Genomic DNA, 144,179 nt, shown 5'->3' with positions numbered 1-144,179 from the left:
TCAACGTGTCTTATCCGCGTGAGAGGATAAAGATAAGTGGTTGCATATTTGAATTCAAATCAAATGTGAATTCAAATGCAAAACCAACTCATCCCTATCCACTTGTGCGTGAGAAGAGAAGGGGCGTGAGTTGATTTGTGCATGGAGAGTTTACACGAGAAATATTTTCTCATGTAAATATGAGGCGCACAAGATAAGACCATGGCGCATGGATTAGTTGGTTGCTCATTCAAATTTAAACTTTCTTTTGAATTTGAATGGCCAACCAACTTATTTTTATCCAGATATTTGGTGCACAAGGGTGGGCATGGGATGGCTTCTGCGTGGAGAAAATTCATGAGAATTTGCTTCTCGTGAATTTAAATATGCAAAGAAGAAGTGAGGTGGCGCAGGGAGAAAAGTCAAGGTGGTTTGAACCTAATTGAGCCAACCTATTCTAAATAGGTTAAGCACAATTAGAATAAATTAAATCTAACTTAATTAAGCTTAATTAGGCTCAATAAAATCCTAATCAAATTAGGAATTAACTAAACCTAACCCTGATCAAATCAGAGACTAAACCACCTTAGCGATTAGGTCAACATTTAACCTAATCGGGTCAATCCAAACTGAATCCAATTCAATTGGACTTGATCCAAAAATAATTACTCAATCAAATTGAGTTAATTAATGATCAAATTACTAATTAAACCTCTCATAAATATTGAGTCCAAATCCGATGGGCAATCAGGCATCAGAGACCATCGATATGAAACCCTGATCAAAGAGTTCAAATTTCAAATTCAAAATTTAAAATTCAAAATTTTGACCCTGGTACCCAAAATGTGTGAAACTCATGATCAGAGAATCCTAATTCTCAATCATAGAGTCTCAGACACATAAGACTCATAATCAGCCATCTGATCAGAAAGGAACCACTAATGTGTGTGACCTCGCAGGTTCGAACCTAAGCCGGTAGCATAGGAACCAATTCCTGTACTAATCGAAGTGACCATCTAGCAATGGTACCCGACGATCGGATAGGTCGAATAATTGCAATCGCAACATTCAGAACCTACGTGAATATGGTTACCGTATAATTCATCCCTTTTGACCCCTGTGTTTAGGATGACTCAGGGTTAAACTGTCAACCCTGATGATATCATCCGAATCGTGCTCAACTCAATTAGTCCTGTGACTCCTCACTAGGACTACCCTGGTCAAGATTTTACTAAATTAAAACAGGACTGTACACAGCTCCTAAACTGGAGTGGTCAATCCCATCTTAACACACGCACCGACAAGTCAAGTACTTGACTACACGCAGCAGCCTTCCGTCATTGAATTAGAAATTCAGGTAGTCCAGTGCCTAAGTGCAGTGAGTTGCTTGCAAGTCACCATTGCGGTCTCAGGTCAGAGGGACATTTATACCCATATCCCATCGGAGCAAATCTTGACAGCAGAAATAGCTCCGGAGTTGGTCACGTTCAGTGCAGATGTACCATTACATCTCACCTGTATGCCATACCAGTGTCTCCACACTCTTTGGTTATGAGGACAACCAACCCATATGGCACACGATGACCTATGCTCGATAAACGTTGTCGTCCTTGGTAACAACGTATCATTTGGTCGCGAACATGTTTAAGGACTAAGCGATAAATCCTCCTTTATCGAGTCTAAATAGTCCTAAGGACTTCACCACAACACAGGAGTTCGTTAGAAGATGAAACATTTGTGATAAAAAAATACCAAAATAACTTTTATTTATTTATAATTCATGTACTTATACAAAAGGAGCACAACCGTTAACAGGCTGACGATTGGCTTTGGGACACTATTCTCAACAGGGCCGCCCAGGATCAGGAGGAATTTATTGTGGAGGGTAGTGGAGCGAAATCGTGGCTATTGCTGTGGCTCACCATGTGGAATCAGTTACGTGGAGTGGAGAGACGTCCGCTGTCATGGCTTGTCAGGGAGTGGTGGAATCGCACGGAATCCGCCATAGGGAATGGAAATAGAATCGTGGCCGTTAATACGGTCTGTCAGGGGGTAATGGAGCTATGTGGGGTCCACCGTAGGGAGTGGAGCAGGATCGTGGCTGTTGCTGTGTCGCACCAGGGAGTGCAGACCCGTCGGCTGAAGTTCGGCTGGAGCGTCTGGTGGTTAGTTATCCACTTGAGAGGAGCCTGAAGTCCAACCCCAGTAAGAGTCCAGACGAGGTCTTCCTCTAGCCGAGGTCGGGGATGGGGCCCGGCTCCCGTAGGAGTCCGGGCGGAGTTTGTCTGCAACCGGAGTCGGGGACGAGGCCCGGCTCCCGTAGGAGTCCGGACATAGTTCACCTATAATCAAAGTCGGGGCTAAGTCTGGCTCCCGTAGGAGTCCGGACAGAACTTACCAGCGGTCGGAGTTGGTGACGGAGCCCGGCTCTCGTAGGAGTCCGGGCGGAGTCTTCCTTGCAGCAGAAGTTATGGACGGAGCTCGACTCCCGTAGGAGTCCGGGCGGAGTTTTCCTTGCGGCAGAAGTTGTGGACAGAGCCCGGCTCCCGTACGAGTTCGGGCGGAGTTTTCCTTGCGACAGAAGTTATGGATAGAGCCCGGCTCCCGTAGGAGTCCGGGTGGAGTTTGTCTGCAGTCGGAGTCGGGGACGAGGCCTGGCTCCCGTAGGAGTCCGGACGTAGTTCTCCTGCAATCAAAGTCGGGGCTAAGTCCGGCTCCCGTAGGAGTCCGGACGAAACTTACCAGCGGTCGGAGTTGGTGACGGAGCCCGGCTCCCGTAGGAGTCCGGGTGGAGTCTTCCTTGCGACAGAAGTTGTGGATGGAGCCTGGCTCCTGTAGGAGTCCGGGCGGAGCTTTCCTTATGGCAGAAGTTGTGGACGGAGCCCGGCTCCCATAGGAGTCCGGGCGGAGCTTTCCTTGCGGCAGAAGTTGTGGATGGAGCCCGGCTCCCGTAGGAGTCCGGGCGGAGTTTGTCTGCAGTCAGAGTCGGGGATGAGGCCTGGCTCCCGTAGGAGTCCGGACGTAGTTCTCCTGCAATCAAAGTCGGGGCTAAGTCCGACTCCCGTAGGAGTCCGGACGGAACTTACTAGCGGTCGGAGTTGGTGATGGAGCCCGGCTCCCGTAGGAGTCCGGGCGGAGTCTTCCTTGCGGCAGAAGTTGTGGACGGTGCCCGGCTCCCGTAGGAGTCCAGGCGGAGTTTTCCTTGCGGCAGAAGTTGTGGACAGAGCCCGGCTCCCGTAGGAGTCCGGGCGAAGTTTGTCTGCAGCCGGAGTCGGGGATGAGGCCCGGCTCCCGTAGGAGTCCGGACGTAGTTCTCCTGGAATCAAAGTCGGGGCTAAGTCCGGCTCCCGTAGGAGTCCGGACGAAACTTACCAGCGGTCGGAGTTGGTGACGGAGCCCGGCTCCCGTAGGAGTCCGGGCGGGACCTTCCTATAATTAAAATCAAAGATGAGGTTCGGCTCCCGTAGGAGTCCGGACAAGGCTTACCTGCAGCAGAAGTGGGTGACGAAGTCCGGCTCCTGTAGGAGCCCGGGTGGAGTCTTCCTTGTGGCAGGAGTTGTGGACGGAGCTTGGCTCCCGTAGGAGTCCGGGCGGAGTCTTCCTTACGGCGGGAGTCAAGTGCAAAGTCCGGCTCTCGTAGGAGTTCGGACGAAGCTTATCAGCAGTTGAAGTCAGTGACGGAGCCTGGCTCCCATGGGAGTCCGGGCGGGGCGACAGGAATTCACCACCAGTAGCCAAAGTCGGAAGAGACCTGCGAGGGTCGATCCCATCGTAAATTTTGGCCGAGGGTATTTTATACCCAACACCAGTCCCCCCACTTCGAGTTTGAATTTCGAATGAAGGAAGTGCAGTGAGGTTGTCGCAGCCAAAGTTCTCCCTCTGATGTCCACGTGCAACCATCCTCGGATATGTCTGCATTTAATGCGCTCATGCTGGAACCCTTTTTTCGATTAGGGCAATCCGAAGAGTCTTTTCGGAACTCCCACCGGGACGTGATCCCAATCGTCGCACCATAAAAGTTTGCGAACGGTCAACTCCGGGTCACGACGAGTGGGACACGTGGTGGGCACTGGCTGGCCTAGGGGCACCTGCCATCATAATTGCGCCAGGTTTCGTTGCCTATTTAAACCCCCCACCCTTCCTCCGGGGGCTTTACTTCGCCCAAAGGATGACACCCTTCTTTCGCCTGAGAGCTTAGCCACTTAGCCACTCCATCGGTGCCCCTACTGACTCTAAGCATCCTCCACGCTGGTCTTTGCCATTTTCGGCCCCCCGATTCCTCTCTAAAGGATTCTCCCGCAAGGGCCTCCGCCCCGGAGGCCAACCTCAAGAGGATGCCATGGACTTGGAAGAGCGCAAGGAGGAGAACAACAGTCTGCAAGTTCTCCGATCGTCGGGTGGCCGCTGAAGGTTCCTGTCGCTTTAATGGGGGCTCGAGGGAGGATTCCTTCAACAACAGGGGTTTAATAACGGGGACAACCGGTGAAGGTGTTCTGCCTGAGAATTTTGGAGTAGCAAGACGGGGTGACACCGGTCAAGAGGGCAGAGCTGTCGTCACAAGCTGTGGCGGAATCCTTGATGTTGTCGGGGTCGAGGGATCAGAAGCGGTCGGCACCGATGGTGGGGCAGTAAAACTTGTTGCGGGGACGGTGGAAGTAGCACATACCGACCTTGCCGGAATGCTTTGGACGGTGGTTGTCGTGGAGCATTTGGTGATGGCGCATATCTCCGGTGCCATTGCTGCTTCCGGGGTAACTCTGGCTCTTCTTGAAACAGGTCTTCATTGCCACTGCCGTTGCCCTTACTGCCCCCTGGAATCTATCCCATCTTTTTCTCCTAGGGTTGGGATTTCGGAGGTGGAGCGGAACAAGGTGGGGGCAAGAGCCGACAAGCTTGTCACACGCACTAAAAAATGCGGCTGGAAAGGACAAAAATAGGAAGAGAAGTTTGCAGCTTGAAGTGACCTCCAGTGTATCCCTTCCAAGCCGTGTGCTCGAGCCTTGTAATAATGTATTCTTTTTCAGCCCTCCGGGTCTTGTAACGTACGTTTTGTTAGTTGAAAAATGAGAGAGTGATTTTGTTACCTTGTTCGTACTTTACGTCGAACCGTTGTCTGCCGAACTTTTTCTTTTGCCGTGGCTATGGTTGCATTCCCTTCATCTCCTCTCCCTTTTTCTTCTTACCCCGGGTCTGTGTTGAAAGCTTCCTTGAAAGTTGGGATTCTTGATGAGAGCCCTAGCTTTGCCGAGATAGAGTTCTCTGTATCTTGGACGCTGTTTATTTTTCATTTATCGTTGACGTGACCCATCATCTGCCTCTTTTTTTTTTTTGCTTCGAATTTTTCCTCCGCTCTTGGGGGGGTTACGGGAGTTCAGCTCTCGTAGGTGGAGTCGGGACGTTGTTCGGCTCCCGTGGGTGTCCGGGCGGAGTCTTCCTGCAATCAAAGTCAAGTGCGAAGTCCGGCTCCCGTAGGAGTCCGGACGGAGCTTGCCAGCAGTCGAATTTGGTGGCAGAGCCCGACTCCTGTGGGAGTCCGGGTAGAGTCTTCTTTGCAGTAGAAGTTGCAGACTGAGTCGGCTCCTGTAGGAGTCCAGACACGGTCTATCGTGAGGGGGCCGCTAGGGGAAGTCCCTCCCCTTGTCTCTAGCGCGGCCATGGCCATACATATGGGCGTTGCCGGGCCCTTCCCACCTTCCAACCTAAAGAGAGCTGGTCCTTCGACTTTGCTCAAGTTGGGGCGAGGTTCTCCTCCTATCCCTAACAGGGCTGTGGGGGTGCCTGCGAGCGCTGTAGGACCTCTTCCCCCATCCGGTCTAAAGGGAACCGGGCCTTCGACTTTGCTCAAGTTAGGGCGAGGTTCTCCTCCTGTCCCTAACAGGACTGTGGGGGCGCATATGGGCGTTGTAGGGCCTCTCCCCCCATCCGTTCTAAAGGGAACCGGGCCTTCGACTTTGCTCAAGTTAGGGCGAGGTTCTCCTCCTGTCCCTAACAGGGCTGTGGAGGTGCATATGGGCATTGTAGGGCCTCTCCCCCCATCCGGTCTAAAGAAAATCGGGTCTTCGACTTTGCTCAAGTTAGCGCGAGGTTCTCCTCCTGTCCCTAACAGGGCTGTGGGGGCGCATATGGGCGTTGTAGGGCCTCTCCCCCCATCCGGTCTAAAGGGAACCGGGTCTTCGACTTTGCTAAAGTTAGGGCGAGGTTCTCCTCCTGTCCCTAATAGGGCTGTGGGGGCACATATGGGCGTTGTAGGGCCTCTCCCCCCATCCGGTCTAAAGGGAACCGGGCCTTCAACTTTGTCGGGATGAGGTTTCCCTCTCGCATCTGAGACAATTTGTTTGTATTGTCCTATGGATGTAGAATAGTACTAAAGATATGCAGATATACAACTCTTAATTAAAATGAAGTTATTGGTAGTACATTCGTAAGTTCTCCGAGCTCCATGGTCGTGGGAGGTCGGCTCCTTCGAGCTCCTTAAGATAATAAGTCCTGGGCCGAACTACTTCTTTGACCTCGTACGGGCCTTCCCAGTTTGGGGCAAGCTTCCCTCGATCCTGAGGCAGCGAGACAGCGGCTCGTCGAAGTACTAGATCTCCTGCTTTAAAGACTTTGTTCTTGACCCGAGCATTGTAGTATCGAGCGACTTTCTGTCTGTAGGCTGCCATTCGAACCTGAGCTGTCTCCCATCTTTCTTCCAGCAGATCGAGGTTGGCTTTAAGACTTCGCGAGTTTTGGTGTTCGTCGAATGCTACAACTCACGTCGATGGGAGTTTAAGCTCAATTGGGATGACGGCCTCCGTACTGAAGGCCAAAGCAAAGGGGGTTTCCCCCATGGGCAGCCTTTGGATAGTTCGGTATGCCCACAGCACATGATAAAGTTCGTCTGCCCAAGTTCCCTTCGCCTTTTCGAGCCTTGTCTTAATCCCCTGCAGAAGGGTTCTGTTAGTCACCTCAGCCTCGCCGTTTGCCTGAGGATGGGCTACCGATGTGAAGTTGTGGGAGATGTTTAGATCTTCACAGAATTTGGCAAATTTCACTCCTGCGAATTGCCGTCCATTATCCGTGATCAGGGTCCTAGGCAGATCAAATCTACACACAATCGACTTCCAGACGAAATCTTGCACTTTTGCTTCTGTGATTTTTGCTACTGGTTCGACTTCAACCCATTTGGTGAAGTAGTCGATCGCCACCAGGAGGAACTTCCTCTGTCCAGACACCATAGGAAAAGGGCCAAGGATGTCCATCCCCCACTGCGCGAAAGGCCATGGGGCACTCAAGGGCGTGAGCTCGGTGGCGGGCTGTCTCTGGACGTTAGCATATCTCTGGCATCGATCGTACTTTCTGACATATTCGATCGAATCATGATGCATTGTCGGCCAGTAATATCCTTGACGGAGCAACTTGTGGGATAAAGATCTAGCCCCCAAATGGTTCCCGCAGATTCTTTCATGCACTTCCCACAAGGCGTAGTCAGCCTCCGAAGGCCGGAGGCACTTTAAGAGGGGCAGAGAGTATGATCTCTTGTATAATTTGCCCTCATAAAGGATGTACCAGAAGGCTTGGTTCCGGAGTTTCCGAGCTTCTTTCGCGTCCTGGGGGAGAACTCCATCTCTGAGATAGATTATCAGGGGTTCGACCCAGCAGGGCTCGTAGTCAATCTCCATCACGGGCCGCGATTTTTCTGTACTCGGGCACTCTAGAACTTCAAAGAGAATGCCCTGGGGTAGTTCGGCCGGAGCCAGTGTTGCCAGCCTGGAGAGAAGGTCAGCCCTGGTATTTTTCGATCTCGGGATCTGTTTGATATTGAAGCTGCTAAAGGCGGGGACAAGCTCCTTCACCCTTTCGAGGTATTTGGCCATACTGTCCTCCCGCACTTCGTAACTTTTGCTGACTTGTCCCACTACTAGTTGGGAGTCACTGTGGACCCGGAACCGGTCTATTCCAAGCTCTTTGGCGACCCTTAGTCCTGCAATCAGAGCTTCATATTCTGCTCCATTGTTTATCGTGGGGAACTCAAAACGCAGAGCGTACTCCATGATGATTCCCTCCGGACTAACCAAGATTAGGCCTGCACCCATGCCTGACATGTTGGAAGACCCGTCCACATAGAGGGCCCAAAAGCGATCAGAGGGATCCGCTTCTTCTTTGGGGGAGTCCGGTCGGGACTTCAAGTCGTCAATTTTGCTTTGTTCAGGTTCAGTCTCCTCCGGGATATTACACTCCACTATGAAATCTGCCAGTATTTGGGCCTTCACTGCCGGCCTGGGTCGATAGTTGATGTCGAATTCTGTGAGCTCGATCGCCCACTTTGCCATCCTTCCAGAGGCATCCGCCCGATGCAAAATCACCTTAATCGGTTGATCAGTGAGCAGCGTCACGGTGTGTCCTTGAAAGTAGGGCCAGAGCCTCCGGACTGCGATCAACAAGGCATAAGTCAGTTTTTCTAATTTGGTGTACCTGATCTCGACGTCCCTCAAAGCGCGACTGACATAGTAGATTGGCTGCTGGACCTTCACCTCTTCTTTGACAAGGACGGCCGCGAGAGCCATGGGAGAGACCGCCAGGTATAAAAATAGTTCTTCCCCAGGCTCCGGCTTTGCCAACAGCGGGGGTGAGACGAGGCAACTCTTTAGCTCCTCGAATGCCTGTTGGCACTCAGAGGTCCAACAAAAGTTCTTGGGCTGCTTGAGGGTTTGAAAAAAGGGCAAGCACCGCTCGGCCGACCTTGCGATGAAGAGATTCAGGGCCGCTATCCTCCCCGTGAGGCGCTGAACCTCTTTTATCGACTTTGGGGCGGTCATCTCCTGGATGGCATGAATTTTCTCTGGATTGGCCTCGATCCCGTGCCCCGACACCATGAAGCCCAGGAATTTTCCCGAGGTTACCCCGAAAGCACATTTAGTTGGGTTCAGCTTCATTCTATATTTTCGGAGAGCGTTGAAGGTCTCCTTAAGGTCAGTGACGTGATCTCTTGAAGATTTGATCTTTACAAGCATATCGTCCATGTAGACCTCCATGTTACGGCCGATCTGCTCCTTGAAGATTTTGTTCACCAACCATTGGTAAGTTGCACCCACATTTTTGAGGCCGAAAGGCATGACCCTGTAATAGTAAAGGCCACGATTAGTAATGAAAGCGGTCTTTTCTTCATCTTCCGGTGCCATTCTGATTTGATTGTAGCCGGAGAACGCATCCATGAAGGTGAGGAGCTCATGGCCCGAGGTTGCATCCACCAGCTGATCGATTTTGAGAAGGGGGTAGCTATCCTTTGGACAGGCCTTATTTAGCTTTTTGAAGTCTATGCACATTCTCCACTTGCCGTTTGCTTTTTTAACTAGGATAACGTTGGAAATCCAATCAGGATAATTGACTTCCTTAATGAATCCAGCTTTAAGGAGCTTGTCCACTTCTTCGGCTATCACCTTCTGCCTCTCCGGGGCATGACTTTGGATTTTTTCTTTCGTCGGTCGATGCTTTGGATCGACGGTCAGGCGTTGCTCCATGATTTTCGTGTCGATCCCTGGCATATCTGCTGGGACCCAAGCAAAAACGTCCGCATTCCTTCGTAGAAAATTGATGAGACGCATCCGCACCTCCTCCTCCAGGTGGGAGCCAATCATCGCTACATGCTCCGCGTTCTCATCGTTCAAAGGGATTGGTACCAGATCCTCAATCGGGGTGCCCCTCTCTTCGGTGAGGTCATCGCGTGCATCCAACCCATCAACGGGACAGGGGCCAGATTGGTCGCTTCCTTGCAAGGCTATGCTGTAGCAGTGCCTGGCCAGGGCTTGGTCTCTCCGGACCTCTCCGATTCCCTGGCTGGTGGGGAATTTCAACTTCAAATGGTAGGTTGACACGACGGCTCGGAGAGCATTGAGGCCAGGTCGGCCGAGAATTGCATTGTAGGCTGACGGTGCCTTCACCACCAAGAAATTCACTAGAGCCCTGGATTGCCTTGGATGTCGACCTGCGACCACAGTTAAAGCTATCATTCCTTCCGTTGGAATAACATCACCGGTAAACCCTACTAGAGGGGAGCTAATCGGTCTCAAATGGCCGTCCAGGATGGACATTCTTGAAAAGGCATCATAGAACAAGATGTCGGCCGAGCTCCCATTATCGATGAGAATGCGACAGACGTCGTAATTCGCTATATTCATGGAGACTACAACCACGTCGTTGTGAGGGAACTGAACTCCCTGGGCGTCTTCTTCAGTGAAGGTTATGGGCTCTTTAGTCTTTTGCCGCTTGGGGGGTACGGACGGAGCATTGGTTGCTTCCTGCCGGGATCCTCCCGAGACAGTGTTGGCGAAATCCATCGGAGGCTGATTGTCCGGCCACTCCATGCCGGCGACCATTGCCTGAGGAAGCAGGACCCGAAAAACCAGAGGTGGGACCGGGGCCCGAAATACGACTGTAGAAACCGTGGGTAGCCGTGCGGATGCTTCGCGAGAAGAGACCGAGCGAGGACCCAGTGGGGGAAAGGAGGAGCGGGTGTTGGAGAAGATGGCTGGAGGTGGCCCCGTTGAGCGCTCCTTTAAGAACAAGGGTACCGCGAAGATTCGCGCCCTTCCTCTAGCACCAATCCTGTTAGTGCAAAAATCCGCCTGCGTCGGAGAAGCTAGAGTCGAGGGAGTCACGGTCGCCGCCGGGACCTGCAAAAGAAGTCTAAACCGGAGGTGGGGTTGCTCCGGCAAGACCCTCCGACGCTCAAGTTAGTTCTCTGCCTCAACAAGAATGGAGTGCTCGAACGAAAATTTTAGCAGAGTTTTGGGATAGTAAAAATGGAGCTTATAGAATAACGTATCTGGTTCCTCTTTTATAGACGGAGGGGGCAACAAATTGACAGTGATGCCTGTAACCGTCCCGTCATGGGCCGCCCAGGATCAGGAAGAATTTATTGCAGAGGGTAGTGGAGCGGAATCGTGGCTATTGCTGTGGCTCGCCATGTGGAATCAGTTACGGGGAGTGGAGCGGCATCCGCTGTCGTGGCTTATCAGGGAGTGGTGGAATCGCACGGAATCCACCGTAGGGAATGGAGCAGAATCATGGCCGTTAATATGGCCTGTCAGGGGGTAATGGAGCTACTCGGGGTCCGCCGCAGGGAGTGGAGCAGGATCGTGGCTGTTGCTGTGTCGCACCACGGAGTGCAGACCCGTCGGTTGAAGTTCGGCTGGAGCGTCTGGTGGTTAGTTATCCACTTGAGAGGAGCCTGAAGTCCAACCCCAGTAAGAGTCCGGATGAGGTCTTCCTCTAGCCGAGGTCGGGGATGGGGCCCGGCTCCCGTAGGAGTCTGGGCGGAGTTTGTCTGCAGCCGGAGTCGGGGACGAGGCCTGGCTCCCGTAGGAGTCCGGACGTAGTTCACCTGTAATCAAAGTCGGGGCTAAGTCCGGCTCCCGTAGGAGTCCGGACGGAACTTACCAGCGGTCGGAGTTGGTGATGGAGCCCGACTCCTGTAGGAGTCCGGGCGGAGTCTTCCTTGCGGCAGAAGTTGTGGATGGAGCTCAGCTCCTGTAGGAGTCCGGGCGGAGTTTTCCTTGCGGCAGAAGTTGTGGACAGAGCCCGGCTCCCGTAGGAGTCCGGGCGGAGTTTTCCTTGCGGCAGAAGTTGTGGACAGAGCCCGGCTCCCGTAGGAGTCTGGGCGGAGTTTGTTTGCAGCCAGAGTCGGGGACGAGGCCCGGCTCCCGTAGGAGTCCGGACGTAGTTCTCCTGCAATCAAAGTTGGGGCTAAGTCCGGCTCCCATAGGAGTCTGGACGGAACTTACCAGCGGTCGGAGTTGGTGACGGTGCCCGGCTTCCGTAAGAGTCCGGGCGGAGTCTTCCTTGCAGCAGAAGTTATGGATGGAGCCCGGCTCCCGTAGGAGTCTGGGCGGAGCTTTCCTTGCGGCAGAAGTTGTGGACGGAGCCCGGCTCCCGTAGGAGTCCGGGCGGAGTTTGTTTGCAGCCAGAGTCGGGGATGAGGCCCGGCTCCCGTAGGAGTCCGGACGTAGTTCTCCTGCAATCAAAGTTGGGGCTAAGTCTGGCTCTCGTAGGAGTCCGGACAGAACTTACCAGCGGTCGGAGTTGGTGACGGAGCCTGGCTCCCGTAGGAGTCCGGGCGGAGTCTTCCTTGCGGCAGAGTTGTGGACAGAGCCCGGCTCCCGTAGGAGTCCGGACGGAGTTTTTCTTACGACAGAAGTTGTGGACAGAGCCCGGCTCCCGTAGGAGTCCGGCGGAGTTTGTCTGCAGCCGGAGTCGGGGACGAGGCCCGGCTCCCGTAGGAGTCCGGACGTAGTTCTCCTGCAATCAAAGTCGGGGCTAAGTCCGGCTCCCGTAGGAGTCCGGACGGAACTTACCAGCGGTTGGAGTTGGTGACGGAGCCCGGCTCCCGTAGGAGTCCGGGCGGGGCCTTCCTGCAATTAAAATCAAAGATGAGGTTCGGCTCCCGCAGGAGTCCGGACAAGGCTTACCTGCAGCAGAAGTGGGTGACGAAGTTCGATTCCCGTAAAAGCCCGGGCGGAGTCTTCCTTGCGGCAGGACTTGTGGACGGAGCCCGGCTCCCGTAGGAGTCCGGGTGGAGTCTTCCTTGTGGCGGGAGTCAAGTGCGAAGTCCGGCTCCCGTAGGAGTCCGGACGAAGCTTATCAGCAGTTGAAGTCGGTGACGGAGCCCGGCTCCTGTGGGAGTCCGGGCGGGGCGACGGGAATTCAACACCAGTAGCCGAAAGTTGGAAGAGATCTGCGAGGGTCGATCCCATCGCAAACTTCGGTCGAGGGTATTTTATACCCAACAGGACTCATTATCACTCACTTAATAGGAGGCATTGACTTAGTTATCATTATAACTTAATCATTTTAGGGACTTAATAATTTTTGAGGATTTTATTAAAAGATAGTAGAGAAGAAATCATCCAACCAATTTCAATCCTCCCACTGACTTCACCAAGTCAGATTAAAAAAAAAATTTAATTAAAGCTGGCATTAGGAGCACCTAAATCAGTCACACTGATTTACCTAATGACATGGGTGAGCTCTAATCACCAAGTGATCTAATCAAAATCTAACTTACCAGATTGGCCAGGTAAGTGAGATCAGTGGTGGGGATTTGCCATTAACTCGTCAATGATCAAATCAATGCGAGTAGCTCCCGCTTAAGAACCACTAGTCAAAACTGCCAACTTACCTTAGACACCAACCGGTTCATTAGTTTTAATTTTGATCAACTTAGTAAATAGGGCTCCACCGCGTAGCCATGAATTAAGTCCATCTTGGTCTAGTTAAAGACATGGACCCATTCAACTACAACTATTGAAGTTGAGTCTAGAGTATCCTTGACCTAATCTAATTCAACTTTTGATTAGATTTGACCAATTACTCCATTTAGTCCATTTTTTAAGCTAACCTTAGGTCTAACCCAATTATGGACCTAATTCATCTAACCCATTGACCCACAAGTTTATGCAATTATCTTAGGTCTTAATTCACAATTCTAGACCTACTAGACAACACTTAATTCTTTTAATTAAGTACTTGGGCTGATGGATCAGGGTTTGGCATTTCGAAAATAATTTTCAAATTTTGAAAGATTTTATTTTCTGTTCACCAAATGTGTTGACTCATTTCACAAACGGGTCAGCACATTTCATAAACAGCTGTTGGGTGGATGTTTGGCCAGGACACCACCTCCCAAGATCCTTTCAGTACCACACGATGCAGCAGGAAGAAAGAAGAAACAAAACAAAAGAAAAATAATCAAAATATGTGGATCAGCCACAAAAGGGCTCGCCTCCACGGGGCATGCAAACTTCACTATGAAAAAGAAATTTTACAAGAGGAGACCTCACCCTCAACCCTTGTACACCCAATTCTCTCTCACCTGAAGTTCCCCTCACAAAAGCTCTCTCTCTCTTGAAGACCCCCCTGAACCCCTGAAGAGCCTGGCGACCGCTGTCCAGGAGCCTCCTGCTCATTCTCTCACAACGCTCTCGCCTCTCTCTCTCTTCTCGATTCGTACGGCCTTCGTACGGTGAGAAACCCGAGCGCACTACCTCTCTGTTTCACGCACAGCCCTTTTAAAGGGTTAAACCAAGTTTAAAACTAGATTAGAGAGGGATTAGGAGTCCTAAATAAAGCCAAAAAATCACCTGGATCGTCGGATCAAGATCGGGAGCCCTCTGACCGTTGGATCGTGCTCCGGTCCACGAAATAGTACCGTGGACCACAAGAAACGTGTGGGAAACACCCACGCGGTCCACAGACCGTGCCGTGGACCACCCGGCCAACGGTGGACCGGGGAAAGGGGCCAGCAGGCCTGGGTCGCGCATCCCGCGCGGGCCTGGGCCTAGGTCGCGCGTCCCGCGCGGGCCTGGGTCGCGGTCGCGCGTCCCGCGCGGGCCTGGGTCCGCGTCCCGCGTGGGCCTGGACACGTGGGCCTGGGACGCACGTCCCGCGCGCCGCCGCCTGCGACCGCGCCGCTGCCGCCCGCCGTCGGTCGCTGGCGGTCCTCCACCGCCTCAATTCTCATACCGACTTCAAAAGCTCGTATCTCCTCCATCCGAGCTCCGATTCAGGTGATCTTGGTCTCGTTGGACTCTATTTTTCACCGCAAACCTTGCTGTGGGCTCAATATGGGCTGAATCTTAAGGCATCAAATCCTAACAATCTCCATCTCGACTCGATATTCGGCCTCCTCCAAACTCCGAGAGCTTCTGGATCTTTTCGCCCCCATGCCCTGGGGCAATCGCCTACTGATCATGGATGGGCAAACATGGGAGTCGAGCCAGGCTGCTCGATCCCTTCTCCATCGTATGCTGTACTCCTCCTGATCTGAGACCTGCTCGGGGCATCATCCTGCGGCAATAGGAATCTTACCTTGCGACGTTGCCTCTCGTCCTCCCGAGTCCCCTGTCTCGTGCCCGATCCGCCTCCTGGAGCTCCACCTCGCTCTAGGTTCCACCTGGCTCCCGATGCTCCACCTTGCACTGGGCTTTCTGCCAGGTAATAATGTCCTCTGCTCCCCTTCTTCCCCTCCAGCACAATCCTATTGCCGCGTAGCACCCTCAGGATTCCTCCACCAGCTACCATCCTGTAGCCTCTCGAATCCAGTCTGCTAAGTGAGATAAGATTCCACCTGAAATCGGGTGTGTATCGGACCTCCCCCAATCTCCTCACTGCACCGTCATGTGTCCTCCAGCTGACCGTCCCAATGCCTCTGATCGCACAGCTCGATCCATCCGGTAGATATACAGTGCCCTCACTATTCTCCAGGGAGTCAAATTGCTCCTCTCTGCAACACACATGATAGGGGCATGCAGAATCTAATATCCACTACTGGAAAGAAGTAGATACCTCGTCAGATATCTCAAAGACATCTCCATCTAAATCACTGTCGGCCGTCGCTACAGCAGCCACCATCCGATTTTTCAGTTGAGGGCAATCTCTGGCTAGATGCCCCAACTCCTCACACCGGTAACACCTGATTTTGCTCAAGTCCCTCCTGGACTTAGACTGCCCTCGATGCGATCTCCTGTCGCTCCATCTACCGCCTCCTACACCTCCAGAAGTCACCAAAGCTGAGCTATCGACACCTGAGCTCAAAGCTGGGTTCTCCCTCTTGAGAACCTCGTTCTGGAGTATCGCTGCGGTGACCTCATCCATCTTGATAGTGCTCTTCCCCACTAGAAGAGCAGTCACTAAGGACTCGTACGAAGGGGGAAGCGATGCCAGCAAAACCAGCATCCTGGTCTTCTCCTCAACGTTCTCGCCAACGCTGAGAAGGTCGGTGAGGATCTTCTGGAAGTGGCTCAGATGCTCCTGCACGCTTTGTCCCTCAGTCATCCGCAGTTGGTAAAACTGCCTCCAGAGGAAAAGAGTGTTGGTGAGAGACTTCGCCATGTACAACTCCTCGAGCTTCGACCACAGCACCGTCGGGGAAGTTCGCTCAGCATATGGATCACCACCTCATCCGCCAGGTACATGCAGATGGTACTCACCGCCTGCATCTATAGCCTTTTCCAATCTCGCACCTCCATGGTGGTCGGCTTCTCATCGCACAAGAGAGCATCGATCAACCCCTGTTGGATGAGCACGTCCTTCACCCTTGCCTGCCACAAGGAGAAATTGCTCTTACCATCGAACTTGTTGATCTCCATCTTGATTGTTCCTGTTTTCTCCATCTTCAGTCTTGCTCACCACCACTGCAATCTGCATCCTTGTACCACTTTGCTCTGATACCACTTGTTGGGTGGATGTCTGGCCAGGACACTACCTCCCAAGATCCTTTCAGTACCACGCGATGCAGCAGGAAGAAAGAAGAAACAAAATAAAAGAAAAACAATCAAAATACGTGGATCAGCCACAAAAGGGCTCGCCTCCACGGGGCATGCAAACTTCACTATGAAAAAAAAATTTTACAAGAGGAGACCTCACCCTCAACCCTTGTATACCCAATTCTCTCTCACCTGAAGTTCCCCTCACAAAAGCTCTCTCTCTCTTGAAGACCCCCCTGAACCCCTGAAGAGCCTGGCGACCGCTATCCAGGAGCCTCCTGCTCCTTCTCTCACAACGCTCTCGCCTCTCTCTCTCTTCTCGGTTCGTACGGTGAGAAACTCGAGCGCACTACCTCTCTGTTTCACGCACAGCCCTTTTAAAGGGTTAAACCAAGTTTAAAACTAGATTAGAGAGGGATTAGGAGTCCTAAACAAAGCCAAAAAATCCCTGGACCGTCGGATCAAGATCGGGAGCCCTCTGGCCGTTGGCTCGTGCTCCGGTCCATGAAATAGTGCCATGGACCATGAGAAACGCGTGGGAAACGCCCACGCGGTCCACAGACCGAGCCGTGGACCACCCGATCCATGGTGGACCGAGGCAAGGGGCCAGCAGGCCTGGGTCGCACGTCCCGCGCGGGCCTGGGCCTGGGTCGCGCGTCCCCCGCGGACCTGGGTCCTGCGTCCCACGCGGGCCTGGGACGCGCGTCCCGCACGTCGCTGCCGCCCGCCACCGGTCGCCGGCGGTCCTCCACCACCTCGATTCTCGTGCCGACTTTAAAAGCTCGTATCTCCTTCATCCGAGCTTCGATTCAAGTGATCTTGGTCTCGTTGGACTCCATTTTTCACCGTGAACCTCGCTGTGGGCTCAATGTGGGCTGAATCTCGAGGTGTCAAATCCTAACAACAGCAATCCTATTGCTCATTTCATAACAGAAAATAACTCAAAATAAATCATGAATTTTTTTTTAGATCTAATCTAACACATTCATGATAAATTTTATAATTAAGTCCTTTCGCTGCTTCATCGATATGGGATATAATTGCATTGGCACCCCTACCACCATAGGAGACCCCATCAAATGGGAAGAGAGGGCCTTTAAACCCTACTTTTCTCCTATGACCGGACGGCCATGGCAACCAACCCAATTAGATTACTTGCTACTTGGATCAAGTATATCTAAATATATCAATTTCAAAATTTAAATTTTGAATTTCAAATTTTAAATTTCAAATTTCAAATCTCAAAATTTAAATTTAAGATTTCAACCAAATTTCAAATTTTGAATTTCCAATCTTTGAATTTTAAATTTTTGAATTTTGAATTTTAAATTTCAAATTTTGAATTTCAAATTTCAAATTTGAAATTTCAAATAAATTTTAAATTTCAAATTTTAAATTTCAAAATTCAAAATTCAAAATTCAAAATTCAAAATTCAAATTTTGAATTTCAAATTTAAACTTATAGGTTACACCTTAATCTACGCATGCATATGTATATCATATTCTAGAACCATGCTCTGATACCATTTGAAGCGATAATTCAGTGCAGGGGCAAAATAGTAATTTTAAATTTTTTTCAAAATTACTATTTTACAATAGAATTATTAATTAATCTCATTAATTAATACTAATTAACTCTACACTAGGATCTAAATATGATACAACAGCATGCATTTAAATTTGAAATTCAAATTTGAAACAGTAAACTTTTTACTGTACTATGTTCAGAACACATCATCTTTTACGGGTAGTCGATCACCGCAATCTGATTATCGTTGGGGGGCTCTGATCATCACGTCACAGCCACACTAGTGTCTGGCCTCTGTGGATCATCCACACGAAGCTCCCTTCTGATCGGTTCCTCACGAATGCTAGTTCGTGATTTTACCCTTTTGATGGTTGATGTTGATCGAACTTCTTCGATCGATCTGTGCCGACTCCTCGGATACTCCAGATTGTTTGCACGATTGGTTGAGAGGCTGATGGATCTCTCTCTGAAATTTGGTGGACTCATGACACTCGTGGCATATCAATCTCACTTCCCGAACCCTAGGTAGAAACCCTATGGTACACACCAAAAACCCTGCGCCCACTTCTCTCTCCTTTTTCTCTCCTCTCGGTAAATTTTGAACACTTCAAAATTTTTTCAGAACCTCCCCATGCCTCTTATCTCTTCTTTTTTTTTATTTTCCCATGCCCCCTCTCTTTCTCATTTTATAAAACATCGCAAGAGATGTTGAAAGCGTGTGAGTGGATAAGAAGAGGTGGTTGCTCACTTAAATTCAAATCAAATTTGAATTCAAGTGTCAACCAATCTTATCCTCATCCATTTGTGTGAGAAAGAAGAGATGGCGTGGCCTTTTTTTTGTGTGTAGAGACTTTCACGAGAAATCATTTCTCGTGTGAAATATGGGGCGCACAAAAGAGGATAAGCTAGCGCATGGTTATTTGGTTATCCATTCAAATTCAAAACCTCTTTGAATTTGGATGGGTAACAAACCAAGTTAATCCAAATAATTGATGCACAAAAATATGGGCGTGAGAGAGCTTTGCGTGGGAGAAAATTCATGAGAAAATTTCTTCTCGTGAATTCAAATGGGCGCAAGGAAGTTGGGTGGCACAGAAAATTTAAAACAAAGTGGTTTGATTCAAATTGAGCCAACTTAATTAAAATAGGTTAAGCACAATTAGACCAGATTAAACCCAACACAATTAGGCTTAATTAGGCTCAATAAAATCCTAATCAAATCAGGAATTAACTAAACCTAACCTCTGATCAAATCAGGGACTAAGCCATCTTAGCGATTAGATCAACACTTAACCTAATCGGATCAATCCAAACTGAATCCAATTCAATTGGACTTGATCTAAAAATAATTACTCAATCAAATTGAGTTAATTAATGATTAAATCACTAATTAAACTTCTCATAAATATTGAGTCCAAATCCGATGGGCAATTAGGCATCAGAGACCATCGATATGAAACCCTGATCAAAGAGTTCAAATTTCAAATTCAAAATTTGAAATTTAAAATTTTGACCTCGGTATCCAAAATGTGTGGAACTCATGATCAGAGAATCCTAATTCTTAATCATAGAGTCTCAGACACATAAGACTCATAATCAGCCATCAGATCAGAAAGGAACCTCTAATGTGTGTGACCCCGCAGGTTCGAACCTAAGCTGGTAGCACAGAAACCAATTCCTGTACTAATCGAAGTGACCATCTAGCAATGGTACCCGATGATCGGATAGGTCGAATAGTTACAATCACAATATTCAGAACCTACGTGAATATGGTTATCGTATAATTCATCCCTTTTGACCCCTGTGTTTAGGACGACTCAGGGTAAAACTGTCAATCCTGATGAGATCATCCGAATTGTGCTCAACTCAATTAGGCCTGTGACTCCTCACTAGGACTATCCTGACCAAGGTTTTGCTAAATTGAAACACGACTGTACACAGCTCCTAAACTGGAGTGGTCAATCCCATCTTGACACACGCACCGATAAGTCAAGTACTTGACTACACCCAGCAGCCTTTCGTCACTGAATTAGAAATTCAGGTAGTCCAGTGCCTAAGTGCAGTGAGTTGCTTGCAAGTCACCGTGACGGTCTCAGGTCGGAGGGATATTTATACCCATATCCCATCGGAGCAAATCTTGACAGTAGAAATAGCTCCGAAGTCGGTCACGTTCAGTGCAGATGTACCATTACATCTCACCTGTATGCCATACCAGTGTCTCCACACTCCTTGGTTATGAGGACAACCAACCCATATAGCACACAACGACCTATGCTCGATAAACATTGTCGTCCTTGGTAACAACATATCATTTGATCGCGAACAGGTTTAAGGACTAAGCGACAAATCCTCCTTTGTCGAGTCTAAATAGTCCTAAGGACTTCACCACAACACAGGAGTTCATTAGAAGATGAAATATTTATGATGAAAAAAAAATACCAAAATAACTTTTATTTATTTATAATTTATGTACTAATACAAAAGGAGCACAACTGTCAATAGGCTGACGATTGAATTTGGGACACTATTCCCAATAGTGTGCTGGTATTTTGATACCCTACTAGTGGAGATTATATACTGATACTTTAATATCCAGCCATTGGAGGTTATGCAATGGTACTTTGATTTAATTCATGGCTGTCGATGCACGTGATATTTTGAAAGAAATTGATTTATGAATGAGAATAAATTTAAAAATAAATTTTAAAAAGAATGAATTTGCATGTATTCTATTTGATTAATGTTGTATATTTTGAGTTGATACATGCTTATTTTTAATATATTATTATTGCTTGATATATCTAACTAAAGTGTATATTATTTACTAGACTATCTAGCTCATTACACTATGTTTCACTATTTTTATAGATTCAAAAGACTAGCTTGATTTAGAAATTTGATATGGGAGAGTGAATTAGAAGAAAAATTTGATATCTTTATTTAGATTAGATTTTATTAGAAGTTGATGTAAGAACATGAAATTTTATTTTGTATGACATTTGATTTAGTTATTTGAAATAAAGTTGAACATAAATTATTTAAATTTTATTTCACTATTGCTTTATGATATCATGATAAGATGCTTTGCATGCTTATGGAAAGAGTTCTTCATGAGTATGCAGTGGTTGCCATGACCCTCACTTCGTGATCTCAGATCGGAGGCATGATAGCTTTTTTCTGGATGGTCACCTTTTAAGCCTCCTCACATTGATTGCGGCCTTGGGAAAGTGCATTCGAGTGTTTTATTATTTCTTGAGTCATGTGGCCATAATGATGGCAGAGTGGATTGAAGTGTCAGGCCACCCTTATATCGATCAATTTGATGATTCACGAGATCATTCTCGAAACCACCATAGTCTCCACATGTCAGAACATGATTGGCGATGGGTCGCTCTTGTAGATTCCATCTTACATGGCACAATCATAGGAGGAGCATGGGAGATGCAATGACATAGATAAGGTGGCATGTCAACATCTACAATGGAGCGGGAGGGCTGAGATTTTAAACGCTCTTGTCCATGGTCAATACCTATAGTCGTGCCATGCCCAACATTTTCTTCCTTCCTCATCGAGGTTTTTCTAGTGTAGTTGAACTAGGGAGAGAGGGTCCTTTATTTCTTCCTTTCTAGCTTCACTGTCACTCAGGTTCTTAGTTGGTTGTTGTCACCATCCGCAGGTCATTTTCTCCTCTCCCTTCTTTGTGTTGGGAAATATATCCCAAAAGCCAATCGTCAACCTGTTGATGGTTGAGCAACCTTGTATTGTAATTGATTTGTTAATAAATAAAATATATTTTTGATATTTTCATCACAAGTTTTCATCTTCTAATAAACTCCGTTGTTGTGATGAAGTCCTTAGGACTATTTAGGTTCAATAAAGAGAGGATTTATCGATTAGTCCTTAAAACTGTTCACGATCAAATGATAGGCTGTTAATAAGAATGATAGCTTCTATCGAGCATAGGTTGCTGTAGGCCATATGGGTTGGTTGTCCTCTTAACCAAGAAGTGTGGAGACACTGGTATGGCATACAGGTGAGATGTAAGGGTACATCATCATTGAACATGCCAACTTCAGAGCATTCTGTTGTCGAGAATGTCTCTGATGAGATATAGGTATAATGTCCCTTAGACCTGAGATCACCTTAGTGACTTGCAAGCAACTCACTGTGTTTTGGTACTGAACTAACTAAATTTTTAATTCAAGGATGGAAGGCTTCTGGGCACAGTCAAGTACTTGCAAAGTTGGAGTGTGATCAAGATGGGATTGACCACTTTAAGAATTGGAGAAGAATGAGTCACTGTATTTCAATTTAGCAAAATCTTGGTCAGGATAATCCATCAGATGGATTTGATATTTTGAAGTACAATGTGGACAACCTGATCAGAGTTGATAGTTGAACTCTGAGGTGTCCTATGAGCATTTTGGTCAAGGAAATAAATTATATGGAAACTATATCCACATGGGTTCTAAGGATGTTGTTCTACACATTCGACCTATCTGACCGTCGGGTACCATTGCTAAATGGTCACTTCGATTGGTATAAAAATTTATTTCTATGCTACCGACTTAGGTTCGGACCTATGAGGTCACACACATTAGAGTTCATGATCTGATCGGATGGTTGATCAATGATTAAGAATCATTCTAGGGTTAAACGATCAATACGATTGACATTTAACCTAGTGCAAGTGTTGCAGGAGGATCGATCAGCAATTCGATTGCTAATTGACTTAATTTGATTAAGCCAATGAGTTGAGATTAAGTCTAATTGAATATGATTTAATTATATTTGATTTGGGCTTGATTGGATCAAGTCTAATTGGTATTGGATATCGGTATTTGTGACATAACTGACTGGGTATTGGATACCGGTAGCCCTTACCATATTTGCAATTCGTTGCAGGGATTGTAGGTCAGTAGGAGATTCGAGCAAGGAGAGAGGTTCCTTAATGTTAGAGATGGAAGATCAGTTCCAGTTCTAGCATTAGAAATCTTGAAACTTGTATTTGAGTCCCATATCGTTGTTCTTAATGATTGTCATTTCTGTCTCAATTTTTTTTTAAATGTTATTTCCGTAGGCCTTCTGGCCAAAAATGATTATGAAATTTCAATAAAAAAATAAGTTTGTAATATCATTATTAATGGTGTACTATTTTTTATGGATATTTGAATAATGGTGTGTATATGTTATCACAACCTGTTAACGTAGTCTATTCTACAGGCAAGCACCCTAGATTAGATAGTGTATCAGATATCTACTTATGGCACTGTAGGCTAGGTCATATAAACAAAAATAGGATAAACAGGATGACTCAAGAGGAAATCCTCGAAGTCAGTGATTGTGAATCACTTCCAACCTATGAGTCCTGACTTTTTGGTAAAATGACCAAGTCACTTTTTACTGGAAAAGATGAGAGAGCTACTGAGCTCTTGGGCCTAGTACATACTGATGTATGCGGGCCCATGAGCACAAGTGCTAGAGATGGATATTTCTACTTCATCATTTTCATGAATAATCTATCTAGATATAGATATGTCTATTTGATGAAACATAAGTCAGATTCATTTAAAATGTTCAAACGATTTCGAAGTGAAGTAGAAAAATAAACTGAGAAGAGTATTAAAACTCTTCGATCTTACGAAGGAGGAGAATGAGATTCTTCCCAATGGACTCCTCCAAGAACACCACAGCATAATGGTGTGTCTGAAAGAAGAAATCGGACTCTGTTAGACATGGTCTGATCCATAATGGGTTTTGCCAGCTTACCGATATCCTTCTGGAGATATGCACTTGAATCGACCTGTTATCTATTAAATAAGGTTCCAAGTATGTCTATAATTAAGACTCCATATGAGATATGTACTGGGCGTAAGCCAGCACTTTCACACCTTAGGGTCTGAGGATGCCCGACCTATGTCAAACGGTTAGTTACAGATAAACTTGGACCTAGGTCTGACAAATGCACATTCATAGGGTACCTCAAAGAGACCAAATGATATTTTTTCTACCATACTGATGAACAAAAGGTGTTTGTCAGCCTTAAGGCAACCTTTTATAAAAGGAGTTTCTTGGTGAAGGAACCGTTGCCTCTAAGGTTGAACTTGATGAAGTTCAACAGGTAGAAGGACCGACACCAATAGCTGAACCTGAGTCGAATTTGATTAGATCAGATTCAAAGCCCAATGTACCTGCACCATTAAGGCGATCCGATAGAGTACCGCATCAGCTGGATAGATACTATAGTTTCTTGGTCCGGGATGGTGATCTCATCGAACTTGATGAGAATGATGAGGATCCGATCACCTATATGGATACAATACAGAGACCTGATTCTAAAAAATAGCTTGAAGCCATAAAATTTAAAATGGAGTCCATGAAGGTCAACGATGTATGGACATTGGTTGACCCACCTGAAGGGGTTAAACCCATTGAGTGTAAATAGATCTTCAAAAGGAAGAGGGGCACAGATGGAAAGGTGGAGATCTATAAAGCCTGTCTGGTTACCAAGAAGTATCGTTAACATTATGGTATTGACTATAACAAGACGTTCTCCCTTGTGGCAATGCTCAAATCCATTCGGATAATGCTTGCAATAGCTACCCATCTGGATTATGAGATCTAGCAGATGGATGTAAAGATAGCTTTCCTGATGGAGAGCTGACCGAAGAGGTATATATGATACAATCTGAGGGATCTACATCCACAGATGAGTCCAAGGTGTGTAAACTTCAGAGATCCATTTATGGATTGAAGCAAGCTTCTCGGAGTTGGAACATATGTTTTGATAAGGTGATCAAAATGTATAGCTTCATTAAGAACAGAGAAGAGTCCTGCATCTATAAATGGGCAAATGGTCTAGTTGTGGTATTTCTTATCTTGTACATGGATGACATTCTCTTAATCGAAAATGACATCTCCACACTACAGAGAATAAAAGTTTGGTTGTCATCGCAGTTCTCCATGAAGGACTTGGGTGAAGCATCCTACATCCTAGGGATAAAGATCTATAGGGATAGATCTAAAAAGATGCTTGGGTTATCCCAGTCCACGTACATAGACACTGTGCTGAAGAGGTTCAGCATGGAGAATTTCAAGAAGGGCTATCTACCGATAGGCCATGGAATTTCTCTCTCTAAGAAAGATTGTCCGACAACTCCTGAAGAAAGAGAGCGTATGAGTAGAGTCCCATATGCTTCGATCATAGGATCTATCATGTATGCCATGACATGTACAAGGCCAGATGTAGCATACTCACTAGGAGTAGTGAGTAGATACCAATCTGATCCTGGAGAAAACCATTGAAAAGTGGTTAAAGCCATCCTTAAGTATTTGAGAAATACTAAGGACCAATGGTTGGTTTATGACGAGTCAGATCTGAAACGTATGGGGTTCACAGACTCCACCTTTCAATCTGACCATGATGACAGTAGAAATATATCGGGTTATATCTTTACTCTGAATGATGGAGCCATCTGCTGGAAGAGTTTCAAGCAGCATACTGTGGCAGACTCTGTTTGTGAGGTGGAGTACATCGCAGCATCAGATGCCACGAAGGAAGCTGTGTGGTAGAGAAAATTCATCATCGAGCTCGGAGTAGCACCCTCCCTCGATGGTCTGGTCATTCTCTACTATGACAGCACTGGTGCCATAGCTCAGGCGAAGGAACCCAAAGCACACCAGCGGAGAAGCATATTTTGTGCCGCTTCCACCTGGTCTGGGAGATTGTAGATCGAGGTGATGTCGACCTTCAGAAGATCGATGAAAAGGAGAACCTGACCGACCCCTTCACTAAAGCCCTGGCGATAAAGGAGTTCGACAACCACAAGTCGAAGATGGATATTAGATACTGTGTCGAGTGGCTTTAGGACAAGTGGGAGTTGTTGGAAAATATGTCCCAAAAGTCAATCGTCAACCTGTTGACGGTAGAGCAACCTTGTATTGTAACTGATTTGTTAATAAATAAAATATATTTTTAGCATTTTCATCATAAGTTTTCATCTTCTAATGAACTTCGTTGTTGTGATGAAGTGCTTAGGACTATTTAGGTTCGATAAAGAGAGGATTTATCGATTAGTCCTTAAAATTGTTCATGACCAAATGATAGACTATTAATAAGGATGACAACTTCTATCGAGCATAGGTCACTGTAGGCCATATGGGTTGGTTGTCCTCTTAACCAAGGAGTGTGGAGACATAGGTATGGCATACAGGTGAGAGATAAGGGTACATCATCATTGAACGTGACCAACTCCAGAGCATTTTGCTGTCGAGAATGTCTTTAATGGGATATAGGTATAAGTGTCCCTTAGATCTGAGATCGCCTCAGTGACATGCAAGTAACTCACTGTGCTTTGGTACTGGACTAACTTAATTTTTAATTCAGTGACGGAAGGCTTCTGGGCATAGTCAAGTACTTGCGAAGTCGGAGTGTGATCAAGATGGGATTGACCACTCCAAGAGTTGGAGAAGAATGAGTCACTGTATTTCAATTTAGCAAAACCTTAGCCAGAGTAATCCATCAGATGGATTTAATATTTTAAAGTACAATGTGGACAACCTGATCAGAGTTGACTGTTGAACTCTGAGGTATCCTATGAGCATTTTGGTCAAGGGAATGAATTATATGAAAACTATATCCACATGGATTCTAAGGATGTTGTTCTACACATTCGACCTATCCGACCGTCGGATATCATTGCTAGATGGTCACTTCGATTGGTACAAAAATTTATTCCTATGCTACCGACTTAGATTCAGACCTATGAGGTCACACATATTAGAGTTCATGATCTGATCGGATGGTTGATCAACGATTAAGAATTATTCTAGTGTTAAACGATCAATACGATTGACATTTAACCTAGTGCAAGTGTTGCAAGAGGATCGATTAGCAATTCGATTACTAATTGGCTTAATTTGATTAAGCCAATGAGCTGAGATTAAGTCTAATTGAATATGATTTAATTATATTTGGTTTGGGCTTGATTGCATCAAGTCCAATTGATTTATTGGATAAGCCAAGTGCAAGAAAAAACTAGTCCTAGTTCAATTAGGACTTGGGTCAACCTAATTTCTAATTCGATTAAAAAATTAAATTAGATTTAAATCTAATTTAATATGATTAAATTAGATTCTTAATTAGGTTAAGATCTATTTTAATTATGTTAATTTAGTTTTAGTTTGATTTGGTTTGAGAAACTAAATTTGAACAAGTCATAGATTGAATCCTAGTAAGACTAGGATTCCACCTTGCGCCACCTTAGCCCCCACGCCCACTCTCTCTTATTTTGTGCGATAATACCTTCTCTCCTATGCCTTCATGCATGCTCAAAGCTTTCCACTCTTTCTCTCTTACATGGAATGTGGTTGTGGACCAAGTCAAAGTAGGAATTAGTTTGGATCTCAAATTCTATGAGATAGAATTTTAGGAAATCAAAACTCTTTCTTTATGGCACTAATTTTATCCAAATTTTTTTTGAGATTTTTGTAACTTTTATGGTATATATTGTGTATCCTTTTCTGATGGTTCATGGTAGAAAAAGAAGGAGGGGACGCCCAAGAGTTGGGCACCCCTTGTCTTGCCCTATTTGGATTTTCCTTGACTAGGTATTTGACCTAGACAAGGATTCTTCATTTCTCATTATTTAAGACAAATTTCTTCTTGATATTTTTATGGATTATAGAAAATTTAGAGATCTTTGAGGCATGTAGAAATTGGGGAGAAAGGGTGTTGGGACGTGGAGATATATTAGACACAAAACTAAGTGTCTGGGTTAGAGCAAAAAGAAGAAGAAGAGGGTCTTCTTCTAGGGTTGCTGTGTTCACCTCTTCCCTTCCTCCATCTATGAGTTTCTAAGAGTATCTCACATCTAAAACTTCTTCTCCTACTTCTCATCTTTGAAAGAGTCCAAATCAAGAAGAAGGAGGCATCTGATCGACCATCGAAGAAGAATCAGCACAGTACTAGCATACTGTGTTGATTTCCTGGACCAGGACTTCTGATTGTGATTCGTGGGCTCGTGTGGATGACTCCTAGAGATCGGATGCATGTGCGGTTCGCAACATCATCCTCAAGCCCAGATCAGCAAAGTTAGAATATCTAACTTGCAAGGTAATAGATCTGATCTATTATATTTTACATACATTAGATGTAGTATAGAAACATGTTGATATGATCAATATGTAGTTCTTGCTCTTTATATTTTAATTTTTGATTTAATGCCATGTAATAATCATGTAATAGGATTTTAGATCTAGAGATTCTCTGGTTTTATAAGATAAATTTTGATTTATTTTAGTCTTTCACTGTCTGATCTTGAAAAAGTTTTAAGATCTAATCCTGAAACCCTAGATCTTGTTCCTTCACCTTGTTCCCCTTCGATTTTGCTCTTTGGCCTGATGGTTTAGTTATTTATCCTCCATCTTCTTCACCTCCCACTCCTTGGCTATCCTTTGGAGCTCCTCAGCAACTTCAACTCGTGCCTCAATGGACTAGTCCTTCTCCTCAAAAGAATGGCTGAGCCGGCCAAAGTCGGTTAGGCCCTTGTGCATGATGGTCAGATCATGCATCAACTTGAGAAGCAAAGAAGATAGAGGAGAGGGCCTAGATCGATGCCAAGCTCATAGTCACTTCGAGGAAAGTGGCCAAACTCGATGCCCAGCTCACTCAGGAGAGGAAGGCCATTGCAGAGCTCGAGAAAAAGCTTGAGCTCTACAAACCGACTCTCACGGCTTTAGAAGAGAAGAGGGCAGTTACCAAGGGAGTTGCCCAGACTACAAAAGAGGGCCATCACTGTCGAGGCCACTGCCAAAGATGCCATTGCTTGGGTGATCTCCAACTATAAAGGGTCGAAGGATTTTGAGAACAAAGTTGATGATGGTTCAATCATGGCATATTAGTTGGGCTTCAGCGACTGAAAGGCCTAACTGGCTCTAATATTTTTCAATCTCGATCTGAGCAAGCTCAAGGGCAAAGCCGAGGAGGGTTCCAAAGTCACCCTGGAGCAGCTAAGGGCCAAGCCTATCACAATGCCTGGACCTAGGCTTGCCATTGAAGTCATGCCTCCAACGGAGACTGGGCCTGTCATGGTTGATGAGCCCCCAACTACACTCCCAATCGAGGTTGCCAGTGCTTCTCTAAAGGTTTAGTCTTATTGCATCTCTCTTTGTTTCTTTTTGAGCTTTTGTAGTCAAAATGACTTGTAAGGGCTCTTTTGAATTTAATGAAAAAATTACCTTTTAGCCGAGATACCTCTTTTGCTTTCCTTTCATTGCTTGCCTCTTTTTTGTCAAAGCCTTCTTGAGTCTATAAAAAGGGACAATTTTGTTTAAGTAATGAAGGCCTTACCTCCTTGCCGTTTGCTAGTGATATGAGAACTCTTCGTTTGAGCTGAATAATTTCTAAGTTGAGAGATCAACACTTTGCCGAGTGGCTCATAAGGTTGTTAGGACTAAGGTCCAAGCGAGCACTGGAAGGTCGAGGTTGCACTTTCCAACACCCCATTTCTTGTTGTGGTCGGATATCGATTGACCACCATTATTATCACCATGGCTAGTTATCAAGTGACTGCTATTGTTGTCATCATGGTTAGGTGTTAGCCAACCATTATTGTCATCCTTATGGTCAGATATCAAGCAACCTTCATGTTGGGAATTGTGTCCTAAAGTCAATCATTGGATGATTGCGCTGATTATAAATATATATGAATTGATCAATAATAAAAATTATTTGATATTTTTTATCACAAGATTATATTTTTTAACGAACTCCTATATTGTAATAAAATTTTTAGGACTACTTTGATCGATAAAGAAAGATTTATCGCGTAGTCCATAAACTGGTTTGCGATCAAACGATACGCTATTACTAGGACGATAGCGATATCAAGTGTAGGTCATTGTGTGCCATATGCGTTAGTTGTCCTCATAACCAAATGGTGTGGAGATACTGGTATGGCATATAGATGAGATATAAAAGTACATCGTCACTAAATGTGATCAACTGTGGAGTACTCTGCTGTCAAGAATAGCTCGTGAAGGGTATGGGTATAAGTGTCCCTCCGACTTGAAATCACCACGGTGGCTTATAAGCAACTCACTGTACTTTGGTACTAGACTAACTGAGTTTTTAATTCAGTGATGAAAAATTTTTGGGTACAGTCAAGTATTTGTCAAGTTGATTCATGAGTCAAGATGGGATTGAACCCTCCGAATTAGTAGGAGGTATGCATCAGTGTATTTCAATTTAATAAAATCTGGATTTGAATAATCTATGTGATTGATTTAAAAAAGATTGAAATATAATGTGAATGACTTATCTAGGATTGACAGTTAAATCTTAGGTCATCTTTGAGCATTAGGGTCAAAGGGATGAATTATATAGTAACCATATGCCAATAAGTTCTTGAATGTTGCTTCACCTTCATTCGACCTATCCAGACATCGGGTCATCATTGTTAGATGGTTACATCGATTGATTTAAAAAAATATTTTTGTGCTACTAGCTTAGGTTGAACCTATGAGGTCATACTCAAAAGAAGTTTCTGGCTGATCATGTGGCTGATCAACGATTGAGAATCGTTCAAGGGCTTAATCGTCAATTCAATTGATGGTTAACCTTATGCAAAAGTTATAATAAATTAATTCATCAAGTATTAGTGAATTAATAGATAATTAATTAGTAATTAGATTATTTATTATCTCAATTTAATTGAGTAAAAAGGATTAAATAAAATTTAATTGAATTGGATTCATTTAGGTTTAACCCGATTAGGTTATGAGATGACCTAATCGCTAAGGGAGAATTATCCCTGATTTGATCAAGACTTTACTTCAATCAATTTCTAATTTGATTAAAATTTGATTAAAAATTTATGAACCTAATTAGATTGGATTTCATATATTTTATTTGGGCTAAATCAGATGTGATTTGATTTGGATTCAAATAAAGAAATTAAGAGTCCTTATTGGAATAGGACCTTCTCTCTTGCGCCAACCCAGCTTGCATGCCATATATCTGTACACACAAAATTATTTTATCTGAGATTTTTACACACCAAAGAGTTATTTCTCTTATCTATCTTACATCCAAATCTGATTTAGTTTGGTAAAAGAAAGATTTTAAAATTGGATTTCAAAATATTTCTTATCAGGAGAATCTGTTCTCATCCAAATCAACCTCTCCACGCCAATAAATTTCTTTCTCCCTATATGTGCAATATTTTGAGAAGATTTTTTATGGAAGATCAGTTGGAGTGATTTACCATGAAAAAATATAGGAAGGGGTGTCCCATATTTTTTTTGCATATTTTGGGATGTGGAATTGTGAAGGGAGGTGGAATCCTGTAAGAGTCCAGGATCACTAGAACTCTTCACCCCACCTCCTTACACACCTATAAAAGGAGCTTTTGTGGTTTCTTTTATGTGTGTAAGATATCAAAAGAGAGATCTTCATGTGAAAGAAGTTTGGGCATGATTTATGGCATGAAAAATAGAGAGGAGGGTCCTCTCTTTTGGGGTGTGCGCAAAAATCTAAATTTTAAGTTTTTGGTTCTAAGAGTTTGAGAAGAGAGAATAAATTAAAAAAAATTATTTTTTTCTCTATCTTTTTTCTACTTTTTCATCTTCTCCAAAAGTCCATCTTCAGCTTCTAGAATAGTTCTAGAGATTTGAAAAAAAGGTTCAGATCAGTCAAGAAGAAGATCTTCGCACGAGCTAGTACTCCCAAAAAGACCGATCAGATCGGAGCTTTGAGTAGATTTTCTGTAGAGGATGGATGCATGTGTGACTGCAAGCAACCAGAAAAGATTCTCTCTACCATATCTCTCAATGGTGATGATCGTCGATCTGCACTCAGGTATCGAGTTCTGAACTCAGATTAGAAGTAAATGTGATCTACTGCTCACATGCATACATGCTGATTTTATCTTCAGTATTTTTTAAATTTTATATGCAACATATCATATCATATATCCTATAGTAGGTTGATTTGATGATTAGATCATATGCATGTTAAATTAATTTGATTAATCTAGTTATCTTCTACTATAATTTTTCAAAAAAATTTCGAAATACATGCATGAAATCGCCTACGCATCTCAATAGTGGTATCAGAGCCCAAGTTCGTTATGACATATTATATATATATATATTAAATATAAAATTTTAATTTTATTTAGATATGATATATAATATTAATCTAAATTTAATTAATGGTTGATCACACAAACTGATATAAGGTTGTCTTACTGTAGAGTTTATCCCTTATAGTGAAAAGGTTGTCCTAGTTTGTGCTGATCGTTGATAAAATCTGATTTTATATCATGCATGTGATATTTATAATCTAATTTAGATATGATCTAAAATTATAATCAGATCTGATGTAATTTAGATTAGACCTAAATTCATGTATATATGATATGTGATTAGATTAGATGATCCGATTAACAAGTACTTGGATTGGGTTGATCACTAGGCCGTCCAGTTATAGGAGCAAGAAGGGTTTAAAGGTCTTCTCTTTTCATTCGATGGAATGCTCTTATGGCATGTAGGGGTGCCATGTGATTAGATCCCATGAAGAAGAATGCAAAAAGCAGAACTTATTTTTCTGCAAAATCTTAGATCTTGAAATCCTAAGTTTGTTGTATGTGATACAAAGTTGTATGAAATATAAAATATCTAATCTATGTGATTAAAATTATTTTAATCATAAAAAAATAAAATTTTAAATCATAAAAAAATTTAGATATGATCTAAAAGTGTTATGATTGATTTTATTGTTATGCAAGAATTTTCAGATCTGAATCTTCTTGAATCATGCTCGCATAATTACTGAGCCGACCTAATTTTGAACTGAGTTGACCCAGTCTTTATGTATAGTCGGCTCAATGTTGATTGAGTCAACCCAGTTTCAGAATAAAAAATTTTTGCATAACATTTATTATAAATTATTTACAAAATAAAAGGTTGAAATTGTTTCAAACCATCACCTAAATCCATGTTGATACTGAACTTAATTGAGAATTAAGTAAAGAATCGATTAGATCTAGAATTATGAATTAAAGATCTAATATCATTTGCATAAAATATGGAGGCATGGGTTAGCTCAATTCAGATCTTTTTAATTGGGTTAGACCTACGGTTAGAATCAGAGAGTTAATGGACTAACTAGAGAAATTGATTAAATCTAATCAAATATTGAATTAGATTAAATTAGGATTTTTCTAGAACCAATACAATAGTTATAGATAGTCAAGTCCATATCTTTGATTAGACCAAATGGACCTTGATTATGGCTCAGTGATTGAACACAAATCATTAGGTTGGTCAAATCGAAACTAATTAACCAATTGGTGTCTAAGATAAGTTTGGAATTATGACCGATGGTTTTTAATTAGGAGTGGCTTATCTGGCCATTTTGATGGTGTCTAAGGCAAGCTTAGCAGACCCTCCCATCGATCTCACTTACCTGACCAATTTGGTGAATTATGTCTTGATTAGACCACTAAGTGATTCGAGTTGACCCATGCCATTAAGATTAATTAGTGTGACTGATCTAGATGCCATTTTAACTAGTATGACCCTGATCCAATTCAATGACTTAGTGAAGTCAGTGGGAGGATTATGGTTTACTGGTTGATCTCTTCTCATCTCTTCTCTAAACTAATTCTTAAATCTTCAAAATTATTAGGCCATAAAATGAGCTAGTTATGGGGATAACTAGATCATAGCCTCCTATTAAGGTGAATGACAATGAGTCTATTATTTCTGATTGACATTGCAGGCGCCATCCATCTGATGTTCTCTCAGAATGATGGAATTATCATTCATCATATGATGACTCATTGTACTATCTGATAATAGTTGGGTTGATCGAGCCATCCTCGAACTTGATCATTCATTAGTTAGAAATACTGAGTAGGTTCATGTTAATGGTTTGACTAAACTGAAACTTTCAGTGGAGGCCCGTCGCCTACTGAAATGAAGTCTGAGGCAAAATTAATTATTAAAAATTATTTGGAGAAATAATTGGTTGAGAACCTACCCATAGATACATATGGGTTGACCGAACCATCCTCGAGCTTGTATGCAGTCTGTGTGAATTTTAGTATCCACTAAGAAATTAAGGTAATTTCTTAGATTGAAGATAGAGACCACCAATTCAACTAAAATAGTGGGAGAACCTTTAGACTAAAGTCTAAGTCTTTGGGCTTAATCAATTCATAAACATAGAGATCTTGTGTTTTTGTTTTCGTTATGGCTAGATGTCCGTTGCTCCATTCACTGTTTGACAGTGATTAATTTATAGGACCTAACTTCGATAATTGGTATAGAAAGTTGCAAATAGTTCTAGAGCATGAATAGATCCTAAATATGATTATGGATCCAGTACCTAAAGTTTCCACATCCAACATATGTGATGCGATCAAAGGCACTTATCAGAAGTGGCCACACGATCAAATCATCATATGGTGTTTTTGAGAGCAGTGAAAAAAAATATGAATTTAGTTGTAAATTCGATGATGCTCAGTGGGAGAAAATCCTTCAAATATTGAAGGAGTTTTTTTTGCACCTCTGAAGATGTATCTTTAGTGGGGTAATAATTTTAAAAAAAAAAAAAAAGGTGCAAAAGAGTCGTGCTTGGCTAATAAGTCTGAACTGATAAAAGAGTCTAAGATTAACCTAGTCTGATAGAGTCCCTTGATCCGAATAGACAAAGGAAGAGAAATCAGCAAAGGATTGCTGGATAAGGTACTTATATGATAACACCTTGTGATTTCTCTATCTGTGACACTACTACCTAGATATTGGATATCGAAAGTCCATGTAAATTATTGCAACGACTTTAGATTAGTAGAAAGTTTGAAAACAACAAGAGATTTTTGAATGTTGGAGTTGGAAGTCATATTCCAATCCTGATTTTAGAAATCGTCGAGCCTATTTTCAATTCTAACAATATCATTTTAGTGATTGTTACTACTGTCTAATGATTTTATGATATCATTATGAATGATGTCAAAATCATGTAAAAAATTAAAAAATGATATTTATAAATAGTCACAGTCTGTTAGTGTATTGTACACAATCAAACAAACTCTTTAAAGTAGATAATATCATAAAAGCCTATCTTTGGCAATTTAGGCTCGATTATATAAATAAGAATAAGATCAACAGGAGATAATTCTTGAGGTAAATGATTGTAAATCATTGTCAACCTGTCAATCCTATCTCCTTAGTAAGATGACCAAGTCACCTTTTGCTGAAAAAGATGAACGAGTCAATGATATTCTAAATCTGATACATACTGATGTATTGGATCTATGAACATATTTGCCATAAATTTAGATTATTTAAAATATTTAAATAAGTAGATAATAAGGTAGAAAAACAAACTTGAAAGAGCATTGAAATTCTTCGGTCAGACCAAAGAGGAAAATATATTTCAAGTAAGTTTTGACATATCTAGAAGGGAATAAGATTCTTTCTTATTGAAATTGACTTTGTTAGATATAGTTCGATCCATGATGGGGTTTGCAAGTTTGCCAGTCTCCTTTTAGGGTTATGCTCTTAAGACTCTTGTTATGTTTTGAATTGGAATCCAAACTAATCAATCGCAAAGACTCTATATGAGATATGGATTAGGTATAAGCTGATACTTTCTTACCTTGGAGTTTAGAGTATTTGTTTTATGTCAAGCATTTATAAACCAATTAGTTTGGATCCTGATCCTATATATGTATATATTATTTTGTAGGGTAACCAAAGAATCTAGGGGATATAACTTCTACCATGCTAAAGAACAAGAGTTGTTCGGTATTCCTTTCAGAAAAGGAGTACCTTGATGAAGGTACTGATGCCTTCAATGTGAAACTTATAAAGTCCAATAGGTAGAAGAACCGATACAATCTAGTGAATCTATAGAATCGAATTTGATCAGATCAAACTTGAAATCTATTGTAGAGGCATCATTAAGAAGATCCGGTAGAGTACCACATCCGTCAGATAGATACTTCAGTATCTAGTTCTGGGATGTGATCCTGTTGAACTCGATGAGAACAACAAGGATTTGATCATCTACATGGATGCCATGCAGATGTTTGACTCGATTAATGGCTTGGAAAAATAGGTCCGAAATAGAGTCCGTGAAGGTCAACGGTGTATGGACACTCGTTGATCCACTCGAAGGGGTAATGCCCATAGAGTGTAAGTAGATCTCTAATAGGATCAGAGTGGCACAGATGAGAAGGTGGAGACCAACAAAGCTCGTCTAGTTGCCTAAAGATATTGTCAATATTATGGTATTGACCATAACGAGATATTTTCTCTTGTGGCAATATTAAATATTTTAGGGTTAGAACGTACATTTTGATAAGTGATCAAAATGTATGGCTTCGTTGAAAACGAAGAAAAATCCTGCAAATACAAATAGGTTAATAGTTCTGTGAGTATATTTCTTATTTTATATATGAATAATTTTTTTTTAATCAAGAATGATATTTCTTACATTACAGAGAATAAAAGTTTCACTATTATTATTATTCTCCATAAAAGACTTTGAGAAAAATATCTCTCATCCTAGGGATGAAGATCTGTAGAGATAGATCTAAGAGGCTGCTTAAGTTTTTCTAGTCCAACATACATTGGGTGTCTATCAGTAGAATTTGTTCTATCATGTATACTATATATGAGATCGGATATTATATACTCACTAAGGTAGTGAGTGGATACTTATAAGATTCAGATGAGAATCACTGGAAGGTCATCCTTAAGTATTTGAGAAATATTAAGGATCGGTGACTCGGTTATGGAGAATTTAACTTAAAACTTATGAAATTTGATTTTAGTTTTTAGTTAGATATAATAATAGTAAGAATGTGTCAGAATACATCTTTATTCTAAATAATGGAGCAATCTGCTGAAAAAGTTCTAAGCAAAAAATTATAGCCAAATTCAAATTGTGAGGCAGAATGCATTGCAGCATTCGATGCTTGCAAGAAAGCTATGCGATTGTATAGATTCATTGGCAAGCTAGAAGTGGCACCCTTCAATGATGGTCCTGCTATATTGTACAGCACCAGAGCCATAGCTCATGTCAAGGAACCAAAGTCCCATTAGCTTACCAAGTATTTTGCATCACTACCACCTTATTTAGAAAATCTGTTAAGATGATGTCAATCTTTAGAAGATCGATGGAAAGGAGAACTTGACCAACCCATTTACTAAAGCCTTGATATTTAGGAGTTCTAAGATAATAATTCGAAGATGGATATATGATACTATACTGATTGGCTTTAGTCCCAGTGAGAGTTATTGAAAATTATGTTCTAAAACCAATCATTGGATGATTGCGCTGATTATAAATATATATGAATTGATCAATAATAAAAGTTATTTGATATTTTTCATCACAAGATTACATCTTTTAACGAACTCTTATGTTGTGTGAAGTCCTTAGGACTACTTTGATCGATAGAGGATTTATCGCGTAGTCCTTAAACTGGTTCACGATCAAACGATATGCTATTACTAGGATGATAGTGATATCAAGTGTAGGTCGTTGTGTGCCATATACATTGGTTGTCTTCGTAACCAAATAGTGTGGAGATACTGATATAACATTCAGGTTAGATATAAGAGTACATCATCACTACATGTGACCAACTGTGGAGCACTCTGCTGTCAAGGGTAGCTCATGAAGGGTATGGGTATAAGTATCTTCCTGACTTGAGATCACCATGGTGGCTTACATGTAACTCATTGTACTTTGGTGCTAGACTAACTAAGTTTTTAATTCAGTGATGAAAGATTCAAGGGTACAGTCAAGTACTTATCAAATCGGTGCGTGAGTCAAGATGGGATTGACCCCTCCGAATTAGTAGGAGATATGCATGAGTGTATTTCAATTAAGCAAAATCTGAGCCCGGATAATCCATGTGATGGATTTGAAAAAGATTAAAATACAATATGGATGACTTATCTAGGACTGACAGTTAAATCCTAGGTCATCTTCGAGCATTAGGGTCAAAGAGATGAATTATATGGTAACTATATGCCAATAGGTTCTTGAATGTTGCTTTGCCTTCATTCGATCTTTCCGAACATAGGGTCATCATTGCTAGATGGTTACATCGACTGGTTTAGGAAGATGTTTCTATGCTACTGACTTAGGTTCAAACCTATGGGATCACACTCAAAAGAAATTTCTGACTGATCATGTGACTGATCAATGATTGAGAATTGTTCAAGGGCTTAATCATCAATTCGATCGATGGTTAACCTTATGCAAAAGTTGTAACAAATTAATTTATCAAGTGTTAGTGAATTAATAGAGGATTAATTAATAATTAGATTACTGATTAGCTTAATTTGATTGAGCAAAGAGGATTAAATAAAATCTAATTAAATTAGATTCAATTAGGTTTGATCCGATTAGGTTATGAGATGACCTAATCGCTAAGGGAGAATTGTCACTGATTTGATCAGGACTTTAGTTTAATCAATTTTTAATTTAATTAAAATTTGATTAAAAATTTATGAATCTAATTAGATTAAATTTTATATATTTTATTTGGACTAAATCAGATGTGATTTGGTTTGGATTCAAATAAGAAAATTAAGAGTCCTTATTGGAATAGGACTCTTCTCCCTTGCGCCAACCCAGCTTGCACGCCATATATCTCTACACATAAAATTATTTTGTGTGAGATTATTCCACACCAAAGAATCTTTTTCCTTATCTATTTCACATCCAAATCTGATTTGGTTTGGTAAAAGAAAGGTTCTGAAATTGGATTTCAAAATATTCCTTATCAGGAGAATCTATTCTCATCTAGATCAACCTCTCTATGCCAATAAATTTCTTTCTCCTTGTATGTTCAACATTTTGAGGAGTTTTTTGTAAGAGATTAGTAATCATAAAAAAATATAAGAAGGGGTGTCCCATATTTTTTTGGTATATTTTGGAATATAGAATTGTAAAGGGAGGCAGAATCCTGTAAGAGTCTAGGATCACTAGGACTCTTCACCCCACCTCTTTACACACCTATAAAATGGGCTTTTGTGGTTTTTTGTATATGTGTAAGATACCACAAAAGAGATCTTCATGTGAAAGAAGTTTGGGCATGATTCATGGCATGAAAAATAGAGATGAGAGTCCTCTCTCTTGGGGTGTGTGCAAAAATTTAAATTTTAGGTTTTTGATTCTAAGTGTTTGGGAAGAGAAAATAAAATAAAATTTATTTTTTTCTCCATCATTATTTTAATTTTTTATCTCCTTCAGAAGTCCATATTCAACCTCCGAAAAGATTCTAAAGATTTGAAGAAAGGATCCAGATCGGCCAAGAAGATCTTCGCACGAGCTAGCACTCTCGAGAAGACCGATTAGATCGGAACTTCGAGTGAATTTCTCGTAGAGGCCGGATGTGTGTGCGATTGTGAGCAACTAGCAAAGATCCTCTCTACTATGTCTCTTAATAGTGGTGATCATCGATCCATACTCAGGTATCAAGTTCTGAACTCAAATTAGAAGTAGATGTGATCTACTACTCACATGTATGCATGCTGATTTTATCTTCAATATTTTTTAGATTTTATATGCAATATATTATATCATAGATCTCAGAATAGGTTGATTTGATGGTTAGATCATATACATGTTAGATTAATTTGATTAATCTAGTTGTCTTCCACTGTAATTTTTCGAAAAAAAATTGAAATACATGCATGAAATCGCCTACACATCCCAACAGTTCATGCATCAGGCTTGGGCATCATCTGGCCCACATGTCGGATGGTACGATCAGGCATAAGCTAGTTGGTTTAATCAATTTTTTGCCAAACATTCTAGAGTGCCTTATCAACCCGGGTCACAATTGTAGATAGCCTTCTCATAGTAGCTTCTTAGAACATCATGAGTGAACAAAGCATTTCAATATTGCACAGCTATTGAAAGTAGGATTCACTGGTAGTACATTTGGAGATTTTCAGTATTCCATGCGTGGGGGATTTGGGAACCATTGAGGCTCTTAAGTTTGTATGCCCCATGTCTGAGCACCTCTTTGACTCGATAAGGGCCCTCCTAGTATGGGAAAGTTTTTCCTATTCCATCGGCTTGGAGACTTTGGCTTGCCTTTGGATGAGGTATCCTTGTTGAAAGACTTTTGGTGTGACCTAGGGGTCATAATAATGGGCCACTCATTGCTGGTACATTGCCATTTTCAATCGAGCTCGCTCTCAAGTCTCCTCGATTAAATCCAGGTCTGAGTTGCTCTGTTCATCATAGTGCTCTACTCTCATAGATGGGAGACCAATCTCCATGGGAATCACTGCCTCGGTCCCGAATGCCAAAAGGGGTCTCCTCAGTGGGGACTTAGGGTGTAGTTCAATTAGCCCATAGGATGCTATACAATTCCTCCACCTAGGGTCCTTTGGCTTGGCCAAACCTTGCCTTTAGGCCCTACAGGATGGTCCTGTTCATCACTTTGTCTTCCCTATTCAATTATAGGTGTCCTATCAAAGCCAGTCGATGCTCGATGTGGAGCTCTTGGTAGAATTCTCTGAATTTCTAGTTATCAAATTATCGCCTGTTGTCCATAACGATTGCTCGCAGTAGTGCAATAAACAATCAATTTCTATAAGAAGTCTTTGACCTTCCTCTTAATGATTTGGGCCAGCAGCTCTACCTCCATTCATTTGATGAAGTAGTCAATTGCCACGATTAGAAATTTTTGTTGATTGATCACTTGTAGGAATGGGCCGAGGATATCAACCCCCTACTAGGTGAAGGGCCAGAGCATTGCAATTAGAGTTAGCTGGCTTGCGGACTATATTTGGATGTTAGCTTACCATTGGCACTAGTTGCGTTTCTGGACCAGGTCCATCGCATCTCGATACATTATCGGCCAGTAATATTCTTGCTAAAGAACTTGGTGGGTTAGCGATTTGCCCCTCTAATGATTTCTATAAATATCTTCATAAACCTCTCAAAGGGCATAGCTAGCTTCAAAGAGTCAAAGACATTTCAATAGAGACAAGGAGAACGATTTTTGGTACAACTTTCCCTCTAGTAGAACATATCGAGGCACCACACATCTCAACCAATGTGCCTTCGAAGGATCATCAGAAAGAACCCCTTTTGCCAAGTATTCGATGATGGGATCTATCCAGCTCAGCTCCTATTCCATTGACAGGGCTTCCTCTATATCATCGATGCTTGGTTTCTTGCGGTGTTCTATGTACACCTTCTCAAGCCCATCCTATCTTGTGCTGGTAAGTTAAGATGAGATGTGATAAGTGATATCTTTTTGTATTTATTGAAGATATTTTTGATAATTTATGGTATTAAGATCTTCTTAAAAATCTAATTTCATGAATTTATTAAATTTTTTTAAAAAATAAATAATTATAAAAAAAATATGAAATTAGATATATTTATGAAAAATAAGATGTTAATTTAATTGAGCAATTTAAGCACCAAAATGAAGAAAAATTTTTGAAAAATTTAATGTATATTTTTTTCAATTTTTCAAGTAAAAATCAGAGCAAAAATAGAGCTAAAATATCTTTAAAAATCTTAAAAATAGCCTCTGGAGCATGGTGGACCCCCCGGTCGGTCCACAGAGCCAGAGCGTGGTCCACAGAAAACTTCACGCGGTCCACAGGCATAGTTCACAGCGAGAGAAAGATCTTAGGCGTAATCCAATGGCTGAGATTCAATCCGACTTAGATCCAATAGTTGTTGTTCATTGTCGGTTTATAAAAAGAGATTTTTCATGATCTAACGGTCCAGAAGTGATCCATCAAGAGATCCAACGGCTGAGGATGCTTTCGACTTTGAATAGGAGACCAGAAGCGCTGATCGATGGCCCAGATCTCATCTAAAGCATGATCGAATGGTCAGAATCGAATCTGACCCTGATAAGGAGTAAAAAACTGATTTTTGGGCTGATCTGAGCGGTCCAATCCAGATCCGACGGTTAGAAATATTCTTAAGAGATTAATACATTTTCAAAGAGTTTTAGAACTCCTTTTGTGATCAAAAAAATATGAAAAATTTATCTATAAATAGGGGGTCTGGGAATAAGCTTTAAGAGGAGAAAAAATCAAAAAAAAAGTAAGAAAAAATAGAAAAAAAAAATTCAAAGAGCTTTAGGGATCAAATATTGAGAGATTATGGAGCTAGAGAGCTTGATGCGAGGCTAAATCCCTTCCATCCAAGAATATGATGAAGCCTGTAAATAGATTTTTTTTTTTTTTTATATTTAATTTTTATACAATAAAATTATGCTTTTATTTCATATCTTTTTATTTTTTTTTGAGATATTGATCCAGCCTACACGGCCTATACCCTCTATTGGCGTGCCATGATCTCTGGATATGGTACGTACTTTGAAGAGATAGATCATAGTATGTTAGATTGAATCTAATATCTTGTAATTGAATTTAGATAGCTTATACTCCAACAGGACGAGCTGTGATCTACTGATACAGTCCGTACCCCTTAGAGATAAGCTATGCTAATATCTTAATCACAAGAAAAAATATTGCAACATAAAAAAAAAATAAATCTAATTTGCATGGTGAATTTAAAATTTTTGGATTATTTTTTTGACTTATTTTCTTTCATTGATTACACTTTTAATTGAATTTTTGTTATTTTATTTCTTTTAATCCTTCTATAATCAATTCTCTTTTATTTCTTCTTAAAAGAAAAAGATAACGCCCAAGATCCCCATGAAAATGATCCCTACTCACCCTATCTATATAGTTTGAGTTGATTTTTATTTTTAACCGCCTACGACAGCGATCAAATTTTGATACCGTTGTCGGAGATCTAAGCATAATTATTTTTTTTTTAAAATAAATAATTTTTTTTCTGAGTTTCTTTCTAACTTACTTAGTTCCTTAGTCAAACTTACTTTCTTAAAAAAAAAATCTCTACATTGAAACCTCATAATCTACTTAGGGAATTAGATACTTAATCATAAAACTTAAAAAATAAAACAAATCAATTTACTCTTAACTAACTATCAAATTTGGTCATCTTTTCTTCTTGCATTGCATAATTTCATAAAACATGTTAAGGGCACAAATCCTAAACAAGATAAGATGGAGATTTCATCACCCTTCTTTGGCCCATAAATCACCATCCTGCATATTGCATTGATCTAAACCTTAACTTAAAATCAATTAGACGTTGACCCATAGGACTTTCTAGCTCAATAGGATAAGGGATCCTAAGAGTAATACCGGGTTAGGGTTAGTCAGTTTGACTGGTGTCTAGAAAAATGATTCAAGGACTACGTCCTGAAGGAAGGTGGTTATTTAATTGATTCTGTTCACTTATCTGGCCAACTCAGTTGGTGTCTAAGGAAAGCAACGAGGGGACCCCCACTGACCTTACACTTACCTGGCCAGTTGAGTGGCTAGTCTTTTACCCGGAGTGCTCAAAGACGACCTTGGTAGTTAGAAGCTGTCTAGATCTAGGGTTATCCTTAGCTAGGATGATTGTATAACAAAACTACTAACCTACAAATATTAACCCTAATTAAAATGCTCTTCTCTATCGTCTCTAGATTTAGGACTCTTTAGGACTCTCATCTCTAGAACTCTTCTTCTTCTCTTCTTTTTTTCTCATATATTAAAAATTAAAAAAAATTAAAAAATTAAAAAATTTAAAAAAAAATTCTACTGGGACAAAACGACGATTGCCAGACACAATCTAAAGTCTACAAGCCTATAAGGTTACTGAGGAAGAAATGAATTCTAATAGACAACCTAAAACCCTGCTGGACCTATGTTATTCAATTAGCTCTATTCAACCGTCTAGAATTAGATCCTCAACTAACAATTTTACAATTGGTTCTCAAATGATTAACATGCATCCTACATTCACTGAAATTGAAAATGCATACATTTATTCAAGGGAGTTTGAAGATACTAGAATTGCAACTTTAACCAATAGAATTGAAGCCTTAGAATTTGAAAGATATATCCAATTTAATCAAGTGCTAACACCCATGTGCATTGGATGTGATGCACCAGATCATGTTGTGGAGGAGTGTCCTTATTTGATGAACCCAACCCAAACTGAGCTCATACAGGAGAGTGCATTCAATGAAAGCTACATAAATGCACCTTATGCACCAATATATAACCCAGGGTCGGAAAGTCATCCCAATTTTACATGGTCACAAGATGAAACACAAGGAGCCCATAATTTTTATCAACCCTATCTAAGGCTCAACCAAATACTGAATGATCAATCGGATTTAGATCCTGAGGAAGAAGTCAACACATTAGAAAAGAGTCTAGATGTCTTAGTGCAATCAACCTCAGACATTAAAAATACTCTCAATAATTTCATGCAAACCACTGACCAGTTATTTAAACAATTGAGCCAATCAACTATAACGGTTAGTAAACTAGAAGAGGATAAATTATCAAGCCAACTAGAGGATGACCCTAGAGCTCAGAATGGTCTAGAACTTAAAGACTAGTTCAATCAATTGAGAACATTCAGGTCTGAGGAACTGGAGGAGATACCCGAAGTTGATAATAATGAAGTATCCACACCTAGTGACCATTACACTCAGCTAAATAGAAAATTAATTGTTGAACCCTTCATGACACTGATTGAACCTCTGCTTAAAAAGAGAGAGGCAACAATAGGAGATCCAGAAACACTTTCTCAGCACATCGAGTATATAGATCTAGATCTCTTAAAACCCCGACTAGTACTTAAGTTATACCTAGATCTAATTATAAAGGAAGAATTGTTAGTTATCAGGAGAATGAGTCATATAATGGTCCCAAGTAGAAAATACCTTGAGGAAGAGCTTGAATCATGTAGAGAATTACAGATCCATATTAAGATTCAGACAGGAATAGGATAGGCACTCTTTTAGCATCTGGCTGAAGACGTTAAACTTAGCGCTTTGTGGGAGGCAACCCAAATTTTTTTTACTTCATTTTAACTGATCTTCATTTTTTTTAAGAATAAAGGATCACTCTGTATGGAAGAGTCTGTCAATAATCTGGTCTGGCTGAAGACTTAAAACTTAGTGCTTTGTGGGAGGCAACCTAGTTTCAGTTTTTGCTTTTACTTTCTTTTGCATTATGTTCAGGTTAATCAAGGCTTGCTTTGTATGGATTTGAAGGTAATATTGGCTAAGATAGGGGAAGCATCAATTTTGAAAAAAACTTTTGGATCTAGTGACATCTCTCCTTTTTTTTTCTTTTTATGCACCCTTCATTTTTTCTACTCCATTGAGGACAATGTCGATTAAGTTGGGGGAAGAATATTTTAAAAAAAAAATTTCAAAAGTCCTCAAGTAAGTTAGTATTTAGCATTTAAGCATATTTTGAAAGAAAATTGATGCACAAATTAGAGAGTTTGTGAGATATTGAGGAATCAAATATTAAGAAAACTCAATAAGGAGTTAAGTTTAGAACTTAAATAATTTTTTTTGAGCATTTCTAATTTTTCTACTAGCATCAAAGAAGAGTTTACTTCTTATGGACTTATGTAGGATAACTATATATTTCTTCATATATTTAAAAAAAAATTTAAGTACTTCATACTGAGTAACCGGGCCTCTTTACCTAGGCAAGCATTGAGTTTTGCGTCAAAAGATATGAAGGGCAAAGAAGCATTGTTGTAAAGTTAGTTTTAACTCATAGCCTGTTTGATTTGAGCAAGTAGGTTCGAGGGATATTCTATACCTAGTGCCATAAAGCCATCTGGTTTGGGAGTCACTGGCTGAAAACTCACTATATGGATCAAACAGAAAGCTTAAGGGGTTAAGACACTCAATAGCGGAACAACATTAAAAAAAAAAAAAAAGTTCAATAAATGAAGGATGAAAGTAACAATGTACTTATCCATAAAAAGGTTAATGATTTAGAGATAAAGGTAGAAATAATTTAAAAAAAGTTTAAAAAATATTTAGTGTTCTTAGTTTAACTCTTATATTGATTAGTATTAATACTCCAATGACATACCTCACTCATGCTCTACTGTATATCAGTGACCTTTTTAAAATTATTTGATAAAATTTGAGACTTTAAGTTAAATGGTACTTAAATTTAAATTCTTTCTTTACTCAAAGACGAGCAAAGTTCAAGATAGAAGGTGTGATAAGTGATATATTTTTATATTTATTGAAGATATTTTTAATAATTTATGATGTTAACATCTTCTTAAAAATCTAATTTCATGAATTTATTAAATTTTCTTGAAAAATAAGTAATTTTAAAAAAAATATGAAATTAGATATATTTATGAAAAATAAGATGTCAATTTAATTGAATAATTTAAGTATCAAAATGAAGAAAAATTTTTTAAAAATTTAATACATATTTTTTTCAATTTTTTAGATGAAAATCGAAGCAAAAATAGAGCCAAAATACCCTAAAAAATCTTTAAAATAGCTTTCGATGCATGGTGGATCGGCCGGTCGGTCCACAAAGTCAAGGTGCGGTCCACAAGAAACTTCACGCAGTCCACAGGCGCGGTTCACAGCGAGAAAAAGATCCTGGATGCAATCCAACGGCTGAGATTCAATCCGACTTAGATCCAACGGTTGCTGTTCATTACCAGTTTATAAAAAGAGATTTTACACGATCCGACGGTCCAGAAGTGATCCATCAAGAGATCCAATGGCTAAGGACGCTCTCGACTTTGAATAGGAGACCAAAAGCACTGATCGACAGCCCAGATCTCATCTGAAGTGCGATTGGATGGTCAGAATCGAATCCGACCCTGATAAGTAGTAAAAGGCTAATTTTTGGGTTGATTTAAGCGGTCCAATCCAGATCCGACGGTCAGAAATATTTCTAGAAGATTAATACATTTTCTAAGGATTTTAGAACTCCTTTTGTGATCAAAAAAATATAAAAAATTTATTTATAAATAGGAGGTCTGGGAAGAAGCTTTAGGAGGAGAAAAAATCGAAGAAAAAGCAAAGAAAAAATAGAAAAAAATAATTAAAGAGCTTTACAGATCAAATATTGGTTGATTATGGAGCTAGAGAGCTTGATGCGAGGCTAAATCCCTTCAATCCAGGAATATGATGAAGTCTGTAAATGGGTTTTTTTTTTTTTGTATTTAATTTTTATGTAATAAAATTATGCTTTTATTTCATATCTTTTTATTTTCTTTTGAGGTATTGATCCAGCCTGCACGGCCTATACCCTCTATTGACATGCCGTGATCCCTGGATATGGTATATTTTTTGAAGAGATAGATCATAGTATGTTAGATTAAATCTAATATTTTATAATTAAATTTAGATAGTTTATACTCCAATAGGATGAGCTGTGATCTACTGATACAGTCCATACCCCTTAGAGATAAGCTATGCTAATATCTTAATCACAAGAAAAAATATTGCAACATAAAAAAAAAAAAAAATCTAATTTGCATGGTGGATTCAGAACTCTTGAATTATTTTTTTGACTTATTTTCTTTCATTGATTACACTTTTAATTGAATTCTTGCTATTTTATTTTTTTTAATCCTTCTACAATCAATTCTTTTTTATTTCTTCTTAAAAGAAAAAGACAATCGCCCTAGATCTTCATGGAAACGATTCCTACTCATCCTATCTATATTGTTTGAGTTGGTTTTTATTCTTGACCGTCTACGACAGCGATCAAGATGTCTGCCCGAACATTCTCCATCCTCGAGATATGCACAACTTCAAAATAATTAAAACATGATCAAAAAGTTCATAGCTTTTAGAGGTACCTTGCCATAGTCAGATCTTGGGCTACATATATGCACCAAACTTGCCCAGCTACCAACTGCAAGTTGGTGAGGATCTTCATTCTCCTCACTCCAAGTTCCTAGGCAATTCTCATACCAACAAGTAGGGCTTTGTATTCGGCCCGATTATTGGAGCCATCGAAGGCAAACCGAAGGATTGACTTGGTCACTACCCCATCAGAGTTGACTAGAATGAGTCCATCTATGCTCTCTTGGGTGTTCGAGGTGCCGTCAATGTGTAGAATCTAGGTCAACCTAGAAGCTAGCTCATGAGGCTCGTTTGTGATCACTTCACCCTAGGGAATGGTGCACTTGATGATAAAGTCGGCAAGAACTTGGCCACTTCGCCAACCTCCCTGAGGTATCGGGCCACTATAGTAAGGTTCTCAGTGGCTGGTCGGTCAAGACGACCATCGAGTGTGCTTGGAAATAAGGCCTTAGTTATTGCACTTAGTTGATAAGCACATAGACCATCTCACCTGGGAGTATCTTATTTCGACATCATATAGAACCCGACTTATGAAGTAGATGGGGTTTTTCACACCCTTTTCCTCTTCTTGGACCAAGACCAAACTAACGGCCTCTCCTGAAGTTGTGGGTACATGTACAGGGTCTCCCCTTCATGAGGCTTCATCAGTAGAGGAGGGGTGCCCAGGTACCTCTTCAGCTCCTTGAAGGCTCCACGGCATTCGTCCGACTAGATGAAATCTTTCATTTGTTGTCAGCACATATTCATTCCACCTCATCGCTCTACTTTTGGCATATAGTCTTATTGTTTCTCTCTATGTTTAGTAAGTCAACATATATTCATATTTAGCCTGCACACTTATTTTTGGTTTCTCTTTGTTTAACAATTCTACTTTTGGTTCTTTGGCCTTACTGAGTATGTAATCAAGATGTTCTTTTTTCTTGTAATTACTGTAATAGCTGGCATTGTAATCTACAAATACTCCTATTGGAGATCAATGAAATCAAGGTGTAAAAATTTAAAATTATCCTCAATAAAGAAATTACCATTGTCATGGTATCAGAGCCCTGAAGCTCCAACGAGCATCCCTTCTTTCTCCTTCTTCAGTGCTCTCTTATGGCCACCAGTTCATCTATCTCCACCTCCTCCAATCCCTCTTCTCCTCCACCAATCACAACGATCCCTCTTATCTTTCCATCTGCACAGCATTTTCTATCCATCAAGTTGAATACCTCTAATTTTTTGATCTGGAGAAAGCAAATTACTCCCTTCTTAAAAGGTCAAGATTTTTTTGGATTCCTCGATGGTTCTCACCCACAGCCCACCGATCCTATTGTCACTGCTGCCTGGCAACAACAAGATGCCCAACTCGTAAGCCTTCTCATTGCTTCATTATCTGAAGATTTGGTTCCCCTTCTTCTTGACAAAGAGACCAATTCTGAGTGCTGGAGCACTCTTCATGAAGCCTTTGGTTCAGCATCTCCTATCCAACTTAAGTCTCTGCATCTGGAGTTGCAGAATCTTCGTCAAAAATCAGATGAGACCGTCACCTCTCTGCTCCGACGTGCAAAAGCTATGGCTGATGAACTTGCTGCATCTGGTAATGCCCTCAAGCCTACTGAATTTAATCTACATGTGTTGCGTGCTCTATGTGCTGATCTACAAGATGCGGTCCTTGGTATTCTCAATCGACATACTCCTCCGACATATACTGAACTTCATGGGCTATTCTTTAGCCATAAAAGCATACAGGCATTCAGAAAATTAACCATTGCTGATACTACTCCTTCTACCAATCCTAGCGTCAATACCGCTCAACGGTCCCCCCATTCTTCTATTGACCCTAGGCCCTCTACTGGCCGTGGCTTTAATCGAGGTCGTGGGGGGCGCGGCAGGTTTGGTCGAGGTCGTGGTTGTTTTGGTTCATCTGGTGGTCGTGGTTCTCAATGTTGCTTCTTTTGCAATCGTAACAACCACTCTAATGCCACCTACTTCTATCATCCTCAGCAGCCCTATCCATATTCACCACAATCCAACATAAATTTCTCATATTCACCATATCCAAATCCATCTCACCATCACCCTAATCCGCCACTTCTCCCTACCCCTCACCCATCCACCGCCCTCTTCTAGTACCCTAATACAGGAGCATCTCACCATGTTACTCCTGACATTCATTCTATGTCCTCCTATGCTAAGTACACTGATCCTGATCAGGTGCATGTAGGCAATGGTAAGGGATTACATATATCACATATTGGTCATGGTTCTTTTTTCCCTCCTCACTCTTCTCTTTCTTTTCAATTATCTAACATCTTACACGTTCCCTCTATTTCTAAAAATTTACTTTTTGTGCAACAGTTTGCAAAAGATAATAATATCTTTTTTGAATTTCACCCATATCATTTTCTTGTGAAGGATCGAACCACCAAGACCACAGTATTATCCGATCCGAGTGAAGGAAGATTATACACTCTCTGTTCCAGCCCTTCTTCTTTATCCGCATCTGTTCACATGGCTGAGAGCACCACTCTTGATGGCTGGCACAACCGTTTGGGCCATCCTCATTATCGCTTGCTTCACTCCATAGTGAAGACCAATAATCTCCCCTACAAGTCTACATATCTTCTTCCTCTTTGTCCCTCGTGTCAGTTAGGCAAGTCCAGTAAGTTGCACTTATCTACGTCCCATTGTCGTAGTCAATTTTCATTAGACCTCATTTATAGTGATGTTTGGGGTCCTTCTCCTACTCCATCTTTGTTAGGACACCGCTACTATATAATTTTTATTGATGACCACAGTAAATATATTTGGTTCTATCCATTAATGTGCAAATCTGATGTGTTCTCTATCTTCTTATAATTTCAAACTTTGGTTGAACGATATTTCTCTCATACTATTAAATCAATCCAAACTGACTGGGGAGGGGAGTTTCACTCTCTTCCTCAAATTTTTAGTAAATTTGGCATTATCCATCGTATCGCAGCTCCCCACACCCACGAGCAACAAGGGGCTATTGAACGTCGTCACCGTCATATTACGAAAACCAGTCTGCTCTTCTTGCTCATGCATCTGTACCCATGTTGTACTGGCACTATGCCTTTGAAATGGCTGTATTTCTCATTAATAGGATGCCATCTAAAATCTCTAGTGGTGTGTCCCACTTCGAACTCGTTTACAATAAACCACCATCCTATGCCTTCCTATGAATTTTTGGGTGTCTATGCTTTCTCTTTCTTCATCCTTACAATCATCATAAAATGAAGTACCGCTCTCAACCATATGTGTTTCTTGGCTATAGTCTCTCTCATAGTGCCTATCGATATCTTGATGTGAAAATAAATCATACATATATCGCTAGACATGTTTGCTTTGATGAATCTATCTTTCCTTTTCAATCTCACTCTCCATTGGATTGTCCACCACCACCATCTCCCTCTTCCCTGTCATGGGGTGTTACATTACTTCAACCTCTACAAGAGGCCAACCCTCCACCATCCATTCCTCCATCTCCTTTGCCCTAGTTGTCCACCTCACCATCGGTTGCATCCCCCTATCTTGGTCTGCCCCAGCACCTCCTCCCATGACCGTTCTCCCTTCCAGCCCCTCTAGTACTACAGACTCTGTACCTGTTTGGACCAGATTATTTACTGACCCCTATTGCAATCCCTTATCCGCATCCCTTCCCACATCTTCCCCCATGACAAGTTCCCAGCAAGACACAATCTCCTCTAAACAATCTACCCAACCCACTTGTACACATTCTATGGTGCTTCGACCCCGTCCCAAACAACCATCCACCCTCACTAACACTATCCTCACCATAGAACCTACTTGTTATTCTCAGGCATCTAAACATTTTGTGTGGCGTGCTGTAATGACTGAGGAGTTTAATGCTTTAGTTCGTAATGATACGTGGTCTCTTATTCCACATTCATCTCAACAAAAAAATTTGGTTGGGTATAAATGGGTGTACAGGATCAAGAGAAAAGGCTGATGGCTCTCTCGAGTGCTATAAAGCATGCTTAGTTGCAAAAGGGTTCCACCAGCAGCTTGGTCTTGATTACAATGAGACATTCAGTCCAGTTATCAAACCTACCACCATTCAGACTGTTCTAAGCATTGCCATCTCTCAAGATTGGTCCATCAAGCAATTAGATGTTCATAACACTTTTCTGCATGGCAACCTGATAGAAGATGTCTACATGTCACAACCTCCAGGATTTGAAGATCGTGACCATCCAGATTATGTCTATCATCCCCATAAATCTCTATACGGGTTAAAACAAGCACCCCGTGCTTGGTTTCACCATCTCTCCGAGTTTCTTCTCAGATTAGGATTTGTTGCCAGCAAGATTGATCCTTCATTATTTATTTTGAGGATGAACTCTCATGTCCTCTATGTGCTCATCTATGTTGATGATATTTGGGTAACTAGCAATGACTCCAGTCAGGTCTCTCTACTTCTTTATCAACTCACTATAAAATTCTCCATTAAGGATCTTGGTGATCTTCATTTTTTCTTAAAAATTGAGGCTATTCAAAACTCTACCGGATTATTATTATCTCAAACCCGCTATATTAGAGATCTTCTTTCAAAAGCTAACATGGTTGATTGTAAACCTGTTCAGACCCTAATGGCCATGACACAGGGTTCTGATTCAGGGGGTGCTCCTTATCCAGACCCTACACAGTATCGCTCTATTGTTGGAGCTCTTCAGTATGTTATATTGACATGCCCTGATATTTTCTATGCAATGAATAAAGTATGTCAGTTTATGCAGTCTTCTAGTTCTGATCACTGGGTTATGGTCAAGCGCATCTTACGGTACCTTCAAGCTACAGCTGATCATGGGTTACAAATTCAAAGATCAACCTCTCGCTCTCTTCAAGCCTTCTCCGATGCAGATTGGGCAGGCAGTGGGACTAATAGGCATTCCACTGGGGGCTATGCAATTTTTCTTGACCCCAACCTTATTTCATGGGCATCTTGTAAACAGAAGACAGTTGCTCGATCATCCACAGAATCTGAATACAAGGTCTTGCAGATGCATCTGCTGAACTAATCTGGCTTGAGTCATTATTTCAAGAACTTGGCTATCCCTTACATGCCCCCCCCATTCTATGGTGTGACAATATTGGGGCCACTTATCTCTCAGCCAATCCTATCTTTCATGCTCGCACGAAGCATGTCGAAATTGATTTTTATTTTATTTGTGAGTGTATTGCACGACATCAACTATCTGTTCAGTTCATCTCCACCCAAGATCAGCTTGCCGATATTCTCACAAAGCCCTTGGGTACCTCACGTTTTAGGTTCCTAAGGGACAAGTTGAAGATTCGTGGTCCTGACTCTCCATCTTGAGGGGGTGTGTCAGCACATATTTATTCCACCTTATTGCTCTACTTTTGGCATATACTCTTATTTATTTTCTCTCTATATTTAGTAAGTCAACATATATTCATATTTAGCCTGCACACCTATTTTTGGTTTCTCTTTGTTTAGCAATTCTACTTTTGGTTCTTTAGCCTTACTGAGTATGTAATCAAGATATTTCTTTTTCTTGTAATTACTGTAATAGCTGGTATTGTAATCTAGAAATACTCCTATTGGAGATTAATGAAACCAAGGTATGAAAATCAAAAATTATCCTCAATAAAAAAATTACCATTGTCATTTGTCAAAGAACCTTGAAGAAAGGGAGGCATTTCTCTGTTGATTTTGAGAAGAACCGGCTGAGAGCCACGATGCAACTGATCATGCACTGAACTTGATTTCTCGAAGTCAAATTCTACATCTCAAGAATGGCTTGGATCTTCTTTGGGTTGGCCTTGATTCCATGCTTCATGATTATGAAGCTGAAGAACTTTTTCGAGGTGATGCTGAAGGTGCACTTACTCAGATTTAGCTTCATCTGATGCTGCCTTAGCATGGCGAAAGCTTCTTCTAAGTTGTAGATGTGTCGATCTCTTAGAAAATATGCCTCAAGATTCAATTTACATTGAGCCCACAATGAGATCCAAGACAATGAACGGAGTCCAACAAGCTCAAGAACAACCTAAACGGAGTCCAAATGGACAAGATACGTGCGAAAGACGGACGGCATGGCGCACGAGGCGACGGTGGCTGGCGGTGGCACCGTTGGGCCTGGTGGAGATGCACGTGCATAGGCATGCACGGGCGGGCTCAGCGTGGGTGCGCATCTGGGCCGGCCCAACGCATGGGCGACCCAGCGCCCTGTGCGGTCCATCGTGGACTGTGGGGTGCTGGGCGGTCCATAGGATCGGCATGGATCGAACATGCGGTCCATGCACGATTCAATATTTTTTGCACGATCCAATGGCCCAGATCGCAGCCGATCATGATTAGATGACTAAGGATGATTTCGATCTTGATCAGGTGATCAGTGGCCTTGATGTGCACGATCGAATGGCTCTAGGGTGAGCCGATCATGATCAGATGGCCACGGATGATTCTAGACTTGATTGGGACTCTGTTTCCTAGTGTAATAGTATTTTAGTATTTTTGGAGTCTATATAACTCTGATTGATGAGCCATTAATTGCGTTAGGAAGCTGGTGACATCATGAAGGTGCAAAAAGGCTTCAACAGAGATTTTAGAGAGCTTTTGTAAGGATTTTGGGACTTCTTCTTGAGAGATTCTTGTACAAGGATTGAGTGATGAGTTTCTCTTGTATTGATTTTATTTTATTCTCTCATAGTGAGCTTGCACACCCTGTGGAGGTAGGCTTGAGGTCGATCCACATATTTGTATTATATTTTTTATTTTATTTCTTCTTTCTTCCTACTGCATCGTGTGATACCGAATCTTGGCGCAACAATTAGTATCAGAGCAAGGTGGTGCCAGAGCAGAGGTTGTAGTGGTGGTGATTGAGATAGAAGATGGAGAAGATAAGCACAATCAAGATGTAGATCAACAGGTTTGATGAAAAGAGCAATTTTTTCTTATGGCAGGCGAGAGTGAAAGATGTGCTCATCCAACAAGGATTGATCAATGCTCTCTTGTGCAAGAAGAAGCCGACCACCAAGGAGGTGCAGGATTGGAGGTGGCTCTAGATGCAGGAGCTAAGTATGATCTGCTTGTACCTAGCGGATGAGGTGGTAATCTATGTGCTTGGTGAGACTTCTCTGACGATGCTGTCATCGAAGCTCGAGGAGTTGTACATAGTGAAGTCTCTCACCAACACCCTCTTCCTCTAGAGACAGTTCTACCAGCTATGGATGACTGAGGAACAGAGCATGCAGGAGCATCTCAACCACTTTCAGAAGATCTTCACCAACCTCCTCAGCATTTATGAGAAAGTTGAAGAGAAGATCAGGGTGCTGGTCTTGCTAGCATCGCTTTCTCCTTCATATGAGTCTTTGGTGACTACTCTTCTAATAGAGAAGAACACCATTAAGATGGACGAAGTCAACACAGTGATTCTCTAGAATGAGGTTCTCAAGAGGGAGAACCCAGCTTGGATCTCAAGCGGCAGCTTAGCTTTGGTAGTTTCTGGAGGAGCAAGAGGCGGCAGACAGAGCGATAGAAGATCGCGATGAGGATGGTCGAAGTCCAGGATGAGGAACTTGAGCAAGATCAGATGTTATCAGTGTGACGAGTTGGGGCATCTAGCCAGAGATTTCCCTCAACTCAGGGATCGGACGAAGGCTACTGCAGCGACAGTCAGTAGCGAGTCAGAGGATGATGTTCTAGAGATATCTAATGAGGTATCTACTTCTTTTCAATAGTGAATTTTAGATTCTGCATACACCTATCATGTATGTTGCAGAGAGGAGCAATTTGACTCTCTGAAAAGCAGTGGGGGCACTGTTAATCTACTGAATGGATCGAGCTATGTGATTAGAGACATCGAGATGGTTAGTTGGAGAACACATGATAGTGCAGTGAGAAGATTGAGAGAGGTCCGATACATATCCAATTTTAGATGGAATCTTATCTCACTGAGCAGACTGGATTCGAGAGGCTACAAGATGGTAGCTGATGGAGGATCCTGAAGGTGCTACACAATGATAGGATTGTTCTGGAGGAAAAAAAAGGATGAGAGGATATTACTACCTGACAGGGAGCCTAGTGCAAGGTAGAGCTTCAGGAGCCAGGAGGAGTCCAAAGTGAGGTGGAGCTCCAGGTGGAGATGGATCAGGTACTAGAAGGAGATTTGAGAGGATGAGAGATGATGTCGCAGGATGTGATTCCTATTGCCACAGGATGATATCTCGAGCAGATCTTTGATTAGAGTGGACATAGCCCATGATAGAGGTGAGATTGAGCAGCCTGGCTCAACTCTCATGTTTGCCCATCCATGAGACAGCAAGCATGCCCCAGGACGTAGGGGTGAGATGGATCACAGGCTCTTAGAGATAGATGGAGGCCAAATATTGAGTCGAGATGGAGATTGCTAAGAAAAATACCTCAAGATTCAATCTATATTCAGCCCACAGTGAGATCTAAGATGACAAACGAAGTCCAACGAGTCCAAAAATAGCCCAAACAGAGTTCAAACAGAGAAGATATGCATGAAAGACGGACAGTACGGCACACAAGGCAGCGACGGCCGGTGGTGGCACCATCGGGCCCGGTGGAGATACACGCTCGAGCAGACACTTGCAGCCCAGCATGCGGACGGGCCCAGCATGGCCGACCCAGTGCCCCTGCATGGTCCACCATGGACCACAGGGCACTGGGCGGTCCATGGGACCGGCATGGATCGAACACGCGGTCCACGTGCGATTCAGAGTATTTGTTGCACGATCTAACGACCTAAATCGTAGTCGATCATGATCAAATGGCTAAGAATAATTTTAAGCTTGATCAGATGTTTAGTGACCCTGATGTGTGTGATCAGACCACTCTGGTGCGAGCCAATCACGATCAGACGATCACAGATGATTCTAGACTTGATTGGGACTCTGTTTCCTAGTGTAACAGTATTTTAGAGTTCTTAGAGTCTATATAACTCTGATTGATGAGCTGTCAATTACGTTGGAAATCTGGTGACATCTTGAAGGTGTAGAAAAACTTTAACAAAAATTTTAGAGAGATTTTATGAGACTTTTGGAGTTTTTTCTTGAGAGACTCTTATACAAGGGTTGAGTGGTGAGTTTCTCTTATATTGATTTTATTTTATTCTCTCATAGTGAAGCTTGCACACTCCATGGAGGTAGGCTTGAGGCCGATCCATATTTATATGGTGTTTCTTATTTTATTTCTTCTTTCTTCCTGCTGCACCATGTGGTACCGAATCCTAACGCAACAACCGATCATCCTTGGTGCTCTTCACCAGCATATCGTCAACGTAGACTTTCAATGTTTGAACGATTTATCCTTGAAACCTTTTTAACAAGTTGCTGATAGGTTGCACCAGCATTCTTGAGCCCGAATGGCATAACCTTATGGCAGTATAGGCCTTTCCCAGTTACAAAGGCCATCTTTTCTTCATCCTCAGGGGCCATCCGAATCTGATTATATCTAAAAAAGGCATCCATAAAGCTCAGTAGCTTGTGCCCCAATGTTGCATCCACTAGCTAGTTGATCCAAGGCAAAGAGAATCTGTCCTTTGGATAGGCCTTATTCAGATCCATGTAGTTGATGCAAATCTTCTACTTTTTCTTGGCCTTTTTAACCATGACAACATTGACTAGCTACTCTAGATAATGTACTTTCCAAATGAAGCTAGCGGCTAGTGGTTTATTGACCTCTTCATCAATAGTCTGTTGTCTTCCGAGATGAAGCTCCTCTTCTTTTGTCAGATGGGTCTATGTATCGAGTCAATGCTCAGCATATGTGTAATCACCTCAGGAGGGATTCCAAGCACATCTGAGGCTGACCAAGCAAAGATGTCTACATTGCTACGTAGGAAGTCTAGGAATCAATCAAGAACTCGATCGCTAGCTGTGATCCAATCTGAATGGTTCTTATTGGATCCTCATCCCAAAATGGGACCAAGATCAGCTACTAGGTAGGCTTGCCCCTATTTTTTGGATCTCGAGGGTCTAGCCCCTTGACAGGCAAGGTCTCTCATCGATTTTTTCCTCAGATCATCATCATAAAACACTATCGGGTGAGTTGTTGATCTCCATGGATTTCACCTATCTCATTGCTCATCGAAAAATGAATGAGTAAATGATAAGTTGATACTACTGCTCGGAGGGCATTTAGCTCGAGTTGGCCCAGAATCACATTGTAAGTCGAGGGTACCCAGACGATGAGGAAAGTCATATGCACAGTAGCCTACCGGGGCTCCTGCCCCATGGTGATCGGGAGGACTATCTCCCCCTCAACTTTCACTAAGTCACCAAAGAATCCTATCAAGGGGGTATTCATGCTCTTCAGTTGGTTCAATCGGTCCACAGGCAGTTTCATTTGAGAAAATGAATCATAGAGTAACACATTAGCAAAACTTTTATTATCGACCAAAATTCTCTTTACATCATAGTTTGCTATAATCATCAAAACAATAACAGCATCATCATGGAGAGTTTGTATTCTCTACACACCATCATTAGAAAAAAAAATGACATTACCACCCTGTGGTCTTTTCGAGACGTGCTCCAAACTCTTCTCCTTCGGATCTATGCCCTCAGAGATCACTTGGATCATGCTAGCATTTGGTTGGTTGCTCATCCCCTCGTTGGCCAGTGCCAGGCTGGTTGATCGGCCACCTCCCAATCCTCACGACCACAGATGAACTTTTCAGATAGCCACATCTTACCAAGGCTTCTATCTTGTTCTTCAACTGGATGCAATCTTCCATGTCGTGGCCATGATCTTGATGAAACTAACAGTACTTCTTGTGATCGTGGGAGATTAATGGGGCCTTGATTGATGGAGGACTCCAAAGGTACTTTTGCCCTTCGATCTCTATGAGGATTTGGGTGTGGAGGGAAAAAAGAGGAGTGTACCTATCAAACTTGTAGGTTGGGCTTCTTGAACTAGTGTTGGATTGTTGCTGTGGGGTTTCTTTCTCGATGTGGGCCTTGCTTAGCTCTTCTCGAGCTCGCTTCTTTTTCAGGGGTCACCTTATTTGGCTTCCCATCGGTTAGTCGTGCCTTCCTCCACTCGAGCATACTTCAGTGCTCGAGTAAGAGGAGCTCACAATAGGTCCTCGAAAACTTCTTATCCTAGGAATAGGTCAACTTGGACCTGTGCAATCCATGTTTCATGGCCGATATGGCCACAGCTTCGTTCATATCATGGATCTCCAAGGTGGTAGTATTGAAGCATGCCACATAGTCCCTCAAGAACTTCCCTTCCCATTGTTGGATCGAGAAGAGGCAGTCAGAGTTCTGTGGTTGCCTCCCATTGCTACTGAAGTACACCATGAACTGCTTCTCCAGTTATTCAAAAAAGTGAATGGTGCCCAGTTGCAAGCCCAAGTACCAGATGCGTGCAAACTTCTTGAGAGTCACCAAAAAGGTAAGGCAGAGAAGGGCATCAATCATCCCTTGAATCATCATGAGAGCCTTGTAGCTCTCAAGATGGTCGAGTGGATCCGAGGAGTTATCACAGGGCTCTAGCTGTGGCATCTTAAATCGAGGAGGGATCGGTTCTTTTATGATTCTTTCAAAGAATAAAGGATGGGTACTAAACTCGAGACCATCAGCCTGGCCTCCATGGTCCTTTAGCTCGACAAGTCATCGACCAAGCTCCTAAAGCTTCCGATCATAGTGATCTAGTCATTAAGAGTTGCTGTGGTGTTGAGAATATTCCAAAGTTAAGTCTCCATCAGATGACCCAGACATGTCTCCCACATCTTGACCGCTGGTGCCAAGAGGGTGCCCATTGGGCTAGAGGATCAAGATGATAGGACTGCCAGAAAAGTTGGGACTGCTGGTCGTGTCGTGAGGGCACAACATGACGATCTTGTCCTTCAACTTGCGGTTCCACCGCCGTCTATCAGAGGTTCTGGATGGCAGTGGTCAGGGTCTGCACTTGCTCAAGTAGTACACGAACTGTCACTTGTCCGATACTACTGGTGAACGAGAGGGCTCCGGCTCAGCCTATGGGGTTGACTGCTCCTCCCATCGCGAGGAGCACCGACCAAAGCTGGTCGAGGCATTCCACACTCATTCTCTCCATTTTCCCTTTCGAGATTGATGATCTCCTTCACCCCTACTTGGCACACCAATTTGTTGCCACTTGGCTCTGGTAGTGCCTCCATTGAGAGCCCCACCTTACGTCCATGCGGGTGGTGGCCACCCTCCAAGGTGGTTGGACCTGCAAAGAAAGCTTGCATGCCAAATTGTCTCCGATGTCTATGTCAACCAAAGCCTAGGGAATAGATGAAGGAGAAAGAATGGTGAGAGGGAGCGAAGGGAGAGCACTGGGTCTAGTGCCGGAATTTCCTTTCTCCACCCTTTACCTCAGGGTCCCCTTTCTTGCCTCTTTAAATAGAGGTGGAGTCATAGGTTTCCACACCAAAGTCACGTAGGCCACGATCTAATGAGCACATGGTGGCCGCCTGAACATATGGTGCCATTATTTGATAGGCTACTATGTCCGCCACTACCCCATATTCGGTGTTGTTGTCGTGGGCTCTAGTGGCCAGCCGCACCTATGGGTAGAGTTAGTCAATCGTGGGTGTTAGTTACAGGGTGCACCCATGTCTGAAAGGTTGCTGTACGGCTTTAGGGACCATGAGTACAGTTGAACGGACTAGTGGTCCGAAGTCAGAGTGGGACTAAGACCTCATTCTAGATGCATCTACACCCACATAGCATGCAAGTCGTCGCCTCCCCATCATCAGTTTGGTCCCAACCCCGAGGGTTGGTGGTGGATCGAGACAGCAGTTAGGCGTAGGCCAACACCATAGCACTGTCCAATCCTGAGCGAATGAACATTCCTCGAGCTTTCCAATGCAGTTCAGCCCGTCTGTGGTATCAACAGGCTATCGACCGCAGCCCAAGGAGAGGAAAGGGATCCGATAATTAGGTAGCCCCCGTAACATATTTCAAGTTCGAATTATCTCTCATATTGTTCTTAATGGGTTTGGCTATAGTCATTGTACAAATAATTCAATGGTATGGTAACGTTCACTGTCTTCAATTAGGTTTGAGTATCCAAAACCCACATTTCAAAACTTGATGAAAGGGCATTGCATGGAGCCATTTTTTGTGTTTCAGGTTTGTAGTCTTATTAAGCATTATGTTGTGTTAATTATGAGGATAGCTATAGCCATTGTTCCAACTATGTGCTTTTCATGTTTAGGTTTTCTGTGTGGGCTCTGGTGTTTGGATGACTATTGGTACTACATCTTGTTCCCACTTTTTATATATTTCTGTTTGAGTCCACGATGGCCAAAAGTAGGTTGACAACTCAAACTAAACTTAGGCATGTGAGAGTTGATGACCAGATGGTGCATTGTGGTGGGAAGTATGTCTTGATATATATATATATATATATATATATATATATATATATATATATATATATATCTGTGTGTGTGTGTGTGTGTGTGTATAATTCACAATGGCTACCATATATTGAATGCCTTTGGTTTAGGTGGGCAAAGTTCTCTGGCACAGACCTCCTTCCCGGAGATGTTGTTTCTATTGTTTGGTCCTCTAGTCCTAGTAGAGAGGAGAAATCTGTACCAACTGATTTGCTATTATTAGCTGAAAGTGCAATTGCGAATGAAGCCATTCTCACAGGTGAGTCTACTCCTCAGTGGAAGTGGGTTCTTGCATCTTTTGTTTTTTATCTGTTCAGTGAATATTTTTCCATTATGGGGATATAAAGTTTTTTTTCTTGGCTGTGTAAACAAGAATTTTTCATTTTTTTATTTCTTTCTTATTATTGCTTTACACTGTAAAGCATTTCTTTAGGTTTCAATTGTGGGTCATGGTTTTGATGATAAATTGTCTATTAAATGAGATAAAAGTCACATCCTATTTGGTGGAACAAAAATATTGCAGCACATTCCAGACAAGGCATTTCATATGTGCCTATCATGCATTGTTCATTTATGTTTAGTTAATGTAATGCTATCATTTTGTTGAAACATTTTTGTGACTTTATTGTTTGTCTAATTGTTAAATTAAAATGTAATGTGTAGTCAGTTAATCTAAAAATACCTGATGGAGAATGCTTGGCTATTGTACTGTGGATGGTATTTGAGACAAGTCAAAGAAAATTAATGTTGTTGGGTATAAAGTACCCTCAGCCGAAGTTCTCAACGAGCAGACCCCGCCCGGACTCCTACGGGAGCCGGGCTCCGTCGCCAACCTCGACTACAGAGCAGCCCCGCCCGGGCTCCTACGGGAGCCGGGCTCCGTCGCCAACCTCGACTACAGAGCAGCCCCGCCCGAACTCCTATGGGAGCCGGGCTACGTCGCCAACTTCAACTGCTGGTAAGCTTCGTTCGGACTCCTACGGGAGCCGGACTTTGCACCTGACTTTAATTGCAGGGGACTCCGCCCGGACTCCTACGGGAGCCGGGCTCTGCCCACGACTCCGACCTCAAGGAGGACTCCGCCCGGACTCCTATGGGAGCCGGGCTACGTCGCCAACTTCAACTACTGGTAAGCTTCGTCCGGACTCTTACGGGAGCCGGACTTTGCACCTGACTTTAATTGCAGGGGACTTCGCCCGAACTCCTACGGGAGCCGGGCTCTGCCCACGACTTCAACCACAAGGAGGGCCCCGCCCGGGCTCCTACAGGTGCCAGGCTCCATCACCGGCTCCGACCATTATCGAACTTCAGCCGACGAATCTGCACTTGCTGGCGCAACACAGCAACCACCACGATCCTGCTCTACTTCCTGAGACGGATCCCGCGCGGCTCCATTATTCCCAGGCAGACCGCTATGATGCCCACGATCCTGCTCCACCTTCTGTAACGGATACTGTGCGATCCTTCCATCCGCTGGCAAGTCGCGACAACGGACGCCGCTCCACTCCTTGCAGCAGACTCCACATGGCGTGCTGCAGTGAAGGCCACGGGTCTACTCCACTACTCCTCGTAACAAATTCCTCCTGACGGTGGGCGGCCCACTACGAGACGGTTACGAACGTCGCTATCAGTCTGTTGAGCCCTCCGCCTATAAAAAGGAGACCCCAGATACGTTATTCGATAAGCTCTCATTTTTTACCTCAAAACTCTGCTAAATTCTTCGTTCGAGCACTCCATTCTTGTTGAGGCAGAGAACTGACTTGAGCGTCGGAGGGTCTTGCCGGAGCAACCCCACCTTCGGTTTAGACTTCCTTTGCAGGTCCCGGTGGCGACCGGACTCCCTCGACTCCAGCTTCTCCAGTGCAAGCGGATTTTTACACCAATAGGATTGGCGCTAGAGGAAGGGGCTGTGTCTTCGCAGTACCTTATTCTTAAAGGAGCGCTCAACAGAGCCACCTCCGATCGTCTTCTCTGGCACCCACTTCCTGCTTCCCCCACGGGGTCCTTACTTGATGCCTCCCCGCAAGGCATCCACGCGACGATCCACGGCCTCCGCGGCCAGATCTCAGGCTCCGCCTCCCCTCCTGTTTCTCATCCTCCTCCTCCTCCTCCTCTGGCGGCGGCGGTTGGCGTGGAGCAGTTTGACCTGCTGGCGCAGCAGGTCAAAGGCCTCATAGAAGCTGTGCAGGCTATGCAGCAGCAGTAGCCACAGGCATCAGTACGCCTGGAAAGGGTGTCTCCAGAACACCAGAATCCGGCGACGGGGCGGGCCACCTGGGCCAGCCGCCCCGTCCTTCCTGGGAAGGCGAATCCAAGGGTGGAGAGCCCTCAATCGGACTATGACTCCACCCCTGGAAGATCCCTGCCCCCATTCTGCCAGAGGACCCTCGAGACTCGAAGTCGGGAGGATTTCCTGGACCGGAGGCTCCAGGAGATGAACCGGCAGATCGAAGAACTCCACCACGCTCCCCCCGCTTATGGTGAGGATATTTGTACTGACCCTCCCTTCTCTCAAATGATCATGCAGGAATCGATCCCGCCAAACTTCAAGCTCCCCCAGTTCGAAAGCTACGACGGGACTTCAGACCCGGTTGATCATCTGGAGGCCTTCCAGATGATGATGCTGCTTCACGGCACTCCCGACGCCATTCTATGTCGGGCCTTCCTGTCTACCTTGAAGGGAGCGGCGAGGAATTGGTACTCAACTTTGAAATCGGGTACCATCTTTTCCTTCGATCAAATGAGCCACCAATTCGTGGCCCATTTTGTCAGCAGTTGGTGCCCCCGGAAGGGTTCGGAGTCCCTCATCAATATTAAGCAGAGGGAGGGGGAGTCCATTCGGGCCTACATCAACCATTTCAACATCACGGTGCTGGAGGTCCAAAACTTGGACCAATCAGTCGCAATGGCCGCCCTGAAGGGTGGCCTTCAGAAGAATGACCTTTTGTTCTCCCTGGAGAAGAAGTATCCCAGGAATTTTACTGATTTGCTGGCTCGGGCTGAAGGATACGCCCGAGCGGAAGAAGCCTTCAAAATGAAGGATGAAGAGACAGCAAGGGAGCAGCAGGCGGGAGACTCGAGTAAGCCCGCCATCGAAAAAAGGCCAAGAGAAGCCCGGTCGTGTTCTCGATCCCCTCCTAGGCACAAGCATGCCCATACTCCACCCCGGGTGCACAGGCAGAGAAGTCCGGATCGTGGGATTCGATGGGATTCTCCATCGGGGAGATTCCGCAACTACGCTCCCCTCAATGCCTCGAAAGCCCAGGTACTGATGGAGGTCAGGGAGCAGCTCCCTAGATCAGAGAGGATGCACACGCACTCCGGAAAGCGCAACCCCAACAAGTTCTGTCTCTACCACCGCGACCACGGCCACGACACAGAGGAATGCATCCAACTCCGGGACGAGATCGAGGAGCTCATCCGACGAGGTCGACTCGACAGGTTCATCCGACGCAGGCCTGAGGGTAGAGGAGATCGGCCAAGGGCCCTTCCGCAACCTAAACCACCAAGAAGGGAGGAGCAACCCAGAGACCGGCCTCCCATTGGGACCATCGACTCCATCACCGGAGGGCCTCAAGGAGGAGCAGACCCCCCTCAACCGTGGAACTCGAAAAATATGTAAATGTATCACCTACGATTTCACCTTGAATTTAAATTCCTTTCTACTTAACGTGCTCCTCCCATTTAGCATGGATTTGTCATGACTAACCCCTTCAAACGCCTAAAACGAAGTCATGTTAGGAACGGAGGGAGAACCTCATCCTGACACGAGTAAAGTCAAAGGCCCGGTTCTTTTAGATCGGATGGGGGGAGAGGCCTTGCAGTGCCCTAATGTGCCCCCACAGCCATGTCAGGAACAGGAGGAGGACCTCGTCCTGACATGAGCAAAGTCAAAGGCCCGATTCTATTAGACCGGATGGGGGGAGAGGCCTTGCAGCGCCCTAATGTGCCCCCACAGCCATGTCAGGAACAGGAGGAGGACCTCATCCTGACATGAGCAAAGTCGAAGGCCCGGTTCTTTTAGACCAGATGGGGGGAGAGGCCTTGCAGTGCCCTAATGTGCCCCCACAGCCATGTCAGGAACAGGAGGAGAACCTCGTCCTGACATGAGCAAAGTCAAAGGCCCGATTCTTTTAGATCGGATGGGGGGAGAGGCCTTGCAGCGCCCTAATGTGCCCCCACAGCCGTGTCAGGAACAGGAGGAGAACCTCGTCCTGACATGAGCGAAGTCAAAGGCCCGTTTCTTTTAAACCGGATGGGGGGAGAGGCCTTACGGAGCCCTAACGCGCCCCCACAGCCATGTCGGGAATGGGAGGAGAACCTCGCCCTGACTTGAGCAAGGTCGAAGGCCCGGACTCCTACAGGAGTCGGGCTCCATCCGTGACTTCTGCGGCAAGAGATACCCCGCCCGGACTCCTACGGGAGTCGGGCTCCATCCGTGACTTCTACAGCAAGGGAGATTCCGCCCGGACTCCTACGGGAGCCGGGCTCCATCCGTGACTTCTACAGCAAGGAAGACTCCGCCCGCCCTGGCAATGGCCCTTGCGCGCCCCCGCAGGAACGGGAGGAGAATCTCGATGGTGACGAAACCCGACCGCTGATAAACACTTAATTTAAGTCATTTAAAGCAGAAAATCATATTTAATTTATTTTATTTATTAAGAATTTGATGCTTCTTTTTATGTTTTACAGAAAAGATGATCGTCGATACAAAGAGTCCGATTCATAGATCAAAAAGACTAAAGTTTGAAGAAAATTAGACTTAAAATAAAATTAAAATAAAAGAAAGGCGCATCCGGTATTATAGAAAATGAAGATACTATGCAAGGAATCCAAAAGGATATAGATGTCATTGTGAAGAAACAAAAGTTTCTTTTTGGAATATGAAAAAGCTTGTTTCACGTGGAATTCTCTCTTGGGTGCGTGAATAATGCTTTGGGCGCGTGAATAAGGCTCTGGGCGGTTTCACGTGAATTCAAAGGCTCTGGGCGGTTTGACGTGAATTCAAAACAAAAGAAAGTGGACGCGGGACGGGCGCTGACGCGGGATGCGGACGTGGGATGCGGACGGGCAGGACGCGGGCAGGATGCGGAATGCGTGAGGCGTGGACGTGGCGTGATCGTGAGCGCGGGCACGGGTGCAGCATCGCGCGGGTGTGGGCGCACTGCAGATGGGTTCACAAGGAATTTTTGATGGCAGTCAAACAAATACTTATTAAAGGAAAAAAATTAATATTTAGAAATATTTTGAAAGATTTATATTTTTTTAGTCCCACATCAAAAAATCATATAAAACTCCTCCCTCCTAACACCTATAAAAAGATTTTTGTACTCCCATTGGAGGAGGAGCCCAGAAATTCTTTTAGAGCCTTGCATAGAGGAATAGAAAGGGACTACTTCATGAGCAGCTAGGCTAGCAGTCTCGGGAGTGGACAAGAAATTTTGTAACGACACAGAGATGGTTTATTGTTCTAAACTTTTCTGTATTTCTTTATATGCAATAAAGATTATGCTTTTTATTTAAATTGTCATGAGTTCTTTATTTGCTCTCATTTATATATTTTTATTTATGCTTTCTTATTAGATTAATATTAGGAATAACTTTTACTTTCCGGAGATGCACCGTGATCTACGGATATGGGGCGTGTCGAGGAAAGAAGAGTTATTTACCCAATACTTTTCGGAGACGCACCGTGATCTACGGGTACGGAGCATGCCGAGGAAAGATAGGTATTTTTTCTAAGATTAATCGTATTCATTTAATTAAAAAAAAAAGAGATACAACTCTGCTAGTGCAAAGTAATTCAAAACTCCCAAGTTCTTTATTTTCTAATTACCTCAATTTTAAAATAATTTATTTTCTAAATCAAAAATAATGCTTCTTTCTTTTATCTTGCAATCTCAACTTAGCCCAAGATCCCTGAGAATACGATCTCGACTCATCCTACCTACGTAGTGAGTAGAGTTATTTTTGGTGCTATCAACGACTACGCATCAAATTTTGGCACCGTTGCCGAGGATCTTGGCACGGTTGAATTAAAAAATTAAAAAAAAAATTTTTAAAAAAAAAAAATACTTTTCAGTTTTTATTTCTCATTTTAAAATTTTTTTTCAGTGCTTTCTAGCTAGATAATCTTATTTGCATAATTACATAATTACCTTGCATAACTAATTTACTACTTAGGAATTTTTCTGCTTAGAATAATTTGCTACTTTTTATAGCCTAGTGATTTATTGCTTTTTAGACTTAATCACTTAAATTTATTTTTTTGCAAAACTAAAAAAAAATTAAAAAAAATATATAAAAAGATAAAATTATAAAAAAAAAAACCACTGACATTTCATAACACTTAACTAAAATAGCGTAACCTCAAATATAAAAATTTCTAACTTGATTGGACACCTTGTTTCTTTGCATTGCATCTCCATAATTAATCTTAAGGGCAATAACCCATTAACCAGATAAGGTGGGGATTTGATCACCCTTCCTTGGCCCACAAATCACCCCCTTGCATTTGCATAACCTAGACCTTAATTTAAAATCAACTAGACGTCAGCCTTAGGAATTTCGAGCTCAATAGGATAAGAAAGCTCTAGAGTTGAACCGAGTGCGGATTGGTTAATTGCTCGGTGTCTAAGGCAAGTGGTTAAAGAAAGTGGTTTTCAATTGGTTCCGTTGACTGACCTGGCCAACTTAGTTGGTGTCTAAGGAAAGCAACGAGCAGGGAACCTCCCACATCTTACGCTTATCTGGCCGAGTCAGTTAGTCAGTCTTAAGCTTGGAGTGCTCAAAGGCGGTCTTGAAAGTTAGGAGCTGTCTAGATCTAAGTTAACCCTAAGATAAAGAGTCTATGATTGTTTAAGTTGATTGCAATTAACATCTAAACATTAACTAATTTCTTTCTTTTCATAGATTTAAGATTCTTAGGTTCTTCTCTTTAGATTTTCTTCATTCTTTTCTCACTTTATTATAAAAATATATATTATAAAAAGAAAAATTTTTTGTGTTTGCTCTACAGTATAATTGTAAGGTATATGCTTGGCCGTAGATCGTTACGATCAGAAATCCAACCTTTTGATCCAGAAATAGAAAGAACCTTTAGAGCTAACAGACGTAAAAATATGGACCGAAATCAGGAGAATGATCCACCCAAGCAATTGAAGGAGTACTTTACTCCTTCCACATATACCTACTCTCCTTGTATTCAAGTACCCCCTGTGGAGGCCACTCAATATGAAATTAAGTCCAGTATAATCCAAATGTTACCTTCATTTTATGGACTTAGTAATGAGGACCCTTATAAACATCTTGAAGAATTTCTTGAGATATGCTCAACTGTCAAAATTCACAACTTTTTCGATGATGCTCTTAGATTAAAATTATTCCCTTATTCACTTAAGGACAAAGCCAAATACTGGCTACATACTTTGGATTCCATGACTATATCAACCTGGGACCAGCTGCAAGGAGAGTTTCTCAAGAAATATTTTTTCATAGGAAAAACTAATCAAATAAGGAAAGCCATAACTAGTTTTTCTCAATTAGATGGAGAAATGTTTCATGAAACATGGGAGAGATTAAAAGACCTTATTAGAAAATATCCCCACCATGCTGTACCCAAGTGGCAGTTAATCCAATATTTTTATGATGGGCTCTCTGAAAGACATCGACAAATGGTCGATGCATCATGCGGTGGGATATTTATGCTGAAAAGTGAGGATGAGGCATGGCAACTGTTTGAAATTTTAAGTGAAAATTCATTACATCATATGTCTGCCTCTATTAGAGATAAACCCATGTTAAACCCAAAAAGAGGTGGAATATATGAAGTAGAAAATGCCATAGATATCCATCAAAAGGTAGATGAACTGTCCCAAAAATTAGATCATCTTCTAAATACTGGACAATCTCTGATTCCACCTAACCCAATCCAAGAAGTTTGTGCATTATGTGCAAGTCTGAACCATTTTGTTAGTGAATGCCCAGCTGCACCTTAATTTTTTGAGTTTGTGCACGAGCAGGTTCAGCAAGTCCAACAAGCTCGCAGACCAGGAAACGATCCATATTCGAACACTTATAACTCCGGCTGGAGAAACCATCCAAATTTTTCTTGGAGACCACAACCAGTGGTTGGTCCTGCCACATCTCGACCTCAATATCAAGACCCAACATATAGGCATGGACCATACCATCAATTTTAAAATGTTCCTCAACCGTCTACTACTGGTCACAGCTCAGCTTTTGAGGAAAAAGTCCTGAAAGCACTAGAACGATTAGAAGTCAACACTCAGACCCTCAACTCCCACACACAATCCATTGCTAAGCTAGAGACCCAAATAGGTCAACTAGCAACTGTATTCAGTAGGAGGGAAGGAGGAAAATTACCTAGCCAACCCGAGAGCAATCCAAGAGGGCAATTTATGATTGAGAGTTCTAATACCCCAGAAGCTTTTTCTGAACATGCCAAATCAATCATGACTCTGAGAAGTGGGAAGGTCATTGAACACACTAGTAAAACCAATGAGACTGACCCTAAACCTCTAACCGAATCCAAATCACCCAAGAACAAGGAGGACCTGAAAATAGAGAAGGAACCAACTACACCGGAATCATCTTACTTGCCTAAAGCCCCATTTCCAGATGCCCTGAAAGCTCCTATTCCTGCAGATAAGAAGGGAGGAAAACTTGATGAGATGTTGAAATTATTTAAGCAAGTCCAAATTAATCTTCCCCTTCTAGACGCAATCAAACAGGTCCCTGCTTATGCCAAATTTTTGAAGGATTTATGCACCCAAAAACGTAAATCTAGATCATAAATCCCAAAGAAAGTACGTCTCACTGAACAGGCTAGTTCTGTCTTCCAGCATGCCACTCCTCCAAAGCTTAAGGACCCAGGAGCCCCCATCATTTCCTGTGTTATAGAAGATTATCACATTGAAAAAGCTCTTCTGGATTTAGGGGCAAGTGTGAATCTTTTACCTAGTTCGGTGTATGAACTTTTTGGATTCGGAGAACTGAAACCCACATCAGTCACACTGCAATTAGCCGATAGATCAATTAAGAAACCACGTGGAATGCTTGAGGATGTCTTGGTCAAGGTAGATGAGTTTTACTTTCTAGTTGATTTTCTGGTTCTCGATATGAAATTAAGTGGCAACCCCAGACAAATTTCCATTATCTTAGGACGACCCTTCCTAGCTACGGCAAATGCATGCATTAATTGTAGGACAGGAGTCATGGATGTATCGTTTGGGAATAAGAAACTAAGACTGAATGTGTTTGGTGCTTCCCAAGGACCATCAATGGATAGTTGCTTCGAAGTAGATACACTAGAAGATATTATAGAAGATGCAACACCCATAATTCTAGCACCAAACCCCTTAGATACTTGCTTGGCTCACTTTGGAGTGTGTGACTTTGAGGAATATATGAAAGAAGTTAACATCTTGTTAGATACACCACATGATAAAACCACTCCTCCATGGACAATCAAGTATGAGCCATTACCCACATTAGCCAGTACACCAATAGTCCCATCTTTAGAATCACCACCTACGTTAGAATTGAAACCTCTTCCTGCTACGCTTAAGTATGTATTTCTAAGACTCAATGACACCCTCCCGGCAATCATTGCATCAGACTTGACCCCTAATCAGGAAGCACAATTGGTTGGCATTCTGAAGGAACACAAAGAGGCTATTGGTTGGTCCATTGCCGATTTAAAAGGAATTGACCCCTCCATTTGCATGCACCATATTCATTTTGAGGAACATGCCAAACCCCATCGAGATATGCAGAGGAGATTGAACCCAAACATGCATGAAGTAGTAAAGAAAGAGGTGGTAAAGTGGTTAGATGCTGGAATCATCTACCCCATATCCGATAGTAAATGGGTCAGTCCCACTCAAGTAGTACCTAAGAAATCTGGTATTACTGTGGTGGAGAACGAAGAAGGTGAACTACTTCCAACTCGCATATCATCTGGATGGCGAGTATGCATAGATTATAGAAAACTGAATGCCATTACTAGGAAGGATCATTTTCATTACCCTTCATCGACCAAATCCTAGAACGGTTAGCAGGATAAAGTTTCTACTATTTTCTTGATGGTTATTCAGGGTACAATCAAGTACCTGTATTTCCGGATGATCAAGAAAAGACTACCTTCACCTGCCCCTATGGCACCTTCGCTTTTCGGCGTATGCCATTCGGGTTTTGCAATGCACCCGCTACATTTCAACGGTGCATACTGGCCATTTTTTCGGATATGGTGGACAAATTTCTTGAAGTTTTTATGGATGATTTTTCTATGTTTGGAACAACCTTTGAGGATTGTCTCCATAATCTTTCCAAAGTTCTTAAACGGTGTATGGAGACAAATCTTGTCCTAAGTTGGGAAAAGAGCCATTTCATGGTGCGGAAAGGAATTGTATTAGGACATATTATTTCTAAAAAAGGAATCGAGGTAGATAAAGCCAAAGTTGAGGTTATTTCAAAACTACCACCCCCTACTTCGGTCCGACAAATACGATCTTTCTTAGGTCATGCCGGATTTTATAGATGCTTCATCAAAGACTTTAGCAAGATTTCAAGACCCTTGTGCAATCTGTTGGCCAAGGATACACCATTTGTCTTTGATGAAGACTGTTTGAAAGCGTTCAACACATTACGAACAGCCCTGACAACAGCACCCATAATAAAATCCCCTGACTGGTCCATTCCATTTGAGATTATGTGTGATGCCTCTGACTTTGCAATAGGTACCGTCTTAGGCCAAAAAATCAATAAGGAGCCACATGTGATCTATTATGCTAGCAAGACTCTTTTCGATGCCCAATTAAACTACACCACAACAGAAAAAGAGCTACTAGCAGTAGTGTTTGCCCTTGAAAAATTTTGCTCATATTTGTTAGGGTCTAAGGTTCTAGTTTACTCTGATCATGCGGCTCTGAAACATCTCCTCTCAAAGAAAGATACTAAACCGCGTTTGATCAGATGGATCCTTCTTTTATAAGAATTTGATCTGAAAATCTGAGATAAGAAGGGTTCTGAGAATGTGGTAGCTGATCACATCTCCAGGATCTTAGTTGAACACACGATAGGCATAGATGAGGTCAAAGAAAAATTTTCTGACGAACAACTTTTCGCAATCTCCTCTAGCCGTCCTCCATGGTTTGCCCATATTGTCAATTACTTGTCAACAGGACAAGTACCTTCTCATTGGACAAAACAAGAAAAAGATCGATTTTTCTCGCAAATTAAACATTATTTCTGGGAAGAACCTGAACTATTCAAATACTGTCCTTACCAAGTTATTCGCTGTTGTGTCCCCGAGAGTGAATTCCAAAGCATTCTCACTTTTTGCCATTCTTCGACATGTGGGAGACATTTTAGTGGAAGAAAAACTGCAGCAAAAGTACTGCAGAGTGGGTTTTATTGGCCAACGCTTTTCAAGGATGCACATGAATTTGGTCGAAGTTGTCTGTGATGTCAGCAAACAGGAAATTTATCCAAGAAGGATATGATGCCGCTGACCCCCATTTTAGTAGTAGAAATCTTCGATGTTTGGGGGATTGATTTCATGGGACCTTTTCTAGCCTCATTTGGATTTGAATATATTCTGGTGGTAGTTGATTACGTATCAAAATGGGTGGAGGCAATAGCTACACGGACTAATGATAATAAAATTGTAATTAGTTTTATCCAACAAAATATCATTAGTCGATTTGGCTTCCCAAGGGTGATCATTAGTGATGGGGGGACTCATTTTACGAATAAACACTTTGAAGCACTTATGAAAAAATATAATATTTCACACAAAGTGGCCACACCATATCACCCCCAAACTAATGGTCAGGTAGAGGTGTCAAATAGGGAGATTAAACATATCCTAGAAAAGATGGTTAGGCCTGATAGAAAGGATTGGTCTCTTCGCTTAGATGATGCATTATGGGCTTACCGTACTGCTTTTAAAACACCGATAGGAATGTCTCCCAAACGACTTGTATTCGAAAAAGCTTGTCATTTGTCGGTGGAATTGGAACATCGTGCATTTTGGGCCATAAGGCAATTTAACTTTGATATGAAAAATGCAGGTTCCAATAGGAGACTCCAATTAAATGAACTTGAAGAGCTACGCAATGAAGCGTATGAGAGTGTCAAAATTTATAAGGCTCGAACTAAAGCATATCATGATAAATTTATTGCACGAAAAATATTCGAGCCCAATCAAAAAGTTTGGCTCTTCAATTCTAGGTTGCGTCTGTTTCCTGAAAAACTTCGCTCACGTTGGGACGGACCTTTCATTGTAACTCAAGTATTTCCTCATGGAGCTATAGAACTCAGAAATCCTAAACAGGGGAACACTTTTAAAGTGAACGGTCAGTGATTGAAACCTTACATAGATGGAATTAGTGATGGAGAATTAATTGAATATGTTGATTTAGTGGATCCAAAACTGCCATAATACTCAATTCAGTCTGGCTGAAGACGTAAAACTTAGCGCTTGTTGGGAGGCAACCCAACGATTTCATATTTTTTACTTTACCGCAGCTGCAAGAATTTAGAACAAGAGCCTATTAATCAATGAAGCTATCTTTAACTTCCGAAGCAAAATTATCCCAGGTGCACTCTCTCCTTTTATTTTCTTTGCTTTCTTACTCCATTGAGGACAATGTAGATTAAGTTGGAGGGGAGAAAATTAATCAAATCCTCGAGTATGGTCAGAAATAATTAATTTTGTGTATTCAAATTTTATTTTGATTAAGAGTCAATTAGGCATCCTAATAAATGAATGATTAACGGTCAAGATAATTTTAGAGATACTGAGAAATAAATTATTAAGAAAACCCAATGAATGGTAGGGTTTAAACTAGACCAAATTTTAGGAGTGATTCTACAACCCTCTTCTTACTGATCTCAATAAAAAATTTGCTTCATGAGAAATTGGGTGGAAAGATCGAGGTATGCAAAAAATTCTTCTTAAAAAAAAAACAAAAAAAAAAAAACAATATTGGTCTCCTACTGAGTAACCGGGCCCTTTCGCCTAAGTAAGCGTTGTGGTTCGCGTAAAAAGGTAGGCAATGTTATATAAAAATAATAATAATAATAATAATATATATAGATATATATTAAGGGGACTAAATTGCAAGAAGATAATAAACCTCCTTCTCATTAAGTTAGAGGATTTAAAGAGTAAAGTGGGAAGTTGGTGAAAGAAAAGCTCTGAAATTTCTTTAGTTAATACTCAACCACTAATTGGGTCAAATTGATAATCCAATGAAATATCTCTTTAATGGTCTGACCAAGTATCATCTACCTTGTGGGATGCCTAACCTAATTTTTGATTCAAAATTGAGTCGGTACACAATGCTGATATATCTATTTTACTCGAGGACGAGCAAAATTCAAGTTGGGGAGTGTGATAAATACTTAATTTAAGTCATTTAAAGCAGAAAATCATATTTAATTTATTTTATTTATTAAAAATTTGATGCTTCTTTTTATGTTTTACAGAAAAGATGATCGTCGATACAAAGAGTCCGATTCATAGATCAAAAAGACTCAAGTTTGAAGAAAATTAGACTTAAAATAAAATTAAAATAAAAGAAAGACGCATCCGGTATTATAGAAAATGAAGATACTATGCAAGGAATCCAAAAGGATATAGATGTCATTGTGAAGAAACAAAAGTTTCTTTTTGAAATATGGAAAAGCTTGTTTCACGTGGAATTCTCTCTTGGGCGCGTGAATAATGCTTTTGGCGCGTGAATAAGGCTCTGGGCGGTTTCACGGGAATTCAAAGGCTCTGGGTGGTTTGACGTGAATTCAAAACAAAAGAAAGTGGACGCGGGATGGGCGCTAACGCGGGATGCGGATGCGGGACTCGGACGGGCAGGACGCGGGCAGGATGCGGAATGCGTGAGGCGTGGACGTGGCGTGATCGTGAGCGCGGGCACGGGTGCAGCATCGCGCGGGTGTGGGCGCACTGCAGATGGGTTCACAAGGAATTTTTGATGGCAGTCAAACAAATACTTATTAAAGGAAAAAAATTAATATTTAGAAATATTTTGAAAGATTTGTATTTTTTTAGTCCCACATCGGAAAATCATGTAAAACTCCTCCCTCCTAACACCTATAAAAAGACTTTTGTACTCCCATTGGAGGGGGAGCCCAGAAATTCTTCTAGAGCCTTGCATAGAGGAATAGAAAGGGACTACTTCATGAGCAGCTAGGCTAGCAGTCTCGGGAGTGGAGAAGAAATTTTGTAACGACACAGAGATGGTTTATTGTTCTAAACTTTCCTGTATTTCTTTATATGCAATAAAGATTATACTTTTTATTTAAATTATCATGAGTTCTTTATTTGCTCTCATTTATATATTTTTATTTATGCTTTCTTGTTAGATTAATATTAAGAATAACTTTTACTTTCCGGAGACGCACCGTGATCTACGGATACGGGGCGTGCCGAGGAAAGAAGAGTTATTTACCCAATACTTTTCAGAGACACGCCATGATCTACGGGTACGGAGCGTGCCGAGGAAAGATAGGTATTTTTTTAAGATTAATCGCATTCATTTAATTAAAAAAAAAGAGATACAACTCTGCTAGTGCAAAGTAATTCAAAACTCCCAAGTTCTTTATTTTTAAATTACCTCAATTTTAAAATAATTTATTTTCTAAATCAAAAATAATGCTTCTTTCTTTTATCTTGCAATCTCAACTTAGCCCAAGGTCCCTGAGGATACGATCTCGACTCATCCTACCTACGTAGTGAGTAGAGTTATTTTTGGTGCTATCAACGACTACGCATCAACCGCCCGACAAGATCGGACGAAGGGAAAAAGCCCCTCCGCGGCACCTCCACGCTCCTATGCAACCCCGCAAAAAGCGAGGGTCAAAAAGGAAGGGTAACGAATTACGATGGAAGTAGATGAAGGACGAACCACACCAAAGACCTAAAGAACTTCATCCCAACAAAGACGGGGGGTTCCTACCAAACACTCCCGGCCTCTAAGAAGACTCCCGACACAGGTCAAGAAGACAGTGACGTCCCCGAAGTAATGCGGAGTACGGACCACCAAACTCGGGCTTACGGCCATGTATGACGAGGAAGGCAAGCTAACGCATCGACGACTAGGCGCCTCCCAACGACATCAACATCAGACAAGTCGAACGACAAGAAAAGTTCGACGGACAATAATTTAATACAACGCGCGGACGAGATAACACAAAACCCCCTTTTTCATTTCATTTACGAAATACACACTACAAAGCCCGGAAGGCTAAGGAAAGAAAAGCAAAACGACAAAAGCGGGACAAAACAACAAAAAGGGAAGCATATACAAGAAAAGATGGAAGGACAAAAAGAGCTCTAAGGAGGCTCTACTCCCTCTGACCTTGAGTTATCTGCTCCATCCCTCATCTAGTACTGCCTTAGGCTCTCAATTTCTTCTTCTAGCTCCCTCCTCTTCTGCAGCGCATCCTGGAGCGCCCGACGAAGTCGCTGGCTCTCGACCTCCGCCTCTCGATGCCTCTTCCTCAAGACCTCAGATTCTGCCTCCACGTCCGCGACGGCCCGCTGCTTGTAGCCAGCTGGATCTTCAGTTGTTGCAGCTCAGCCGTCTTGTCCCCGAGGGCAACGAAAATCCCTTCAATGGTTCCTCTTAGGGACTGGAGCTCATCGAAATTCGAGCGAAAGTAGGCTGAGCTCTGTCGGCCAGCTGCCTCTGAAGACGGACGACTTCGTCGGTCGCCACCCTAAGTTTCCCTTTACATTCCTCCACCTGCCTGTGCCAGCTGGCCCGATGCACGTCGTGGCTCACCTCGACATCCTGAAGCTGCCGCTGAAGGTCGGAGACCTTCTTCGACCACTGTTGGTCGCCGTCGGCCCGGGCCAAGAGCCGGGACGAACTTCCTTCCAGATGGCCGATCTTCCTCATCGCGGCCGACAGTTCCACCTTGAGGGCGCTAATCTTGGCGGCCTGAGACCAAATTCGGTCACTGGCGCTCTTCTTGCATTCCTCGAGCTCCTTCGTGAAATCCGCCTTCCTCCAGCTATATTCCATGATCCCCTTCACGTGGAGATTCTGAAAGTGGGTGGCCTCCACGGTGGCTTCAGAATGACCTTCTCTCAATCTGCGAAGCTCGCCTTCCATCTTCTTCGACTTCTTTGTCAAGTGAAGGACTTCCTTCTTCAGCCGCTGGATCATCGATTTCAGCGGGATCCCCAAGGGAAGGGGAAGTGCTTCCGCAGGACACTGCCATCGGAAGGCGAAAGCGTTAAAACATGACTCATCGCAGGAAGAAAAGTAGAGAGAAGAAGGGAAGGAGGGAGAAGCCACCCGCGACAAGAAATTCAACTTTATTGATCGGATGATTTTTGAAAACAAGAAGGAAAAGGAAATTGCGATGAAATAAAAATACAAGGTCGGAGGTCTCAGACCTCAGGGGCGGGAGTTAGAGTATTCGGCGTCCCTGGCAAGGGGGCTGCGATGGCAGTGGCGGCTGGCGAGAGACCGGCCTCATCTTCGGATTCCTCGCCTAGGAAGCTGAGGTCGAGCTCCAAAAATTTTCTGGCCACCTTCTCTTGGCAGAGCTCGAACCCCTTGATGAATGCCTCCTGGCCGAATTGGACATTCAGGTCCCTCATCTCCGCGGAGGCCTTGAACTCCTCTACCGCAAGAGCCCTGGCCTCCGAGACCAGGACTGAAGTCTACTCAATCAAACTGGCGACCTCGGCCTCCGCCTTCCTTGCCGTCTCCTCCAAGGTCTGCCTCTCCTCCTCCCGGGCTTGTTTCTCTCTTTCCAGGGCCTCTTGGAGGGCGGCTACTTCGGTTGTCTTTGCTTGGAGGCGAGCAACCTCGGCCCGACAGCGCTCCTCCACCTGGAGGATGTCCCTCCTCGCACGGTTCATCGCCTTGATATTGGTGAGGAGTTGGTGCCCAATCTACAAGGGCGACTAGGGGATCGAACAAAGGCCTGATAGCCAGGTAAATGAAGATTCGCTTACCTCAAGGAAGGACCCCAAAGAGTCCCAAGCCCGCTGCTCAGGATCAACGCGGTCGATCCTCTCGACGACGTCGGGCAGAATGCAGCCGTCGATCAACCGCCTGATCAGGTCCCTGTCATTGAAGGGATTCTCCGGCCCCTCTTCAGCAACAGTTCGACGGCTACCCGCCCTGCGGGCCACCGACTTTGTTGCCCAGCTATGCAACCCAAGAGGGGGGGTGAATTGGGTTTCTAAAAATTTTTAGGCTTAATTAATTACTTATGATGAATGAGAACAAAGACTTTAAATCAAGATTAATTTTCTAAAGCAAGAATGCAAGGATAAAATAGAGAAATAAAGAGAAACAATAAAGCACACCACAAACATAGAGATTTATAGTGGTTCGGTGCCAACCTTGCACCTACATCCACTCCCCAAGCTCCTACTTGGGAATTCTAATCCACTATACTTGTATTCAACCCGAATACAAATGTCGGAAACTCCGACACTAGCTATCCCAAGCTAGTCTACTTATTTTCCGGGTACAAGTCAACCCAAAATACTCCGATTTCAGGTTCGGATCAACCTTCTCTTGTTTTGAAAATCCTCCAAAAACAAGAACAAATACTCACAAAGAGTAAAATAGCTTAGAGCACAAATTAATACAATAACAGCTCCTTAAATGAGCGAATATAACAATAAAAATACTTTACTCAAATGAAGAATCTCCTTTTTGGATTTTCTCAAGGTGGATGAACGCTTGAATGAATGCTTGAGAAGAAGATGATCTTTGATTGAGGACTTCTTGAAGGCTTTGAAAGATCTCTTGATCAAGGTTGAACAATAGGCGTGAAAAATCCTCTTTTTGAATGCTCTTGAATCTCTTTCACAATCTCTCGTGTATATTGTGGATCACCTGTCTCTTTCTTGTGTAGATTGTGGATCCCCTCTCTTTTTCTTTTGTATATTTCATTGATCTCCTCGTGTATATTTTGGATCTCTGTTTTTTTTTTTTTCACCTTTTGAAACCTTTTATAGCATTAAGAAACAAGAGAAAACATATTAGGCAGAAAAAGAGCCGTTAGAGCATTTTTAGGAAGCATAAAAGGCAATTAAAATGGGCAAAAAACTAGCCGTTGCGGACGTTTTCCGTCGCAGGGGTCGACTCATGAGTCGACTCATGCTTCAGGGGTCGACTCATGAGTCGACCTCTGTTGCAAAGACCAGAGATTTGGTTTCTGGATTTTTTTTTGGCCCAAATCAGCAGAGGTCGACTCATGAGTCGACTCATGCCTTGTGGGTCGACTCATGAGTCGACTCACAGGTCGTGCCAAGCCAAAAATCCAGCGTGCCATGGGAAATTTTTGCGTGCCAATCAGCTCATAGTGCCATGAGTTGACTCATTAGTCGACTCATGCACTTCAAAGCTTCATAACTTCAAAAATATAAGTCCAAAAATAATGAAATTTTCATCAATAGATTACTAATCATTTGTTCTACCAAATGATACTATCAAATCAGGATTTTAGTAAAATTACGATTTTGCCCTTGAAGAGCATAAGGACTTTTTCAATTTAAAATTATTTGTATCCCTTCAATCTGCTTTGTAATCATCAAAATCAATCTAGGAGCAACAATCTCTTCCTTTTTGATGATGACAAAAATTTGAACAAAAGCATTTATGTGAATCAATAATTTCAAAAGAATGCATTATAGATGTATATGCTTGAAAAGAGTATGATTCTTTTGGCATGTGATATAAATGGTCATATGCAAAAATAGTTTGTCCATTTTCTTAAAGATTTGAAAATATGCTCATTGGATTATGTGATTTTGATATTTGAGCGGAAAAACTTATTTTTGTTATCAGATTAAGCTGTATTTTGAAAATTTGCTCATTCTCATTTGATTTTAGTTTTAGCATCAGAGCAAAAAATAATTATGTGCTTTAATTGCTTTTGATACAAAAAATAATTATGTGTGCCAAAACATGTTTAAGAGTTGATTTGTAAAGTGTATTAGATCATTTTGAGTTTAAGATGTATCAAAGCAAGAGAAAAATAAATTTTACAATGTATCAGAGCAAGAAAAATAATTTTACAATGTTATCAGAAAAAAAATTTTACAATGTATCAGAGAGAATTTTACAATGTATCAGAGCAAATTTTATAATGTATCAGAGCAAATTTTATAATGTATCAGAGCAAGTTAAAAAAAATTTAAGATGTATCAGAGTAAGTTAAATTTCTTAAAATGTATCAAGGTAAATAAAATTTCAAAAGATGTATCAGAGCAAGTTGGAATTTTAAAGTATATCAGAGCATATTTAAATTTTTAAAGTAAATCAGAGCATATGTAAAGAAGTAATTTAAAAGTTACTTATTTGCATTGTACTTAGTATTGTACTTTTGATTTTGTTCTTTAAATTCTCTAATTTATTCATTAATTTCTCATAATTTGTAGTTTTGCTTTTGGTTGCTTTTTCTTTAATTGCTTGATGGATTGCTTTTTCTTTAATTGCTTGATGGATTGCTTTTTCTTTAATTGCTTGATGGATTGCTTTTTGTTTAATTTCTTGATGGATTGCTTTTTGTTTAATTTCTCGATGGATTGATGGATTGCTTTTTGTTTTATTTCTCCCCCTTTTTGACATCATCAAACAAGGTTAACTCCTCCTTTTTCTGAAACATTCTTTAATTTCTCCCCCTTTTAGAGTTTATCACAGATGTTTGCTCCCCCTTAATACAGCAATTATTAACAACAAACAACAACAAAGAGAAGACAATATTTCAACAAGGAGAATATATATATAACCATAATATGATCGACATCATTACAAAAGGTAGAGATATAAGTAAAAGATGATATCATACAACCATAATTGTTTCAATACATAGTTCATATTATAAAAGTCAACCAGCTAATTGTCAATACATGACCCCAAAATACAGATCCTAGAACAAGACACTAACACCTAGGGTCTAGTAATGATCAAGACAAGTCAAGGATCGAAGTCATCAGATATGGTATGAGAAGCTGATGGATCTCTATCAAAAGTACGTCCTCTACCCCGTCTGCCTCTGGCACGAGCAGGAGGGTGAGAAGAACTGGGTGGCTGAGAACGCTGAGAGGCTAAAGACTGAACAGAAAGGGTGAGTCTGATGGAATCAAGTACGTTCAATGCTCTGAAAATAGATTGAAGTAGAGCAGTGAACTGAGTGGATGCTTGCTCACTCGATCCTCGGATCTCTTTCCTCAGTAACTCATATCCTCCCTCTAGTGCTCCTCTGAGCCTTCCAGCCTCTGCAGTGAGGTCTGTGACCTCAATAGTAGACTCCTGTGGCTTGGGATTGGCCAAAGCAAGGACTTGCCCCTGCAAGTCTAGAACTCTGCCAGTCAGTCTCTAGACTGTCCTCAAGCTGCTGGATCCGGATGGACTGATCTGATATCATCTGAAACACAGTGGATATGTGGGGAGTCATGGTCTGATCAGAAGAAGTGGCTTCCGGTGCAAAAGTAGTACTACTCCACTGACTAGATAATAAAGAGGCCACACGCTGTGATATATGCTCGATCTGATCGTCAGCCAGTCTGAACTCTGATGGATGTGCTCTGGTCTCTGGCTGATACACTGGTATGGGCATCCTAGTAAACTCTGAAGGGCCAGCCTCTGTATCAGGAATGAACTGGGTATCTGGTGATGCTGCCCTGAAGTCATGTACAGGAAATGATGGACCTTCTTCTTCAGCTCTGCCTTCAGTTCTGTCTTCAGCTCTTGTTTCAGCTCTATCCTCAGCTCTCTCTTCAGATCCTTTGATCCAACCACCATCAGTTTTTGTAAATCTCATTCGGTGCAGGCTGTGTTGGTTGAAAGTGTCCACATGAGATAGCTTGGTAGGTGCCTCCCCCTCACAGCTAACTCCAAACCTCCTAAATACTCTAGTAAGGGCCATACCATAAGGCAAGTGTGCCTTGGATCTGTTCAAAGTTTCTCTCATGGCCTCTATCATAAGTGCAAGGAGGTTCAGGGGGGTCTGAGTGATGACATGAAACATGATACAGATATCTCTGCCAGACAGTAGATCATGCCTACCACTCCTAGGAAAGAAGAGCTTTGTTACCATCTGATGTAGGATCCTCATCTCAATGGACAAAATCTTTGCTTCCAATTTATTTAAACTTCCTGAATAAGTTTCTCCTAGAATAATTCTGATCCCTTCTTCTTTTACTGGGAGTTCCATATAAGAATAACCTTCACTAGGCAAATGTAATATTTCTCCCAATATCCTAGAATCCAAGTAGATATCAATTCCCTTGACTGTTGAAGTCACTGACCCATTTTCATAATGTAGGTTCTGGTAGAATTCTCTAACTAGGTCAACATAGGTGACTTCCTTAAGGGAGCAGTAGAAATCCCATCCTTGATTTTTAATCTTACTTGCAAAAGTAAAACCTTCTTTCTCAAAGAATCGAAAATCTATATTCTTCCCGGTTTCTACTTTTCTATCAGACAGAGGGTTCTTACTGGGGCTTATGGAGGATTGAGGGGGACCTTGAGCAGATACTGAAGCGGGAGCAGTGGAAGTCTGACCAGTTTGCCTTTTCTTTCGGACAATTTCTTCAGGCTCACGGATTGACTTTCTTCTTTGGGGAAGCTTCATCTTCGGAGCCATATTCACTTCAATAGCAGGGCAAGGAGACTTGGAGGAACAAGTGAAAGAGTGGAGGAGGGATCACAAGAGAGTGAAGAAGAATTTTGATGGAGAAAAGAGGTGGATTTGGGAAGAACGGTGAAGTGCTAGGGCACGTTCCAACCGAGCCAAACAATGCGAGAAAGCACAAAAAAATCCCTTTCCAAGGTGGCGATTTTTGGTGGAGAGGAGGAGGGAGAATTGCCTCGAAATAAATCCTTGAATTTGGAGCAAAAAGAATTGGAGAAGACGGCTTTTGGAAGGAGGACGATGAGAAGATGAGTCATCTCACGAACAGGGTCCCTTATAAAAAAATGAACCCGTTGAAAGTTGGTGGGATTTACAAGTTTGCCATTGAGTCGACTCATGGGGGTCGACTCATGAAGTTCAGAAATTCAAAAAAAAATATGAATAAATTCCAGAAAAATTCAAAATTTTGGGAGAAGGAGTTTTGCTCAATGATAAGTTTTTAAAATAATAAATTTGAGCTTTTGGGACCAGGATAGATGTTGGAAATTGAGCTCTAAGAGTTTTTGACATCAATTCTTTGGAAATTGAGAAATTTTAGGCATATGGATCTAGAATTCCTAGATTTCTCCTAATTTCACAGAATCTATCCTCACTAAGGGCCTTTGTAAAGATATCAGCTAATTAATTTTTAGTGCAAACATATTCAAGAATTATATTTTTGTTTTGAACATGTTCTCTTATAAAATGATGTCTTATTTCAATATGTTTGGATCTTGAGTGTTGAATTGGATTTTTAGATAGATTTATGGCACTTGTGTTGTCACATCTTATTGGTGTTTCATTAAGTTTGATTCCAAAGTCTTCGAGTTATTGCTTAATCCACAAGATTTGAGCACAACAACTTTCGGCTGCAATGTATTCGGCCTCAGCCGTAGACAGTGCCACCGAATTTTGTTTCTTGCTAAACCATGAGATTAGGTTAACTCCAAGAAATTAGCAAGTTCCACTTGTGCTTTTTCTATCTAATTTACATCCAGCAAAATCAGCATCTAAATATCCTAATAATTCAATTTGTGATTCCTTAGAGTACCATAACCCTAGAGTTTGAGTACCATTTAAGTATCTAAGGATTCTTTTAACAGCATTCAAATGAGATTCTTTAGGATTAGATTGATATCTAGCACATAAGCAAACACTAAACATGATATCAGGCCTACTTGCAGTTAAATATAATAATGAGCCAATCATACCTCTATAGTATTTTAAGTCTACACATTTACCTTCATCATCCTTGTCAAGCTTACATGAGGGACTCATTGGTGTGCCAATTGGTTTGCAGTTCTCCATTCCAAATCTTTTGAGTAGTTCCTTGGTGTACTTGCTTTGGGTGATGGAGATTCCCTCTTTTGATTGTTTGATTTGGAGTCCGAGGAAGAAGGTGAGTTCTCCCATCATGCTCATCTCGAACTCCCCCTGCATAAGCTTAGCAAAGTCTTGACAAAGGGATTCATTAGTAGACCCAAAAATTATGTCATCAACATAAATTTGTATAACTAGCATATCATTTTGATTTCTTTTAATAAATAAGGTTGTATCTACATTACCTCTTGAAAAATCATTATTTAGTAGAAATTTGCTTAGCCTTTCATACCATGCTCTAGGTGCTTGTTTTAATCCATATAAAGCTTTATTTAATCTAAAGACATGATTAGGAAAAGCATGATTTTCAAATCCAGGAGGTTGTTCTACATATACTTCTTCAGCAATATATCCATTTAAAAATATACTTTTAACATCCATTTGAAATAACTTGAATTTTATAAAGCAAGCATATGCAAGTAGAAGTCTAATAGCTTCTAATCTAGCAACAGGTGCAAAGGTTTCATCAAAATCAATTTCTTCTTCTTGATTATATCCCTTAGCAACCAGTCTTGCTTTATTTCTAATTACATTTCCATGCTCATCTAGTTTGTTTCTAAAGACCCATTTTGGGCCAATTATTGAATAATTTTTAGGTCTTGATACTAAGGTCCAAACATTATTTCTTTCAAATTGATTAAGTTCCTCTTGCATTGCATTAATCCAATTGTGATCATTTTCAGCTTCTTCAAAAGTTTTAGGTTCAAGATGAGATACAAAAGCACAATGATTAACTACATCTCTAAGTGAAGAACGAATTTTTACCCCATGCATAGGATTACCAATAATTAATTCCTTAGGGTGGTTGTGAACATACCTCCATTCCTTGGGTAGGTCATTTGTACCTTGAGGTTGTTCTTGAATTTCTTCACCTCTCTCATCTTGTTTGTCTTCTTGATCCTTGTCTTCTGGAGTTGCTGAATCTTTCAGAGTGATCTCCTTCATACCTTCTATTAGTGGATCTGCATCATCAACACCCTCATTCTTCCTTGAAGGAAGATCGTTAGATTCATCAAAAACAACATGTATGGATTCTTCAACTACTAAAGTTCTTTTGTTGAAAACTCTAAATGCTTTACTAGTGGAGGAGTAACCTAGAAAGATTGCTTCATCTGATTTTGCATCAAATTTACCAAGTTTTTCTTTGCCATTATTTAATACAAAACATCGGCAATCAAAGACATGAAAATATGCAATATTTGGTTTTCTTCCTTTCCAAAGTTCATAGGGGATTTTCTTTAAAAATTATCTAATCAAAGCACGATTTAAAATGTAACATGCTGTGTTAATTGCTTCCGCCCAAAAATATCTTGGAAGGTTGCTTTCACAAAGCATGGTACGGGCTATTTCTTCTAAGGTTCTATTTTTCCTTTCAACTACCCCATTTTGTTGGGGTGTCCTAGGAGCAGAGAAGTTATGGCCAATTCCATTTTCATCACAAAAATTTTCAAAATCTTGATTTTCAAATTCAGTTCCATGGTCACTTCTAATATTTTGAATTGAAAACCCTTTTTCATTAGTGACTTTTCGATGAAATTTAGTGAAAATATGAAAAGTTTCATTTTTGTGTGCCAAAAAGAAAACCCAAGTAAAACGAGAGTAATCATCTATAATTACAAAGCCATATCGTTTTGCTCCTAGACTAGTGGTTCTAGTTGGTCCAAATAAGTCCATATGTAAGAGCTCTAAAGGTCTAGAAGTTGAAATAGTATTTTTGGATTTAAATGAAACTCTAGTTTGTTTACCTAATTGGCATGCATTACAAATTCTATCCTTTTCAAAATTCAATTTTGGCAAACCAAGAACTAATTCCTTTTTAATTAATTTTGAAAGAGAATGCATGCTAATATGTGCAAGTCTACGATGCCACAGCCAACTAGTCTCATTAATTTTAGCATTCAAGGATACTAGGCATTGCATGTCTAATTTGGCTAAGTCATTCAAATCTACCATATAAACATTGCCATGCCTATGTCCTATAAATTTAATGCCATCGTTAACAGGACTAGTCACAATGCAAACAGATGATTCAAAAACTACTTTATACCCTTTATCACAGAATTGACTAATGCTAAGTAAGTTATGCTTTAAACCTTTAACTAATAAAACATTCTCAATGTATTTGGAGGGAGTGATACCAATGTTACCTATCCCGATGATCTTTCCTTTGCCATTATCTCCAAAGGTGACCATCCCTCCATCCTTAGCATCAAGCGTGATGAATTGTGATTCATCACCAGTCATGTGTCTCGAGCATCCACTGTCAAGATACCATTTCCTGTTTCCTCCTTGGGATGCTAGACACACCTGCAAGCAAAGGTCAAGTTTTTGTCTTAGGTACCCAAGCTTTCTTGGGTCCTTTTAGGTTAGTCAGAATGGTTCCTTTTGGAACCCATATTTTCTTTATAGTTGTGTGTGCAGATTTGAGGCATGTGTATGATTTATGTCCTATTCTACCACATTTGAAACAAGTGATATTTGTAGACTTGTTACTTGAATAATTTACATAAATATTCTTCAAAAATTTTTGTTTCTTCAGGGGTTTATAGCCAAGTCCAGCCTTATCATATATAGCTTTCTGATTATCAAGAATCATATTTAATTTGTTTGAACTTAAGATGAACTTATCTACTATAGGTTTCAGCTTGTTAATTTTATTTTTTAAGTTTTGATTTTCATGAATCAAGGTGAATTTTTCAATTGAAAGGTTTTCAGCTTATTTCACTAAGGACTGATTTTCCAAATTCAGTTTTTTGTTTTTCTTCCCTAGTTTCTTTAATTCATCAATTAAATCATAGAATGCTTCATGCAATTCTTCAAAAGTAAATTCACTAGTGGATTCAGAAGTTACCTCATTTTCATGTGCCATCAGGCACAGGTTGGCTTGTTCTGTTGAGGTTTCCTCATCGGAGCTTGAGTCATCACTCGCACTCCAAGTCGCCATCATTGCTTTCTTTTTGAACTTTTTGGGACCTTTCTTCAGTTGTGGACATTCGGATCTGAAATGTCCCGGCTTCTTGCACTCGTAGCATATAAGGGGTTGATCTTTCTCTTTCTCTTTGCTTTGTTCCCCTTTTGTGAACTTCTTTCTCATCCCCTGTTTTCTTTTTCTTAGGAACTTCTTGAATCTCTGGGTGATGAGTGCCATCTCTTCATCCTGTTCTTCATCTTCAGTATCATCCATTTCATAATCAGGCGAAGCTGTGGATTTAAGGGCAATGGTTCTTTTCTTTTTGACTTCATCCTCTTGATGTTGCTTCATGCTGAGTTCATGAGTCATCAAGAATCCAAGAAGCTCTTCTAGAGGTAGAGTGTTCAAGTCCTTTGCTTCTTGGATGGCAGTCACCTTGGCTTCCCAAGTTCTTGGCAATGACCTGAGAATCTTCCTTACTAGTTCACTATTAGTATAAGATTTGCCAAGACTCTTCAAACCATTAATTATATCAGTAAAACGAGTAAACATAGCAGTTATGGACTCATCATGCTCTATTTTGAACAATTCATATTTATGCACTAGCATGTTTATTTTAGTCTCTTTTACTTGATTTGTTCCCTCATGGGTTACTTCTAACCTATCCCATATTTCTTTAGCAGATGCACAAGTAGAAATACGATTAAATTCATTTGCATCTAGTACACAATAAAGAACATTCATAGCTTTGGCATTTAATTGTGCCAATTTCTTATCAACCTCATCCCATTCTTTCTCGGGTTTGGTTGACTCCTCACCATCTATAATCTTGGTGGGTGTGTGAGGACCGTTCACTATGATACTCCACATATCATAGTCAAGTGCTTGTATGAATATCTTCATCCGAGCTTTCCAATAGGTGTAATTAGACCCATTGAAAAGTGGAGGTCAGTTTGTAGATTGCCCCTCGGCTAGAGAAGTACCGACATGGGTTGCCATAGATCTTTGGCTCTTTGATTGTTAGATGAAAGAAGGGCTAGAGCATCGGGCTCTGATACCACTTGTTGCCCAGCTATGCAACCCACGAGGGGGGGTGAATTGGGTTTCTAAAAATTTTTAGGTTTAATTAATTACTTATGATGAATGAGAACAAAGACTTTAAATCAAGATTAATTTTCTAAAGCAAGAATGCAAGGATAAAATAGAGAAATAAAGAGAAACAATAAAGCACACCACAAACACAGAGATTTATAGTGGTTCGGTGCCAACCTTGCACCTACATCCACTCCCCAAGCTCCTACTTGGGAATTCTAATCCACTATACTTGTATTCAACCCGAATACAAACATCGGAAACTCCGACACTAGCTATCCCAAGCTAGTCTACTTATTTCTCGGGTACAAGTCAACCCAAAATACTCCGATTTCAGGTTCGGATCAACCTTCCCTTGTTTTGAAAATCCTCCAAAAACAAGAACAAATACTCACAAAGAGTAAAATAGCTTAGAGCACAAATTAATACAATAACAGCTCCTTAAATGAGCGAATATAACAATAAAAATACTTTACTCAAATGAAGAATCCCCTTTTTGGATTTTCTCAAGGTGGATGAACGCTTGAATGAATGCTTGAGAAGAAGATGATCTTTGATTGAGGACTTCTTGAAGGCTTTGAAAGATCTCTTGATCAAGGTTGAACAATAGGCGTGAAAAATCCTCTTTTTGAATGCTCTTGAATCTCTTTCACAATCTCTCGTGTATATTGTGGATCACCTGTCTCTTTCTTGTGTAGATTGTGGATCCCCTCTCTTTTTCTTTTGTGTATTTCGTTGATCTCCTCGTATATATTTTGGATCTCTGTTTTTTTTTTTTTTCACCTTTTGAAACCTTTTATAGCATTAAGAAACAAGAGAAAACATATTAGGCAGAAAAAGAGCCGTTAGAGCATTTTTAGGAAGCATAAAAGGCAATTAAAACGGGCAAAAAACTAGCCGTTGCGGATGTTTTCCATCGCAGGGGTCGACTCATGAGTCGACTCATGCTTCAGGGGTCGACTCATGAGTCAACCTCTGTTGCAAAGACCAGAGATTTGGTTTCTGGATTTTTTTTGGCCCAAATCAGCAGAGGTCGACTCATGAGTCGACTCATGCCTTGTGGGTCGACTCATGAGTCGACTCACAGGTCGTGCCAAGCCAAAAATCCAACGTGCCATGGGAAATTTTTGCGTGCCAATCAGCTCATAGTGCCATGAGTTGACTCATGAGTCAACTCATGCACTTCAAACCTTCATAACTTCAAAAATATAAGTCCAAAAATAATGAAATTTTCACCAATAGATTACTAATCATTTGTTCTACCAAATGATACTATCAAATCAGGATTTTAGTGAAATTATGATTTTGCCCTTGAAGAGCATAAGGACTTTTTCAATTTAAAATTATTTGTATCCCTTCAATCTGCTTTGTAATCATCAAAATCAATCTAGGAGCAACAGACTTCCTTCTCTTCTCCCTCTCGGCTGCGGGCGCCTCCGTGGAACGGACCTCTGAAACGGGGGCCCCAGTCAGCGGACTCATCGAGGAGGCCCGGGGAGCCGTTGCCTCGGCATCCGAGGGAATGTCAATCGCTGGAGTCTTCTGGGCGGGTGCGGCCAAGCTTGACTCCTCCTCCCTGGCCCTCTTCGCTGATCTGGAGGTCGCGACTCCCTTTCTTTTGTGGGCCTTGAGGCCCCTAGCGAGCATCCGTGCTGCTTCGGCGTCCATTCCTTAAAAAAAAAAAAAAGAGAGAGAGAGAAGAAGAAAAAGAAGCAAACCGATCAATCAAGAGTCAGAAATCGAAAAAAAAAAGAAGAGGGGAAGTAAAAAGAAGAGAAAGAGAAAGAAGAAAGGTAGAAAAAAAAAGAAGATAAAGGAAAGGATGAAATACTCGCAGGATCCTGGGGGCTCAGGCCGATGTTGAACAGAAATTGCTCCCTCAAAAGATTGGAAAGGGAAGGAGCTGAATAGGCAAGAAGCTTCCGGGCAGCCTGGAGGTCATCCTCCCCCAGGCTGGGGGCCTAGCGAACAGAATCCCTCAGAGAGCCGCAAGGGGGCAGGCCCAGCCTCAAGGTCGGGCAGTGGATGAAGTGGTATTTCTCCTTCCAATTGTGGATTGAAGAAGGGGCACCTTTCAGCAACCCCTTCTTGCCAAACTAGGGGGAGAAGTACCACCAGTCCTTCGCCGAAGGATGGCGCTTGAAAGTATAGAAGTGCCTAAACAGGGAGAGGGACGGTTGGACCTCGACTACGTGGCAAAGGGAGAGAAATCCTATCAAAAACCTAAAAGAATTCGGGGCCACAGAAGCCAAGGAGATGTCTAAGAAGCGGAAGAGGGCGACCACAAAGGCTGGAAGCAGAAGCCGGAGCCCGGCACGGAACGCCTCCTGGTATAGGCAAAAACGATCGGGTGGAGGAGTCTAGCCCGGTCAGAAGGGCTAGGCAACTCTAGATCGTACTCTGGAGGGACTCCATACTGAACCCTTATCAGAAGGAGTTCCTCCGGATTCAGGGAATATGGAATGGCGCCCGGTGCAAAAATTGGGCGTAGTCCAGCCCCAGACGCAGGTTCATCTACAGAGCAAGGGACCTGGAGGTTTGAGGCGGAAGCACTCCCAAAACTGCAGGGAGCGGAAGAGCTGGACGATATTTTGAGTAGCTTCGAATGAGGGCCCTAAAGATCCCGATGAAGACGGACAGAATAAGGGGCGAGAGGTCACAGGAAACTAACCCGGAGGAACACAAAAAATAATGGCAAAAAAGAAGTCCCTAAGCGGCGGGAAGAAAGATGAAGGTGCTGGAACTAACCTAGATCACTCTGAGGGACCAGAGGGATGAAGACAGGGACGATTTGTAGGGCGCCTACGGCTCGAGAAGATACCAACTAAAATAGGGCTCTCGAAGGGAAGGCAGACACTGTTAGAATTCTGAAGCAGGGTAAGGGCCCCAAAGATGGAAGCGCGGGCTTAAATAGGCCCTGGGATCCGGCGCTATAATGATCGCGAATCCCCCCAGACCATCCCGCGCCTGACACGTGTCCCACTCACCATGGCAGGCGGCTGAAAGCGGCTGGCGGTTGGCAGGACTATTATTGCGCCGTACCTAGGCCAGTGTACCTACGAGAATTTCGAAGAGTCCTCTCATATCGCCCCGATTCGAAAAGGCTCCAGCACGCGCACATTTAAGGCCAAAATATCTGGGGACGGTCGTGCGCAGGATTCGAGGGGATGACTTCGGCTGTGCCAGTCTCTCTGTACTTCCTTCATTCAAAATTCAAACTCAGAAGTAGGGAGACTGGTGTTGGGTATAAAGTACCCTCAGCCGAAGTTCTCAACGAGCAGACCTCGCTCGGACTCCTATGGGAGCCGGGCTCCGTCGCCAACCTCGACTACAGAGCAGCCCCGCCCGGGCTCCTACGGGAGCCGGGCTCCATCGCCAACCTCGACTACAGAGCAGCCCCGCCCGGACTCCTATGGGAGCCGGGCTACGTCGCCAACTTCAACTGCTGGTAAGCTTCGTCCGGACTCCTACGGGAGCCAGACTTTGCACCTGACTTTAATTGCAGGGGACTCCGCCCGGACTCCTACGGGAGCCGGGCTCTGCCCATGACTCCGACCTCAAGGAGGACTCCGCCCGGACTCCTATGGGAGCCGGGCTACGTCGCCAACTTCAACTGCTGGTAAGCTTCATCCGGACTCTTACGGGAGCCAGACTTTGCACCTGACTTTAATTGCAGGGGACTCCGCCCGGACTCCTACGGGAGCCGGGCTCCGCCCACGACTCTGACCTCAAGGAGGACTCCGCCCGGACTCCTATGGGAGCCGGGCTACGTCGCCAACTTCAACTGCTGGTAAGCTTCGTCCGGACTCCTACGGGAGCCGGACTTTGCACCTGACTTTAATTGCAGGGGACTCCGCCCAGACTCCTACGGGAGCCGGGCTCCACCCACGACTCCGACCTCAACGAGGACTCCGTCCAGACTCCTATGGGAACTGGGCTACGTCGCCAACTCCAACTGCTGGTAAGCTTCGTCCGGACTCCTACGGGAGCCGGACTTTGCACCTGACTTTAATTGCAGGGGACTCCGCCCGGACTCCTACGGGAGCCGATCTCCGCCCACGACTCCGACCTCAAGGAGGACTCCGCCCGGACTCCTATGGGAATCGGGCTACGTCGCTAACTTCAACTGCTGGTAAGCTTCGTCCGGACTCCTACGGGAGTCGGACTTTGCACCTGACTTTAATTGCAGGGGACTCCGCCCGGACTCCTACGGGAGCCGGGCTCCGCCCACAACTCCGACTCAAGGAGGACTCCGCCCGGACTCCTATGGGAACCGAGCTACGTCGCCAACTTCAACTGCTGGTAAGCTTCGTCCGGACTCCTATGGGAGCCGGACTTTGCACCTGACTTTAATTGCAGGGGACTCCGCCCGGACTCCTATGGGAGCCGGGCTCCGCCCACGACTCCGACCTCAAGGAGGACTCCGCCCGGACTCCTATGGGAACCAGGCTACGTCGCCAACTCCAACTGCTGGTAAGCTTCGTCCGGACTCCTACGGGAGCCGGACTTTGCACCTGACTTTAATTCAGGGGACTCCGCCCGGACTCCTACGGGAGCCGGGCTCCGCCCACGACTCCGACCTCAAGGAGGACTCCGCCCGGACTCCTATGGGAGCCGGACTACGTCACCAACTTCAACTGCTGGTAAGCTTCATCCGGACTCCTACGGGAGCCGGACTTTGCACCTGACTTTAATTGCTGGGGACTCCGCCCGGACTCCTACGGGAGCCGGGCTCCGCCCACGACTCTGACCTCAAGGAGGACTCCGCCCGGACTCCTATGGGAACCGGGCTACGTCGCCAACTCCAACTGCTGGTAAGCTTCGTCCGGACTCCTATGGGAGCCGGACTTTGCACCTGACTTTAATTGCAGGGGACTCCGTCCGGACTCCTACGGTAGCCGGGCTCCGCCCACGACTTCAACCACAAGGAGGGCCCCGCCCGGGCTCCTACGGGTGCCAGGCTCCGTCACCGGCTCCGACCATTGCCGAACTTCAGCCGACGAATCTGCACTTGCTGTCGCAACACAGCAACCACCACGATCCTGCTCCACTTCCTGCGACGGATCCCGCGCGGCTCCATTATTCCCAGGCAGACCGCTATGATGCCCACAATCCTGCTCCACCTTCTGTAACGGATACTGCGCGATCCTTCCATCCGCTGACAAATCGCGACAACGGATGCCGCTCCACTCCCTGCAGCAGACTCCACGTGGCGTACTGCAGTGAAGGCCACGGATCTACTCCACTACTCCTCGTAATAAATTCTTCCTGACGGTGGGCGGCCCACTACGAGACGGTTACGAACATCGCTATCAGTCTGTTGAGCCCTCCGCCGATAAAAAGGGGATCCCAGATACGTTATTCAATAAGCTCTCATTTTTTACCTCAAAACTCTGCTAAATTCTCCGTTCGAGCACTCCATTCTTGTTGAGGCAGAGAACTGACTTGAGCGTCGGAGAGTCTTGCCGGAGTAACCCCACCTCCGGTTTAGACTTCTTTTGCAGGTCTCGATGGTGACCGCGACTCCCTCGACTCCAGCTTCTCCGGTGCAAGTGGATTTTTGCACCAACAAATGTAAAAAAAAAAATTTTTACTGAAAGGGTAACTTCTGATTGGTAGTCTAAGCACTGGTCATTGGATGGTATGTGCCACGTGCTTGTTTAATAATCCTCGTTGAGTAATTGGTGTTTCAGATGACTGCAAATAACTGGGCGAGTGGCTTGTTTATTCTTTTCCTAGTTTTCTTAGCCATTATTGCTGCAGACTATGTGCTTAAAAAGGTACAACAAGCATTCATTTACCCAACAACCTTGTATAATGAACGCAAAATTGAGAGTTGTTTCTGCCAGTCTGGTTTCCAGCATCATTGTTGTCTGCACTGGAACTATGATACTTCATTAGCCATTTAGCTAATAAATGGATTATCTGCTATTAGCGATTGGAGGATCCAACCAGGAGCAAATACAAGCTTTTCATGAGTTGTTCGTTAATTATCACTTCTGTGATACCCCCGAACTACCAATGGAGATATCTATAGCTGTCAACACATCGTTAATTGCATTAACACGCCATGAAATTTTCCTGCACAAAGCATTCAGAATACCCTTCGTTGGGAGGGTGAAGATATTTATGATCTCTTGCAGGCATTATTCTTAGTGATCCACACCTTTCATCAACTTAGCTGGGTGCAAGTTGACATATGTTGCTTCGATAAGACAGGAACTCTCACATCTGATGACATGGTTTGCCAATTAACTCATATGCCCATTTATTTTTCTTGTGATTATTCTTAACCGCGTGATATCTACCTTTTTCTTTCAGGAGTTTCAAAGTGTTGCTGGTTTGGCTGATAATGCAAATTTAGAATCAGACAAATAACTTGCCTGCACAAACAGTTGAAGTTCGGGCAGCCTGCCATGCACTGGTATTTGTAGGGAATAGACTGGTATGATATTGTTAGAAGCCAAACTCTCTGTGATAATAGATGATGCTACAAACAAGCTAATCATCAATTCATAATATTATAGAATTTATCGTTGGAATATAGATGGGTGATCCTTTTGAAAAAGCTGCACTTAAAGATATAGATTGGATGTACACATCTGATGAGAAGGCAATGCCCAAAAGGTATGCTGCATCATTTGTAGAGATGGTGCTTTATGTATGAGATTCAGCAAACCTTGATAATTAATTATTGCTTGCATGACTTGTTATTTTGTTTGATGTCAACTTTATTAACCCTTTCTTGGTTTTCTTTGCAATGGCTAAATCCTTTGTCAAAAGCAAATTTTAGTATTGGAGCCAGCATAAACCAAAACTATGTCCATTCTGACCCAAATTGGTTCTATCAGACTGTCCATGTGGTCCAACTAGACAATCTTTTTAGTTTTTTCAACTACAGAATTACTTAAACTGTTCTCTTGTGTTACAAATTGATGTGTGGGTTGGAGGTAGGGAATTATGTTCTTAACATAATGACGCAAACGTCATAGCTGACCAGTACTTAGATTCGAGGGACAGGATCCGAAAGGGTCAAAAATCTAGCCGACTATACTAGACCCTGTTAATTCGATATTGCCAAGCTAGAACAGTCATAACTTTCTCATCCGGTGTCAAAATCACTATTATGATCCTGTTGGTGCAGAATTCCGCTGAAGCCGGAGTTGCTGGAGTTGAGATAACCACGGCCGCCACCGAGACCTGCAAGGGAAGTCTAAATCGGAGTTGGGGGTGCTCCGGCAAGACCCTCCGACGCTCAAGTCAGTACTCTGCATCAACAGAAATGGAGTACTCGAGTGAGAATTTTAGCAGAGTTTCGAGAGAGAGTTTAGAGCTTAGAGAAGAACGTATCTGGGGGTCCCTTTTTATAGATGGAGAGCATAACTGATTGACAGCGACGTTTGTAACCGCCTGGTAGTGGGCCGTCCAGAGCCGCGCGGAGTTTGTTACGGAGAGTAGCGGCGTCAGGGGTCGTTCAGGGCCACGTGGAGTTTGTTACGGAGAGTGGAGTGGTATCCGTTGTTGCGACTTGCCAGAGAGTGGTGGAGCCACGTGGAATCCATTGCAGAGAGTGGAGTAGGGTAGTGGCCATTGTCGTGACTTGCCGGAAAGTTCGGATCTGTCGGCTGGAGCTCGGCTGGGATGTCTGATGGAGCAGAATGGCTCTCTGTCCCGTCGATCTAGGAGAAGTTTGGATGTTTTCGAGGTTGCTGACGAGTCTACTATTGTCAGATGCCTCGGGCGCTGATGCTACAGGTGAGAGTCATCTGCTGTAGAAGCTTAGATGGAGACTTTCTGTTGGTGAAGTCCGGTAGGAGTCCGATTGCTAGAGAAGTCCGTCTGGGATTTGCCTGATGTGGAAGCTCGTCTGAAGATTATCCGTCGGAAAAGTCCAGTTTCATGAAGAATCTGGTGGAGGGTCGGCCGGCGATGGACTTCGGATGGCGTTGGGGAGGTTCGTCCGCTGGAGGAGTCTGGGGATCCTGTGGAAGTCTGGATGGCATTGTGGAAGTCCGGCTGACGCTATTGAAGGCTGATGGCTGGGGAGGTTCGGCAGACACCGGAGGCGATCGGTCGTTGTAGAAATTCAGCTACTGGAGCCTATCCGTTGTAGAAGCTCGTCCGATATCCATCCGCTATGGAAGTTCGGACGGAGTCTGATTCTTGTAGAAGGCTGAAAGGAGACCGCTTATTATAGAAGCTCGATCGAAGATCGATTGTCGTGGGAGCTCGGAGTAGTGACCTGGCTGGTGGATCCTATCCCATCGTAGAAGCTCGTCTGGGATCCATCCACTATAAGAGCTCGGCTGAAGTCTGCCTGTAATAGAAGTTCGAAAAAAATTCATTTACAGTAGAGGCTCGAATGAAATTCACTTACAGTAGATATCCAGAGTAGACCGCCTGCAGTAGGAGTTCGGCTCTCGCAGGAGCTCGGTTGGAATCCGGAAGGCGGCTGACCATCGTAGAAACTTGGATGGAGTCCGGTTACTATACAAATCTCGCTGTCAGAGAAGTTCGGATATTGACGAAGTTCGGAAGAAGTTCGGAGTAGGGTCGTCCGCGATCGAAAGAAGTCCGAAAGGGATTCAGAGAATAGTCGATCACTGTGGAAGGTTGGCTGATAGTGAGGCCCAGAGAGCCCTTAGAGCGGCCCGATAGATGAATGGAGAAGCTCATTGTCGGAGATGTCCGGACGGTCGAGGGGGTTCAGAGAGACGCCACACAAGGTCGGAAGCTGGAAAAGTCCTAGAAGGGTCGGTCTTTTACAAACTTCGGTCGGGGGGTATTTTATACCCAACACCAGATCCCATTCCGAAAAGTTCTTTTCGAGCTCTATAAGATTGATGCTTTATCACTACTACGAGTTTCGAAGCCTAATTCAATCATCTGACAAGTCTACGAGAGCACACAAAAGTTCTAGTCTGACATGGAGCCTAGTTTTGATTTATTTTTTACTTTATTTTATTTTGACACTAATACAAAATAAGATATTAGCAATGAAAAAAATTTATCGCTAATAGCCGATTTTCATCACTAATAGTTATTAGCAACAAAAATTTCGTCGCTAATAATAGTCATCAATAATACCATCATTGATAATTTTTTACGATAGAAAAAAATTTTCATCGTAAATAATAAATATTACTGATAAAAAATTTTCATCATTAAAAAAATTATTTTTTTCAAAAACTATTTACGATGAAAAATTTTAGGCACAAAAAAAGATAATTTATGATGAAATTAATTATTTACGATGAATCTTATTCATCGCTATTAATTTAATTAAAATTTTTTATAAAAATAAATTTAAAAAAGTACTATCAATGTAAACTTTTCATCACCAATATAGCAATTTTTGATGAAAATTTTCATCACTAATAAATATTAAATTAATAGTAATGAAAATATTTTTATCGCTATTAATTTAAATAAAATTTTTTATAAAAATTAAATTTTAAAAAAAAATTAGCGATGTAAATTTTTTTATCATAAATATGGTTATTTACGATAAAATATTTTTATCATTATTAATTTAATTAAAATTTTTTATAAAAATTAAATTTAGAAAAATATTAACGATATAAATTTTTCATTGCATCATAAATATGGTTATTTACGATGAATATATTTTTATCATTATTAATTTAATTAAAAAATTTTATAAAAATTAAATTTAAAAAAATATTAGTGATATAAATTTTTCATCACAAATATAGTTATTTATGATGAAACTATTTTCATCGTTATTAATTTAATTAAAAATTTTTATGAAAATTAAATTAAAAAAAAATTAGCAACATAAATTTTATGTCACAAATATTTCAAATTTTGATGTATATTTTCATCGCTATTAATTTAATATAATATTTTAATATTTTTAAATTTATTAAAAAAATTTATTTACAATCAATTTTTCATCGCTAATATATTTTTTCATGATCAATATTTCATCAAAAATAATTTCATCACTAATAATTTATAGATATTTTTTAAAAAATAATATATATATTTAATTTATATTTATAATATTTTTATAAATTAAAATAAAAAAATAAAAAAAAATATATAATAAACTCATAAATAAATTTTATTATTTTATTATATTAAATTAAAATTATAAGAAGTCTAAAATAAAAATAAAAAGCTACATAAATGGGCCATCAAGTGTCGGCATCTGCAGAAGGGAAACGGGCTGGGGAAGGAGAGCACTTGGATGAGCTCGAACTGACCTGCTGTTGCCTCATCAGCTACATCATCTGCTCTATCTGCACCATCCGCTCCATCATCTGGATCTGAAGCCGCTGGTACTCATTGACGCGTGCAGTCAACTCATCAGCTCACTGCTCAGCCTGCCTCTGCACCTCCACATCCGAGCATCACAGGCAGTATGGATGTCAGCTCTGGACGAGCATGAGGATGAGAGAGCAGTGATCCCATGCCCTAGACTCCTAACATAACAAGGTCTCATACCAAGCACCTGATCATAGATCTCGTCATTTGTGGGTGCAGTCGAGCCCTCAGGGGTAGGCTGGGATCTGATGTCCATCATACAGTCCTGAAAATTAAAGTTATAGCTATTTTAATTTCATACTGAAAATCAAACTGTGAATAAAAAAATAATTAAAAAAACTTATAAAGAGATCCTGATTCTCTGTCATCCACTCCCCTAACCGTCGCTGGTGGATCCGTTGGTAGATATTGATCCTACCAGGAAGCTCGCCACTCTCAGCATCTCTCTACAATTTGAGAACAACTAATTAAAAAATTTTTAAATAGCTAAAAAATTATATACTAATTAAAAATTACTTACAATCTGCTTCATGTGATGAGTGAATGATCTCGAACTCCCACAATACGGTATGATCTATCTAGCCCGATTCACAACGTTCTGGACTCATCTTTTCTGTACAGTTAGCAGTCAAATTAGTAGATAACAAACTGAATTTAAGAATAAATGATTCAATCATTAAACTCTAAAAAAAATTTGGATGTGTAACCTGATATGCTAGATCCTCGTAATGCCGGCATATGACAGTCCAACCATCCATAGTGATGTTGTCATAGGGCCGCTGCCAAGCTACCTCCACCCTATGATCTTGCATCATATAGTACTAATGCTGATGGATGTGGTGGCAATAGTCCTTGAAACACAAAGATAAATGAGCGTCCACAGCTCTCCACACACGATCCTCTTTAAAATCAATAATATCAAAAATACCCTACTAATAACAAATATTAGAAGAATATCATGCTAATTAAATATTCACAGTATAATTTATTTTACCTATAACTGAATATAAAAAATCTCTCTCTAAGTCGGTACAATGTGACGCTAATCGAAAAGCAACACGGGGTCATAGCTGCGGCATATGATGCCCAGCTCGATCTGCCACGGCTTGCACCATATTCTAATGGGCCTGGTATAGCCGAATGGTATCTCGATATGGAGACGCTGTCCCAGATGCTCTAATCTTTAATGCTCTAGAGTGAGATTCTTCGATGGACCTTGCCCTCACCTCATACTGATGGAGACTGGCCTGAAACAATAATAAATAAATCATTAATATGATAGCTATCCAAATAAAAAAAATCAAATTTTATGATATAAAAAGTATAATAATACCACTCGGACCCGTCTCACTCGAACCCGTCTCATTGGGACCTGCTAGTGCAAGACCCTCTGACGATGAAACTGGTGCGGCAGTGGAAATCGGTGAAGGCACCTCAACCTCCGGGGTAGACAGCAAATGCGAACGTCGTCGTCTGTCTCTTGATGCCATACCTGCAATTCTTGACATATAAATAAATATAATATTGAACAATAATAATGGAAGATAAATTACATTCTAATTTATCAAAAAAGAGTAACTCTGCATTGAAATTTTTTCATCAAAAATTTCAGTAAAGTTTTTTTTAAAATAAAAATATTTTTTATATTTAATTATAATAAGCAAAAATATAGAAAATAACACATAAAATAATTAAATTGTATAAATAACAGCAATGTACATTGTGCTAGTGGAACAAAAAAAATTTATAAATTTTAGTAATAACACTAAAAAATTTATACAACAAATATAAAATAAACTATAAGCAGTTGAGCATGTAAAATAATATTAACGTAAAATAATAACACAAAACCTAATCTCGAGGACCCGATGGTTTTTTTATTTTTTAAAAATATTTTTTAACTAAAAATAATAAATAATTTTTACAATATTTTTTACCTAAAAATATTTTTTTCTAAATATTTTTTCTCCTAAACGAGCTCCAGACTCGACCTCCCATGGCCTCCGCTCCCATGGCACCAGCACCGTCACACACCCCACATCGCTCGAACTCGGCCCCTGCAACCCCCGCTCCCACGACACCGCCGCCGTCACCCATCCCTCGCGAGCCACCCCCCACGATGGCGCTACCTTCTCCAACCCTTAGCGACCCGAATCCCAATTCAGATCCTGATTAGATTCTGATCTGAATCTCAATCCAAATTGGGATCTCGACCCAGATCTCGACCTCGATCCAATTCGGATCATGATCCAAATTTTATTTTTATTAATCAAAAAATAAAATATTTGATTAATATTTTATTTTTTTACTTTTTTTTTCTTTTTTTTTTTTGCTTTTTTTCTTTTTTTCCCCTCTCGTTTCTCTCTTCCCTTCCTCCCTCCCCACCGTCACCTCCCCAGCCGACCCCCTCCCTGTCGTCACCTCCCCAACCGACACACTCCATGACTCTGTGGCGCCGTCATGTCGTGGCTGACCCCCTCCCTGCCCTATTTCACCCCCGACCGCCAGCTGCCCCCTCCCCGGCACCATCTCTGCTAGCCGACCCCCTCCCCAGCCCCATGGCACTGCCGGCCACCCACGGCCCCCTCTCCACCCCCGTCTCACCCCCGGTCACCCCCCGACCCCATCCCGCCCCCGTTTCATGCTCGACTGCCGGCCGCCCCCTCCTTGGCCCCGTCTCCACCAGCCGCCCACAGCCCCCTCCCCACCCCCGTCTCACCCCCGACCGCCCGCAGACCCCATCCCGACCCCATTTTGCCCTCGATTGCCCCCTGCCCCCCTCCCAACCAGTCGACCCCCTCTCCGACCTAGTGGCACCGTCGGCCACCCATAGCCCCCCCTCCGCAACTCTCTCTGCCCCCCGGTGGCCTAATAAACACAAAAAAAAGGTTGGAACCTTACTTCCGACGGACGGTGGTGCGGACAGTGACGGCGACGGTGGAGAGGGGCTCACTAGTGGGAAGAGGGGGGGAGAGCAAGGAGAGGGAGAGAGGAGAGGGGAGATGGGAGAGCTCAGGGAGAGAATGGAGAGGGAGAGGGGACAGGGAAAAAGGAGAGGAGAGAGGGGAGAGGGGAGGGTTTCGCACAAAGGGACGTCGAGTTGACATGCATTGAATGCAAGACTATTAGCGACAAAAATTTTCATCGCTAATACAATTATTAGTGATGGAAAATTATTTTCATCGTCAATAATTCTTGTCAAAAAAAAAAATTTCTCATTAAAAAAAATTTTCTCTAAAAAAAATTATTTACGATGAAAAAAATATTATCATTAATAATATTATTAGCAATAAAAATTTTATTTTCATTGTTAATAATTTTACAAAAAAATAAAAAAAATTTGCACTAAAAAAATTTTTCTGCTAAAAGAATTCTCAAAAAAATTATGAGTGATAGAAAAATTTTTTGTTATTAATAACTTTATTAGTAACAAAAATTTGATTTTCGTTGTAAATAATTTTTGTCAAAAAGAATTTCTCCACTAAAAAAATAAAAAAAAATTATTTACAATGAAAAAAATATATTTCATCATTAATAACATTATCAACAATGGAAATTTAATTTTCATCGTCAATAAATTTTGCCAAAAAAAAATTCTACTAAAAAAATTTTTCCTCTAAAATAATTTTGCCCAAAAAAATTAATTTTCTTTAATCTAAAATATTTTTGATCTAAAAAAATTTTTCAAAATAATTTCACTAAAAATTTTAATTTTTTACTAATAAAAAAATTATATAAATAGTTAATTTATGATTTTTTTTTTAAAAAAATTACATACATAAAAAAGCAGCTTGGCTATCCTTTGTAATGCTTGCTTTTGTGGATCTAAAACATGTTAAAGAGCCCAGTAGATCTTCATATAGTTTTATTAGGGTTAATCAATTAAATGGCCTAAAAATTCAATGATATTTTTTATATGATTAGAAACTGTGGTCGACATAAGAATTTGTCATCCGACAAAGTTTGATTTCTATCTTTGCAGCCATGCTGGTATAAAAGTAATATTTTTTATATTTTTTTCTCATTATTTTGTTTTTCTAGGTTAGGAGGGGCTAATCTCTATCTTTTCTATCCTATAATGATGAGTGGCAACTGGTGAACTGATTTTTACAGGTAATCATCTTGATTTTAAGTATTTACATAATCTAGTTTCATTTAGTTTTCAAAATATTTTTTTATCAATTTATCTATATTTTATTTCCATTCAGGGGACCAGCAGACCAATACATTATCATGTAATGTTGGATGATAATCATTTTTCTACTGATATATTGCATATGTTAATTAACAATCTTTGTTACATGTGAGTTAAATTTTGATCGTATTCTTATGTTTTCACAGATACCTTATTTGGACTAATTTTTAGGTGATCTGCTAGCCTTAGTTTTTATATAGAGTCTGATCTTTCTGATGAAGAATCGACATCAATTGATGGTTTCAAAGATCGGGGCTGCTATGGGACATCATCTGTCGTAGATTAAAGATAGTTGATAAAGTTTTATTCTTTATATAGTTGAAAGTTGATATTTTTTCTGAATCAAATTTCTTGCATTTAATTTTTTAAGATGATTTACTTCTGGATCTTATAGACAGTTGATTCGATTGTGGGTGAAGAATTTTATTGCACCATTCAACAAAGACTGGGTACTGAAAGAATGATTCTTTTTCAGTGCCAGAGGTTATTTATTTTAAATTTTAAATTTTTTTAATTATTTCTATAATTTTTATATTTTTTATATTTTTTATTTTTTTGAAATATTTACGATGAAAATATTTTCATCGTAAATAATTGAGAATTTATGATGAAAAATAATTTTTCATCATAAATAGTCAATTATTTATGATGCAATATTTTTATCATAAATAATCTATAATTTTTATATTTTTTAAATTTTAAAATATTGGTGATGAAAATTTTTCATCATAAATAATAGACTATTTATGATGAAAAATTATTTTTCATTGCAAATACTAAATTATTTATGATATAATATTTTCATCATAAATAATCCATAATTTTAATATTTTTTAAATTTTTTATCTTTTTGAAATATTGATGATGAAAATTTTTCATCATAAATAATGGACTATTTATGATGGAAAAATATTTTTCATCATAAACACTAAACTATTTATGATGTAATATTTTTATCATAAATAATTCATAATTTTAATATTTTTTAAATTTCTTATTTTTTCAAAATATTGACGATGAAAATATTTTTACTCATAAATAATTGACTATTTATTATGAAAAATTATTTTTCATCATAAATAGTCGATTATTTATGATGTAATATTTTCATCACAAATAATTCATAATTTTTATATTTTTTAATTTTTTATTTTTTTAAAAATATTGATGATGAAAATATTTTCATCATAAATAATTGACTATGTATGATGAAAAATAATTTTTCATCATTAACACTATATTATTTATAATGTAATATTTTCATCATAAATAATCCATAATTTTTATATTTTTTAAATTTCTCTTTTTTTTTGAAATATTAGTGATAAAAATATTTTCATCGCAAATAATACACTATTTATGATGAAAAAATATTTTTCATCACAAACACTAAATAATTTACTATGTAATATTTTCATCACAAATAATCCATAATTTTTATATTTTTTATATTTTTTAATTTTTTAAAATATTATTGATGAAAATATTTTTATCATAAATAATCAACTATTTATGATGAAAAATTATTTTTTATCACAAATAGTCAATTATCTATGACATAATATTTTTATCACAAATAATCTATAATTTTTATATTTTTTAAATTTTTTATTTTTTTTAAAATATTGATGATAAAAATATTTTCATCATTAATAGTTGATTATTTATGATGAAAAATAATTTTTCATCACTAACACTATGTTATTTATGATGTAATATTTTCATCATAAATAATTTATAGTTTCTATATTTTTAAAATTTTTTTTTCAAAATATTGGTGATAAAAATATTTTTATCATAAATAACAGCTATTATGATTGAAATAATTTTTCATCATAAATATTAAATTATTTATGATATAATATTTTCATCACAAATAATCTCTAATTTTTATATTTTTTTAAATTTTTTATTTTTTTCAAAATATTGATGATGAAAATATTTTCATCATAAATAATATTCTATTTATGATAAAAAAATATTTTTCATAACAAATACTATGTTATATATGATGTAATATTTTTTCATAAATAATCTATAATTTTTATATTTTTTAAATTTCTCATTTTATTCAAAATATTAGCGATAAAAATTTTCACTATAAATAATGACTATTTACGATGAAAAACTATTTTTCATCATAAATACTAAATTATTTATGATAAAATATTTTCATCACAAATAATCTGTAATTTTTAAATTTTTAAAATTTTACTTTTTTCTAAATATTCTTGATGAAAATTTTTCATCGTAAATAATGAGTATTTATGATAGAAAATATTTTTCATCATAAATATTTAATTACTTATGTTGTAATATTTTCATCATAAATAATCTGTAATTTTTAAATTTTTAAAATTTTATTTTTTTAAATTTTTATGATGAAAATTTTTTATCTTAAATAATGAGTATTTATGATGAAAAATATTTTTTATCATAAATACTTTAATTATTTGCGATGTTACAATTTTTTTGCAAATAATATGTAATTTTTGAATTTTTAAAATTTTTTATTTTTTTTAGATATTAACGATGAAATATTTTTATTGAGAATAATATTATTAATGATGAAAAAATTATTTCTATTGTAAATAATTAAATTATTTTTGATGAAATTTTTTTTATCATGAATATTTAGAAATTTAAAATTAAAATAAATGTTGTATTATTTATTATGAAAATATTTGTTGCAAATAATTAGTATTTACGATGAATTATTTTTTTCATCGCTAATAGTGAATTATTTACGATGATAAATTATTTTTATCATAAATATTTTATTATTTATAATAAATTTAATTTTCATCATAAATATTTTTATTGGCTATGAAAATATTTTTATCGGAAATAATTCCATCACAAAAATACTCTTTTTTTTGTAATGCGAATTTCTTTTTATAGTTGAATCAGGATTTTTAGTCTATAAATAAGGCCTCTTGGCCAATGTTGTAATCAGATTATTTTAGTACTTCCTTAATCGCCTGGATGTGGCCTAGGTGATTAGGTAGCTGCCTAGGGAGGAAAGTGTTCAAATGCTTCAAATATGCATCCCTAAGTTTACATATACATACATGGATGTGCATGCCTAACAATATCTTATATATAAACCAATTTTCAGCATATATGTATCATCAAACATATATTTTACAATACGACAAGTCCAAAAAAACATCAATTTCATGAAAACTAAAATTAATAAAAACATATTATTTATTTTTATTACAACATTACAATATTATCAACAATATTGACATGTAAAGTTGAAACTAGCAAATATCACTAATCACTAGTAGAAAATGATTATAATAGCAGTGATGCATGGTTCAATTCCCCCAAGTTTATGCACCTAGGTGCCCACATTCAAAATGACCGGGTTTACCCAGACTATTTGATCCTGAGAGTCCAACCATTTTAGCTCGCTGGTGACCATTCTACCTTATGTAAAAATAACTACAACGTTCTTTAATTGTGGTTATATGATCTATCCCTAGTAGCAGGAAAATGCTACTTGGGGTAGTTTACCTGGTTTGAAAACTTCCCAGAAACTCAAAGCAGGAACAAACTCCTGAAGTGTTTCCTCTAAAACGTCTTAAGAAATATCAGCCCATTCCCCTGCATGTGCACCTTCTCTCAATTCTGGCCTAATTTTTCCTGCTTTCTACAAAGTGAATGCATTATTCTCGGAAGTAGATTCATGTACCTAACATAATTATTTTGGTTGTATGTGTGGAATGCTATGAGAGATAATTTAGGGTGTCGCATCCTCAGTTGTGTTAGTTTATTTAAATAAAATTCTATTAGGAAATTTTGAGCTTTGTTGAAACCTATCATTTCAGCTTTGACTTGAATATCAACCTTTGAGATTTATGTTGGAATTTCTATATCGGGACATGAATGTATATTTCAAAAAAAAAAAATTTCTAAACATCGTAATAGAATAGAAGATTAAAACACTTTTAATCTACATCATACATGCATAAAACATAAACTGCTAAGATCTACTTCATATGCTGAAATTGAACATATACTAAAATTGAATATGTGATCGAATCACATATTTGTTTTGTAATTCTTTTCTTCAAATCTAAATCTGAAAGAGAAGAGGCTCTCTCTTAGCTGCGTAAGTATCCGACCTCTACGGGTATCCACTCAGGATCAGCTTAGAACAGCCCTCTTTGGTATTGATTTTCTTTTCTATGAAAAATAAGCTTGTGAATGTGAACGAAGCCAGGATCGCGATCAACTCTTTGATCATTTCCTTGATCATCTTCTTCTCTTCTTCTCTTGCTTTTCTTTCCTAGATTATGAAGCAACCAGAGACTAAAAACCAGCAAGCAATAAGGGACGCCCAAATACCTTTGGGCGTTGAAGATGGAGGATGCCCAATGTATGGGCATTGGATCTCCAAGGGAGAAGAGAGGGAGAAGAGAAAGAGGGGGCGTGGGCTCTTCAAGGGAGGCGTGAGGCTGCTGGTTGAATTGCCTAGAGGCCTTAGGGAAGGTTTCTTTAAATAGACATAAGATTTGAATCCTATTCAAAATCAAATAACCACTTAATACAAGTCCTGCTTGCATTAGAAATTCTTATTCCTTTAGTTATTTGACTCCCTTTAGGAGATCCTTTAGGCACCAACTATTAGAGCCTTTACACCCACAAAAATACACCCAATATGGCACCCATGGGATGTCCCATAATGGTTCCACATGCCCTCTAATAGGTGGACATGTCCAACTTGATCAAATCAAGTGACGCCTAATAAAAACTATCAAGGAAATTAATTAAGGATTTGAACCCTTAATTCATTTGATCCAAAACCTTAGGCACCCAACAATTGGAGCCCAATGAATCTAATTCATTTAGATTATTAGCAGATAATTAAATTTAATTTAATTTTATCAAATAAAAAATTCAAACGTAAAGAAAAAATTGAGTCCAATCATGTGCTAGCAAGGTTACCCTGAATCCAATAGGATTTCTCTAAATCTAATTGAGACTTCATAAGTCCAATTGCTTATTCCAAGTTTAATACCTTTGTTGTGTGACCCCATAGGTTCAATTCTATCTGGTAATGAGATATACAATAATCTCTATCATAGTATCATTGAAACTCTTTTCAATGAGTCAGAACAATTCTACTCTAACTCATCAAGGATTGTCGATCCTAAGTAATCTTAGTGAGCTCTCATAATCATTAGTGACACCTAGCAGTATGTAGTGGCAACCCAGTAGAATCGAAAAAGAATCTCAAGATGTAGTTCGCATGTGATTCAGTCCCTCTATCATGAGTCCTGACTAGATGGCAGGTTATGGATAAATCATCAAATCTCATCATCAGTTATATGATAGATTCGATCAGCTCAAGTCCAATTGTGATTTTTATAAAAATTTCTTTCCAACAATCATACTACTGTGGCCACAGACTCTCGGACTTAGCCTTTCAAATCTCATAGGACTACTCCTTTCTATCAAGATCGATAGATTTCATCTTGATACGCATCCTACTCCTACAGTGGACCAACTATCGTCAACATCCACTACAATGGCTCATTGAGACCATATTTATATGTTAGTCAAATTTTAGCAGTCTCACTGTGAGCAGTCGTACTATCACAGATTAAAGGACCATTCACACAACTACAACATCGAGATAATCACTGATGATCGAGTAGAAATCCAAGTGATCTCTCATATGGTAATGCTCAGTACTAGTTGTTCTCTAACAACTATTTGTACTCGTCACTCAGTGTCTCTACACTATAGACCAGAGACTCATCTATCCCGAAGAAAGTGATCTGTGTGTCAGTCTATCCGGATCGATCATCGTCCTCATAATGATACTATGATCGGGAGCATTTAAGAATTAAATACATATCTTTAATTCTCAATACTTTAAGAATATGTATCGAAATATTAATTTCATGGATGATTCAAGGACACATCATATTTGAATGAAAATTAAACTTGCCCATTTTATTGATCAAATCGATGCATTAAGTATAAAATTATGTGCTGGCTTTATTAGAATGTGTCAGCCATATTGGCTTCTAGAAAATACATCTAACAATCTCTCACCTGGACTAAAGCCAATTAGCCACTAATCTAAGTCCCATCCTCTCAAAGTGGACTTCCATTTTTGATTGGCTCAATTATTTTATCAACGGGTCTGCCACATTATCCGCAGAGTCTACTCTTCGCATCTTGATATATTTTTTTTCGAAGTAATCGTGTATACTACTGCTCTATGTGCTTGAACTTTTGCTGAGACCTAAGCTCCTTAGCAAGGGTTATGGTGTCATTGTCTTTGCAGTACTGTGTTATGACATCTAATGGCATGATATCTAGTTCTACAACTAATATTAGAACCAGAATTCATCCTACACATCTACAGTATACTCAGCTTCCATTGATCAATTACTCAGAATCCTTTCAATATATCGAACAAGAATACATCCTGATATAGATATTCTATCATCAGCATCCATGTATCCTTCCACTCTTAGCTTTTTTTCAAAGATCAAGAATCTAAATCTTTAGTGCTTCTCAAGTACTTAAGGATATTTTCACAACAATCCAGCACTTTTAGCCTGGATTCGACTGATATCTGCTTGTGACATTCACAGTAATGGCTATATCAGATTAAGTACATAGCATGGCATACTCTTATGCCTAAGAGGTAGAAGTTTTCTTTCAAGATTTTCTATGCTGAACTCTTTCAGCATCTCCTCTTTGTACTTTTTTGTGAAAAGCCAAGCATCCACTTGGATCTATTTTTATAAACTTTAATTTCAAGAATATAGGATACTTTTCCTAGGTCTTTCTTAGAGAATTTCTTAGACAACCCACTTTTGACCATGGTCAGCATGGGAATATCATTTTCAATTAGAAAAATACCATCCACGTACAATATAAGAAATATTATTACACTCCCACTATCCTTTTGTATACACAAAGTTTCTCTTCATTCTTGATGAAATCAAATGATTTGATTGCATCATCAAAATGATGATTCCAACTCTGAGAAGCTTGCTTTAATCCATATATGGATCTTTGTAGCTTGCAGACTCTATGATCACCATCACCAGATGTGAAACCCAAAGGCCACTCCATATAGATATCTTTCTTAAGATATCCATTCAAAAAAATAATTTTTCCATTTATCTGTCAGATTTCATAACTATAATAAGCTGCAATAGCAAACAGAGTGTGTCTGAATTTCAGCATAGCTATGGGTGAAAAAGTTTCTTGATAGTCAATGCCCTCGCATTGGCTATAATCTTCCTAGCTTTATAAGTCTCTACCTTACCATCGGTACCTATTTTTCTTTTATAGATCCATTTACATCTAGTGGGTACTATACCTTCGGGTGGATTCACTAAGGTCCATACTTGGTTCGAATGCATCGAGTCAATTTCTGACATCATTACATCTAACCATTTTTTGAAATCGATGTCAGACATCACCTCGTAAAAAATATTGAGATCATCACCATGACCCTTATCTCCCATAACGAATATTTTCTTTACTTCCTTCGTAAGCATACCGATGTACCTTTCAGAAGGTCGGGAGACCCTGCTAGATCTACGAGGTGGTAGACGAATGTCAACTACTGGCTCATGAATAATGGGTTCCTGAGGATCTATTGCTCTTTGCTCTTTAAAGACCTTCTCTTCGAGCTCAACTAACCTCCCACTTAGATAAACTATTTTTCTAGGAATATAGTGTTTCGACTTACAATCACATTGTGATCTTGTGAAAAATAGTAGTATCCTATTGATTCTTTTGGATACCCTATAAAATGAGCCATTATTGATCTATCCTCTAATTTATCAGTCATTTATCTCTTGACATAGGTCGGACATTCCTAAGACTTAGGATAACCTAAACTCGGCTTCTTATCATACCATATCTCATAAGGTGTGTAGGAACAGATTTTGATGGAATCCTATTCAACAAGTGAATGGCAGTTAATAAGGTATGTCTCCAAAGATATAAGGATAGATCAATAAAGCTCATCATAGACCAAACCATATCCAATAGGGTCCTATTCCTTCTTTCGGATACCCCGTTGAGTTGAGGTGTTCCAAGAGGAGTCCATTGACAGACTATGCTGTTATCTTTAAGATATCTCAAAAATTTTTGATTAAGATATTCACCTCCTCGATCAGATCGAAGAACCTTAATGGGCTTGCCCATTTGTTTGTCTACTTCATTTCTGAATTTTTTGAATGTTTTAAAAGTTTCAGATTTGTGTTTCATCAGATACACATACCCATACCTAGACAGATCATCGGTAAAGATGATGAAGTAACCATAACCACTCCTAGCCTACACATCAAATGGCCAACACATATTGGTGTGTACCAAGATAAGTAACTCAGTGGCCCTTTCTCCATGTCCTACAAAGGATAACTTGATCATTTTTTTTCGAAGGTAAGATTCACAAGCTGGATATGTGATCACTGTCGTAGGTGGTCAAGAATAAAAACTAACTCAAACTATATAGATAGGGTGAGTAGGGATCATTTCCATGGGGATCTACGGTGATTATCTCTTTTTTTTAAGAAGAAATAAAAGAGAATTGATTGTAAAAGGATTAAAAGAAATAGAATAGCAAGAATTAAATTAAAAGTGTGAATTAATTTATGAAAAAAATAATTCAAAAATTTTGAATCCACCATGCAAATTAAATTTATATTTTTTTATGTTGTAATATTAGTTTTTATGATTAAGATATTAATATAGCTTATCTCTAAGGGGTACAGACTGTATCAGTAGATCACAGCTCGTCCTGTTGGAGTATAAGCTATCTAAATTTAATTACAAGATCTAAGGTTTAATCTCATATACTACAATTTATCTCTCCAAAGTACGTACCATATTCAGAGATCATGGCACGTCAATAGAGGGTATAGGCCGTATAGGCTGGATCAATACCTCAAAAAAAAAGATATGAAATAAAAATAAAATTTTATTATATAAAAATTAAATATAAAAAATAAAAAATAAAAACCCATTTACAGGCTTCATCATATTTCTGAATTGAAGGAATTTAGCCACACATCAAGCTCTGTAGCTCTATAATCTCTCAATATTTGATCCTTAAAGCTCTTTGAATTTTTTCTCTATTTTTTTCTTACTTTTTCCCTAATTTTTCTTCTCCCCAAAGCTTATTCCCAACCTCCTATTTATAGATAAATTTTTTATTTTTTTTGATAGAAAAAAGAGTCCTAAAATCCTTAGAAAATGTATTAAACCTATAAAAATATTTCTGACCGTCAAATGGAGCTTGGACCATCCAGATCAGTCCAAAAATCAGCTCTTTTCTCCTTATCAATGTCAGATTCGATTCTGACCATCCGATCACACTTCAGATGAGATCTGGGCCGTCGATCAGTGCTTCTAATCTCCTATTCAAGGTCAGCAACATGTCTGGACCGTTGGATCTGATGATGGATGCATTTTCGACCGTTAGATCATGCAAAAACCCCTCTTATAAATCGACAATGGATGCTGACTATCAAATCTGGGTCGGGATAAATGTCAGCCGTTGGATCGCACTTAGAATCCTTCTCTCGCTATGAGCCATGCCTGTGGACCGTGAAACTATTCCCGTGGACCGCACCCTGACTCTGTGGATCGAGCGACCGGTCCACCGTGCACCGAAGGCAATATTTTTTATTTTTTAGGGTAGTTTGGCTCTGTTTTTACTCTGATTTTTATCTGAAAAAATAAGAAAAAATATGTATTAAATTTTTTATTAATTTTTTAATATTTTGATACTTAGATTCTCAATTAAATCAACATCTATTTTTCATACATATGCTCTAATTTTATATTTTCTAAAATTATTTATTTTTGTAAGAAAATCTAATTTATTCATGAAATTAGATATTTAAGAAGATGTTAGTACCATAAATTATCAAAAAATATCTTCAATAAATATAAAAATATACAACTTATCACACCTCCCAACTTGAACTTTACTCATCCTCGAGTAAAGAAAGAATTTAGAATTAAGTATCTTTTAACTAAAAATTTTAAATTTTACTAAACAATTTTCAAAAGAGCCATTGATGTTCAGTAGAGCATGAATGAGATATGTCATTGGAGTATTAATACTAATCAATATAAGAGTTAAATTAAGAATACTAATTTTTTTCTAAATTATTTCTACCTTTATCTCCAAATCATTAACCTCATATGGATAAGTATATTGTTACTTCCATCCTTCATTTATTATTATTTTTTTCTCTCTTTTTTTTTACATTGTACCGCTATTGAGTGTTTTAACTCTTTAAACTTTCTGTTTGACCCATGTAGCGAGTTTCAGCCAATGACTCCCAAACTAGATGTCTTTAGAGCACTAGCTATAAAATATCTCTCGGACCTACTTGCTCAAATCAAACAGGCTACGAGTTAAAACTAACTTTACAACAAAGCTTCTTTGCCCTTCATATCTTTTGATGCAAAACTCAATGCTTGCTTAGGTAAAGATGTCCGGTTACTCAATATGAAGTACTTGAAATTTTTTTTTTCTTTTAAGTATGAAGAAACATAAAGTTACCCTACACGAACCCATAAGAAGTAAACTCTTCTTTGATGCTAGAAAAAAAATTTAGAAATGCTCAAAGAAAACTATTTAAGTTCTAAACTTAACTCTTTATTGAGTTTTCTTAATACTTGATCCTTCAATATCTCATAAATTTTTTAATTTATACATCAATTTTTTTTAAAAAATTATTGGTTTAACTTGATTCTTAAGTGTAATCAGGTGCTTAAATACTAAATACTAACTTACTTGAGGACTTAAAAAAAATTTAAATTTTTTTTTATTCTCCCCCCAACTTAATCGACATTGTCCTTAATGGAGTAAGAAAAATGAAGGGTGCATGCAAAGAGAAAGAAAAGGAGAGATGTCATCTAATCCAGAAGTCTTTTCAAAATTAGTTCTCGCCCCAACTTAGCCAATTTTATGCTCAAATTCCTTCAAAAGATATGAGGCAAGACTTGATTAACTTAAATAAAATGCAAAAGAAAGCAAAAGTAAAAGCTGAAACTGGGTTGCCTCCCACAAAGTGCTAAGTTTTAAGTCTTCAGCCAGATCAATTTATTGACAAGCTCTTCCTTACAAAGCAATCCTTTATGCCTAAAAAAAATGAAGATGAGTTAAAACAAAGTAAAAAAAATTTGAGTTGCCTTCCAAAAAGCGCTAAGTTTAACGTCTTCAGCCAGATGCTAAAAGAGTGTCTATCCTATTCCTGTCCAAATCTTAATATGAGTCTGTAATTCTCTACATGATTCAGACTCTTCCTCAAGGTATTTTCTACTTGGGACCATTATATGACGCATTCTCCTGGTAACTAACAATTCTTCCTCTATAATTAGATTTAGGTATAACTTAAGTACTATTCGGGATTTTAAAAGACCTAGATCTATATACTCGATGTGCTGAGGGAGTGTTTCTGGATCTCTTATTGTCGCCTCTTCCTTTTTAAGTAGAGGTTCAACCAGTGTCATGAGGGGTTCAACAATTAATTTTGGGTTTAGCTGAGTGTAATGGTCACTAGGTGTGGATACCTCATTATTATCAACTTCGGGTATCTCCTCCAGCTCCTCAGACCTGAATGTTCTCAACTGATTGAACTGGTCTTTAAGTTCTAGACCATTCTGATCTCTAGGGTCATCCTCTAGTTGGCTTGATAATTTACTCTCTTCTAGTTTACTAACCGTTATAGTTGATTGGTCTAATTGTTTAAATAACTGGTCAGTGGTTTGCATGAAATTATTAAGAGTATTTTTAATGTCTGAGGTTGATTGCATTAAGACATCTAGACTCTTTTCTAATGTGTTGACTCCTTCCTCAGGATCTAAACCTGGTTGATCATTCAGTGTTTGGTTGAGTCTTAGATAGGGTTGATAAAAATTATGGGCTCCTAATGTGGCATCTTGTGACCATGTAAAATTGGGATGACTTTCCGACCCTGGGTTATAGATTGGTGCATAAGGTTTATTTATGTAGCTTTCATTGAATGCACTCTCCTGTATGAGCTCAATTTGGGTTGAGTTCATCAAATAAGGACACTCCTCCACAACATGATCTGGTGCATCGCATCCAATGCACATGGGTGCTAGCACTTGGTTAAATTGTATATGTCTTTTGAATTCTAAGGTTTCAATTCTATTGGTCAAAGTAGCAACTCTAGTATCTTCAAACTCCCTTGAATAAATGTATGCATTTTTAATTTCAGTGAATGTAGGATGCATGTTAATTGTTTGAGAACCAATTATAAAATTGTTAGTCGATGATCTAATTCTAGACAGTTGGACGGTGCTAATCGAATCACACAGGTCCAGCAGAGTTCTAGGTTGTCTAGTGGAATCCATTTCTTCCTCAGTGACCTTATAGGCTTGTAGGCTTTAGATTGTGTCTAGCAATCATCATTTTATCCTAGTAGAAAATTATTATTTTTTGAATATATGAGAGAAAAAGAGGAGAAGAAGAAGAGTTCTAGAGATGAGAGTCCTAAGGAGTCCTAAATCTAGAGATGATAGAGAAGAGCATTTTAATTAGGTTTAATATTTGTAGGTTAGTAATCACATTATGTAATCAATCCTAGCTGAGGGTAACTCTAAATCTAGACAGCTCCTAACTATCAAGGTCATGTTTGAGCACTCCAGGTAAAAAACTAGCCACTCAACTAGTCAGATAAGTGTAAAGTTGGTGGGGATCCCCCCGTTGCTTTCCTTAGACACCAACTAAGTTAGTCAGATAAGCGAACGGAATCAATTAAATAACCATCTTTCTTCAGGACGTAGTCCCTAAACTACTTTCCTAGACACCAGTCAAACTGACTAACCCTAACCTGGTCTTACTCTTAGGATCCCTTATCCTATTGAGCTCGAAAGTCCTTAGGGGGCAACGTCTAATTAATTTTAAATTAAGATTTAGGTCAATGCAATATGCAGGATGGTGGTTTATGGGCTAAGGAAGGGTGATGAAATCTCCATCTTATTTTGTTTAAGATTTGTGCCCTTAAGATGTTTTATGGACTTATCCAATGCAAGAAGAAAAGATGATCAGATTTGGTAGTTAGTCAAGAGTAAATTGATTTATTTTACTTTTTAGATTTTATGATTAAGTATCTAATTTTTTAAGTAGATTATGAGGTGTCAATGTGGAGATTTTTTTTTTTTTGAAGAAAGTAAGTTTGATTAAGGAACTAAGTAAGTTAGAAAGCAAATAAAATAAGAAACTAAGAATAAGATAATTTTTTTTAATTAAAAAAATAATCATGCCTAGATCCCCGACAATAATACCAAAATTTGATCGCTGTCATAGGTGGTCAAGAATAAAATCCAACTCAAACTATATAGATAGGGTGAGTAGGGATTGTTTCTATGGGGATCTAGGATGATTATCTCTTTTTTTTAAGAAGAAATAAAAGAGAATTGATTGCAGAAGGATTAAAAGAAATAGAATAGCAAGAATTATGTTAAAAGTGTGAATTAATTTATGAAAAAAATTATTCAGAGAAATAACTCAAAAATTCTGAATCCACCATGTAAATTAGATTTTTTTTTATATTGTAATATTAATTCTTGTGATTAAGGTATTAGTATAGCTTATCTCTAAGAGGTACGGACTGTATCAGTAGATCACAGCTCATCCTATTGGAGTATAAACTATCTAAATTTAATTACAAGATCTAAGATTTAATCTCATATACTACGATCTATCTCTTCAAAGTACGTACCGTATCCAAGGATCACGGTACGTCAATAGAGGGTATAGACCGTGTAGGCTGGATCAATATCTTAAAAGAAAATAAAAAGATATAAAATAAAAATAAAATTTTATTACATAAAAATTAAATACAAAAAAAAAATAAAAATTCATTTATAGGATTCATCGTATTCATGACTTGAAGGAATTTAGCCATGCATCAAGCTCTCTAGCTCTATAATCTTCCAATATTTGATCCTTAAAGCTCCTTGAATTTTTTCTCTATTTTTTTCTTACTTTTTCTCTAATTTTTTCTCCTCCCCAAAGCTTATGTCCGGACCCCCTATTTATAAGTAAATTTTTATATTTTTTTGGTAGAAAAAGGAGTCCTAAAACCCTTAGAAAATGTATTAAACCCATAAGAATATTCCTGGCCATCGGATGGAGCTTGGACAGCCCAGATCAGCCCAAATATCAGCTCTTTTCTCCTTATCAGCATCGGATTCGATTCTGACCGTCCGATCACGCTTCAAATGAGATCTGGGCTGTCGATCAGTGCTTCTGATCTCCTATTCAAAGTCAACAATGCGTCTGGACCATTGGATCTGATGATGGATGCATTTTCGGTCGTTAGATCACGCAAAAACTCCTCTTATAAACTGACAATGGATGCTGACCGTTGAATCTGGGTCGGGATGAATGTCAGCCATTGGATCGCACCCACAATCTTTCTCTTGCTGTGAGCTACACCTGTGGACTGCGAAAGTATTCTCGTGGACCGCACCCTGGCTCTGTGGATCGAGTGACTGGTCCACCATGCACTGAAGGCAATATTTTTTATTTTTTAAAATATTTTAGCTCCATTTTTGCTCTGATTTTTGCCTAAAAAAATAAAAAAAATATGTATTAAATTTTTTATTAATTTTTTAATATTTTGATACTTAGATTCTCAATTAAATCAATATCTATTTTTCATAAATATACTCTAATTTTATATTTTTCTAAAATTATTTATTTTTATAAAAAAATCTAATTTATTCATAAAATTAGATTTTTAAGAAGATGTTAGCATCATAAATTATCAAAAATACCTTCAATAAATATAAAAATATACAACTTATCAATATGGCTCTGGATGAAGAGAGCCAAAGATCCCATTTTTTTTTAGTTTGTTTATCCTGTCCTCTCCAATATGGCCTAGTCTATGATACCATAAGTACTTCTGATTAATTTCATCTCTGGATTTCTTTTGACCTATAGCACTCACTATTTGCCTGTTCAAATTCACATTTGCATCAACATGCTAGTGATATAGACTGTCAATTAAAAGACCACATGCAATCAATTTATTTTGTAAATAAATAGAATAAAAATCTTTATTGAAATTAAATTCAAAACCATCTTGTGCTAGCATAGACACGAAAATCAAGTTCCGACTAGCTACAAAAATAAAATAACAGTCTTTTAAATCTGATCTAAATTCTAATGGTAATCGAAGAGAATAAGTGCCAACAGCTTCTACAATAACTTTTGCTCCATTATCGATCCAAAGGATCACGTCACCTTCCCTCAACTTTCTACTTTCTATTAGACCCTACATTGAGGTACTTAAATGAGCACTCAAACTAGAGTCCAATACCCAACTAGAAGTAGAAGAAACTATAAGGCTAGATTCAATTACAAGCATACCTTCTGAAGGTTTATCATCCTTCTTGATCTTTAGACTCTTCAGGTAGAGTGGATAGTTTCTTCTGTAGTGACCTTCAGAATCACAGTGGAAATATTTTTTCTTTGCTTCAGCCTTCTTTGGAATGTCCTTCTTTGGCTTGCTCTCTTTCCTTCTGTTTCTTAGCAGATTTGATCTTCTTCTTCCAACCAGACTTTCTCTTGGTCGAAGAAGTCTGCTCCACAATGAGAACAGTACCACTTGAACTCTTCAAGATTCCTTCTGTAGTGACCAACATATTGATTAGTTCGGATATAGGGCAATCAAATTTGTTCATATGAAAATTTACAATAAATTGACTATATGAACTTGTAAGAGATTGAATGATCAAATCCATCGGTAATTCCTTTTGCATATTAAGCCCGAGCTTTCCAAGCTCCTCAATGTCTTTGATTACTGTCATACAGTGCTCATGGACTGACTATCCTTCACGTATCTTCAAATTGAAGAGTCTCTTGGATACTTCGAAGTATGCTGTTCGGCTTTACTTACCATACAACTCTTGTAGGTGAGTGATCATAGCCCTGGCAATGGGCATATGCTCATGCTGACTTTGCAACTCATTTGACATAGATGCCAGCACATAGCACTTGATCCGACTGTCTTCATTCATCTATTTCTTATAAGCAGCTCTTTGCTCAGCAGTAGGATGGTTTGGTAACACTAGGGGTTTCTGATCGAGTACATGATCTAATTTTTCAGATGTCAGGACAATCCTGAGATTTCTTAGCCAGTCTTTATAGTTTATTCCAGTCAAATGATTGGATTCAAGGATGCAGGCTAGAGGGTTCAAGGCTGACATTATTTAATTATGAGAGTAGAGATTCAAGTCAGGCTTTTGTACTTTAAAATTATATTTGCTTCTAAAAATTTTAAGATGCAAATAATGACTCTCACTAATTTTTTGGATCCCCCCACTCCCCGGATGGGAAACAAAAATCCCAATGCAATAAATGGATTCCTAATGGGTACTACGGTTCCACCGATTCCATGTACCTTACCTAATAGTTATTGGTAATATGCACATTGATGCGTGGATAACTCTTTATCCATATATTTTTTTAAGTATGTTGCAGCAACTTGATTTCTAAGTCATATGGGCTCACCTAACAGTTATTGACCACACTCCTTAGTTAAGTCTGACCCACCATTCACAAGCAGGTGCAAGGCCATCATTAGGTCCCTCACCTAATAGTTATTGGGCCCAACCCCATTCTTATCCTGGAGCAACTCTTTGCTAATTGAGTGGTTACATATTTTCGATACAACTGAACCACTATGACCAGTCGAGAACAATCAATACCAGTAGCACGCCCACATATCTATAACGGTGGAAGACCTATGGACTTAATATTTATGGAGAGGTTTAGATTTAGGTCTCATCTAATCAGTCATCATATGACCAATTTAATTAGCATTGGCTAAATCAAAATGCCAAACAACCTTATTCAAGACTCAATCTTCCAAATTGGCCAGGTAAGAGGAGATCGGTGGGGATCCCCCGTTGCTTTCCTTAGACACCAATAAATTGATCAGGTCAACGAACAAAATTAATTAAATAACCACTTCTCAATTACTTACCTTAGACACCAATAAGTCACTTGATCCAAATGGGTTAGCTCAAGCAAATCAGGCTCAAGCCATCAAGCCGAATTAGATCCTTAGGTTAATCGATTTTACATATGAGATTCAATCGATTTGATCAACAATAATTGCTTGATCATATAACTTAATTGATCTAATCCTAATCAATACTTGACTTAATTTGATCAATTACTTAATCGAATTAAATCCATAATATTCAAATCAAAAATCCTAGATGTAATCTAATTACATGACCTAATTTTTTGATTTTTTTATAACCAAAATCCTCATGCATAAACATAAATTTCAGATTCTAAATTAAATTTTAGATCTAACTTCTTTGTATAAAAAATAAGTTTTAAATTATGAAACTAATTTTCAGATTTAACATATAAACATATATCTCATATATGTATGTAAAATTCAGATCTAAACTAAAATTCAGATCATAACATAATATCATATATCTCATATACAAATCATGAATCATATCAAAAATAAATTTTTGACCTAAATATGCAATTGTATATCTCATATATGAATCATGAATTAGGTCAAATAAAATTCAGATTTATGTAAGCATCTATATATCACATAATTATGAACTAGAAATCATTCAAGAATAAAATTCAGATCTATGCATACTTTTACATATCAACTATATATTTTAAAATTAAATCTAAAATAAATTTTAAATTTAAAGTATCTATCTATACATCTCATGTATTAAGAAATAATCAGATTTTGAAACTCTTTTCAAAACATATACGTCAATTTCATGCATATGAAATCCGTAGCTCTGATACCATTGTTGAAATTTCTATGTCAGAGCATGCATGTATATTTTAAAAAAAAAATTTAAATATCACAGTGAAATAGAAGATTAAAATATCTTTTAATCTATATTATGCATGCATAAAATATAAACCACTAGGATCTACTTCATATGCTAAAATTGAACATATGCTGAAATTGAATATGTGATCTAATCACATACCTGTTTCATAATTTTTTCTTCAAATTTAGATCTAAAAGAGAAGAGGCTGTCTCTTAGCGATGTAAATATCCGGCCTCTATGGGAATCTACTCAGGATCAGCCTGGAACAACCCTCTTTGATATTGATTTTCATCTCTAAGAAAAATCAGCCTGCGAATCTAAACGAAGCCTAAATCACGATCAATTCTTTGATCCTTTCCTTGATCTTCTTCTTCTCTTGCTTTTCTTTTCTAGATTATGAAGCAATTAGGGACTAAAAATCAGCAAGCAATAGGAGACACCCAAGCACCTTTGGGCGTTGAAGATGGAGGACGCCCAAGGTATGGGCATTGGATCTCCAAGGGAGAAGAGAGGGAGAAGAGAAAGAGGGGGCGTGGGCTCTTCAAGGGAGGCATGGGGCAGCTGGTTGAATTTTCTAGAGGCCTTAGAAAAGGCCCTTTAAATAGGCATAAGTTTGAATCCTATTCAAAATCAAACAACCACTTCATACAAGTCCTACTTGCATTAAGAATCCTTACTCCTTTAGTTATTTGACTCCTTTTAGGAGATTCTTTAGGCGCCAACAATTATAGCCTTTGCACCCATAAAAACACACCCAACATGATACCCATTGGACACCCCATAATGGTTCCACACGCCCTCTAATAGGTGGACACATCCAACTTGATCAAATCAAATGGTGCCCAGTAAAAGCTATCAAGGAAATTAATTAAGGATTTGAACCCTTAATTCATTTGATCCAAAATTTTAGGCATCCAACAATTAGAACCTAATGAATCTAATTCATTTAGATTATTAGTAGATAATTAAATTTAAATTAATCTTATCAAATAAGAAATTTAAATGTAAAGAAAAAATTGAGTCTAACCATGTGCTAGCAAAGTTACCTTGAACCCAATAGGATTTCTCTAAACCCAATTGAGACTTCATAAGCCCAATTACTTATTTCAAATTTAATCCCTTTATTGTATGATCTCATAGATTCAATTCTATCTGGCAGTGAGATATACAATGATCTCTATCATAGCATCATTAAAACTCTTTTCAATGGATCGAAATAATTCCACTCTAACTCATCAAGGATCGTCGATCCTGAGTAATCCTAGTGAGCTCTCATAATTCATCAGTGATATCTAGTAATATGTAGTGGCAATCTAGTAGAACCGAAAAAGAACCTTAAGATGTAGTTCGCATGTGATTGTCCCTCTATCATGAGTCTTGACTGGATGGCAGGTCATAAATAAATCATCAAACTTCATCATCAGTCATATGATAGATTCGATAAGCTCTAGTCCAATTGTGATCTTTAAGGAAACTCCTTTCTAACAATCACACTGCTGTGGCCACAGATTCTCAAACTTAGCCTCTTAAATCTCATAGAACTACTCCTTTCTATCAAGATCGATAGATTCCATCTTGATGCACACCCTACTCCTATAGTGGACCAACTATCGCCAACATCCACTACAAGAGCTCATTGAGACCATGTTTATGTGTCAGTCAAACTTCAGCAGTCTCACTGTGAATAGTCGTACCATCATAGGTCAAAGGATTATTCACACAACTACAACATCAAGACAATCATTGATGATCGAGTAGAAATTCAAGTGATCTCTCGTATGGTCACACTCAGTACTAGTTGTTTTCTAATAACTATCTGTACTCATCACTCAATGTCTCTACGCTGTAGATCAGAGACTCATCTACCCAGAAGGAAGCGATCTGTGCACCGATCTATTCGGATCGATCACCATTTTCATGATGATACTATGACCGGGAGTATTTAGGAATTAAATACATATCTCTAATTCTCAATACTTTGAGAATATATATCGAAATGTTAATTCTATAGATGATTCAAGGACACATCATATTTGAATAAAAATTAAACTTGCCCCTTTTATTGATCAAATTAATGTATTAAGTACAAAATTATATCCTAATTTTATTACAATGTGTCAGCCATATTGGCTTCTAGGACATACATCTAACAATTTATTCATCTCTATACAGGTGATGCTTAATGTGTTCGTCATCTTGCTTGAGTATCTGTGATCAGCATTATGCTTTTTGATGTTGTTCTTATGATTTTGATTTTCTGATTTCACCTGAATTTAGGTCAGGTGGATATGCTCTGCACATTGTACGGAGACACCGTTCTGCATCTCACTTAAAAAGAATGGCTGTTGTTGTTTGCATTCAGGAATAATTTCTTGCATTCATGAAGGTTGGTGGTGCCAAAATATAAACTCTTTGATTCTTTGGCACCTATTTGGTGCTACTGTTTGTCTGATAGTAGAAAGTTAGGCAGTTATATCTCAATTAGAAGTTGCGATCTTTCCATTAATTGTCATGCTGATTGCCTCTGGTGCAATTATCTGCACCTTTGTTTTAATAATATCATTTCTCATGATTATTGCTATTTGATAGCTAAAGCCACTCATGCATTTCTTGGTACTACTTAGAATAATTTATTAAAAGTCTATGCTAATCATAATAACCAGGATTTGCTTTTGTGCACCGTTCAATTATATAAATTATCAGTGCTAATGAAATTAACTTTTATCAAGCCATCATTATCTTGCTTCTTTTTACTTTGTTACTCTATATTGGATATATTGCTTTAGTCAGGGAAAGAATCATCTTTTGGTAAAAAAAACAAGTGCTGATGACTTAGTTTCAATTTGTCTTTAGTTGATTTGTTGCTATAGTCCATGTAACTTGAGCTGTTTTATAATAGCAGGGTGTACCTGAAACCATTCAGGATAGGTTGATTGATTTGCCTCCAACATATGTGGAGATATATAAGAAATATACAAGGCAAGGTTCTTGGGTGTTGGCACTTACGTACAAGCCACTTTCGGAGGTGGCTGTAAGATTGCTTGTGAGACTGTTAATTTCTAGATGCCTTTAGACATGTAAACTAGATTTTCTTCTAACTCTAGAATTATTGAATGTTGATGTTACTTAGCCTAGAAAGTTTATATGCATCTGAATGCAAGTGGTATATCAAGATTTTTATTACATTGTTTTTTTCAGCTGTTTCTACCCTTCAAAGGTTGGTACATGCTATTCTGATTCCCTTTCTTATATCACAGTTAAGGGGAGTTTTCTTGAAACAAGAAAATTAAAACACAAATTGACCAAAGCCTGTAAGTAGGTAGGGGTATAAAATAAAGGAAATTCGTACAAGCTTTCACTGCATGTCACAAGAGATTGAGACTCTAAAAATGTGAATGCAAGAGAAGCCTTGCTCATAATAAAAAAAATAAAATAAAGACAACTCTTCTCAAAATCTCTTAACATAATGCCCATCCTTGATGATTGTCTTTTGCAAAGAGTTAGGGAGTCAAACCAATTAATAGAAGTCATTCTTCCCCGACCTTTGTGGACTTGTGTAGATATTAATTCATATGCATGATATTATGCTACAGTTCACTGCCTCTAGTATTCTTGAAAGGATGTGCATTTTCTATAGAGCAAAATTGGAATTAAAATCCCATTTCGCTTCTTTAGATTTAGAATGTATTTGGGCCTTGGAGCAAGACCTTGTAAGCAAAGTCGCATTGACAGATAAATAAATTTGTATATGTTGCTATTATTAACAATACAATAAATTAAAGATAATATTTTTGGAGGCAAAGAATGATACAACTTGATCCTAACCTTAACCTGACTGAGGAGGGGGTTAGAGGGGGGGGGGGTTTGTTGAAGGGATTTTCATGATGGTGGTGGTGTGGTGCTTTTGAGAGTTTTTTTATCAGGGTGAGGGGGGTAACACTCTCTTAATTTATATGAGCCAGGAGGGTGCTCTCTTGATTTAGCTGAGACAAGGAGGGGAACCAAATTAAATGCCTAAACCGTGCCGATCCTCGACTAGTCTAGTTTGGTACAACCCAAATCAATCGGTTTGGCATGGTTCAACAGAACCTTGGATAAATGTATGGATAGTGTTGCCTAGAGAGACAACCCAAGAAGGAAGGGATGAATTGGATTTTTCAAAAATTTAAAACTTGTTATGCACAAATTTCAAAGTATATGAAGTGTGGTGAGATGATACAAAGTAAGGAATGCTGAAATGAGTGAGTAATTAGGATGCAATGTTAGCAAAAGAGAAGCTAACATAAACACTAAAGATTTATAGTGGTTTGATGCCAACCTCAGCACCTACGTCCACTCACCAAGTCTTACTTGAAAATTCTACTATAATCTCTATACAGATTATAATAAGATTATTTTTCAGGTTCACAATCTAAACCTAGTTGGTTTTCCAGATTCATCGACCAAAATCTTTTTTCAAAATCTCTCCTAAAATTTTTCAAACAAACTCAATCCAATTTCAGGCTTGGATTGGCCTTTCCCCAAGTTTCAATCCCAATTGAAGCTTGCTCACAGCAGAAAATGAGAAATACAAATGTAAAAACAATAAAAACTCCTAATAGAGAAAATAAAAGTCAATGAAGCTCTTTGGAGAATATGTTGAGGAAGCTTTTCAATTAATGCACTAAGAAACTCTTTGAATGCTTCAAGAAATTGATTGCTTTCAGCTCTTTTAAATGCTTTTTAGCTCAAACTTGGCCTTTCTCCTTCTTTCTCTTTCTCTTGGCACTTCTCTCTCCTTTTCTTCTTATTTTAATCAAGTTTGAATGCTTTTAAATACTCCAAAAAAAGATAACTAGCAATTTCTAGCCGTTGGGATCAAAAACTAGTCGTCTGAAACTATTTGAAAAAATCTAGATTTTCTGTAGAACTAGCTATTGTTGCTATTAGCCATAGTTGAGTCGACTCGAGGCCAAGTAGGGGTCGACTCGAGCAACTATGAGTGAACTCGTAGTTAAGTAGGAGTCGGCTCGAGTACTATTCTATAGAAACACTTCTCTATCTTTCCTAAGAGAGTCGACTTGCAGTCAAGTAGAGATCGACTTGAGGTTTGGCACTGAAACTTCTATGTTCTGTTTGTCTAAGAGAGTCAACTCATACTTAAGAAGGGGTCGACTTCTAGTCTGTGCTACTTGAAAAATACATGCCCAAATCGATTCTTTTGAACTAGAGGTCCACTCAAGTTTCTTTTTCTTATTTTTCATGATGTAGCTTTATGCAATCCTCTTCTTTTGCTTGCAAAACTTGTCCATCAATACAAGTTTCTTAAGAATGATTTTAACTTTCCAAAAATATCTATATAAGAACTTCATCAACTCATTAGTATCAAAAATAAGTACTCAAATATTTTATATTCATCAAAATTAATCCTTAGATCAATAATCTCTTCCTTTATGATGATGATAAAACTTTGAATACATGCAAATAATGTACTTATATCAAAACAAAATATGCATTGAGCACATTTGATCATGATAACTTCAATAATGTATTAAAGCAAAGGAAATTAAGAAAGATAAATCAGGGCTCAATGATATACTGATTCTAATGGTGTATTTGTCAAAATATTAGATCTAAAGATTTTGAAAATTAATATCAAGTCATAATGTATAACAATTGTATCAGAGTCAATATTTCAAAGGTATCATTAATTATCAAATCAAATGTATTAGAATATATCAAAGTATATCAAATCAAATGTATCGGAATATATCAAAGCATATCAGAATGCATTAGTATAAACAAATGTATTACAGCAAGAATTCATCATTATGTTTACATCAATGATACTTATTGATTCATTATTTTCTTCTTGGTTATTCATTATTTTCTTCATGATTCCATTTTTATGATCTCATATCTTCTTATATTTCTTATATCAAGTCATATAACCTTATATTTCTCTTATTTCTCATATATTTATCTTATTCCTTAATTATTTGTTCTATTTCTTCTATATTTCTCCTCCTTTTTGTCATCAACCTAAAAGATAAAATATAGAAAACATATAATTGACATAGAAGAGAAAGACTTCATTGCATTACATAAAAATACATCGTATGACCATGTTATGGTCTTTGGAAATTTAACACGTGATTCACATTAATTTTGATGATCCTCCTAAATACTCGTAGTAGCCAAAGTAGTCCATATTGAGTTTAATGATCCTTTTAGATACTCATAGTGGTCAAACTGGGCCGCATGAAATCTACTGATCCTTTTGAATACCTATAATGGCTAAAGTGGTCTACATCGAGTTAACGATCCTAGTTTCTCCTATTTAGGGGATTTAGCTCTTGCTAAATCAAAATTGAAGATGGAAAAATAGCTGCTTCTCCATCTTATGGCTAAACCACTTAGCTTAGCTTGAGATAATTTCTTGCCTTCATCTTTCTTTCTAAAAAGTAGATCTTCATCTCCAAACATGTGAGAGAGCTTTGCCATAGGAGTTGTTGGTGCTTGTGCTAAAAGCATCACCAATCGTGATATGATCTCTATGAGTTAGGCAATTTCTCCTCTAATTGCACAGGATGTTCCTTTGTCTCATCATCCATCAAAGTAGGATTAGTAGCAATAATTATATTTGTCCTTCAATGTACTTAAATTATGTAGTCTTTCTTCTAATTGCTTGTGTTGCCTATGCATATAGATCATAAACTAAACCCTCACAAATGTGAAGGATCAAAACTCTGATACCAATACTATAAGAAAATAGGTTATTAGCGACAGCTAATTGCCGTCACTAATAATCAAATCTCCATCCCTAAAACTATTAGCGATGAACACCCGTCGCTAAAAGTTCATCAAAAATAAGATCGTCGCTAATTACCATTATTAGCGGCAACAATAATCTCATCACTAATATGTATAATTAGCGATAGTATTAGCAACAATAAATCTATCACTAATATTTTTTTATTTTAATTTTTTTTAATTAAAATTTTAAAAAAATATTAGCGACGGCATTGCCGATGCTAATGCCGTCGGTAATAGTCTTTACCGATGCAATTAGCATAGCTAAGGCCATCACTAATAGTTTTTTTTTAAAATTTATAATTAAATTTTTTAAAATCTATTTTAATCATAGTAACAAGTAGTTATATTTTTTAAAATCTATTATAAATAAAATAATAATTATTTACCATAATCATAAATATAAAATTAATTATATTATATTAAAAATATAAATTATATAATTTTATAAATTTATACTTCTTTACAAGTATCAAAATTATATACATATTAAAAAAAATCATGTGAGATCCTCCTCATCATCCTCCTCCTACTCCTGTATGTCCTTTTCAGCAGCTGATGGATGAGAGCTAGATGTCTCAGTATTCTGTAATAAAAAAAATAAAATAATATTAATAAATTTTAATATGAAAAAATATATATCGATATAGAGGTGTATATTTCTATATATTACTTTGATTCTCGAACAGATTATTCCTACACATTTCATTCAATGATACGGAGCTATAGACACCTCTGGCCCATCGATTGGATGGTTAGATTAAATTTTTATCCCTTAAATCTTTTTTTCAAACTCAAGTCTAAACATATGAAGCTTCTAAATATAAAAATTTAAAATAATTAAAAAATATTATTAATAAACTTACCTACTATGATGGTTGTGACAATGAGTCCAACTGATCACATAAATGCGGGTCCCAAATATTGGGCCTTATATGGTGCTTTCAAAGCTCAGAAGATCGAGGTTAAGGCAAAGGTCCAAAGTCTATGAGGTGGTCATGAGGTTTCTAGGGCTACTTTGGTTCCTAGGACAAAAGGCTGTCAGCCTTTTGGATCTTAAGGTTTAGGGGTTTTGGACCTTGAGGGGCTAACTTATTTTTGGACTAAGATTGAGTTAAAGATTATGAGATTAGGTCAAGTCATGGGTGTACATAGGCTTGGATGAGCGCAATCTTATATTGAGTTAGTCAGAGGAGTTTTTGTGTTGGGTCACATTGATATTGTATATAAAGATACATTGTATTTTGACTTGATGAAGTGAATGAATATAAACCATTTTCTTCCTAACTTTCTCTCTCTTCCTCTCTCTCTGGTCTTCTCCATATTCTAGTAGCAAGAAATCTTAGGGTTTCTTGGCCACCAATCCCAAAAAGGAAAGAAAGGAGGCACTAGGGTTTCTAGATCCCTCCTTTGTGCAAGCTTCCTTTTATGTGCCCCCTCTTGGCCACCCAAGAGGAGTTTCATGCCTCTTTCTTTTTCTTTTTGGAGGCCTCATCAAGGTTGTTTCTAGATCTGAAAAGGAGGATTTCAGATCTGAAAGAAAAAGGGTTCAAATCGAAAAAAAAAAATTCTGCCAACAGGATTTACAAGGCTACTAAAATTCTGAAGGCTATTTTTATATTGCTGTGTTGCTGACCTTCAAGAACCTCCATGACCTGATCCTAGCTATTTTCAGACATCCACAACTTGAGAAAGTTGCTCCAACAATTGGTATTAGACCTTATCAAGATATTTCTTAAATCTCTTGGAGTTTTGTTGTGTTTTTGGTTTGGATCCAACCATGGGAAGCAACATGAAGGTTGATTTCAAGAAGTTTGATGGAAAAGAAATTTTTTTCATATGAAAAGTTTGGGTAGAAGATCTCTTGGTTCAAGCAGATCTTGATCAAGCATTGGAGGAGAAGCCTGAAGGGATAACGGATCGTCAGTGGATGTCTTTAGAGAAGAAGGCTTGTTCTATGAGTAGAGGATGTTTAGTAGATGCGGTGCTCTACTCATTGTTAGAGCAGAGGACCCTGAAAGATTTATGGTCAAAGTTGCATACCATATATATGAAAAAAAATATGTGCAATAAGCTGATGTTGAAGAAGAGACTGTATAGCCTTCGGATGTAGGAAGGTTGAGATGTCTTGGGTCACATTCAGAAATTTGACCAGGTGTGCAACGAGTTGCTGAACATCAGGATAAAGATGGAAAAGAAAGATGAGTTATTGCTACTGCTATGCTCACTACCCCTTTCCTATGATCCATTGGTGATGATGCTGCTATACGGCAAGGAGACCCTGGAGTATGAAAACATGATCTCGGTGTTGCGGTCCAATGAATAGTGGGAGAAGTTGACCAAGGAAGGTACTCCCCAAGAAGGCTTGGCCATGAGGGAGAGATCAGAAAGAGAAAAGAAAAGAGACAAGTCAAGAAGATGGTCAAAGTCTCAGAAGAGTAGGAGCAGAAAGGAAGCCAGGTGCTACAAGTGCAATGAGATCGGGCACTTCAAATGAGATTGTCCACAGTGGAAGAACAAGAAGGGAGATAAGGGAGGATCTAATGCACTGAGTACAGTGGCTGATAGTGAGGTGAAGGATGATCTCTTGGTGGTATCAGATGGTCATAGGAAATACACAGAAGTATGGACTCTGGATTCAACCTGTTTGCATCACTACATCCTAAACTGATCTTGGTTCGCTACATACACCAGGACGGATGAAGGGAGTGTGACACTTGGAGATAATCACCTATGTAGAGTTGTTAGTATTGGGAGTATTTGGGTGAGGATGTTTGATGGGATGGTGCAGACTCTCATTAATGTGAAGCACATCTCTGATCTGAAGAAGAATCTTGTCACTAGGTTACCTATAGTAGAACGGCTACAACTTCAACGGTCGTGCCAAGTGTGGGGTGTTGAACATCTCAAATGGAGCTATGGTAGTGATGAGAGGTGGAAGGATGGAGAACAATCTCTACAGGATAGAAGGATCTGTGGTGACTACCGAATCTAATACAGCAGCAACAGCTCAGGACCAACAGGGGGCTCATCGGTTATGGCACTATCACCTAGGCCACATGGGAGATCGTGGGATGAAGAAGCTGAGCAAGCATGGTTTGATTCCATATTTGGATGGAGGTATCTCAGAGGTATGTGAGCCATACCAGATAGAAAAGCAGAGGAGAGTGCAGTTTGCCAGTAGTTCAGCCTGCAGTGCAGCCCCACTGGAACTAGTTTACACTGATGTGTGGAGACCGACTCCGATTTCAGTCAAAAACAGGGTGAGATACTTCTTGACCTTCAAAGGTGATTTCTCAAGGAAGGTATAGATCTACTTCATGAAGGAGAAATCAGAAGTCTTCATCAAATTCAAGGTGTGGAAAGCTGAGGTGGAGAAGGAGACAGATCAGAGCTTGAAGTGTCTGCAGTCTGATAATAGTGGGGAGTACACCAGTAAAGAGTTTCAGATTTTTTGTGAGGAGTATGGCATCAAAAGATACTTCTCGATGAGAGAGACTCCTCAGCAAAATAGGATGACCGAGAGGATGAACAGAATCCTTATGGAAAAGGTATGGTGCATGAGGCTGCAGGCAGATCTTCCTAAGGCGTTCTGGGTTGATACAGTGGATGCAATTTGTTATTTGGTGAATCGACCACCTCACACCAAGTTAGATAGTGGTATTCTAGAGGAAAAATAGTCTGGAAGGAAGATTGGGCTGAGCCATCTAAGGGTGTTTGGGTGCACAGCATTTGTGTACATCGGTGCTGGTGAGCGGAGCAAATTGAACGTCGGGTCATGGAAGATGGCGTTCTTAGGATATCTATGATGAGTTAAGGGATATTGGTTATGGGATCCCTTAGAGAAGAAGGTCTTCATCAGTAGAGATGTCACCTTCGATGAAAATTCAGTTCTTCAAAGGCAAGATGGCATGGAGGAGCAACAGGAGGTCCAGAATGGCAGCACTGGAAAACTAACATCCTATTCTATTTTGCCACTTGCAGGTACATCGAGAGGACTTGGTATTCAGGTGGAACACTCCCCAAAGGTATCTTCACAAGTGGAGAGAGCTCAGATGGATGAAAGAAGCTTGGAGATCCAGCAAGAGCAAGCTGGACCTAGGACGGACATCGGGGTTGCACTGCACAAGCCCAAAAGGAACATCAGGCAATCGGAACAATATGGCTTCGAAGAGATAGTGTCATATACCTTGGTGATAGTGAATGGGGACTCCTACACCTATAAGAAGGCTATGGAGAGTTAGGACAGAGGGAAGTGGGTCCAAGCAATATCTGAGGAGATACAGTCTCTCCATAAAAATGAGACATGGTGATTGGTGCAGTTGCCACAAAGAAAGAAATCTATTGCTTGCAAGTGGGTTTACCAATGCAAGGAGGGGCCTTTAGAGTAGGGAGATATCAAGTACAAGATGAAGCTAGTGGCCAAAGGATACTCCTAGAAGGAAGGCATCGACTTCAGCAAGATTTTCTCTCCCATCATCAAGCATACTTCCATCAGGATGCTGCTGAGCATCGTAGCAGCTCAGGATTTAGAGCTAGAGCAGATGGATGTCAAGACAGCATTCCTTCATGGGCATCTGGAGGAGAGAATCCACATGGAGCAGCCACCTGGGTTTTGAGAGCCTAGAGCAGAAGAAAAAGTCTGTTTGTTGCAGAAATCGCTATACAGACTGAAGTAGTCATCGAGATAATGGTACAAGCAGTTTGATTCTTATATGAGGAGCATCGAGCTTTCTAGGTATGAGTATGAATCTTATGTTTATGTTAAATCTTTGGAAGATGGGTCTAGGATATTCCTACTCTTGTATGTGGATGACATGCTTATAGCATGCAAGAGTAGGAAGATTGTGCAGGAACTGAAGGCAGCCTTGTCTCGAGAGTTTGAGATGAAGGATTTGGGGCCTGCGAGGAAGATCTTACATATAGAAATCTTCAAATATCAAGCCAAGAGGTTGCTGCATTTATCTTAAGGAGGTTACATCAAGAAGGTCTTGGAGAGATTCGGGATGAAGGAAGCGAAACTGGCAGAGCTACCACTTGCCGGGCACTTTAGAGTTTCGAAGATGATGTCGCCATAGCCTGAGGTGGAGGCTTAGGAGATGGAGAGAGTGCCATATGCCTCTGGTGTGGGGAGCCTTATATATGCCATGTGTGTTGTAGGTCGGATATCACCCATGCAGTGAGCCAGATCAGCAGGTTCATGACGCAGCCTGGCAGGGAACACTAGCGAGCACTGAAGGGGATCTCTTCAGGTACTTGATGGGTATTGTTGGAGTCGGTATCTACTATGGACAATGAGAAGGTGCTGAAGGACTCTCCAACATATCTAAGGAGGCTCAGGGGCTAATAGGAGGGTTCGTAGATGTGGATTTCGATGGAGATGTGGACACCCGACGGTCGACGACAGATTTTGTATTTAGCTATTTGGAGGTTCCATTTCATAGAGATCATGCTTGCAACCCATCACAGCCTTATCCACCACTGAGGTAGAGTATATTGGCATTATGGAGGTAGTGAAGGAGGTCCTATGGCTGAAGGGCTTGGCATTAGAGATGGACCTCACACAGGAGGCTGTCAGGGTGCACTGCAATAGTCAGAGTGCACTATTACTTGCACAAAACTCTATCTACCATGCGAAGATGAAGCACATCGACATCAGGTATCATCAGATTAGAGAGTGTATGGAAGAAGATGAGGTGAAGCTGGTGAAGGTCCATATCAAGGAGAATCCAGTAGATGTACTAACGAAGATACTTCCACGTGATAGTTTTCAAAAATATGCGACACTGAGGTACTTGATAGACAGGATGGAGTTGGCTGAGGCCTTGGGGCATCAAGGTGGAGATTGTTGGGCCTTATATAGTGCTCCCAAGGCTCAGAGGACCAAGGCTAAGGCCAGGGTCCAAAGTCTATGAGGTGGTCATGGGGTTTTCAGGGCTACTTTGGATCCTAGGATGAAAGGCTATCAGCCTTTCGGATCTTGAGATTCAGGAGTTTTGGGTCTTGAGAGGCTAACTTATTTTTAAGCTAGGATTGAGTCCAAGATTATGAGATTGGGTCAAGTAATGGGTGTATATGAATTTGGATGAGCACAATCTTATATTGAGTTAGCCAGAGGAGTTTTTGGGTTAGGTCACATTGACCCTATATATAAAGATACACTGTATTCTGACTCGATGAAGCAAATGAATACAAAAATATTTTTTCCTTAATTTTCTCTCTCTTCCTTCCTCTCTCTCTAATCTTCTCCACATTCTAGTAGCAAGAAACCCTAGGATTGCTTGGCCGCCAATCCCAAAAAGGAAAGAAAGGAGGCGCTAGGTTTTCTAGCACCCTCCTTTGTGCAAGGCTCCTTTTGTGCACCCTCTCTTGGCCGCCCAAGAAGAGTTTCATGCCCCCATCTTTTACTTTTTGAAGGCTTCATCAAGGTTGCTTCTAGATCTAAAAAGAAATATTTTAGATTTGGAAGAGAAAGAGTTCGAATCAAAGAAGAAAATCTTACCGACAGGATTTACAATGTTGCTGAAATCCTTAAGGCTATTTTTGTGTTACTGTGTTGTTGGCCTTTAAGGACCTCCACGACCTGATCCTAGCTATTTTCAGACATCCACAACCTTAAAAGTTGCTCCAACATTGGAGAATCTCAATGATTGTATCTCGAATGGCATCTCGAAAGTTCTGAGATCGCTGGCTCCAAAGCCCGTGGACGACCTCCTCCACATGTGCATCACCCCTGTCTGGGTCGTCGAAGCCTGTGAGGAGGACGTCAAAGAGTATCAACAACTGAGGACCAAAGCTATAGTCGAATCCTATGATCCAGTTTCTATTCACTCCTCCAATGGCCCTAAGCCATCCCTCGAGATCAAGGAGGGACTGAGAGGATGGGTCCTCACTGTATCGTGATACAAGATAGTCCACATAATTCGCCTATACAATTTAGAAATTCATTAGTCCATACATATTAGTATATATAAAAATTAAATAAATAATATTTAAAATTATTAATGTAATCTGTGGAGATCTAGGGTCTAAATAATCATCAGTCCTCCTAGACTGGTGTGTGGCCTCCCATATTTACAGCTACCCTAATGCATGACCCAGCTGCCATATCTATAATAAATAAATAATAAAATTAAATTAATTAAAATATACATATGATCAATTCAATATGAAATTAATTTAAGTATAGAGTTTTTATCAATCTATCGGCTATAATATGTGTGCCAACAGAGCCATCGGTACACTTGATCGGATCCTACTGGATGGTCTGATTCTGTCATGCCCTCTGCCGTCTACCAGAATACTCCCCAGTGCTCCATCAGTCACAAAGGGCTTCTCATATATCCACCCACATCCAGTGATCTGTGTAAGATTTTCAATCAGATGGTGACTCAGAACTAGAGTGCTCTATGACGGACTGCCTAAGGCTATACAGTCTACCTTAGAGCCTACATATGGCCACCTCCTCGAAGGTCCAACGGTCAGCCTCCTCATCCTGAGGAGTCTCGAATCAGTAGTACTTTCGTAAGTAAAAACAAGCATGTATTAATAAATAGAATATAAATCTATCATGAATTAAAAAATTAAACACCTTTGACTTATCCAAAATATCTCCCTGACTACATCACGAGCCCCTATGGCTAACTGGAAAATTCATTCATCAACCTCAGCATCAATCGTCGATGATATCGATAATCATATGAGGCATCTCAAGCTCTCTAAATGTACTGTAAAATTGATTTTGAACAATAAATATTAGAATTTAAAATGGCTAAATTTTAAATTCAGTGAAGATATAGTACTTACGAGTAGCTCTAAATATGGATAAGCTCTCAATCCTCCGATTGAGTCAGAGGTGCTGCGAGTCAGGTAGATCCTCTACCATGCCACTGACTCGAGAGTTGGGTGCTACTCCGTGTGACTGTGTGGGGTCACTGGTGACCCCGCCACATCCGTACCTGAGAGTATCAAGAATTATAAAGAATATTATATTAGATAATAAAAGATAAAATAATATAAAAGAGAATATCTAAAATATTAGAGTTTATTGTATGGTATGTGTGGCGCAGAACTATGCAAGCTAGCTGCATGAGAGCTCTCTCTGAAGAAAAAAACTACTTTTTCCGATAGGATCTTCCAGGTTTCACCAAATCTGGAATGAAATAAATTTAAATAAATTTATCCTATATTTATTTCAGATCTAATTCTCTAGAACTAATTTATTATCTGATATTGAAGTCTAAAATAAATCTAAGATATGAAGAGGAAACAAGTACCTCAAGGGTAATTTGATTACCCTGAAGATGATCGCAGAAATCCCAAGGTTCTGATGTAGCCACGTAAGTTCCTGGCCTCTATCGGTATCCACTCAGGTAGGACCTAGAATATCTTCTCCTCATGAATCTATGCTCCAAAAATTAGATCTCTATCTGATTTGAAAGTGCTTCAGAAATCCTTCTGAAGTTGGAGCAGCAGCCTGTCGAAGATGTCCTGCAGCCTTCCTATTCCAGGCATCACCATGCCTTAGACCTTTGCCAGATGGATGTCCAACTCCTAGGACATGAAGAGGGGAGAGAGGAGAGTAGGGAAGATGTAGAGAAGAGGAGAGGAGGCAGCAGCTATTGGGTTTGGCGTATAAAACAACTTCAGCCTCAAAATCTTAGGCACAGAAGGGTTTAAATAGACCCTGCTGCGCCTAAAATTTCTCATCAATCAACCAATCAAATAATTTCATTAAATTCTAGAAAAATTCTGATTGGTTGCTTGATGTCATCTGATCACATCAGATAAGCACCCAATCCTCTCACTCAAAGTTGGCACCATCTTTGGATAAGCACAAAGAGAGTTGGCGCCAAAGAGTCCAATCTTATCAAGAGTCCTTCCATCTAGCGCCTGGCCTCTACTGATATCCACTTGGATAGGACCTAGAATATCTTCTCCTCATAAATCTATACTCTAAAAATCATATCTCTATCTGATTTGGAAGTGCTTTAGAACTCCTTCTGAAGTTGGAGCAGCGGCCTGTCAAAGATGTCCTGCAGCCTTCCTGTTCCAGACATCACCACGCCTTAGACCTTTGCCAGATGGACGTCCAACTCCTTGGACGTGAAGAGGGAAGAGAGGAGAGCAGGGAGGATGTGGAGAAGAGGAGAGGAGATGGCAGCTATTAGGTTTGGCACATAAAACAACTTCAGCCTCAAAACCTTAGGCGCAGAAGGGTTTAAATAGACCCTGCTGCACCTAAAATTTCTCATCAATCAACCAATCAAATAATTCCATTAAACTCTGGAAAAATTTTGATTGGTTGCTTGATGTCATCTGATCATATTAGATAAGCACCCAATCCTCTCACTCAAAGTTGGTGCCATCTTCGGATAAGCACAAAGAGAGTTGGCGCCAAGGAGTCCAATCTTATCAAGAGTCCTTCCATCTTTATCCACTTGGGGCGCCCACTTAATCCAATTGGGCTCACGCCATAATCTGATTATGGTGCCCAATTTGATGTGGTTTGGCTTGTGGACACTCCACAAAAATCTTCCAATAACCTCTTGCCAAGTGGCCTTCAATTTAAGACCCATATGTCAACATTTGACAGATGTCCAAAAATAAAAATGGCAGGTGTCAGGAATTAGCAGGTGTTGTCTTAAATTCATCTCATGAATTAAGACAAACCTTTTTTGAGCTGGACATGCTTCATTAAGACTGAGAGAAACTTTTCAAGATTCTCTGGATGAGTCAAATCACATTTAGCTCTGTCGAGATAGAAAAGATTACACGAGGAGAAAGTTAGGCTCAATCGTGTGCTAGCACGATTTCCTTGAACCTAATTGGATCTAATCCAAATCAATTGGGCTAGCCTAATTGATGACATCCAGATCCTAACCCTTATTAGTGTGACCCAGTTAGGTTCAATTTTATATGGTAATAAGATATTTCGTGATCTCATCATTGACATCATCGAAACTCCTTTCAATGGATCAGAACTCTTCTGATTCATACAATTAGAATGATCGATCATCAAGATCATTCTAATTGCTCCGAAAATCCACCAGTGACATCTAGCAGTATATGGTGGTAACCCATCAGAACTAAATACGAACCTCTCAGTGTAGCTACCTGTGTGATTGAGTTCCTCTATCATGAGTCCCGACTGAATTAGGGTTAAGGTGAACTCATCAAACCTAACATTAGTCATATGAATCAATCGATCGATCTAGTCCGATGTGAAACCCCAATGGAAAACTCTTTTCTATTATTTCACTCTGCCATGGCCATGGGCTTAAGGACTCAATCTTTCGATCATCATAGGACTACTCCTCTCATCTACCGAGGTTGATAGATCCCATCTTGGTGCGACCTAGTTCCTACAATGAATATGCTACAGCCAACATATACCTCAGGGTTCCGAATGGCTAGGAGACCGAGTTATGGTGTAGTCAAACTATAACACACTCAAGGTGAACTGTCAATGCACCTCAGGTCAAAGAACTAGACACACAACTGCAGCATCGAGCAAGTCATCGATGAAAAGGTAGACTTCCTTATGACTGCTCGATATGGTCACGCTCAGTACTCTCATTCTCAATAAATATCTGTACTCTTGCTTCGGTGTCTCTACACCGTAGACTCAAGATACATCTACCCTAAGGAAGCGATCGTACACCAATCTTTCGGATCGATCACCATCCTCGTGATGATCCTATGGTCAGGAGCTATTTATGAGTTAGTTATGTAAATTCATGCCTTAAATTTTCAACTCTCGAAAATATGAATTGACATTCCTGCTAACTCAAAGGATGTATCATAGACACAATGTACACAATGTGATAGAAGAATAATCTTTTTATTTATTTATAGTCAAAATTATAAATTTACCCTTAGATTTGTACAGGAATGTGTCAGCCAATCTGGCATCTAGGGCACACATCTAACAAACTCCCACTTGACCTAATGCCAATTGGCTACATATCTAAGTCCCATCTTCTCAAGGTGGGCTTCGATCTTTTGCTAGCCTAATGGCTTTGTCAGTGGATCTGTCACATTGTCTGTGGAGTCGACTCTCTTAACCTCGACATAACCCGTTTCAAGGTAATCATGGATCAGATGGAATCGCCGCTCAATGTGCTTGGACTTCTGGTGAGATCTTGGCTCTTTAGCTAGGGCTATGGCACCATTATTATCGTAGTAAAGAGGGATGGCATCCGATGACATCACTCCAAGCTCCACGGTAAACTTCTTGTACCAGAATATCTCCTTCACAGCTTTCGATACAGCAATATACTTTGCCTCCATGGTGGAATCAGCAATCATCGTATGCTTGAAACTCTTCCAGCTAACTGCACCACCATTGCAAATGAACAGACTTTCAGATGTCAACTTTCGATCATCTATATCAGACATAAAGTCTGAGTCTACATATCCCTGAATCTGGAGTTCTCCATTCCCAAAGACTAGAAACATATCCTTAGTCCTTCTCAAGTACTTAAGGATACATTTCACAGAAGTTCAGTGCTCTTCGTCTGGATTCGACTGATATCTGCTTGTGACACTCACAGCATGGGCTATATCAGGTCATGTACATAGCATGACATACATGAGGCTCCCTATTGCCAAAGCATAAGGAATTGTGCTCATGCGTTCAATCTCCTCAGTGTGCTAGGGCACATCTTCTTGGAGAGATGAATGCCATGTCTAAAAGGTACTAAACCTCTTTTGGAGTTTTCCATGCTAAACCTTTTTAGCACCTCCTCTATGTACATCTTCTGTGAAAGTCCCAGCATCCTATTTGGTCTATCTCTATAGACCTTAATGTAGGAACCAGATCTAGGGTTTCAGGGTTAGATCTTGAAATTTTTTCGAGATCATACAGCGGAAGACTAAAATAAATTAAAATTTATTTTTTAAAATCAGAGAATCCCTAGATCAAAGATCCTATTACATGATTATTACATAGCATTAAATCAAAAATTAAAATATATAAATAAAGCATGAACTACATGTTGATCATATCAACATGTTTCTATACTACATCTAATGTATGTATTAAACAATAGATCAGATCTATTACCTTGCAAGTTAGACGTTCTAACCTCACTGATCCGGGCTTGAGGATGATGTTGCAAGCCGCACACATGTCTGGCCTCTAGGAGTCATCCACACGAGCCCACGAATCTCGATCAGAAGTCCTGCTTCAGGAAATCAGCACAGTATGCTAGTACTGCACTGATTCTTCTTTGATGGTTGATCAGGTGCCTCCTTTTTCTTGATTTGGACTCTTCCAAAGATGGAAAGTAAAAGAAAGAGTTTCAGATCTGAGACGCTCTCAAGAAACTCAAGATGGAGAGAGGAAAGATATGAAGACAAATAACCCTAGAAGAAGACCCTCTTCTTCTTCTCGTTTCTCTCTCTAGACACCCTAACTTGTGTCTTTTATATCTCCATGACCCAAACGTTTTTCTCTCTGATTTTTGGATGGATCAAAGGTATCTCAAATCTCTATTTTTCCAAAACTTTCATAAGAAACTCATCTTATATAAACAGATATGATAGAGTCCTTATCTAGGTCAAATACCTAGTCAAGGCTTATACAAACATGGCAAGTTAAGGGACGCCCAACTCTTGAGCACCTCCTTCATATTTTTGTGCATGGATCATCAGCAAAGGGTGCACAATGTATACCCTAAAATCCATAAAAATTCCAAAAAAAATTGGATAAATTCGATACAAAATTGAAAGAGTTTTGGATTTCTAAAACTCTATCTCATAGAATTCGAAATCCAAACTTATTCCTTTTTTATTTGATCCAAACCACCTTCCATGTAAGAAAGAAGAGAGGAGACCTTTTGTGAATGTGAGAGAGACCTGGGAGAGGGTTTTTGTCACACAAAATAAGTGGATATTGGCATTGAATAAGAGAGAGGGCGTGGGGAAGGCTTATGTGGCGCAAGGTGGAATCCTAGTCTTACTAGGATTCTATCTCATGACTTGTTTTAATTTGGTTTCTCAAACCAAATCAAACCAAAATTAGATCAACCCAATTAAAATAGGTCTTAACCCAATTAAGAACCTAATTTAATCAGATTAAATTTGATTTAAATTTGATTTAATTTTCTAATCAAATTAGAAATTAGATTGACCCAAGTCCTAGTTGAACTAGGACTAGTTTTTCTTTGCACTTGGCTTATCCAATAAACTAATTGGACTTGATCCAATCAAGCCCAAACCAAATCTAATTAAATCATATTTAATTAGACTTAATCTCAGCCCATTGGCTTAATTAAATTAAGCCGATTAGCAATCGAATTGCTAATCGATCCTCCTGCAACACTTGCACTGGGTTAAATGTCAATCATATTGATCATTTAACCCTAGAATGATTCTTAATCGTTGATCAACCATCCGATCGGATCATAAACTCTAATGTGTGTGACCTCATAGATCCGAACCTAAGCCGGTAGCATAAGAACAAATTCTTATACCAATCGAAGTGACCATCTAGCAATGGTACCCGACGATCGGATAGGTTGAATGTGTAGAACAACATCCTTAGAACCCATGCGGATATAGTTTTCATATAATTCATCTCCTTGACCAAAATGATCATAGGACACCCCAGAGTTCAACTGTCAACTCTGATCAGGTTGTCCACATTGTATTTCAAAATATCAAATCTATCTGATGGTTTACCCTGGCCAAGATTTTGCTAAATTGAAATACAGCGACTCATTCTTCTCCAACTCTTGGAGTGGTCAATCCCATCTCGATCACACTCTGACTTCGCAAGTACTTGACTGTGCCCAAAAGCCTTCCGTCCCTGAATTAGAAATTCAGTTAGTCCAGTACCAAAGCACAGTGAGTTGCTTGCAAGTCACTGAGACGATCTCAGGTCTAAGGGACACTTATACCTATATCCCATCAGAGATATTCTCGACAGCAGAATGCTCTGGAGATGGTCACGTTCTATGATAATGTACCCTTACATCTCACCTGTATGTCATACCAGTGTCTCCATACTCTTTGGTTAAGAGGACAACCAACCCATATGGCCTACAGCGACCTATGCTCGATAGAAGCTGTCGTCCTTATTAACAGCCCATCATTTGGTCGTGAACTATTTTAAGGACTAATTGATAAATCCTCTCTTTATCAAATCTAAATAGTCCTAAGGACTTCATCATAACAATGGAGTTCATTTGAAGATGAAAGCTTATGATGAAAATGCTAAATATATTTTATTTATTAACAAATCAATTACAATACTTGGTTGCTCAACCGTCAACAGCTTGACGATTGGCTTTTTGGGACATATTTTCCAACAACTCCCACTTGTCCTAAAGCCACTCGGCACAGTATCTAATACCCATCTTCGACTTGTGATTGTAGAACATCTTTATCGCCAAGGCTTTAGTGAAGGGGTCAGCCAGGTTCTCCTTTCTGTCGATCTTCTAAAGGTCGACGTCATCTCGATCCACGATCTCTCAGACCAGGTGGAAGCGGTGTAAGATGTGCTTCGTCCGCTGATGTGCTTTAGGTTTCTTCACCTGAGCTATGGCACCAGTGCTGTCGCAGTAGAGCAGGACTGGACCATCGAGGGAGGGTGCTACTCCGAGCTCGTTGATGAATTTTCTCAACCACACAGCTTTTTTCGCGGCATCCGATGCTGCGATGTACTCCGCTTCACAAACAGAGTCTGCCATAGTATGTTGCTTGAAACTCTTCCAGCATATGGCTCCACCATTTAGAGTAAAGATATAACCCGACACACTCCTGCTGTCATCATGGTCAGATTGAAAGCTGGAGTCTGTGAACCCCATAAGTTTCAGATCTGACTCGTCATAAACCAACCATTGGTCCTTAGTATTTCTCAAATACTTAAGGATGGCTTTAACCACTTTTTAGTGATTTTCTTCAGGATCAGATTGGTATCTACTCACTACTCCTGGTGAGTATGCCACATCTGGTCTTGTACATGTCATGGCGTACATGATAGATCCCACGACTGAAGCATATGGGACTCTACTCATATATTCTCTCTCTTCAGGAGTTATCGGACAATCCTTCTTAGAGAGAGAAATTCCTTGGCCTATCGGTAGATAGCCCTTCTTGGAATTCTCCATGCTGAACCTCTTCAGCACAGTGTCTATGTACATGGACTGGGATAACCCAAGCATCCTTTTAGATCTATCCCTATAGATCTTCATCCTAGGATGTAAGATGCTTCACCCAAGTCCTTCATGGAGAACTGTGATGATAACCAAACTTTTATTCCCTGTAGTACAGGGATGTCATTCTCGATTAAGAGAATGTCATCCACGTACAAGATAAGGAATACCACAACTGGACCATTTGCCCATTTATAGATGCAGAGCTCTTCTCCATTCTTAATGAAACCATACGTTTTGATCACCTTATCAAAATGCATGTTCCAACTTCGAGAAGCTTGCTTCAGTCCATAAATGGATCTCTGAAGCTTGCACACCTTAGACTCATCTGTGGATGTAAACCCCTCAGGTTGTATCATATACACCTCTTCGGTCAGCTCTCCATTCAGGAAAGCTATCTTTACATCCATCTGCCAGATCTCATAATCCAGATGGGCAGCTATTGCAAGCATTATCCGAATGGATTTGAGCATTGCCATAGGAGAAAACGTCTCATCATAGTCAATACCATAATGTTGACGATACCCCTTGGCAACCAGACGGGCTTTATAGGTCTCCACCTTTCCGTCTGCACCCCTCTTCCTTTTGAAGACCCATTTACACCCAATGGGTTTAACCCCTTCAGGTGGGTCAACCAATGTCCATACATCGTTGACCTTCATGGACTCCATTTCAAATTTATGGCTTCAAGCCATTTCTCGGAATCAGGTCTCTGCATTGCATCCATATAGGTGATCGGATCTTCATTATTCTCATCAAGTTCCATGGGATCACCATCCCAGATCAAGAAATCGTAGTATCTGTCCGGCTGACACGGTACTCTACCGAATCGCCTTAATGATGCAGGTACATTGGGCTCCAAATTTGATCTAATCATATCCGACTCAGGTTCAGCTATTGGTGTCGATCCTTCTACCTGTTGAACTTCATCAAGTTCAACCTTAGAGGCAACGGTTCCTTCACTAAGGAACTCCTTTTCTAAAAAGATTGCCTTAAGGCTGACGAACACCTTTTGTTCATCAGCATGGTAGAAAAAATATCCTTTTGTCTCTTTGGGGTACCCTATGAATGAGCATTTGTCAGACCTAGGTCCAAGTTTGTCTGTGACTAATCATTTGACATAGGCCGGGCACCCCCAGACGCTATGGTGTGAAAGTGCTGGCGTACGTCCCGTCCATATCTCATATAGAGTCTTAATTACAGACTTACTTGGAACCCTATTTAACAGATAACAGGCCGATTCGAGTGCATATCCCCAGAAGGATATCGGCAAGCTAGCAAAACCCATCATGGATCGGACCATGTCTAACAGAGTCTGATTCCTCCTTTCAGACACACCATTATGCTGTGGTGTTCCTGGAGGAGTCCATTGGGAAAGAATCTCATTTTCCTAGATATGTGAGAAACTCACTAGAAAGGTATTCTCCTCCTCGATCAGATCGAAGAGTTTTAATACTCTTCCCAATTTATTTTTCTACTTCACTTCAGAATCGTTTGAACATTTCAAATGAATCTGACTTATGTTTCATCAGATAGACATATCCATATCGGGATAGGTTATCCGTGACAGTTATGAAGTAGAAATATCCACCTCTAGCACTATTGCTCATGGGCCTGCATACATCAGTATGTACTAGGCCCAAGAGCTCAGTAGCTCTCTCACCTTTTTCAGTAAAAGGTGACTTGGTCATTTTACCAAGAAGACAGGACTCACAGGTTGGAAGTGATTCACAATCACTAACTTCGAGGATTCCCTCTTGAGTCAACCTGTTTATTCTGTTCTTGTTTATATGACCTAGCCTACAGTGCCATAAGTAGATATCTGACACACTATCTAATCTAGGGTGCTTGCCAGTAGAATAGACTCTTATCAGACTTGATCTTTTTGGTCTGGCTCTG

At 40.2% G+C, this 144,179-nt stretch overlaps 1 non-coding gene and 1 pseudogene across 1 annotated transcript; one reads left to right on the top strand and one right to left on the bottom strand.

Moving 5' to 3' along the window:
* Positions 1–59,358: 59,358 nt before the first annotated feature.
* LOC105035191 (probable manganese-transporting ATPase PDR2) lies at positions 59,359–129,445 on the top strand (annotated as a pseudogene).
* On the bottom strand, positions 68,404–68,509 carry LOC140857714 (small nucleolar RNA R71). Its single transcript, XR_012141205.1, has one exon. It is a non-coding gene; the product is annotated as a small nucleolar RNA R71 (small nucleolar RNA).
* Positions 129,446–144,179: the final 14,734 nt, after the last annotated feature.

This window comes from Elaeis guineensis, chromosome 4 (assembly GCF_000442705.2).
Source record: "Elaeis guineensis isolate ETL-2024a chromosome 4, EG11, whole genome shotgun sequence".
In the NCBI taxonomy this organism is placed as follows: Eukaryota; Viridiplantae; Streptophyta; class Magnoliopsida; order Arecales; family Arecaceae; genus Elaeis; species Elaeis guineensis.
This window is presented reverse-complemented; position numbering and strand designations above follow the sequence as displayed.